Source organism: Bufo gargarizans, chromosome 11, assembly GCF_014858855.1.
Source record: "Bufo gargarizans isolate SCDJY-AF-19 chromosome 11, ASM1485885v1, whole genome shotgun sequence".
Lineage (NCBI taxonomy): Eukaryota > Metazoa > Chordata > Amphibia > Anura > Bufonidae > Bufo > Bufo gargarizans.
Genome location: NC_058090.1, coordinates 42847751 through 42970691, shown reverse-complemented (window position 1 = coordinate 42970691; position 122941 = coordinate 42847751). Strand labels below are relative to the sequence as shown.

General features: G+C 45.0%; 2 protein-coding genes across 4 annotated transcripts; one reads left to right on the top strand and one right to left on the bottom strand.

Moving 5' to 3' along the window:
* Positions 1–6152: 6152 nt before the first annotated feature.
* Positions 6153–49676, bottom strand: ZFYVE1 (zinc finger FYVE-type containing 1). The gene is made up of 11 exons (XM_044271755.1): positions 47585–49676; positions 32061–32565; positions 25778–25992; positions 23513–23619; positions 22420–22528; positions 18376–18473; positions 18160–18277; positions 16986–17156; positions 11819–11999; positions 10078–10188; positions 6153–8947 (listed from the first exon to the last, which is right to left on the bottom strand). Exons 1-11 carry the CDS (start codon positions 48059–48061, stop codon positions 8715–8717), a joined length of 2325 nt encoding a protein of 774 aa, XP_044127690.1. The 5' UTR covers positions 48062–49676; the 3' UTR covers positions 6153–8714.
* Positions 49677–59099: 9423 nt separating this feature from the next.
* Positions 59100–87100, top strand: LOC122921748 (RNA-binding protein 25-like). Of its 3 annotated transcripts, XR_006387062.1 has the most exons (7): positions 59100–59311; positions 71708–71791; positions 73073–73248; positions 80465–80537; positions 80662–81170; positions 84972–85041; positions 86278–86502. XR_006387062.1 is itself a non-coding variant. In XM_044271961.1 (5 exons), the coding sequence occupies exons 2-5, from the start codon at positions 71714–71716 to the stop codon at positions 86392–86394; spliced, it is 444 nt and encodes a 147-aa protein (XP_044127896.1). In that variant the 5' UTR covers positions 59100–59307; positions 71708–71713; the 3' UTR covers positions 86395–87100. The 3 variants fall into 3 exon arrangements, 2 of the variants coding, with proteins under 2 accessions (XP_044127896.1, XP_044127895.1); XM_044271961.1 differs by lacking the exons at positions 80662–81170; positions 84972–85041 and having other exon boundaries at positions 59100–59307; positions 86278–87100; XM_044271960.1 differs by lacking the exons at positions 80662–81170; positions 84972–85041 and having other exon boundaries at positions 59101–59311; positions 86278–87100.
* The last annotated feature ends 35841 nt before the right edge of the window (positions 87101–122941 follow it).

Sequence of the window (122941 nt, the reverse complement as noted above, 5' to 3'; positions counted from 1 at the left end):
TCTGCCTTGCTGCCGCCTCCCCCACAAGAAGACAAGGTGGACCAGGGCAGCCTCGCTCCCTTGCATCCCGACAGCGGAAGGGTCACCCATCCAAGTCTCTCTTCCAGCGTCCTGCCACGACGGTGCCAGTAGCTAAAGGGGTGACCCTGCTGGAAAAAAGGAAGGGTGAAGATGAAGATGAGGTTAGTACACGGGACTAGGTAAGTATGTTTAACCCTCCCCTCTCTCTCTCGTCATTATTATCAAGCAGGGCCACCCTATACTAAGGGGTTTTAAGACCCGCTCTACAAATCCCCTTCCTGGTTCTTCATGATGGCCATTGGTTATATAAAAGTCAATGTCTTACAGGACCCACCGTCAGTTCATCCTGTTATTGGTATGCGCATTCCCCCTTACAAGGCACACGGGGTTAATGCCATTGTTGTACAGAGGGAGGCTGAGCGCACCGCTGTGGACTGAGGCGCTCAGTCAGACATGCAAAGGGGGAGCGGAGGAGGCTCATGCTCCACACACCTACCGTTACCCACACCTACCGCCATTATCTAGACAGCCTTAACCCTTCCTGGACAGCCACCTCTTTAGGTCAGCACCTGATTACTGGGGTTCTACCTCTAGTACAGTGTGCCATAATGTGGAGGAATTTAATCCCTTCATGCCTCTTGTCATTGAGGCCGGCTTCCTAGTTTTCAAAAAAATAAAAATAAATGTGCATTCATATGGGTCCCCCTCCTCACCGCAGCCTGGGCCCGTGTCCTATCTCGGATTGGACATAGTTCCCAATCTGCCCTCCGGGGTCGTTTGGTTGATAATTCTTCACCTTCGCAAATCCCGTGGACGACAGCTGAAGTATTCCCAATCCACCCTCCGGGTCGTTTGGTTGATGATTCTCCACCTGCGCAATCCAGTGAAGGACCTCTGCAGGATTTCCAATCTGTCCTCCAGGGCCATTTGGTTGATAATTCTCCAGCTGCGCCATACAGTGGAGAACCTCTGGAATCCCAATCCACCCTCCTGGGTCGTTTGGTTGATAATTCTTCACCTGCGCAATTCCATAAAGGACCTCTGGCATTCCCAATCCACCTTCCCGGATTGTTTGGTTGATAATTCACCTGCGCAATCCAGTGGGGGTCCGCTGGAACCTCCCATCCACTCTCCGGGGCTGTTTGGTTGATAATGCACCGCCAATCCGGTGGAGAGACCTCCGAAAGTTCCCCTTCCACCCCCTGGGTAGTTTGGTTGATAAGTCTCCACCTGCGCAGTCCACAGAGGAATCACTGATTGCGTCTACGGTGGCCAGCAGTACTTGTCGTATGCATTACCCCCTTCCTTAGGCAGAGTAACTGCACTACTTCGGGATACAGTACCTGCCTTATACATTGTCCCCTGCCATAGGTGGACTAAGTACAATAACATGGGGTTCGGTACCTGCCATATGCATTAGCCCTAGCCCCTTCCATTGGTGGTGCGATGACATTATCACTGGTTACATTGTGTGCTGTATGCATTACACCCTTAGGTGCAATAATTGCACTCCCATGGAGTACAAGACTCGCCATATGTACTAGTTCTCGCCGTGGGCATTCGCCCCCCCTTCATCGGTGGAATATTCTCCCTACCACTGGCTAGTACTTGCCGTATGCTTCCACCTTCCTTAAGTAGGTAATTGCACTACCATTTAATACTGTTCAGACTGTCACGCTATCCTTCCATAGGCGGAGTGTTGCAAATCACAGTGCTTTCTGTTGCATTACCCCCTTCCACAAGTGATCCACTAACGGAGGAATAACTAAACCTCTTCAGATGCTGCAATTCTGCAGCGCCACGGCTCTAGGTGCCTTCGCTTATTTCACAAGGGGGCGTGGCAACAGTCGGTACTCGCAGGTGCCTGGTACTCTTACTCCAGTGCTATATGGGTGCCACCAGTGGACATGGTGGCTAATCCTCATTGTATCCTTTTTCCTTTGGTGCTGGTTTTGCGCATTATAACATCCTCTGTCTTCTCAGGGGGTTTCCTAGCATCACTTATGTGTCCTAGAGACCCCCATCTCCATGGGCCTCCGTTGTTCCAGTCGGTCACGATATTGTCCGCATCAATACGTAGTGCGTACTGCATTGCACATATATGGTGAGTACGTTCCAGCGAGTAGTGTTTCACTGACTCCGTATTCTCTATCCACCACTCCCCCCTTCTCTGGGAAAGTGATTATGCTGGCACTCTGGTTTAGCTGCTGCAGCTTGTTCTCCTCCACAGGTGCAGCTTTTCACTAATGCTCGAGTTCGTGGTCGCTGCAGTGGGACATCCCCCGTAGGTAGTTTTTGCACAGCCACTTAATCCATGGCTACTTCTGTATAGTGTTGGTTTCAGATAGGTAATGGGCTTAAACCTAGCCTATTCTTCTCCTGTCTTTTCCTCTGGCTCATGGTTCATAGCCACCCCGCATGCCTTAGTAGTTCCTACGTTACTACCTTCCCTCATCTGCATTTGCACGGGGTATTCGTTTGGTGGCCTTCCATTCCAGGCACGCTCCGGTCCTGACTGGTGGGCTGTGGCGCCCTCCACATTCCTCCTTTTACAGGGACTCTTCCATTGGTCCGAGTGTGCTAACGGTATCTACACGAAAGCTTCCCACCTTTCTCTGCAGAGCCAGAGTTCCGAAAGCATGCGACGTGGACGGCCTGATTTCTCCTAGGCGGGAGTTCTCCCTCCCTACGTGTTTCTTCCCCTCCTTTTCAGGGTTCTACGGAAGATCAAGATGGAGGACATTCCGACAAATCCTTGTCGCTCCGAATTGACCCAGTCGCGCATGGTACGCCGACCTCGTTCTCCTTCTAGGAGACATCCCTTGGTCACTGCCACTCAGAGACTACCTTCTTTCACAGGGTCCGGTCTTACATCAGCATTCAGACGACAACGTGGCTATTGAAACCGCCATTCTGACGTGGAGAGGGTTTTCGGCGGATGTTATTCGCACTATGATTTAGGCCAGGAAGCCTGCATCGCCCAGGATCTATTATGGGACCTGGAGGTCATTCCTGGGCTTCTGTGAAAGCTGGGACATTCCCTCACTCTGTTTTTTTTCCTCTCCCCATGGTCCTATCCTTTCTACAATCAGGGTTGGACCTTGGTTTAGCCCTTAGTTCCTTGATGGGTCAGGTGTTGGCGCTTCTGTCCTGGGGCAGCTTTCCAGCATCCTCTGGTGCCCATGGAAACCTTCCTCCAGGGAGTGACACATACGGTTCCTCCATACCGTCCTTAGGCTCCATTCACACGTCCGCAAAATGGGTCCGCATCCTTTCCGCAATTTTGCGGAAAGGGTGCGGACCCATTCATTCTCTATGGGGATGGAATGTGCTGTCCGCATCCACATTTGCGGATCCGCACTTCCGCATCCGTGCTTCCGTAATAAAATAGAACATGTCCTATTCTTGTCCGCAATTGCGGACAAGAACAGGCATATTCTATTATGTCGGCAATGTGCGGTCCGCAAAATGCGGAAAGCACATTGCCGCTTTCCGTGTTTTGCGAATCCGTGTATCCGCAAAACACATTGCGGACGTGTGAATACAGCCTTACCGCCTTGGGATCTGAATATAGTTCTCTCAGCGTTAGTCTTCTCCCCTTGAGCCCTTGCGGGAGTTCTCACTCCGGTTCCTGTCCTAGAAGGTAGTTTTTTCTTGTGGCTATCACATCCATTAGACGGGTGTCTAAGTTGGGGGTGCTCTCTTGCAAAAATCCCCTTCCTGGTTCTTCACAAGGATAAGGCGGTTCTCCGACCCATTCCTTCTCCCGAAAGTGGTCTCTGACTTCCATATCAATGGAGAAATTGTCCTTCCTTCACACCCTATGGAAGGGAGTTACATTATTGGACAGTCCCTTCCGGCATACGGAACCCCTTTTTGTCTTCCGGAGGGTCCTCGCTAGGGATTGGCGGCCTCCGATGTGGCGATTGCACGTTGGATTCGGTCTGCAAGTGCGAAAGCATACCGCGCCCGAAACAGGGTTCCGCCCTTAGGTGTCACGGCTCACTCTCCCAGCGGTGGGCGCTTCTTGGGCTCGGAGGAATCGTGCTTCAGCTGCACAGTTGTGTAAGGCGGCTACCAGTCCTCCTTACACATGTTCACAAACGATTACCAGGTGCATACTTATGCATCGGGGGTCACTGCTTTGGGCCGTGTGGTCTTGCAGGTGACAGTTCTTAGATGCCTGCAAGGAGGCTTGCTTCGGTGGGGCTGTGGCTTTTTCCCTCCTTGTGGACTGCTTTTGGACGTCCCACGGTTCCTGTGTCCCCCCCAATGAATATGGGCAAGAAAAGGAGATTTTCCTATAACTTACCAGTAAAATCTCTTTCTCACTCTTCATTGGGGGACACAGCACCCACCCAGTATTGTTGTCCGGCCACAATTGTGGCTGTTGGCTGGTTAGAACCCTTTGACATGGTTGGTGTTCCACGTGTTTTTCTTTGGTTGGCTTGCTTTTCCTACTGCTTGTACACAAACTGAAGCTCTCTCCAGGCTGGAGGGGGTATAGCTGCCAGGGGAGGAGCTAACAGATTTTTACTAGTGTCAACGCCTCCTAGAGGACATAGCTATTCCCACGGTTCCTGTGTCCCCCAATGAAGAGCAAGAAAGAGATTTTACTGGTAAGTTATACAAAAATCTCCTTTTTCAGAGAAAAATGCCTCTTTCTCCTTCTTGCCTCTCATCTCTGTGGGCAGCATGTAATCGGATCCTTCAGTGAGCCGACAGTCTGTCTCGTCTCTCAAGACGGGTTTAGCAGAGAATGTTAGTTTAGGAGGAGAAGAGAGACATTTTTATCTGAGATATATTACAAATCTGTACTCACATGCTTATTAATTTATGCAGTTTTTTGAAACTTTAGTTGCCATTTAAAAAAGCACTCCTAAAAACATTTTTAGTCTCTGACCTGTTAGAAAGGTACATGATGTAAACTATACTGAAGGTAATCTGCTTACCAGTGACTGTATTTGTGAGTTATAACCTCCCTTCTGATCCTCAGCTATGTCAGGTGACCAACACTCTGACTCTCCAAATAACACAGCATCTTGTGTGTGGACAGGAAACCAGTTTCTCTGTGTATTCCTCTGAGTGCCTCCGTGATGGTCTCTTAGGAATGAGTAGAGATGTAATTGACTTCCTGTCTTGTGTCAGAGGGAGAGGTCACATGACACAGCTGAGGAGCAGAAGGGAGGTTATAACTCACAAATACAGTGAGACTGCTTCTTTAAAAGAAGGAAGGGAGATTAACTAGAAAACAAGCCTGAAATTGGATCTGCTTAGATTTCATCTTAACAGCTACCAATTGTGGACTTCTTTTAAAGGGAGTCTGTCACCAGGAAATTCACTGGTAGACCAGGCACAGTGCATTGTAGGCCTAGCTCACCTGAATATAATGATAATTTTCACTTTACAATCCATTGTTTCATTCTGGAGATTTTTTCTTAACTTTTAATCTATATGCAAATAAGTATTTATGTGCATCAAGGGCTGGCCCAAGCCAATGTGTGCACCTTTGCTTATCCTGTTTTCTCTGCCGGACCCTTCTCCATTTTGATTTATAGCGCTATGGTTCCCACATACGGTATTCATCTTGCCTAGCGCTGTCAATCAAACAGGAGGGGGGCTTGCAGAGGCGCTAGGGTGCACTTAGTTGCTCATTTGCATATGGATTAAAAAAGTAATTTATCTCCAGAATAAAGGAACGGGATGACTAAGTGACAGGTATCATTACATTCAGCTGAGCTAACTCTACAAGGCATCGTGCCTGGTTCAACATTGAATTTTCAGGTGACAGACTCTATTTAATATTGGGTGATTTTAGAGTAAAACCTACTCAGTCACAACAATAGAAGTGACAGAACAAAAGACAATTTAAGAAGTATTAAGACAACACAATTACCGCATTTATGAAGTACCGCTGAGAAAGAGGGGGAAAAGAAACACAAATGCATTTATCTTTTACACACTCCCAAAAAGGCACTTACAGATAAAATAAGTTACCAGTCCTGTATATTTTATCATAGGACAGACAATAAATTAAAACCAAGCAACATTTCAATCACTCATAACAAAGGAATAGTAGATTTGCAAGTTTTACTCTCCTGGAGAAGGCAAGAGTACGAATAATAAAATTTGGGTATATAGTATATTTTAGTTTTTAGAGGATTACATTCATAAAATGTTCTTGTGACATAAGCAAAGGGATGATATTGTTCATAAACACATTTTTATATAAAATCCCTTAGACAAAATCTGTGGTTAAACCTCTACTGTTGCCAATGTAAAATATCCATGGAGGAGTCTCGGGCAATAAAGAAATACACCACACCCCGCTGGTTATGGGAAGCTAGTGTATACAGCCACATACCTTGGCCTCGTTCCGGCACTCCTCCGGTCATATTTTGCATTGACAGCAGTGGATAATTTGGGGCTCTGATTTTTCTTACACAGAAAAGACGTAAATCATAGTAATGTACAGAGGACCTGTCTACTCTTACAAAATGGAAAGGTGATGACGGGCTCAGATATTAAAATTATGGATAGTGCTAGCTTTACTTGGACCATTTGGAAATACTCATCATCTTCATCAGTCTTTATATTCATTGTCAGCTACAATAATATGCAGTATTTTTGAACTATCAGGAAAAAAAAGTTTGCTGAAAAGTGAGCATGATCTAGTCAGAAGATCAGCTGCAGCAGACCCTCCCTATTCATTAATAATCGTGTGAAGCATCCACGAAGGTCTCTGCCCAATTCTGTATAGCTGAGGGATCAGCAACCTCTGGCCCTCCATCTGCTCTACAAAAGTACAATTCCCAGAATGCTCCATTCACTTCTATATAAAAAAGAAGACGACAGGAGGCGGCGCCTCGTGTGTGTTGCTGTATCACAGAAATTTAGCAGTTTATTCTCGGTTGCACTTACCGTATTGTGTTGTGATGAGTCACAACAACGTTTTTTTTTTGCCTTCGCTGGTATTTGCCCATCCAGCGTGCGGGGATGCCGGTACTGCTGCCAAGGTCCCTTCCTGAGTCACGTTCGTGGTTGTCAGGATAAGAAGATGTGTAGATAAAAGGTAACTGGTTTGGACCTTTTTAAATGGTGCTGTAGGCAAGAAGCTTTATACCAAGTGAATACTGGTAAAAAAAAATAAAAAATCATACATTGTATAATTGTCCTGATGAAGAGGGCGGTACGCCCTTGAAACGTGTTGACATTAGTAATAAACTATTTTTTTTTAACCAATATTCACTTGGTATAAAGCTTCTTGCCTACAGCCCCATTTAAAAAGGTCCAAACCAGTTAACCTTTATCTACCCATTCACTTCTATAGGAGTTACAAGAGCATCTGAGCCAGTGTGTATGCTGGGAATTGTAGTTTTACAGCAGCTGGAGGGCCGAAGGAGGCTGACCTCTGGCATAGCTGATAAACCACAGTCGCACAATCTATTGTATGCAGGGTAACACCAAGGGCACATCACATTAAAGGGGTTGCCCAGATTTCTGCATCCTTCCAGAAAGAGCAACACATCTGTCCACAGGTTGTGTATGGCATTGCAGCTCAGCTCTGCTGAAGTGATTATGGCTGAACTGCAATACTGCACACAACCTGCGGCCAAGTTTTTGAAAGAAGGAGGCCATTTTTTTTTTAACCTTGTACAACCTCTTTAGCATGATGTGCCCATGATTTTCAGTTTTTCCTCACTACCCTTCACTTATCATTAGTATTGGAGCAGGGATACAGGGGATTGTGCAGCTATGCCGTTCACTCTATGGTTAGACACATATCTTCATGGATGCTCTGCCTGATCGATAAGAAAATAGGAAAAGGTTGGTGGTGCTGCTGGGCCCCCTGACTATGTCAGAAAAAAAGACAACATCAATGGAGACAACTGGACACCTACTTTTACCCCCTTCACTACTTTAGGCAACCGGGGTACCTGGCATTAACCTCTCCCTATGGTGGCAAAGGAAGAAAGCAATAACCCCTCCACTACCCTAGATCACCAGGGTAGATGGAAGCTTTATAGTCCAAAAATACAGTAAATATCTAACATCAATTTAAAATGGGGATGAATAAGATTCTCAAACGAGCAGCATTCTATACGTTACTTGCATTCATTGTCTATATTCTAGAAAGGCTGACCGTATAGAATCATTTAAAATCTCAGTTTGACAATTGGGTTGACACCAGTTATACAGCAACTCAGAATTGACGCCTATCTATATTACAGGTGATTTTTATAGTGAAAAAAAATTAACAAATTTTAAGATTTCCACATATAAATTAACATGAAGTCTTCGTCATCTTACGGTATGAGCAGAAACATGTTGGACAACCTTGGGACAATGTCCTATATTGAAATAAAAATATGTTCCAAAAAAGCAACGGCGGAAGAGAACCAAAAATTTAATATAGTCCTAGTGTGGTGGAGCTGCAAGGTGCATACAAAGTGGATTTATATTCCAATGTTACAAAGTGCAGATTATATGATTTTCAGTCTCCTAGACAAAGCATGTTTGGTGTCATCAAGGTTTAATATAATAATAATTGTAAAAATAAGGAGGAGGAGGATGAGACCACAGCTGATAGGTCAGAGCATGCATTGGTAAAGACGCCTATAGATGAAGATAGGTTCCGTTATTATCTAGCCCTGAGTAGGTAATGCATTGTGAAATCTGGTAATGGAGTATGGTTATAGGTCACCAGGCTTCTTATTGCAGTTAACACACACACGGACAGGATGATCCCAGCCACGGGAGGGCACTGGTCTTTTATCACTTGAACAGTCACCACAGCAGCCCTGTCCACAAGCCCGACAATGGTGTTTGGAGAGTTTGATGTTAAATTCTTTCTTGCATTGGAAGCAATGTGTGATCTCGTGGTCTGGAATCCAGTAGGTAGGTCTTGCTGCATCTTTCATTAGTCCTTGAATTCAGCATTGAAATAAAATAATAATTTATAATTATCATAAAAAGGACACTGCTACTAACAACATTTACCTACAGCATTAATAGATTTTCATTTTTTTGGCAAGTGAAGCTTATTAAATACAGCTTTTATATCAGTGTCATCATTGGCAGGCGCCCCTTCAAAAACAGCGTCAGACTCCCACCAGATTGAGAAGGATGACCTACCGTAAGGAGTGGTCTTCAATATTAAAATTCTAGAAAACATTCTTAAATAAGTGTTCCCCTATCCACAGGCTAATCAGATTGGTGGGGGTAGAACCACTGGATCCCCCATAGATCAGGAGAACAGGGGCTGAAATGGACATAGTGGCTGGTTGGAAAAGCATGCTTCTGCTCTATTCATTTCTATGGGAGTGCCAGAAATAGCCGAGCGCTGTATTCTCCAGCACTCCCACGAGAGGGGATGTGTTTTGCCAACCAGCCGCCCCTTCCATTTCAGTGGGGCTCCACTGGATATAGGGTCCCTGCAGTAGGATCTCACCAATCTGATAGGCATATACACAGGATATAACAAAAACATCCAAAAGGTGCGGGTCCGGCCTCTGGAATCCGCTGCTTTCTGAAGAACAGGACCCTTTCGCACGCTGCAGTGAATGGGGAGCAGACTGCACATGCACTGGTCTCTGCATTTACTGCTAAGGTACTTTCAAAAACAGCCGAGCACTGTTACTTGCTTATTTTCAGATGTCCCAAAGAGCGAATCCCAGATATGGGAGCTGCACCTACCAGACATTTGTCATAAATGCCATCATGCCGTAAATGTCCAGACAGAAATACCCTTTTAAGATAGCTGTCGGCCAACAGTTATTCCTACTGGCATGCATGTTCTATCAGTGAAGAAGAGAAAGATAAGTGACTGTCGGACCCCACTGGCAGTAGCTTATTTACTGCAGAAAAAAATAAAAATCATAAGACATATTAAGATTTACCATGTCCAATTTTCTTTCCACCCGACATCTGTTATCAGTTGAGAGTCTGGCGGTCTCAATATACACTAAAGTCAGCAGATTCCGACAGCTAATATGTACAGGCACTTCTAGTAGTGTCCTTATACTCCCACCATTTATTTATAGGATAACCTCTTACCTAATGGAATGTCAATAGCTGTTGCCACTGCTCCCAATGTGTTCTGTACGGCTTCACCAACCTTTCTTGCAATTACAGTACCTCCTTCATCATCTTCACTGCCATCGGCAACTAAAATGCAAATACGAAGCAGTCAGCAGCAGTTCACTTGCAAATGTTAACTTATAATCACAGCAGTTCTGAATAATAACAATGTCTAAAAGGCTATGTACACCTTTGGAGGCAATTTTAGTTTGATTGTATTTTAGAAATTTTCGGCTAAAAATCATATTTTCAAATGGCCTTTATTAAAAAGATTGAGCCTTTCTGTCACAAAGAATTAACAGTTTTTCTAACTGTGTGACTGGTATTTTCACTTTGTGCCGGTCATCTAATAAACCTCATCTCTAAACTACTAAGAGGCCACATTCTTATCAGTAAGATAGGAACTGAGCTATAATGAGTTTTTATAATTTTAGAGAGCAGAGATAAGGAGCCTGTCTGCTCCCCTACTGACGGAAAATAGAGAAAATCCAGAGTTTACTACTAGACTAGAGCATTTCAGCTATGTACAGGACTACTACACGGCAGTATTAATGGCAAACATGTGAAAACTGCACAACCGTGAAATACTGTACTTTAGAAACCAGCACCTTAGCACATTTTGTACAAAGAGCCATTTTCAGTTTACCATTAAAAGTTTTTTTTAGAGGAAGCATTAATAGCTCCAGAAAATCTCAAAAGTCTCTCACACACAAAATACACCTACTGGCCGACCATAGCAAAGAGATCAATAGTCCTAAGAGACACACTGGTAACATGGAAAGAAATCCAAAAAATTCACAAACTACCGTACCTCTTAGGCTTGTTTCACACTATCAATTTCAAACCTATATAAAAACTTACAAAATTCCTATTCAAATACACATATCCCAAAACTTTTTAAGACATGGGCCCTTCAGCTTTCAGATCAAAGCATACAAAAATATTAGAAGGATGGTCAAAAATCAAAAAATGTACATACAGCAAAAAATGGAAAGAGATATTCTTCAAAATAATACATCAAGCAAATCTAGGATTTAACATCCCAAAAAATAAGAATCCAAAAAGAATAACAAACTGTCATAAATGTAACTCCTCAAACACAGACCTATGGCATGGATTATGGACGTGTAACAACATTTAAAACGTCCCTCATAACATCCAACAATATAAAGCAGCACACTGGAAAATAACTATACCACTCGACCCGATATCATATATATTTCATTACAAAGAACAAGACGGGAAAAATCAAACATCACAAATAATAATCCATGCCGTACTATTAGAAGCTAAAAGATGGATCATGAACTGGATACACCAGACAACCCCCACAACTACAGAAGTGATATCCCAAATGAAGTACATGATGTTTTTGGAGAGGATAGATACATTAAATAACAGAAAAAAAAACACATTTCTTTGAAAAATGGAAAACTTTTATTAAAACACACTTGCAAACTCACGAAATAGAAAATCTGATGACTCCATTCCAACACACTAAATATTTAAAACTTTTATAAAATATGTGCGTATATAATACATCTGTGTCTTAATATTAAGTTATATATTTATATATTTTTTTGACTTATTACTTGTTATACCTTTTATATATATGTACTGTAACTAATAATTACAACAAAAAGATTATTAAAAAAAGAAGGGATTTAGGCCTTTTGATTAGTAATGCACATACATGGACAGATAATGGCAGTCTTACCAATGTATGTTCCTCTCAGGTCATAGCAGCAGTCGCATACACGAACTGGGGACAGTCCCCAACCTCGTTCAGGCACTGGACGGCTTTTAGATGAGCAGATGTCACAGAAGCCCTCCCCGCAGGCCCGGCAGTGATGTTTGGTGTCATTATCTTTGAAAGGGATTCTGCATTTTGTACATTCCTGTAAATGTAATACAAATGGAAACTATACCTTATCTGGGTTTTCAAAAAAAGTTTGCATAATAGCTGTGCTTCTTTGTACAATCATAACTGTAAAGGAACTTTTTTGGGCTTCTCTAATGTCTTTTTCAGCCTAATTATTCCTCTCTTCAGCGGCACAGCTAGATACATTTCTCTCAGAAGCTGGGGGTTGTCTCTCTTCTGTGGAATCTGCCAGCACTAGTGCTGTGCCATCCTTTTCCTTACTTCCCACTATGTTTGTGGAAAGCTCACAGAACAGAAAGGCAGGGGCTCCTGTGATCTTCAGAAACAGTTCTTTTATCAGACCCAGGATCTCAGCTAGCTCTGACACTCCCCCACTTCATCTCTGTCGTCTTGTATGTCTTTGTTACTAGGGACAGATCTTACCTTAACAGGCAGAGGACTGCAACTTAGGTGGAAGTGAGACCCCTAGTGGCCATGATTTTACAACGTTTTTTGAGGTGGATGAAGGCAGATTTTTTAAACAAAGTGATTTTGAAATTTGCTATTTTATTAAATGAAATTGTGTGAAAGTAGAGTGACTCTTTAAAACACCTTCCCATACGCTGTGTCCTTGAGCTGACATCAATAATTTCTTAACCAATAGAACTTTATATTCGTTGTCATTGACACAACTCTCGTGATACAACACTATTTATTCCAGCATATTGCTTGCCAGACAACAGCCTGTTCATATATTAACCTTAAACACCAGCATCCCGTTACATGCCAGGCCACGCTTCAATGAGATACATGCACTGCTACAGATCTGCGGCAACAGAATGAATATTTCAAAAGGTAAAATAAAAGGCGGATAGAATTGCCCTAATAAAAATGGTTCCCCTTCCCCAGATTTTGTATATTTTGGCGGCTTGTCTAGTATGGATAGAGGACCGTTTCTTTAACCTTTTTGAACGATTGCTGAATGATTTAATCTGGGGAAGAAAAAGGGTAAAACTCAAACAAAAATATCTCTGGTTAGCGGAAGAGGATGGAGAACTATCTGTCCCCTTTTTCCAGGGATACTACTTAGCAGGGGGTAACAATATAAAAGAAAATCTGGAACAGGGCTTTAGCGGCCCAAAATATAGTATATTTAGCATACTGGAGACGGGATTCATCAAAAATAAAGGGGAAAAATGCCCAATATGTCAAATTGTGGATTTGTCTTGGGGCAAGATAAGAAAAAATATTAGGAATCTTGAACACATCATATTTTTCACCTTGGTGGTGTAATAACATTGTAGAATTTTAATTAATCACAGATTATAAATACTGGGAAACAGTTAGTAAAGAACGGGACAATAAGAGCACTAAAAGAATTATGCCCCGGTAAAAATATAGACCCAATGAGTCAATACCGGTATTATCAATTAAAACACGCATTTGAAGCCACACAAAATAGGGAATACTTTATTACTACAAAACACAATTTCATAGATGAGATTTCGGCGCTCCAGCTCTGTGACGTCAGCCAGCAAGGAGGAGATTCGGAGGACGCGGGCGGTGCTGGGCTACTTTCCGCTTGACTCATCTCCGCATACAGGACTCATATCAGGTCATTTGCATATCAATCAAAACGTTTTTTTTAACACAATAAAAGCGCAGAGAGCTATGGGACCTGGGTATTGCAGATGTGCTAGTGGCCATCTAGCAGCCCATGTCCCCAGCTCTATGGCCAAAATCCTGGTGACAGGTTCCCTTTAACTGTGGAGTCTTCAATACCTCTTCCATATAAACCGGAAGTGGCCATCCTAGGTTGTTTCCCATCATTAATTAGGGTAAGAGAGGAAAAAAGGGTCTGGATAAAAGGCCTTATGGCGGCAAAAGTGATCATTGCAAGACAGTGGGGATCAAAAAGAGCACCGAATATTAGGGAATGGAAGAATCTATTGGCAAGAATTGAGAGATATGAGGAATATGTGGTACGTCCGTAACGTGTGTCATCTTTGTCCCGGGGCGGGAGAGAGATTGGAGCGACCATTGGCAAAGTTTACCGAGATGACCATCATGGGGGGAGTGGAAGACGGGTGACAAGTTTGGATAGATAATAGGTGATCCGAGTCAACTCTAGTATGGAATTAAACAGGGAGTATTTGAACTCTCCTAAAACAGTGGAGACTCCTTACTAGATTTATATGTTTCTGTCTTTTCAATGTTATATAACTTTTTATACCTGTTATGTTGGTAGATTGTGTATTGTTGTACTCGGAATCAGTACTGCAAAATTTTATTATAAAATATCAATAAACAACAAAAATAAAAAAGGTAAAATAAAAAAAAGGAATGTAAACAGACTAATATAAATCGTTTGGAATGAACAGGAAGAAAACATCCCTAAAGTTCACATACACTACATTTAACAAAGGCGGACACGCCCTTTCCAAAACTGAACACATTAGCAGTGATCAGTAACCTTCGGCACTCCAGCTGTTATGAAACTACAATTCCCAGTATGCTCCATTCATTTCTGTGAGAGAGCAAAGGAAGTATGCATGCTGGGAGTTGTAGTTACATAACAGGTGGAGTGCCGGAGGTTGCCTACCCCTGCATGAGGGCAAAATATTTAAGCCATTTGCAAGGTTTTTTAATTACATATATTTGTGACAAACACCAGATTTCTGATGCTTCTGCACCGCTTCTTCCAAGAGATAAATGTGTTGTGAAAAAAATGAATGTTTTTAAAGTCACGTTCAGCATGACTTATTTTCTGACATTTTCCACTTCTACTGAATGGCAGACGCTGCACAGGGAGAGATACTGACATGTCAACCCATTTTAGGAAAATGTAATAAAAATAACTATACGGTTATCCAGTTTCTAACAGTGGATACTATCCAACAAAAAAAAACTACTCAACTCAATCCTGCATCGCTCCATCAAGAATACTCCGGCATTCCTCCCGGTCTCTGTTTACTACTGCCATCAGCACTTAGTGATGGGAACCTGAGTCACTTGTAAACCAGGTCTTTGATTGACGGGCCAGACATGATGATGTCATCACACCTGGTCCTGTCAATCAAAGTGGAGAGGGCAGGGCTTCTAGGTGTAACGACAATGCGCCCGTTGCTCCTAGAGGCTCATTTGCATATATTAAAACATCATTTTTCTCAGCAATGCGGGCACATATGAACATGCCTAAAATAGGCGTAGAAAGTGATGGATGAGACGGGCCTAGTGGCTTGTTCCCTTCCCACACCCACTTTTTAGACCTGACATGAGCGGTGAAAAGTCACAGATTGCGGCGCAAATAACCTTTGTGCTGCAATTTGCGCTAGAAATACGCCTAATAGTCTGCAGTGCTAGTTCAGCCAGTTGGCCCAGGAACTGCAGCACAGCCATATTCACTTAGGTGGGGCTGTGCTAAGGTTGCCTGGACAGTGGGTGACTAGGGTGCAACTATGCAACCAAAACTAGCTCCTTTTAATTTCAGGGGCCCTAGCACTGTGCAGGTTTTCCAACTCTGCTTCATTCATAGATCCACAACACTACATCTAACCAGATGCTGGTCGGAGAAAATGTCAAAGGTACCATGACCCTATTGTTTTAGAGATCTTTAGTGAATTCCATCCCTTACTGTTGTGGGAAAACTCTTGTAGGCGAATGGATAATATCATTATTGTTTAGGGACAATCTGAAATGAATCCACAAATGGAGACTAAGGAAAGCTTCATATCTCTTTTGGCTCAGATTCTATATAAATGCACCATTACAGGGGTTGGATCATGAAACATATTGTACATTTTTCAAACCAGCACCTGGATCTAAATACTTGCAATTGCATGTAATTAAAAATGTAGTATAGCCAGTGAGCTACTCAATAAAATGTATTTGTATAGCGCCACCTGCTGTTTATTTTCCTTATTTCTGGTCCACCTTACTGAGCTGGTTGTACACACTCAGTTTAAGGCCTCTTGCACACGAATGTATGTTCATTCCGTGTCCATTCCATTTTTTTTTTTTGCGGACCATATACAGAACCATTCATTTCAATGGGTCCACAAAAAAAAAAAAACTGAAGGTACCCCGTGTGCATTCCATTTCCGTATTTCCATTCCGCAAAAAATAGAACATATCCTATTATTGTACGCATTACGGACAAGGATAGTACTGTTCTTTTAGGGGCCAGCTGTTCCGTTCTGCAAAATACGGAATACACACGGATGTCATCTGTATTTCTAGAGGATCCGTTTTTTGCAAGAGGCCTAAATCTTCAACTGCCACCAGCCATATGTTCTGTTAGAAGCTGTAGCAGTTACAGGGAGAGAGCTGCAGCAGAAAGGACACGCCTCCTGAGCTGCCAGGCTGAACATAATCTAGCAGAGTAATTGGAGCAATGAATGTGGAGACCTCTGGACCCATTTGAGGTACAGGGCTGGTTCTAGCTTTGTTAGAAAGATTATCAAGTACTAAACAGGGGGGGGGGTTGGCCATAGACCCTAAAGGGAAATTTCCCAGTGGGCCGATGCCCATAGGGCCACCAAAGTCCTCCTCTCTGCTGCTGCCCGGGTACATAATGAGCTCTGAACAGTAATTAACGCTGTGAGAATCAGGTACTCATGTACCCAGCCAGCGACTGCACATGCCCTCCTGAATTCAACTGCTGTGGCCCCACCTCCTAGGCCCCCTGATCCATAGACAACTGGAGGAGGAGGACAGAAGATGGTAGCTACTGACGTCCACCACAGAGGGCCAGCTTTTGGGGCAGTATACTGTGCTACACCGTGTTATTTGGTTCTGCTGGGATGGTATCTTGCAGTATGGCATTGTTGACTCAGCCTTCTATTAATTTGGACCTGTCTACAAAATGGAGCCACTTTTAGTTTTTTTTTCCAGGGCCACTTTAGGTTCCCAGTCCGCCCCTTGTACTATATGACGTCTGATTTTAATTTTTTACATCAATCATGGCATAACCCCTTTAAGAGCAAACATAAGAACCTAAAAAGCTGAACTATCGTAATCGTACCAGAATTTGGGAGTTTGGTTTCCAATAAGCCGGGGCAATCTGATCAGTCAACCATGACGTCACAGCTTTTGTGGGTCCAATACTTAATTCAGTTACAGACTGGGCCATAAAGTTCATCCCATCCAGAAGACGCTGAGCTGCATTGTTGTTATCCTTTAAGAATCCATCAGACTAAAGAACAGAAAGAAAATATTGAGTTTTTATTTCAATGGGACATCAACTTTGAACAATTCTTTTTGATATGCGGTGCCCCTTTCCTACCGCTAGGTGGGAGGTATCCTCTTAATCTAGTGTTTGACTTCAGCCTCTCACTTGCAGCTCCTGCTTTTGGGGACTTTTATTATCTAAAGATATCAATATCTAATGCAACTCTGACATCAAATACTTAAAGGGACATTTCTATCAGAATAATGGTCCTATGCAGTGGCCAGATGTGACTGGGATTAGGTAAATGGCTGAGCTGTCTGTGCTACACTGTTTAATGGAATTACAAAAACAATGTAGCATAGCCCGCTAGGCTATGTCTGTAACCTTGGCCGCTGTGTTAGGCTGGTATCCAAATCTCAGGCATAAATGGCTGAGATCGGAATCCAAGTTTAAAGGTTATGTACACCTTTGGGGACATTTTGTAAGGATGCATTATACTCATTTTGGTCTAAAAATATATATTTTTAAATTGGTCTTTATTAAAAATGTTCAGCTGTTTCTGAGTTACAGGGGTTAAAAAAAACGGTCTATTTGCAAGCTGTCACATTCTTTTTTCTTTCAATCCCGTCATTCCACGGTTTATGTGTAGCTCTTATCTCTGATCTCACAAACACTTATTGAAGCGATATTCTGAACAGTTTGATAATAATTTAGCTATAATGAGCCGTCAGATGATGGGATTCAAAGAAACCAAAAAGTGAGACCTTGCAAACAGACACATTTTTAACCTCTGTATCTCAGAAAAGGCTGAACATTTGTTATTTAGACCAATAGAAAAAAAATGTTTTACTCCAAAATGAGTAAATCATAAAAAATGCCCCAAATATAAAACTGTTATCTGTGAAATTTCTACATAAATATCTGCAGAAGCTCTTCCTCTGGTTGGGGGGTATATATGCAAATATTAGCAGATCTGCCCTAGATGTAACTTAAAGGGATACCTCATAAAAAATAAGAAATCACTTACATCTGGCCAGACATGTTGTATCTCTGTGCGCACAACAGTATCAACTGGATCCTGATTTCCAAACCAGTACTGACGACTGCGATAGATCACCCCACAGTTTGGGCATTCAATCACATACCTACATGCAGAAGTGAAGAAACAGGTACAGGTATGAAAAGACAACTCCATCGCAGCATTGCAGAGGATGGACTAAAGTGAGGTACATTGATGACTTACCCAGACCAGGCATACTTGGCAAGACCCAGCCAAGGGGAGTCTGTAGATGCAGAGGTTTTTGGTACCACATTCATTTCTCTCCCGCATTCATAGCAAGCCTAAAAGGGAGGAACACAAAAATTGACAAAAATCTAAATATAAAAGGTTTCTGTTCACATCTGCAGCGAGGTTTCCATCACTTTTGTTGGCAGCAATAGCACAGCACTGATAGAACCATTAACGACCAGACTGTAAGTGAACAGTCACATCTGACACCATACCCGTGCACACCCAGCCACTCTCCATAGAAATGAATGGAGCTATCCCACAAATTATATAGTTGATAGTTAAATCCAGCTCATAAACATTCGCTTATATGCTTATTTAAAAAATGCTTCTATCCACAAATATTCCAGAAATATTAGTATAGCGCCACCTGCTGCTTCTATTTAAGAACTTGTCTTCAACCTCAGTAACCATGCCGAGGTGTACACACACACATACAGTCTTGCCTCTCACTCCTTGCTCCTTGCTCCTTTGGATATGCGGAGATCCTTGGAGTGGTAAGCCAGCAGCTTCTGAAGTTGCAGCATCTCTCTTTATGTCTGCAATGCGCATCCTTAGATCAGGCCTACTTTTTATTTTAAAGGGGTTATCCAACCCCTATAATGCCCCCCCCCCCCCCATGCCCGGGCACCACATGTTATACTTACCCCGCTCCCCGGCACCCACGTCGCTCCTGATGCCTGCACGGCCGCCGCCGCTGCATCTCCCCGTCGCCGGGGAGGAGCTTCCATAGCATCGCGGGTGAGGATAGGGGGGCTTAATCCCGTCGCAGGCTGCTATTGGCTGATTACCTACCAACCTCTCCTCCCGCCCTTGGCATCGGATGTTTTGATCCACGTGACGGGGAGATGCAGTAGTGGCCGCGCGGGCATCAGGAGCGACGCGGGTGCCAAAGAGCAGGGTAAGTATAACCTGTATGGGGTGCCGGGGAATTTTGGGGGACATTATAGGGGTTGGATAACTCTTTTAAGCACGTAGAGACGCAGATCACCAGGCGCCATCAGAAAGGGACTACACTAACATCCAGTAAGACTTTGCCCGCGGTACAGCATATCTGACGGTGTGATGAAAAAAGTTCCCCTCTTTCTGAGCTGTCTAATGCTTTTGTGAATAAGAGGTCTTGCATCAAGGGAGAGTGCTGAGTTTTCCATGCATAACCAGAGTGAGTGATCATCTCTGTTACATAAAGTTATGACTTATAGGTAGTAATTGGGATAAGCAAGGTATTAACCCTTTCTACCCTGGGACAGTTTTCACCTTCCTGCCCAGACCATTTTTTGCAAATCCGACATGTCACTTTATGTGGTAAGAACTTTGGAACACTTATTTATCCAAGCCATTCTGACATTGTTTTCTCGTGACACATTGTACCTCATGATAGTCATAAATTTGAGTCAATATATTTCACCTTTATTTATGAAAAAATCCCAAATTTACCAAAAAAGGGATACCTCATAAAATATTTATTACTATCTCACTGTTTACCGCAGGCCCAGTGACGTCACAACTAGTATCAACTTGAACGGAGCTTAGCCGCGCTCCCAGGCCAGTTGATACTAGTCGTGACGTCACTGGGCCTGCGGTAAACAGTGAGAAGGCCGCAGCACTACTGCCAGCGCCGCTGCCTTCTCAAACAGTTGATCGGCAGGGGTCTCGGGTGTCGGACCCCCGCCGATCAGATGCTGATGATCTATCCAGAGCAGGGATGTCAAACTCGTGGCCCTCCAGCTGCTGCAAAACTACAACTCCCATCATGCCTGGGCATACTACAGCTATCAGGGAATGATGGGAGTTGTAGTTTTGCAACATCTGGAGGGCCATGAGTTTGACATCCATGATCCAGAGGATAGATCATCAGTTTAAACAAACTGCAGAACCCCTATAAGGACCAGTTCAGGTCTGAAGTCACTTTGTGGGGCTTACATAGTGGAAACCCCCCATAAATGACCCCATTGTAGAAACTACACCCCTCAAGCTACTCAAAACTGATTTTACTAACTTTGTTAACCCTTTAGGTGTTCCACAAGATTTAAAGGAAAATGGAGATGAAATTTCAAAATGTCACTTTTCTGGCAGATTTTCCATTGTAATCCATTTTTTTTTTTTAAACAAATCTAGGGTTAACAGCCAAATAAAACTCAATATTTATTACCCCGATTCTGCGGTTTACAGAAATAGCCCACATGTGGTCGTAAAACGGATGTAAGGGCACACAGCAGGGCGCAGAAGGAAATGAACTCCATATGGTTTTTGCAAGGCAAATTTTGCTGGACTGGTTTTTAGATGCCATGTCCCATTTTAAGCCCCCCTGATGCACCCTTATAGTAGAAACTCCCAAAAAGTGACCCCATTTTGGAAACTAGGGAATAAGGTGCCAGTTTTATTGGTACTACTTTGAGGTACGTATTATTTTTAATTGCTCTATATAATGTTTTTTGTGAGGCAAGGTAACCCAAAAATGGCTGTTTTGGCACAGTTTATTTTTTACAACATTCATCAACAGGGTAGATCATGTACTATTATTATAGAGCAGGTTGTTACGGACGCAATTATATAAAATATGTCTACTTTGTTTGTTTCAGTTTTATATTATAAAGCATTTTTGAAAAAAAAAGATGTTTTTGTGTCTCCATTTTCTGAACGCCTTATTTTTTTAATTTTTCTGCAGTTTGTCTTGTGCAGGGGTTTGTTTTTTTGCATGAAGAGTTTATGTTTTTTTGGTACTATTTTTAGGTACATATGATTTTTTGATCATTCATTATTACACTTTATGTGGCAAGGTGACCAAAAAATTGATAATTTTGGCACAGTTGTTATTTATTTTTCCAGCGTTCACCTGAGGGGTTAGGTCATGTGATATTTTTATAGAGCAGATCTTTACAGACGTGGCAATACCTAATATATATACTTTTTCTTATTTATTTAAGTTTTACACAATAATAGCATTTTTGAAACAAAAAAAATAATGTTTTAGTGTCTCCATAGTCTGAGAGCCATAGCTTTTTTATTTTTTGACCGATTGTCTTAGGTAGGGTCTCCTTTTTTACGAGATGAAGTGACGGTTTCATAGTACATGTTGGGTTGGGTCTTCTTTTTTTACGGGATGAAGTGACGGTTTGATAGTACATGTTGGGGGGCTTACGCCTTTTTGATCGCTTGGTGTTGCAATTTCTGTGATGTAAAGTGACAAAAATGGCTTTTTTTGACACAGTTTTTATATAATTTTGATGGTGTTTATCGAACGGGGTGGATCATGTGATATATTTATAGAGCAGGTCGTTAACGGACGCGGCGATACCCAATATGTGTGTTTTTTCTTTTTTTTCCCAATTTTTATTATAAAATCAGGGGAAAAGGGCAGTTTTTTCTTTTTTTACTTGAAACATTTTTCTTTTTTATTAAAAACTTTTTTTTAAACTTTTCCCTCTGCAATGCATTACAATACTCCTCGGCTCCCGTAGAAGGCAGGTCCCGATGCCGTGCAAGGCATTGGGCAGCTTCTGCACGGCATTGGGCTGCCTTCTCACCCATCGGGTCCCCGCCACAGCAGCGCGGGGACCCGATGTGCTCACTCACCCGCAGCAAACCCCTTCTATGTCACGGTCAGCGCTGACCGCGGCATAAAGGGGTTAATGCGCTGGAATCAGTGTTTTCACAGATGCCAGCGCATACAGCAGAGGTCCGGTCCCCGGGAACAGCCGGTCCCCTGCAGCTGATCGGGCGGGCACAGCTCCTGCACCCGCCCGATCGACGGGCCGTAATAGTACGGCGCTGGGCCGCAAGAAACGTCCCGCCGCGCCGTACTATTACGGCGCTGGTCGGGAAGGGGTTAATAACACCATCACTGTTTAACTCAATTGTGAGAAAATCCTTTACATTGAGCAGCATTTGTTCATATTTAATAGGCAGAAATTTCAGGTGGACCATTCCTGGTGGAGATTAAAAGAAGCCTAGATGGCATTTTAACTGCACTGATTTATTGGGCTCTATACGACTTACCTTACAAGTAAACACTCTGTTGTCATACTGGTGGGAATATCTGCAGCGTCTTGAAGCTTCATGAGGAACTCCTTCCTTGCAGTGATTCATGCTGTTCTTACATCCTGCTCTAGAAAACAAAAGATCAGAGTAAGAAGAAAACAGTAACGAGAAACAAGTACAGAATTAGAAAGCAGAAATTAACTCTATATAGTCTTTTACTACATTTAGTGAATGACCAACTATAATGAAAGAAAATCTATCACCACAAAATGCATTGCAATCCGCAGGCAGCATGTTATAGAGCAGGAGGAGCTCTGTGTTCCAGAATCTTTTCCCACAGAACTATATATCAATCTGTTCAGCTCCTCTTGCTCTATAACATGGGGCCTGCAGATTGCACTGCCTTTCATCACGACAGACTCTCTTTAAAGAGGACCGATCCTGACATTGTGCACTAAGTATACAGACATGGAGAGCGGCGCCCGGGGATCTCACTGCACTTACTATTATCCCCGGGCGCCGCTCCGTTCTCCTGCTATGCCCTCCGGTATCTCCGCTCACTAAGTTATGATAGGCGGAGTCTGCCCTTGTTCTTCTGTAGCGCTGGCCAATCGCATCGCAGAGCTCACAGCCTGGGAGAAAATAACCTCCTAGGCTGTGAGCTCTGCGCTGCGATTGGCCAGCGCTAGAGCAGAACAAGGGCAGACTCCGCCTACCATAACTCAGTGACTGAAATCTCCGCCTACTATAACTAAGTGAGCGGAGATACCGGAGGGCATAGCAGGAGAACGGAGCGGCGCCCAGGGATAATAGTAAGTGCAGTGAGATCCCCGGGCGCCGCTCTCAATGTCTGTATACTTAGTTCACAGTGTGATAATCGGTGAAAGGTCCTCTTTAAACATTATTTTCTTTTTTTTTTTTTATCCAAAATTCTGTCTTTTAACTTCATAATCTTCTTGATGTCCCATCTAATTATCCCGTTATCTCTATGTCCTATTAGTTTATAGGCCCAGAAACAGTTATAATTTTAACAAATATGGTCAAGAAAGATAAAATGTAGAGCACAGGCATGTTGGCCAAAACCAGATTCCATTAATGAGCGGACACTTACCCACAGCTAAGACACAGCACAGAGCAGGTGAAATACTCGTCAGGGAAGAAACAGCTATGTGTCATTTGGTCATCGGGAATTTCACCACTAAAGCGATCACTCAATGCCTGGAAAGCAACAATCAGCTGATCAGTTATGTCAAATTTTCGTAGACATTAGTTTCAGACACTTAATGATTGCCCCATTCATAGAACATCCCTGAACAAGCATTTATTTCTGGTAGAATAAAGTTCTGAAAAGGAAAACTCCATCTTCACAGTTAAAATGGAAATGAAAAAAAGTTGAGAAACTGACAAAACTGATGACCTATGCCATCTAAAATTGCTGGCCAGTGCGGCCCCTCCCCAGTATTAAAAGCATTGGTGGCCAGTGCGGCCCCCCCCCCCTCCCTTCCTCCCCAGTATTAAAAGCATTGTACAACATAATACAACCGGATCCGTTCATGATGGATGCATGCGGTTGTATTATTGTAACAGAAGCGTTTTGCAGATCCATGACGGATCCGCAAAAAATGCTAATGTGAAAGTAGCCTAACTTGCATATTAGAAAAACGTATCATAACTTGGAAACAGAGTTTCAGATCAACAAAAGAAAAACAGATTTTTAATCAGGGGAACCACAGCTACTGTACGTGTCTATGCAAACAGCTGGACAGCAAGGTTAATATGTAACATTTTGCTACTGGCATCTCTAAAAGGATACAAGGACAAATATTTGGAGTCTGACTGATGAGTGCTCACCCTGACTCGCCCCACTCTTTGGAAGGTGACTGACAAGTGCATACAGAGCAGTCTGTCAAGTCACCATCCACAGGTATGTAAGGCGGGGGAGTGCTCTGCTTGTGAATACAGCTGGACTCAAACTATGAGATCGAAGTATTGCTTCTTATCATCTGGCAGGCCACCCGCCAAAATAAAATTGATTTCTGTCTTCATTTGTGCATAAAAACAGGTGCAAATCAAGATAAATGCTGCCTCTATACCGCCATGACCAGCTTCACCCTCCCCTACTGTGTCCTTCTCCCATACCATGTAGATTGTAAGCCCTCACGGGCAGGGCCCTCTCCTTCTGTACCTGTTTGTAACTCGTCTTGTTTATGATTAGTGCAATTGTCTGTATTATGTATGTGCACCACATATCATATGTACAGCGCTATGGAATGAATGGCGCTTTAATAATAATAAATAAATGTGTTGGTCCAGATGGCCCCACCAACCCCCCCTTCACACCATCTTTTTAGAAGGCGCAGGAACCCAACTTGTGACAAATTCTGATTTTAAAAGTTGCAAACACTGTGACCTTTTTTTACACCACAAAAAGTGACTAAGGCAGACAATAAATCTCTAGACTAGATGGACCATGTCGTTACTTTCTATCTTTTACCATGCACGTTTCTTTATTTCTAATCATATTCTTGGTCTTTCTCCACGTGCAGGCCGATTCGCTGACTGCCCTATCTTACCGAATGCCAGCTGATATGACTTATTAGAAATGTATTTTTCTGGAATCATTCACATGGACCCAGTACAGCTGTCACAATACAAGATCATGAACTTGGTTACCATGGCAACTAACAACACCTATTTAATATTATGGAAATATAGATTTAAAGGGATAGGTAACTTTTATGGTGCAAAATAATAAATATCTGCAAACAAAAACAAAATCCATAGGTGAAAAAACAAACACATTTTAACCTATGGATAGGTCATCAGTATTTGATCGGTGGGGGTCCGACACTGATCAGCTGTTTAGAGGAGGCATCAGCGTCGTACATTGTATAGCGGCTGTGCTTGGCATCTCGCTCAGCCTCATTCACTTCAATGGGGCTGAGCTGGACCAAGGCCACGTGACCGATGAACGTGTCGTCACTGGCCTAGGAAATGCTGGAGAAGGCGGCTGTGCTCACAGGTGCGCCTGCGCATGCTCAAACAGCTGATCGGCAGGGGTCTCAGGCGTCAGACCTCCACTGATCAGATACTGATGACCCTTTAAAGCAAAAGACTTTTAATGTTACTCATGCTACTGTGGGCATTAACCAATTGCTATGATGGTCCTGATTCGACGACCATCCTGATCATGCGACCTTCACTTATCCTTGGGTTTTTTCTGAACAATTTTATGGATAAACTAAATATTTGTGACACCACAGTAACTAGAGAGCCCAGAAAAAACAAGGATAAGTGATGGACCTTCCTTGTATCTCTATCACATCTACCATCTTTGGATGTCCATTCTTCCCCATCAGCTATGCTGTGCTTTTACCTTTAAAGCCTTGTAGATGACGCCAGGATGACGGGAAGATCGCGTGGTGTTGGTCTCCAGCTGCTGCTCGATGGAACGCCTAAGGCCTGAGAAGTCAGTGGGTGGGTTATAGGTGCGAGTCCCTTTATAATGTATAGAGCTGAAGGCTTCTGGGAAACGACCAAGCCTGCGGAAGCGGTCCTGAATGACCTTCTCTGGTATCTCAGAGGCTTTCTCTAGAAGAAGCATATTAAACAGTAGTAAGTAAATAGGTATTGGAACTGCTAAGACCGGACAACCATGAAGTAACGCATGAATGCAGGGTCGGATTATAAACAGGGTAAGTCCGCTTTCACACAATCAGTGTTTGGTCAGTGATTTTTAAAACCAGAAGTGGAGGTTACTCAGAGTTTAGGTATTAGGGTCCATTCAGACGTCCATAGTGTATTGCGGATCCGCAATACACCGGGCCGGCCCCCTTATAGAAATGCCTATTCTTGTCCGCTATTGCGGAAAAGAATAGGACATGTTCTATTTTTTTCGGGAGCCGCGGCCCGGAAGTACGGCCTGGCTGTCTGCATCCTTTCCGTCCCCACTGAGAATGAATGGGTCCGCACCCGTTCCACAGAATTGCGGAACGGATGCAGACCCATTCTACGGATGTGTGAATGGACCTTAATGGAAAGATTTGCACCTGTTGTGTGTTTTAGACCCGCACCTGGTTTTGGCTCACAGTTACTGAAGGAAATCACTGATCAAACACTGACTGTAGGAAAGCATGCTTAAGGCCTCTTTCACACTACCATATGGCTATTTCAGTGTTTTGCGGTCTGTTTTTCATGGATCCGTTGTTTGTTTCCGTTGTGTTTCCGATTTTCCGTATGCCATATACAGTATACAGTAATTACATAGAACAAATTGGGCTGGGCATAACATTTTCAATAGATGGTTCCGCAAAAAACGGAACGTATACGGAAGATATACGGATGCATTTCCATATGCATTCAGGTTTTTTTGTGGACCCATTGACTTTAATGGTGCCACGGAACGTGATTTGCGGCCAAATATAGGACATGTTCTATCTTTGCATGGAACGGAGATACGGAAACGGAATGCATACGGAGTACATTCCGTTTTTTTTGCACACCCATTGAAATGAATGGTTCCGTATACGGTCCGTATACGGAATGCAAAAAACGGCCCGCAAAACGAAAAAAAAAAAAAAAGTAGTGTGAAAGATGCATAAGGCTGTATTACACAGCCCAATGTGGCAGACGATTGTCAGAAGGGAAGTGTTTCTTCCCGGTGTAACGTTATACTTCCCTACATTGTGAGCATTCGCTACCCTCGTCACTTCCGGTCGTCCAGCTGAGAACATCCATCCGATCACCGCGCCTGCGCACTGGCCCATAATTTTTCCCTGCCCTAACCACTCCCGGCGCATGCGAACTCTGCTGTGAAATTTCCCTAATCCGTCGTTGTGCGCCTGCGTGGTGCGGCACACCTCCTCACGTCATGTCCAGTGCGACCAGAAGTGACGAGGGTAGGGAAATCTCACGAAGTAGGGAAGTATAACGTTACACCGGCAATCGCCTGCTTGCTAGTGGAGGAGACCACTGCTATTACATGCAGCGATCTCCCCCGCAGCATCGGAAAGAGTGATCGCCATGCCATCGCTTGTCCCCGTGCTGTATAGTGGTTTGCCGGCAGCAGATCATAATTAGACAGCACGATCGGCCGCCTGCAAATGATAATTTTTTAACATGTCTTGTATCACCCGATGCTCGTTTATCTGGCAATCGGCGGCAGTATTACACTGCCAGATGTTCGCTAACGCGCATTCATACAAATACTGGTTAGCGATCATCTGCCGAAAAAACAGCAAGTGTAATACAGGCTTGAGTTTGTACACCGTAACCAGCCTGTAGCTACCAGACAACTCTTCTGCCGTATCCTCAGGAGGTGTTTAGGACAATGGCTCCAGTGTGCAAAGCATTCAGGCTCACAGCGGGGAGGGGGTCCTCAAGCGGGAGTCACCCTACTATAATATCCATATGGACAGACGCCATATTCATAAAACAACCACTGTAATAAACATCACTTGCAAAGCTAATTTTTTATTAATTGGGTGCAAATAAAGAGCTATTTACATCACTGAAAATGAAGGTATATCATTAGGATACACTATTACTTTATCGGTGGGGGACACGACTGCTGGGACCCCAACTGATGAGGTGATTGAAGAAAACACAGATAACAGGGAATGCTTGCTCAGATAACCAATAACCCTAGGGCCTCATCCACACAAACGTATTTTGTTTCCGCATCCGTATGTCCATTCCGTAGCCCGGCAAAAAATATAACATGTCCTATTCTTGTCCGTTTTAGGCATTGTTACAATGGATCCGCCCAAAAAAAAACCAAAAAAAAAACAATGGCATACGGATGTCATCCTTTTTTGGGGGGGGGGGGGGGGGGCGGATCCGCAGTTTGCGGACCGCAAAACACATAGGGTCGTGTGCATGTAGCCTAAGGCTACGGAACGGACATACCCGCAGTGTGCTGTCCGCATTTTTTGCGGACCCATTGAAATGAATGGGTCTGCATCCTATCCACAAAAAAAACAAAAAACGGAACGGACACTGAAACAAAATACGTTCGTGTGCATGAGGCCTAAACCAGTTTTTTTTTTTTTCAACATTTCTAAGTCGACCACTAGTTAGGCCTCCTTCACGCGACCGTATGGCTTTTTCAGTATTTTGCGGTCCACAAAAAACAAGGATTTCATCCGTGTGCATTCCGTTTTTTGCGGAACTGAACATCTGGCCCCTAATAGAACAGTACTATCCTTGTCCGTTATATGGACAATAATAGGACATGTTCTATCTTTGAGCAGAACAGAAATACGGAAGCGAAGGGCATACGGAATACCTTCATTTTTTTCGCAGATCCATTGAAATGAATGGTTCCGTATACGGATTGCAAAAAACTCTACGTAAACGGAGGCCTTAGCAAAGGAATTACAACCATGTACCCCTAGGGCAACAACCACCATATTCATATTCAACACTATGAACTAATTATTAATTTACGCCATTGCCTTGATTCCTATTTAGAGTAAGGAATAGTGTCCTTACATTACATGGCCATGTCTATGACTTATTTGGGGCATGCAGGGGGTTCAGCTCATAACTCCAAATTCTGACTTATGACAAATATGTTTGCAACATAAAGCAGAGGAACACTGCAACAGCGGAAGAGGCAGGAATGAAAGTAGAGAAGTCTGGGGGCCCCCAAATGTAGACCTTAGACCTATGGCACACAGCCCCTAAGATACGACTCCAAGAGACTTTAAATTTTTTTCATTGGTTCTTTAATATCGGAAACTAAAAGTCTCATTGCAATAATAAAGACAAGTAATCATTTCAGGATTCTATTGGTCAAAGAATAACAAATGACAAAGACAGATTGGAATGTAGGGACAATGTGACAGCACCGCCACGTACAGGAAAGTCAGGTCCGTTTTGAGATAATTGAGAATCTGTAAAATATTTCACTGAGGCACCTGTGTGTTACATGTGCCGTCAGTAGTCACATAACTTGTTTTAAAAGGTGTGAATATACCGCATATAGATGGAAGTACTAGGATACACTTCCTGATCATAGAATTCAGGTGTTTCATTCAGTCCCCACTGCCACAAGTGTATCAAATCAATCGGCTAGCACATGCAGTCTGCCTTCACAAAAATGTGTCATCTTCTCACACTGTCTAGTAAAAAATAAATAAATACACAAACGACGCAAATAAGGCAATACCATCTGATGCATGAGGGGAAGGGGGTACAAGTTAGGACCACTCAGCTCATACCGTTGTGCCTAGCTGACCAGGAATGCAAACAGAGGCAAGTTGCCAACTGGTCATCCCACCAGATGGGAAATTCTGAATCCAAAGTCATTGTGTGGCAAGGTATTTAAAGGGAGTCTGTCACCACATTTGAGCCTATTAGACAGATCCAATAGCGTTATATGTGCCACCCAGAAGTTTAAAACGGTACCTTTGTTGCATATACCGGAGTCTTCTTTCAGCCAAAAATGAACTTTGAAGATTCTGTAAATGCGCCCTCTCAAGTGCCCAGGGCGGCGTCTCAATCTTCCGAGCCCAAGACCAGACCTCCCCAACGGCTCATAACCCCGCCCTCCGTGTGCCTCTGCCCGCCCGTTTACTCTCCTCCTCTCTCCTTTTCCACTGCGCCCGCTACGAATTTGACCGCGCAGCCGCAGTGGAAAAGGAGAGAGGAGGAGAGTGGGCGGGCAGAGGCACACGGAGGGCGGGGTTATGAGCCGTTGGGGAGGTCCGGTCTTGGGCTCGGAAGATTGAGACGCCGCCCTGGGCACTTGAGAGGGCGTATTTACAGAATCTTCAAAGTTCATTTTTGGCTGAAAGAAGACTCCGGTATATGCAACAAAGGTACCGTTTTTAACTTCTGGGTGGCACATATAATGCTATTGGATCTGTCTAATATGCTCAAATGTGGTGACAGACTCCCTTTAAGTGGTTCTTTCCCCTTTAATATCTTGTAATATAGTTGGTTAGTGGTACCAGACTGTGTACATGCTTACTGTACACTGAAGACCTTTAGAAGGGGCCGTTGTTCCGTGATCCGTTTCCATTTTTGTTTCCGTGTGGTTTCCTTTATCTTTGGAGGACCACCAGACATGAAGGAAAGTTAAAAAAAAAGTCTAAGTCAAGTTTGCCATGCAAATGATAGGAAAAAAACGTACGCGGATAACAATCTTGTGTGCTTCCATGTTTTTTCACGGACTCATTGACTTGAATGGGTCCATGAACCGTTTTCCGTGAAAAAAATAGGACAGGTTATATTTTTTTGACGGACTGAAACCACGGATCACGGACGCGGATGACAAACGGTGAATTAGCCGAGTTTTCAACTGACCCATTGAAAGTCAATGGGTCCGCAGAATATCACGAAAAATGGAACAACGGACACGGAATGAAACAACGGTCGTGTGCATGAGGCCTAAGATGTGTCTTGCCACCACTACCTCTCTTTGCATCACACGGGCGTCAGCCAGGTGCCATTTTGGGAACTAGTCGATGGGGAGATAGCTCATTTTTACATGGCTTTGGTGACTATTACTTACTTTACTCTGTATTGATTCGTTTTATAATTCTTTTATCGCAGTTTAGCAAACTTTTTATGCACCTAAGTCGTTTTTAGCTTATTTATTCCCGGATCTCAGATTTCATGGTAATACAGCCAATAAAAAGGAAGAGAGGACTTTTAAACTGCGCTGCTAACCCTGAAGGCATTTCAGGGAAGTGATGTCATATCAAGCCGTTTATTAAAAGTGTATAAAAAACAACACGTTTCGGGACCGGACCAGTCTCTTCCTCAAGGTCATATATACTAAAATGTCAAGTGTAGCCACACAAACATTGATCAGACAAGGGGAATGTCTGAATGAGAGAATCCCTCACTCCTGGTGCCCTGGAGATGAGAGGGGAGAAAGCGCCCAGTGAGCCTATGGTCTCTCGCAGGGAACAAGACCACAGGTAGATCGCATGTAGGTGAGCTCAGCACTCAGAAAAATACTATGAGGGGAAGATCTCAAATGATACTTTGGATATAGTGTGGGGATATTTGGTGGGGTGTGAGAATCATGCTATACATGTGCAAGAATAGATTTGGGATAATATGGATTCCTGGAAAATTGATTAAACTTAGTGTATTGGGTAAAGTGGTCAGCTAGGACCACTTCTGTTTCTTCTAGGCTCTCTGATAAAAGAAGAGTGTGTGGTGTACGGATTCATAGAAGGCCCATAGAAGTTCTATAAATGCTTATACCGCATACTCGGGCTTTCTCTGAATCTGCACACCGTATACTGGTCTTTCCTCGGAAAGCTGAACAGACACAAAGGAGCAAAGCAGCCAGATGAATGCTTCTTTGTGCCCCTTAATTAGTTTACAGATATGAGGGAGTCTCAGCACCTGGACCTCCACGGATCAAAACCTTTGACATTTCACTATGACATTTTAGCAGTTTCTAAAAATGAAAGGTATGCATTAAAATAAACAAAGATATGATTCTAAACCCTAACTAAGCAGGACTTCTATTTTCAGGTCATTTTGTTTGTGAAAAAGGAAGGCTTTATGGTCATTTCCAATTTTTTATATTCGTACTACCTGCTCCTTCAGGATTGCCAAATAACTGGCAATGGTTCACGTAATCAATTCAGATATATCAATTAACCTAATATCTTACCAAGCATGGAATTGCTTACCTGATCCCAATAGTTTGGTGTGTACAGTTTCATGAAATATGATGACTCCAGGTCCCAAAGTGGAAAGTGGCACATCTAAACCACAGCGAGCAGTGGTGGCTTTCAGCTCCTTAGTAAAATGTTTCAAGTAGGCTTCAGAGGCATCACCAAGAAACTTGAATAAATCATTGTGCAAACGATCTGCGTGAGTCCTATAGATGACTAGATCTGAAATGGCTAAGACTTTAAGAAGCAACCGAGTTCTTTGACTCAGGTTGACAGTGGCCCCGAGCAGTCCTTCTGTGTCAATGACTACCACTTTGTGGACGGGATCAAACGCTGCCCATACGCCAACAGTGCAGGACTCTTGAGCAGGAGAGGTTTTGAACACTTCACGTCCATAGAAGAACGTGTGGTTGAGGGTGTGAGATTTACCATCACCGGTGTTTCCAAAAACTGAGACAACTTTTAGTAAATCCTCAGGATTGCAATCTAGTTTTCTCAAGAAATCCTCTTCATCTTCTACCTAAAGTTTCAAAAATATGAAGCAGAAAAATTATATTCAGATTTCTTCTTTTATTTTTTAAACAGCCTATGAAAAATGATAATGGAAATCGTATCAGTTGCTAGAGGATGTCCCTTCACTATTTATTTATTTTTTAAATAATTTTCCACCAACAGATTTTTTAAATGCTGGTCTATTAATCTTTAAAAGGTTGTCCCCGATAGGAAGTGAAAGAGGAGCAAGTACATCACTTTAGATACTTTATTAACCAAAGAGGAGAGCTGGCAATCACCCCAGAATCGTAAAGTGTTTCTCTGGGAATTAAGAAAATAATATTACTAAAAATACATAAATATTACTTTATAATTAATGAAAGGCATTTGGGCATATATTTATAATAATGGTTCATTTTGTCTAGGGAGCAATCATCAGGGGAAATAAAATGGCCGCCGTCTTTATTAGTACACACAAAACCTGTCCTAATCACACAGCAGGACAAGTTACTTTACAACACTGATCTAAAGAGCTGACTCTTCCTCTTCTCCGTAGTTCATGAGGAGACATGAAGTACAGAGAGGAAGGACAGGACAGACTGTGGTAATGGAGACTGCATACAAATGCTGCTGCTCATTATTCCCACCTCCTCTCTGTACTTCATGTCTCCTCATGAACTCCATTTCTATAGAGATTCAGCTGAAGATCTTATCAGCTGTATTCAGGATCATAATCCCTGACAAGCAAAGCAGAGAGGAGGATGAGGCAGCTCTTTAGCTCAGTGTTGTGAAGTAACTTGTCCTCAGGTGTGATTAGGACAGGTTTTGTGTGTACTAATAGGACGACGGCCATTTTATTTCTCCTAAAAATTGCTCCCTAGACAAAACGAGCCATTATAACCAATGAAATGTATTTGGGAATATATTTATAATAAGGTAATATTTAAGTATTTTCATTTTCTTAATTCCTGGAGAACCTGTCACGGCTGAGGATGGGGAAAACCCTCAGCTGTGCGGTATCAGCAGATGGATGGTCAGAGCATGGCCAGGACAGGAATCACGGAGCAGGTCACCTCCTAACAATCCCTAATTCTGACCCTGTCTCCTAGCCTGTATGAGCCAACCCTGATGGTAGGAGGGCTCATACTCCGGAACCTGATATTCCTGCTAGCCCTCAGGGTGGCCCTGGACTAGGAGCTGGGTAAGACTACCTGTTCCTCCTAGATAGGGACGAACAGGAGTCTCACTGGCCAAGCTATAAAGACAGGGGAAACAGAAACAGACATATGGCAATGGCAGTTAAGTGAGACTAGTACCACACCTACCTGCCACAGACACACAACCTGGAACCCATGTACAAGTGCTGCTGTCCACAACAATACAAAAGACATAGCACACATCACACGGGAAACCAGGAAACCATATGCTGCACTAAATAAAGACCAAAGAAACATCTACTGAACACCATACATAAAGCTTATGACCACAAGGGTGGCCCCCACTGGCAGATGGTATAACAGGAGGATGTCTCCAGCAACCAAGGCTGAAGAACCCCTCAGCTAACTCAAAACAGCAGAGGCTTTATAGCCCAAAGTAGCCACACCCACACTCAGACACACCAGGTGATCACACACACAGAAGGGAGTTAACCCTTCCAACACAAGGCAAAGGAAGATGGCCACTTAAAGGGGAAGTACACACATAAACACACACTTCACCTGTTGCCGCGGGCAACCATGTCCTGGGGATCATCCATAGGGCTGAGACACTGCCACCACATGCACACAACACCACACGTTGCCACGGGCAACCAAGTGAAGGAAAGTATCACAAAACACACCATAGGCCGTGACAGAACCGCTTTAAGAGATCTAAGTAATGCAACAGACCCTTATTTGTAATATTTAAGGACTCTATACTGGTAGGGTCTATCTCACAGTATTGGTGCTTAGCAAATGTGATGTCAATATTCAAAAAGCGGTGAAAAAGTGAACCCAAAAACTATAGTCCTGTAAATTTAACCTCTATAGTGGGTAAACTGTTTGAAGGTTTTCTAAGAGATGCTATTCTGGAGTATCTCAATGAAAATAAGTTCATAACGCTATATCAGTAGGGCTTCATGAGGGACCGGTCATGTTAGGGTCCATTCACACGTCCGTAAGTGTTCTGCGGATCCGCAAAACGCGGACACTGGCAATGTGCATTCCGCAATTTGCGGACCGCACATCGCCAGCACTATAATAGGAAATGCCTAATCTTGTCCGCAATTGCGAATAAGAATAGGACATGTTCTATTTTTTTGCGGAACCGGAAGTGCGGATCCGGACAGCACATTCCGGCCTTATTGAAAATGAATGGGCCTGCAAAATTGCGGAACGGATGCAACCCATTTTGCGGACGTGTGAATGGACCCTTAAACTAATTTAATCAGTTTCTATGAGAAGATAAGTTCTAGACTTGACTGCAGTGAGTCAATGGATGTCGTATATCTGGACTTCTCCAAAGCATTTGATACAGTGCCACAAAAAAAGTTAGTACATAAAATGAGAATGCTTAGACCGGGGGAAAATGTCTCTAAGGCTACTTTCACACTCGAGTTTTGGGTGGATCCGTCATGTATCTGCAATGACGGATCCATTACAATAATACAACCGCATGCATCCATCATGAACGTATCCGTTTGTATTAACTAACATAGCCAAGACGGTTCCGTCATGAACTTCATTGACAGTCAATGGAGGACGGATCCGTTTTCTATTGTGCCAGATTGAGTCAGAGAAAACGGATCTGTCCCCATTGACTTACATTGTGTGTCAGGACGGATCCATTTGGATCAGTTTCGTCAAGCGGACAGCATAATGCTGCAGGCAACGTTTTGGTGTCCGCCTCCAGAGCGGAATGGAGACTGATCGGAGGCAAACTGATGCGTTCTGAGCAGATCCTTTACCATTCAGAATGTATTAGAGCAAAACTGATCCGTTCTGGACCGCTTGCCCTCAACGGATCTCACAAACGGAAAGCCAAAACGCCAGTGTTGAAAGTAGCCTAACTGGCTAAGTGATAGAAAACAGAGGGTGGTTATTAACCCCCTGAGGACAGGGCGATTTTCCATTTTTGTGTTTTCATTATTTTAATCCCTCCCTTCCAGGAGCCATTACTTTTTATTTTTCCATTCACATAGCCATATGTGGAGGCTTGTTTTCTTTTTGAGGGACAAGTTGCACTTTCTAATGGCATCAGTTTACATTGCATAGGATGTAGAAGGAAGCTGGTAAAAAATCCAAAGTGTAAAAAAAAAAAAAAAGAAGAATATTTGTTTTTACCGCGTTTCCTATGCTCTTGTAAAACTGACCTGTTATCTTCATTCATTTCCATAGTTTTTCTTGTTTTAATACTTTGTTGTTTTTTTCCTTACGGCGGTCACTGTACAGGACAATATGTTTATATTTTAACAGTTTAAGAGTTCTGGGACATGGCGGCAAATTATTTTTATTTTGTTATTGTTTATTTTCATTTTTTTACGGGGAAAGGTGTGATTTGAATATATTTAAACTTTTTTTTTTCTTTTACACATTTTTAAGTCTCCTTAAGGGACTTGAACATGTGATCATTAGATCGCTTATCCCACAGACTGCATGAATTATCACTGCAGCCTATGGGACATTCAATACGTTCCTATGGAGCCCTGCCACAGGAACTATTGCTGTGGTAGAGACCAAAACTACCACAAGGAACAAACGCCCCCCCCCCCCCAAATTGGCTCACAATTATGACTGACCACGGCATCTGAGGAGGTTAAAAGTCTGTCATTAGCCCTGGGTGTCCACTGTTTAACCCCTTAAGGACACAGCCCTATTTCACCTTAAGGACCAGGCAATTTTTTGCAAATCTGACCAGTGTCACTTTAAGTGCTGATAACTTTAAAACGCTTTGACTTAGCCAGGCCATTCTGAGATAGTTTTTTTGTCACATATTGTACTTTATGACACTGGTAAAATGAAGTCAAAAAAATTAATTTTTATTTATAAAATAATACCAAACTTACCAGAAATTTGGAAAAAATTGCAAATTTCTAAGTTTCAATTTCTCTACTTCTATAATACATAGTAATACCTCCAAAAATAGTTATTACTTTACATTCCCCATATATCTACTTCATGTTTGGATCATTTTGGGAATGATATTTTATTTTTTGGGGATGTTACAAGGCTTAGAAGTTTAGAAGCAAATCTTGAAATTTTTCAGAAATTTTCAAAAACACAATTTTTAGGGACCAGTTCAGGTCTGAAGTCACTTTGCGAGGCTTACATAATAGAAACCACCCCAAAATGACCCCATTCTATAAACTACACTCCTCAAGGTATTCAAAACTGATTTTACAAACTTTGTTAACCCTTTAGGTGTTCCACAAGAATTAATGGAAAATAGATATACAATTTCAAAATTTCACTTTTTGGGCAGATTTTCCATTTTAATAATTTTTTTCCAGTTACAAAGCAAGGGTTAACAGCCAAACAAAACACATTATTTATGGCCCTGATTCTGTAGTTTACAGAAACACCACATATGTGGTCGTAAACAGCTGTACGGGCAAACGGCAGGGCGCAGAAGGAAAGGAATGCCATACGGTTTTTGGAAGGCAGATTTTGCTGGACTGTTTTTTTTTTTTTACACCATGTCCCACACTTTTTGTGAGGCAAGATAACAAGAAATAGCTGTTTTGGCACCGTTTTTATTTTTTATTATATACAACATTCATCTGACAGGTTAGATCATGTGATATTTTTAAAGACCAGGTTGTCACGGATGCGGCGATACCTAATATGTATACTTTTTTTTTTATGTAAGTTTTACACAATGATTTCATTTTTTAAGCAAAAAAAATCTTGTTTTAGAGTTTCCATAGTCTGAGAGCCATAATTTTTGCAGTTTTGGGGCGATTACCTTGGGTAGGGTATGATTTTTGCGGGATGAGATGACGGTTTTATTGGCACTATTTTGGGGTGCGTGTGACTTTTTGATCGCTTGCTATTACACTTTTTGTGATGTAAGGTGACAAAAATGGTTTATTTAGCACAGTTTTTATTTTACATTTTTTACGGTGTTTCTCTGAGGGGTTAGGTCATGTGATTTTTTTTATAGAGCCGGTCGATACGGATGCGGCGATACCTAATATGTATACTATTTTTTATTTATGTAAGTTTTACACAATAATATAGTTTTTGAAACAAAATAAAATCATGTTTTAGTGTCTCCATATTCGGAGAGCCATTGTTTTTTCAGTTTTTGGGCTATTATCTTAGGTAGGGTCTCATTTTTTGAAGGATGAGATGACGGTTTGATTGGCACTATTTTGGGGTGCGTGTGACTTTTTGATCGCTTGCTATTACACTTTTTGTGATGCAAGGTGACAAAAAATTGTTTATTTAGCACAGTTTTTTATTTTTTATGGTGTTCATCTGAGAGGTTAGGTCATGTGATATTTTTATAGACAGAGCCGGTCGATACGAACGCGGCGATACCAAATATGTATAGTTTTTTTTTATTTATGTAAGTTTTACACAATAACAGCTTTTTTCAAACAAAGAAAATGATGTTTTAGTGTCTCCATATTCTGAGCCATAGTTTTTTTATTTTTTGGGCGATTGTCTCAGGTAGGGGCTCATTTTTTGCGGGATGAGGTGACGGTTAGATTGGTACTATTTTAGTGGGCAAACGCCCCTATTTTTTAATAATTTTTTTAACTTTATTTGGGGAAAATGACGTTTTTGTTTATTTTTACTTGAAACTTCATTTTTGGGGGGGAAAACTTAATTTTTCTTTTCACTTTATTTTTTGTCCCACTTTGGGACTTGAACTTTTGGGGGTATATTCCTTTACAATGCATTCCAATACTTCTGTATTGGAATGCATCGGCTGTATGAGTAATACTGTGATCTCACAGGCTCTCCACCGGAAGGCAGCGCAGATGCCTCAGGAAGGCATCGCGCTGCCTTCCATGCCATTGGGTCCCCCCACAGCCCCATGGGGACCCGATGGCACCGCCGCTGCACTGAATTGACCTGCGGTTTCCGGCGATCAACGACACGGGGGGGTCACGGGACCCCCCGCGCATTTAGCTGAGGTGCCTGCTCAATGATTTGAGCAGGCACCTTGTTCCGATCACCGCCCGCCGGGCGGCGGTGATCGGAACAACGCATGACGTACCGGTACGTCATGCGTCCTTAAGGACTTGGGAAACATGCCGTACCGGTACGTCATGTGTCCGTAAGGGGTTAAAACAACAGAAACTGGGTGTCTATGGCATCCCCTGCACCCTGGAGCGGACACCATTTTTAGGAAATGGGTTTCCACTGTACATGTATGGTAAAGGTCCTCAAGGGGTTAACAGTACATATTCAGACTGGGTCAAAGTCACTAGAGGGTACCTCAGGGGTCAGTACTGGGCCTTTTTTTTTTTTTTTTTCAATATTTATTAATTATCTTGTAGAGGGGCTGCACAGTAAAATATCACGTTTTGTAGACGATACTAAACTGTGCAAAGTAATGAAAACAAAAAAAGTATCCCATTCATGTGACCGATAAGGATTCCAGCACCTGCCCTGAGGATAGATTTAAAAAAGTTGTCATTCTGGGACAACTAGAAAATCAGAAACAGTGCAAACACTGGAACGGGGAATTCCGCCGAGCTTTCTCTGGCACACACAGCTCGGGAATTCCTCACCACTGAGATAATTTCACATTTAAATGAGTAAAAAAAAAAAAATTTGTTGTAACCCTTGGAACGTTCAGATTAATGCGCGCATTACACCAGTGCGTGTAACCAATGACTATCCGGTCTCTGCTGAGATGAAAGACAGCAGTTAGCGGATATTCATTACAATCGGCGATAATACTGTGGCTACACTGTAATATTTTAAACAGTACACTCACTATTAAATGAGGTTATAGTAATGAAAAATAAAGGTTAAAGGGAACCTGTCATCAACTTTATGCTGATGTCACTGAGGGCAGTATAAAATAGTGACAGAAATGCTGATGTCCGCGCTGTGTCACTCATGAGCTAATAGTAAGTGGTTGCTGAGAACCAGCATCCTAATCATTGCAGCCCAGGCCTTGAAAAGAGTCACATCTACCTGAGAAGAGTCCTGGTTATTCCTAATCTCCTGCTCTCTCCCCATCTGCTGATGATTGGCAGTTCTCTCCTAGAGAGAAAACTAGGTAGAAGACTGTCAGTCATCAGCAGGAGAGCAGGAGATCATGAGTAACCAGGACTCTTCTCAGGAGGCCGGGACTCTTTACCAGTCTGCAATGATTGTGATGTTGGTTCTCGGCAACCACTTACTTTTAACTTATAAATGACAGACCTCTGAAATCAGCTCACCTGTCTGTACTTTATACTGCCGTTAGTATGGGCAGCACAAAGCTGATGACAGGTTCCCTGAGAAACAGGGTGACATTTTGTCTAATAGGACTTTGTGTATGTGAAATATTTGATAAAAAGCGCCCATCGCCTACTAAGTGGGTTATTTGGGATTGCCTGCATTTCTTATTTCCCACAGACCACTAGAACTGGTGATTTTATGCCAAAAATACAGGTGCAAAAACCACCAACGTACAGAAAAACACACACACACACACACACACACACACACAAAAAAAACTTTAGGTTAAAGCCCAATAATGAAAGAGAGGATTTTTGTTCTCCATGGCATTTTTACACCACCTACAAAAGTGTCATGATCAATAGCCCAGCTATCTGCGGAAATAACATTGGATCCTGGAAAGTGTCCCTCCTGCTGCCTAAGGCCCCATGCACACGACCATATATTTGGTCCACATTTTTTCGGCATCGACTGCGGACCATTTTCTTTCAATGGGGCTGCAAATAATGTGTGATGTTCGCATCCTTATGTCCATTCCACCATCCCGCAAAAAAGATAAATACAGTAATGGCTAACCTTGGCACTCCAGCTGTGGTAAAACTACAACTCCCAAGATGCTCCCCTTGCTTGGCTGCTCTCAGAACTCTGTAGAAATAAATGGAACATGCTGGGAGTCGTAGTTTCACCACAGCTGGAGTGTCAAGGTTAGCCATCACGGAGATAGAACGTGTCCTATTCTTGTTCATTTTGCAGGCAAGACTAGGCATTTTTAATATAGAATGGGAGAAAATGTGGATATTCATGTTTTGCAGATCCCAGCAGAAATTGTCACTCTGCAGATTTAAAATCCGCACAGCGGGTCGGTTTACAATCAGGCTGGGGATTCTTTTGCAGTGTGTGGATGAGAGTTCTGTAAAATGCTGCAAATTGGCCACAAGCACAATCAGAGCATATCCATCTCATGCCAATGCACCCTGAAAGGGGTTGTTCAAGTGTTTATCCGTTTTCTCGGTTCATCCACCCCATGGCACTCATGCCTATCAGCTGTATTAAAAGGTCATGCCGCCTCTTCCTAGGCCAGTGATGTCACGTTCATCGGTCACATGGCCTAGGCCAGGGGTGCACAACCTGCGGCCCCCAGAGCCATGGTTTGCGGCCCCCGCCCTGCTGGGCAGAAACACAGCTGATCCTGCAATCAGCTGTGTTATTGCACAGAGCGCTGCACAGCAGATGGATCACAGGTTTTGCTCCTGCACTGTAGCAGGATCAGAAAGGGTCCCCAGCTATTAGTGAGAGCGGGGAAGCCGAGGAGAAGACAGAAGAGCTTTATTAGCGCTTCTGCCTTCTCCTCAATGAGCGCTCTGCAGTGTGGACCCGGCTATCACATGATCTCTAGGTGTCTCGGGGGCAGAGGAGCGCTGCCCTGGTACAAAGCCTCCGCAGCAGGCTGGTTTGCCTTTAACTGGGGCTCCTTTGGATGATCCAGTTACAGTGGAAATAGTACAAAAAAAAGTCACTTATTGTCTCCCAAAAGGTCTTTCAGTGACCTCTTGGGGACAAATTATGTGGTAAAAATATATTTAAAAAAAATGTTAAAAAATTTGAAAACTAAATAAATAAATAAATAAGATAAAATAAAATAAAAAGTTAAAAGTGCTTAATAAAAGAGAGTGTTCACTGTCCCACCACAGTCTTTTTATGAAAAAGTGCAAAATTTTAAAAAGTGACAGTGTCCCCCAAGGTCTTTTTATGACCTCTTGGGGGACATATTATGTATCAGAAATATATTAAGTTAAAAAAAAGTTCATACATAAAAGAAAAGAAACCCACACCAATCAAAACCGTCACCATTACCGCCCCATTCACGTGAAACTTTTAATATTATATAGCAAAATACACAAATAGAGATCTAATTATAATAATTTATTTTGGTGTCAGTTTGCATATTTAAAGAATAAGGAGCTATAGTTTGAAAAAATATATACTTTTTAAAAACGTTTTGTACAGTTTCCCCCAAATAAAAATTGTTGCAAAAATTATCTTGATAGTCCAACAAATAAGATAGTTACAACAGTTTGAACCACCATGCGCGCTAAATCACAAAAAAGTGTCTGGTCATTAAGGCCTTTTCGGGCCTGGTCATTCCAGCATTAACCAATAGGCGCCTTCCCCACTAGCAAGGTAATGTGCTTACTGGTTACTGCAGGGCACCTATAACTGGATTGGCAGGAGATGGTGATAACCAGTGAGCTCCGTCCTCTGCAGTAAAGGAAACCGCTGATTTATAAATAGGAAATGTCGCCACTTTTCTGGTAAAAATGAGGCCTAGAGCATGGCCTCTGAAATAGAAAATTCATACTTACCTGCTCCACTCCGCTCTGGTCCTCTGCACTGCCCCCGCTGCCTCCATCTTCCGGTTCCTGCTCGGTTTACACCTGTCAGTGCATGGCCATGGTCACTTGCACGGCTCTAGTCAATGACTGGTTTCAGCAGTGACACGCTGCTTGTGGCCACATCACCGCCTAAGCCAGTCATTGGCTGGAGTGGTGTATGACCATGTCCATGCACTGCCAGGTGTAAACAGCGGAGGCAGTTCGAAGAACCAGAGAGAGGGGGAGCAGGTAAGTATAACTCTTCGGTTTCAGGGGTTATGCTGCAGCACGATATTTGGGACAATTACTGGGAACAAGTGTTCATAGGAGCGCTCATATCTTATATCTGGCCGGTATAATCGTGCAGCTGATCAGTCGATAAACAAGGAATCGCTCATTTGTCGGCTGATTTGCATATTTTATGAAAGATGTACAATTATCTGCTGCACATCTCCCTGTATAATCTAAATGAAGGCAGAATGACTGTGGCAGCGATCACTCCTCCCCAGTCACTTTGCTTGTGTAATAGGCAGATGAGCGCCGATCAACGATTTTTTTATTTGCGGCCCCTTGAAATAGAGCGATGTGACAATGCGGCCCCCAGACCAAAAAAGGTTGTGCACCCCTGGCCTAGGCGCAGCTGAGTCCCCTTAAAGGGAACCTGTCACCGGGATTTTGTGTATAGAGCTGAGGACATGGGTTGCTAGATGGCCGCTAGCACATCCACAATACCCAGTCCCCATAGCTCTGTGTGCTTTTAATGTGGCAAAAAAACGATTTGATACATATGCAAATTAACCTGAGATGAGTCAGGGACAGGACTCATCTCAGGGTAATTTGCATATGTATCAAATCGGGTTTTTTACACAATAAAAGCACACAGATCTATGGGGACTGGTTATTGCGGATGTGCTAGCGGTTATCTAGCAACCCATGTCCTCAGCTCTATACACAAAATCCCGATGACGGGTTCCCTTTAAGTGGATGAGGTTGAGCTGCAATACCAAGCACAGCCACTATCCAATGGGCGGCACTGTGCATGGTAAGCTGCGAGGAGGCCACAGGTCACTGACCAAACACTATGTGAAAACGGCCTTAGACTGGGCTTTCGGCCAACAGTTATTCAGATTTCAGATGATTATTCCCTACTTATGACTGTTCATGCGGCCATTCATTTACACTGTTGTCAGCAGCACATCCCTTGTTTACACATGCAGATACATTTATATATTAGAAGGAAATACGGTGGCTCTCCTGTATGGACAATATGCAATGTGCACGTGTCTGAACTGACTCGCCTAAGGGTACTTTCACACTTGCGTTGCTTGATTCCGACAGGCAGTTCCGTTGCCTGAACTGACTGCCTGATCAGGCAAACTGTATGCAAACGGATGTCATTTTTTCTGACTGATCAGGCATTTTTCAGACTGATCAGGATCCTGATCAGTCAGAAAAATGCCTGATCAGTCAGAAAAATGCATTGCAATACCGGATCTGTTTTTCCGGTGTCATCAGGCAAAACGGATCCGTTTATTTATTTTTTTCATTTTTAAAGGTCTGCGCATGCGCAGACCGGAAGGACGGATCCGGCATTCCGGTATTTTGAATGCCGGATCCGGCACTAATACATTCCTATGGAAAAAAAATGCCGGATCCGGCATTCAGGCAAGTCTTCAGTTTTTTTCGCCGGAGATAAAACCGTAGCATGCTACGGTTTTCTCTTTTGCCTGATCAGTCAAAACGACTGAACTGAAGACGTCCTGATGCAAACTGAACGGATTACTCTCCATTCAGAATGCATGGGGATATGCCTGATCAGTTCTTTTCCGGTATAGAGCCCCTGTGACGGAACTCTATGCCGGAAAAGAAAAACGCAAGTGTGAAAGTACCCTAAGTCAGAAGAGGCAGGCGTATAGGAAACTAGGAAGACAGGCACTCTATATCAGGTCACCAGCAGATATCAACAAAGGACAGGGATAGTATAGGTATGTTGAAAAAAAAAAAATATATTTATTTTTATAGTAGTAATGATAAAAAAAAAACGTATTTCAATATAGGTCACTCCTATCGTACAGGGAGAGGGGAATGGTAGTGAAAAATTGGATAAAAAGGTAAGAATTAAATGGGGATAGGAAAAAAGATAAAAAAAGAGGGGGTTGTGAAAAAGTGGTGATGTTAAAATGATATTTAAAATGATATTTAAAACACCCTGTATTGGGCTATATGTCCAAAATAAAAAATAAAAAAATAATAATAAAATATTGTATAAGTATAGTCAATGCTCTGGGATGAGTTCAATGGAAAAAAGTGCAGCAGCAGCCTTCCAGACACAATGTGCGTTTCGAAGGATTGCAGCCTTCATCAGTGCTCCACTGATGAAGAAGGCTGCAATCCTTCGAAACGCGTATGCTTTCTCAAGCCCTGGGAAGCGCTTCCAAACTGCTTTGCACCATCAGGCTGCCTCCACCCACCGACGATACCGGGAATTAAAAGTGCGTGAAAAAAGCGCGTGTAAAAATTGCCGCACGTGGCAAGAAAGTCAGACAAAGCCAACAGCCCTCTGATGGGAGGAAAAAGAGCGCAACATTCGTATCGACGGTCCACTCCGCAAACAGCAGCTTCTCGCGATCATCGCATCCTCCTGCAATCGCGCTGCCAGCCGCACCAAGTACCCACAGCACACAGAGGATCCTACGCAGAAAAGAACCTGCGATCTTCGAGGAAAGGTAACAGCGACCAGTGAGCCAATTTTCGGTGGGACGCCACCAGGCACTGGTTCGCTGAAAATTATTTTCGCATAAATGAAAATTACTTTCGCATAAATGAAGGCTATTTTCGCATAAATGAAAATCACTTTCGCATAGCTGCATATACTTAGACATTGGGTCTGGAAGGCTGCTGCTGCACTTTTTTCCATTGAACTCATCCCAGAGCATTGACTATACTTATACAATATTTTATTATTATTATTATATATTATTTTTTTTTTGGACATATAGCCCAATACAGGGTGTTTTAAATATCATTTTAAATATCATTTTAACATCACCACTTTTTCACAACCCTTTTTATCCAATTTTTCACTACCATTCCCCTCTCCCTGTACGATGGGAGTGACCTATATTGAAATACTTTTTTTTTATCATTACTACTATAAAAATAAATATAGTTTTTTTCAACATACCTATACTATCCCTGTCCTTTGTTGTTATCTGCTGGTGACCTGATATAGAGTGCCTGTCTTCCTAGTTTCCTATACATTTATCTATTCTTCCAACATCAGGACAACACCATACACACTCAATGGTTATCTGGTCCCACCAAAATCAGTGACCGATGGTCATCTAATCTGTATATCAGCAGAAAAATATCCCGCGGCGCAAAAAACATCCAATAGTAGAGTTCAAATTCCAGAGATTTATTTGGCAGGTGGTGCAACGCGTTTCAGGGACAATGGTCCCCTTCATCAGGTACAGATTGCAATGGTTTTTGCGCCGCAGGATATTTTTCTGCTAATCTACTTGCCTTTCCAGGCATCCCCTAATAGAAGTACCTGCATCCTTGGCTGCATACCTTCCACCGCAAGGGGCATCCAACCACACAAGGCGAGCCTCCACTTTGGAGAAATTTCTTTACTATAACCGTACGTTATTACTCTATGGTGCGCCTTTTTGTGTTTCCCATCTAAACACCGCCTGCACAATCTACTAATCTAATCTGCCTTCAGAATTAGCCTGGAATTTACACAAGTGGCATGAACAAGCAAATAACTCCCACGACATCTGTGATTTTTTTTATCTCCTCCTCCCCATGGAAATTGTTGGAAATACTTAAAAGGGTTGTCTCACTTCAGCATGTGGCATTTATCATGTAGGTAAAGTTAATACAAGGCACTTACTTACTAATGTATTGTGATTGTCCATATTGCCTCCTTTCCTGGCTGGATTCATTTTTTCCCATCACATTATAAACTGCTCGTTTCCAAGGGTTACGACCACCCTGCAATCCAGCAGCGGTGGTCATGCTTGCACACTATAGGAAAAAGCACCGGCCTCTCTGGTAGCCGGGACCGTAGCGCACATAGGCACATGTATGCACAGCATCTCCTGTCCTGACCACCTTGTATCTGCACTGCAACGGTGGTCGTAACCCCTAGAAACGAGCAGTGTATAATGAGATGGAAAAATGAATCAACCCAGCAAAAGAGGCAATATGGACAATCACAGTACATTAGTAAGTGCCTGGTATTCACTTTGTCTGTGAGACAACCCCTTTAATTGTTTTATGTGATGCCAGAGTCTGGATCTGGCGTCCACAGATGTTCCCTGGCTGATTCTGTCACATCAGGAGTGGACACCTTCGTCATGTGTACCGAGTGTGAAATCATAAACAACAAGGACATCCGTATGTATACTCCCTCTGCTGGAACCTGTAATATCCAGCAAAGGAAGTACATGTTAATGCATGTGACATCACCCCGTGCAGGTGCGGATAGTATAAACGTATGGAAGTAAACGGCATAGAAAAAGCTGGGACTTCAGGGGAAATACACAGCGCAGTGGCTCGCAATGTTTCCTTGCAGCAGAGGACCTGGGTTTGATTAAGACCAGAGACAAGATCTGTATGGACATCTTACCTTCTACCTGTGCTGTGTACATCACCTCAATATACACCGGCTTCCTCACCAACCTCCAAAATATTACTAGCTTAGGCCAAATTCACATCTCCATTCGGAGATCATGCAGGCTGTTCCGGCACAGAGCAGTCTGCTGGATCTCACAGGATCCGGCATTGCTGGATCTCACAGGATCCGGGATGGCTGGATCTTCTACTTCTCCGCTGGGTCCCCACTGGCTGCAATGAAGTCTGGCAGTGATCGGGCTGATTTCCAGCATAAGGCTACATGCACACGACCGTTCCATTTTTTGCGGTCCGCAAACCACCGATCCGCAAATAAAACGGAAGCCGCCCGTGTGCCTTCCGCAATTTGCGAAACGGAAGGCCCATTGTAGAAATGGCTATTCTTGTCCGCAAAACGGACAAGTATAGGACATATTCTATATTTTTTGCAGGGCCGTGTGCATGAGGACTCAATGTCAGGTTTTGGCTGGACCGAAAAACATTGCATACAACGGTTTTTGTCCAGCCAACAGCCGGCATTTGCACCAATCTCCTAAACGAAGACGTGAACGCAGCCAAACTGCCTCTACTAGTTTTCGTCAAGATGGAAAAAATTGAGACAAGTAATTAGAAGGTGTGTACTGCGCTATGAAATATTACTGCAAAATACCTGAATTTGCTCCGTTTCATCCACAAGTAGGAAACTGACAACTTTCTCGGTCATCTTCTTTTTCTGGGTCTCGTCGTCCATCTTTGGACCTTCCTGAGGCTCGTGGCTCTTTACTGTTTGGTAAGAAGTGACTTGATGCTTTCGTTTGTTCCCCCCAGAGTGAGTCCGCTTCTGACAGTCTGTACAGAGATCAATTTTACAAGAGAGACACCTCACCGCCGCCCGAGGTCTAGCTCCCGCAGGGCCACAGTTGTTCGCCCCTTTACATGAGGAGCAGTAAGGGACATAGCCAGGCGGTATCAACGCCCGCTCGTGGTTCTGGAGCCTCTCTTGCTTGTGCAGAACCTCTTCGCAACGCTGACATTGTAATGTTTTGCACTCGTCGCACTCGAACAAGGCTTCTTCGCTTCCGGAACATGCAAAATTCTCCTGGCACATCAAACCAGTCATCGCCGTTTTATCACCTTGGCTGCTCATCTTCTATCTAAGAGCTAAAACCAAAAGTTCCTTCGAAATGTTAAAGGCTATGGTTAAATTTACCGAAGAGCTAAATATTGGTTCAAAGGAAAGCTAACCTAATAAAAATATAGTTACTAGTTCTAGAAATTAGGTTTATTGCACAGTATTTCCATTAAAATTAAACCACGTGACTCAAAACTAAGCCAGGGCTCTGAAACCAGTAGGGATGTAGGGTCTACTGAGAGACTTCATTATCGAGGAGTCTAGAAATCTGAAATGCCCACCTGTAATCTAGAACGGCACATACAATGTACAGCCAGGGATGTCAGGCTTGCTATACATCAAACTTACATCTGGTAAGACAAATGCATTGCCACCTGAGATGGGGCTCCCTGTCAGCTGAAGTGTCACCAGTGGACTATTCTAGAGTTGACCAGGAAGAATAACAGTCATCTAGTCCTTCCCTCCAGACCCGTCTTACTCAATGTATACAGTGATGTGTGTGGATGGAGACAATGACCAAACTAAGTAAACATAAAAAATGGTAAATTAATGCGTCTAAGAGCTGGAGTCTCTTCTAGAAGATCATCTACCGATTCAGCAGCACTTAGACACGTGGATGAAATGGCATCGATGTTCTTCAGAGGAGAACGTCTCCTTAGTTGTCCTTGATACTAAAGCAAATTATATTCTCAGAAGATTGTCACAAGGAAGACATCTTGTGATGACGCTAAACTAAAACTGGAAGAATCTTCTGCATGGAGGATCAGGGTCATCACACTTCATAAGAGGGATCTTCTGTAGAAATAGGGATCGTTCCTGAGTCACGTTCTTCGTAAGAAAGATCTCCTGTCAATAGGGACTGCCCGGGGTTATGTTCTTCGTTAGAGGGATTTTATGGCGTCACAGTGTCTCAACAGGGATCGCCTAGAGTTACAATGTTTGTAAGAGGGATCTCTTGGTTTAGAAGGGATCGCTCCAAGTTACGCTATATAAGGGTTGGATCTTCTGCTGTCACGATGCCTCAACAAGGGTTACAATATTCGTAAGAAGGATCTTCAAGTGTTACAATGTAACAACCGGGATTATTCCAAGTTTACACTCTTGGTGAGAGGGATCTTCGTCTTGTGATCCCTATTCCAAACTGTGATCTACTGAGGATCAACGTTGCAATGTAGACATCTCCTGGGATCAACTTAAAGGGTCCAAAGGTCCAGACGGGGATCTTCTGGGGATCCAGAGACTCAGTAGGCTGCTCCTCCTAGATGGACAGTGTCCTGGAGGAACCTACACCCTCCACAGTAAATATTGTCCGGACTGCTGGATCATGGGATCTGACGCAGGAGGCCAGGAGAGCTGTAGGAGGCCGCTCAGATGACAGGAGGCTGGAGGCACCTGGGATGGTCCTGCTCAGGAAGACACTACAGGCATCTATTGTTTACAGTACGAGCCGGCATCCGGCAGTGACTCAGGGATCGCACGGCAGCTCCTCCCGGACACCGGACAGCTCCACAGACCGGACCTATGGTGCGAGCCGTCACCGGCGGAGACTGTTATGACAGCGGCGCTCTCCCGGGTCAGCCCCCCAGTGACTTCTGACTCGGTAGTGCCTAGAATGGAGTTGCTCCTGGTAGGTGTGATGATGTAAGAGTCACGTGACGGGTGGTGGTCACATGACTCTTCCCTGCAATTTCCTACATGACGGGGCTGTGTAGTCACTTGTGTTGTGAACAACATGTTGTGGGAGGCATGGTGGGGGAGGTGCTGGGGTGTTCCCTCCCTGCAATGTCCTCTGCACCGCATAATAACAGCCTAAGCATGCTGGGAGCTGTGGTTCTCCTAGATACTCACATTGTCATGTCTTCTAATATTTCATAATAATAGCCTGGACATGCTGGGAGCTGTGGTTCTCCTATATACATTGTCATGTCTTCTAATATCCCATAATAGCCTGGACATGCTGGGAGCTGTGGTTCTCCTAGATACATTGACATGTCTTCTAATATCCCATAATAATAGCCTGGGCATGCTGGAAGCTGTGGTTCTCCTGTATGTTTACATTATAATGTCTTCAAATATCCCATAATGTTGTAATGTCTTCTAATATCCCATAAAAATAACCTGGACATGCTGGGAGTTGTGATTCCCCTATATTCTCATGTTGTAATGTCTTCTAATATCCCATAATAATAGCATCCTGAACACGCTGGGAGTTGTGGTTCCCCTATATTCTTACATTATAATGTCTTCTAATATCCCATAATAATAGCCTGGACATGCTGGGAGTTGTGGTTCCACTATATTCTTACACTATAATGTCTTCTAATATCCCATAATAATAGCCTGGACATGCTGGGAGCTGTGGTTCCCCTATATTCTTACACTATAATGTCTTCTAATATCCTATAATAATAGCCTGGACATTCTGGGAGTTTTGGTTCTCCTATATACTCACATTGTAATGTCTACTGATATCCCATAATCATAGCCTGGACATGCAGGGACTTGTAGTTCTCATATACAGGGCCCTCCTCTTAGGTTGCATTCACATTTATTAAAGGGGTTTCCAAGGCTTTTAATATTGATTATCTATAGGACCTCAGGATAGTTCATCAATATCATATCTGCGAGGGTCCGACACCTGGCACCCCCGCCGATCAGCTGTATGAAGAGAAGGCACGCACTGCACCGTCTCCTGCTCGCAAGCAGGACAAGGTTTTTTATAATAACACACTGCTGTCTAGCAGTGTGTTCGGTGACGTCACCGGCTCTGATGGGTGGGCTTTAGTGCTGCCCTAGCCATTTTACAGGCTGTGGGAAGCGCTAAAGCCCGCCCATCAGTGTCGGTGACGTCACCGGGCTCACTGCTAGGCAGAAACCTCTGCCTAGCTTACCCTGCGGGGAGCCCGATACGTCACCGGATCTTCATAAAATGCCTTTGCCCTGCTCATATTCGGGGGGCTGCTGGTTGAAATTGCAGGTATGTCCAGGTTCAGCTCTGAACCCTGACAACCCCTTTAAGGGCTGGATTCATTGTGGTCTATTTTGGCTTTTTTTTTTTTACCCCCTGCCTTTCAACACCCATCACCAGATTATTTCCCAGTTCCCCACTGACTTTGCAGTATGAGGGTGTTTTTTGCAGGACGGGTTATATTTTTTAATACTATTTTGGTACATATCATTTATTGACAAACTTTTATTTTTTTGTGGTGGGGGGGGGGGGTGTATGTGGAAAGCAACAATTCTGCAAGTTTTGAGCTGGGTTTTCTTATGTTCACCGTGCCACGTTGTAAATGACATGTTACCTTCATTCTGTGGGTCAGTACAATTTCAGTGTTACCAACATTAGTTTTGTTTTTATACATAATATACATACAGTCAGGTCCATAAATATTAGGACATGAACACAATTCTAACATTTTTGGCTCTATACACCACCACAATGGATTTGAAATGAAACAGACAATATGTGCTTTACCTGCAGACTGTCAGCTTTAATTTGAGGGTATTTACATCCAAATCAGGTGAACGGTGTAGGAATTACTACAGTTTGCATATGTGCCTCCCACTTGATAAGGGACCAAAAGTAATGGGACAGAATAATGATCATAAATCAAACTTTCACTTTTTAATACTTGGTTGCAAATCCTTTGCAGTCAATTACAGCCTGAAGTCTGGAACACATAGACATCACCAGACGCTGGGTTTCATCCCTGGTGATGCTCTGCCAGGCCTCTACTGCAACTGTCTTCAGTTCCTGCTTGTTCTTGGGGCATTTTCCCTTCAGTTTTGTCTTCAGCAAGTTAAATACATGCTCAATCGGATTCAGGTCAGGTGATTGACTTGGCCATTGCAGAACATTCCACTTCTTTCCCACTCTTTGGTTGCTTTTGCAGTATGCTTTGGGTCATTGTCCATCTGCACTGTGAACATTAGCATTTGGCTGAATATGAGCAGATAATATTGCCTGAAACACTTCAGAATTCATCCTGCTGCTTTTGTCAGCAGTCACATCATCAATAAATACAAGAGAACCAGTTCCATTGGCAGCCATACATGCCCACGCCATGACAATACCACCACCATGCTTCACTGATGAGGTGGTATGCTTAGGATCATGAGCAGTTCCTTTCCTTCTCCATACTCTTCTCTTCCCATCACTCTGGTACAAGTTGATCTTGGTCTTATCTGTCCATGGGACACTGGGTGAGAACAGTGAGTGTGAGGCGAGGATTGCGGAGAGAGAAAGCTGACCACTTTGAGCGCGAGTTTTCTTATCTCTTTTATTCTTATTTTTTTACCCCCTACCCCCATATATTGTTTTTGGGTTTGTGCCCAAATGGCTGCTACGGGGGCTGGAGGAATACTCCAGCCCCAGAGACATACCTATCATCCCCAGAGGCCCCTGTATGGCCAGAAGCCAACAACATCTGGCTTCACCACACACCATCTGACAGCAGGATTGGAAGGTATAATGCCGGTTATAACATCACCGTCTGAAACACCTAGACAGGAAACTGGCCGATTCCATCGACTGCAGGGTGGACCACCACTACCGCCGGAAACACCACCTGCCGCTACCATCATTGCAGCAGAGGTAGAGAAGGAACATCACATATCAAAGCCCACCAGAACACCAGGTGAGGTGCTGACCCATCCTGCCCAGGTTACCATCTGTCTGGAAGTTTCTGAGACTATTATCAGCGCCAGTAACATCTAGAGTCCGCAGTGTGCCTTACCCCCTATCACCGCGCATTAAGGTCACTGCAAGACAGCGCTATGACTCCGCACAAAGCACACCTATTAGTTATGAGGTTAAAAAGATCATAAAAGCGATACCAACCAGAATCTTTGTGGATGCGCAGCGCTCCGATGTGAGGGATGAGGGAGACATCCTGTCAGGTACACCTTTTCCCGTTATCTCATCTTCCATCCGAGAGACTATCACAGGAAAATCTCCTTCTGCTGCACAATAATGTAGTGGTGAAGCCCCCTGCAGCGTGCAAGTACCATCTTAGTGCGCACCTGCTATTCGGATTGATTTTCTCTGTTTTGACTTCGGCTTGACTAATGGACTATGTTTTTTGACTGCTGCCTGCCCTGACTCCGGACTGTTTTTGTACTACGATTGTTTGCTTCCTGCCCCAACCCTGGCCTTTTTATTGACTGTGATTGTTTGCTGCCTGCCCCGACCCTGGCCGTTTTTTTAACTTTGATATTTTGCTGCCTGCCCCGACCCCGTCTGTTTTTTTTACTTTGATATTTTGCTGCCTGCCCCGACCCCAGACGGTTTTTTTACTTTGATATTTTGCTGCCTGCCCTGACCCCGGCCTGTTTTTTTTATTACGATTGTTTGCCGCCTGCCCTGACCTTTGCTTTCTTTTGACTACTCTTCTGCCTGCCGATTTGGTACCTTCTTGTAAATGACTGCACAACAGACAGTCCCTCTATCCTGGTCTCACTTCTGGGCAGATCCTGTTATGTCTCCCACAAATAATCAGTAGGAATCTTGCACGCTTTCACTCTTATGGAGAGAACTATTGTGGGCTCCATTCTCCCACAAAGAAAATACCTTGAAATTGACACATATTTTGTGTCAGTCATCAAGTCTGACATCTTTTTTATGGTCTGCCCATACTAGTATATTCATTTGCTTCTTGACTATATGGGTATTGGCACTGTCATTTTTGTTTTGGGCAACAGGCACGCAGACACAATGAGGTGGCCTAGACTGATAACTCCAAAGAACAGATTACCGGTGGGCTGGTCAGTCAGGGGGCCAAATGACATCTTAGCCACTTGACCACAGGTCCTGCACCTAGTAGTTTAGGGGGAATTGGGAGAAAATACATGATCTGAAGAGAGGAGTCTGGATAGTTCTAGGGTTAGGGGAAATGGAGAAGTGTTGCTGCCAGTGAAAGAGGTGGAAATATTGAAATGACAATGCTGCTGCCAATTGGGGAGAGAGGGGAAGGGGGTCAGTGCTGCTGTCTGAGGGGGAGGAGAAAAAAGAAGGACAATGCTGCTGTTAGTAGGGGAGTGATGGGAAGAGGGGGCAACGCTGCTTTCAGAGGAGGAGGGGTAGGTAAAAAGAAAGACATGGGAAGGGGCAATGTTGCAGTCATTGTTGCAGTTTGGTTCAGACCTAAATGGATTCTACCCCAACCAGTATTTTTAGGAAAAGATGTTATCTCTCTTTTTTTTTTTTTTTTTTTTTTTTTTACTATATAGTAATATGCAGCAGACTGCACTTTCCTATACAAAGGGGCCAGGAGAAAAATAATTTACTGTGCAGTATATATATTTGGTTACAACCACAATTCCAAAAAAGTCCGGACGCTGTGTAAACTGTAAATAAAAAATGAAGGGGAAGATTTGCAAATGTCATAGACCCATTTTATTCACACTAGATCAGTAGAACACATATCAAATGTTGAAAATTAGACATTTTACAATTTATGGAAAAAAATAACACATTTAGAATTTGATGGCAGCAACACTTCTCAAAAAAGTTGAGACGGGCCATTTCTATTATTGTGTAGCATCCCCTCCACTTTTAACAACATTCTGTTAACGTCTTGGAAGATAGGAAACCAATTGCTGGAGGTTTCGGAGGGGAATGGTGTCCCATTCTTGTCTGATGTAGGATTCTAGCTGCTCCACAGTCCTAGGTCTTCTTTGCCAGATTTTAATTTTCATTATAGGCCAAATTTTTCTATTGGTGAAAGGTCTGGACTGCAGACAGGCCAGTTCAGCACCAGGACCCTTCTTCGTGTCTTGCTAAAATATGCAAGGTCTTCCCTGAAAGAGACGGCTGGATGCGAGCATCTGCTCTAAACCCTCTATGTACCGTTCAACATTTATAGTGCCTTTCCAGATGTGCAAGATGCAGGCTTTTGAACTGCACTGATAACAAGCTGGATGGTTCCTCTCAAGCCTGCAGGACACCGCGTCTGTGGTTTAAAAAAAAATAAAATGTTGATTCCTCTAGCCACAGAGCAGTTTTCCATTTTGAATGTGCTTTGGCCAAGAGAAGACAGCAGCATTTTAAGCATGTTTTTCTTTGTAACTCTGCCTGTGAGACAGAGTTGTCTTTTTACTGTTGCAGGTGACATTGATCTGCAGGCTATGATGAACGTATCCTCTTGTGCAGTTCTACACTTTTTTCTGTATCATGGATAGACCCAGGATATACAGTACATTTAGAAAGTCTAAAGACCCCTTCACTTTTTTCACACTTTGTTATGTTGTGGCCTTGTGTAAAAAAAAAAAAAAAAAAAAAAAAAAAAAGTTTACCCCATCAATCTGCACTCCCAAGAGCACAGTGGCCTCCGTAATTCTTAGATGGAGAAAGTTTGGAATAACCAGGACTCTTCCTAGAGCTGGTGCAGATGGCAGAGACTTCCAGAAGGTCTTCCAGAATGGCCAGAAAGAAGCCTTTTCTCATGGCAGAGTGGCCAGAAAGAAGCCTTTTCTCATGGCAGAGTGGCCAGAAAGAAGCCTTTTCTCTTTAAAAACAAAACAAAAACTAAACACATGAAAGCCTGTCTGAAGCACCTAAAGGACTTTTAGACTGTGAGAAACAAAGTTTTCTGGTCTGATGAAACCAAAATTTCCTGAACGTCACCTAGCAACCGTGCGTGAAAATCGCACCGCATCCGCACTTGCTTGCGATTTTCACGCAACTCCATTCATTTCTATGGGGTCTGTGTTACGTGAAAAACGCACAAAGAGGAGCATGCTGCGATTTTCACGCAATGCACAAGTATTAGTATGGTGTTCCTAATAATTCTTTAGGTGAGTGTATATCGCAATATATTCTATATTTCGGGGGGGTTAAACTTTTTTTCTTAGTTTTTTTTACTTTTTATTTGATAACTTTTAGCCCCCTTGGGCTAGAACCCTTGTCTATTCACCCTAATAGATCTCTATTATGGTGACTAGGACTTCACACTCTCCCTGCTGCCCTGTGCATAGTGCACACAGCAGCAGGGAGATGACTATGGCAGCCAGGGCTTCAGTAGCGTCCTGGCTGCCATGGTAACCGATCGGAGCGATTACACTGCTGGGGCTCCGATCCGAAGCTGCCACCCTGGGGCTACTGCCACCAATTATTTAATCGTGTGGAGGGGGGGCCGCAATTAATATAATACTTAGAAGAGAGGGGCTGTGGCCACTGCGCCACCAATGAATATAGTTAATATGCCTGAATACAAACATAGCCTGCATATGCCGGCCATTAACCCCTTAGGACCTGCCACAGTCCCTCCTCCTCCTACTCTGTTCTCATTGGTGGTCAGTGGCAGCCGCATATAATGGGGAGGGAGGGACTCCCTCCTTCTCCACTGTGCCGGCTCAGGAGAACATGGTGCGTGCCGAGAGCGGCGCATGCCATTTTCTACTGTGATATAAATTAAATCTCTATCGTTGGCCAAATTTATATTGTTTATATTGCATATCATCTATATCGCCCACTCCTACTGCGACTAGTGTTTGTGATGTTTTCCTTGAGTTCATCCAGGTGATGTAGATTATTAGCGGACACTTCTGAAGCCCGCACAGCGGCCGCTGCTTCTCCCAGTGCGCGGATAAAAACATCCGGCATTGGGGGGAGGGGGGGGCGTTCTGTGTGAGGGGCCTGGGCATATTGGGGGGAATTTCAGGGGTCCGATAACACCTTTAAATTTTACCACAGATAAAAATGGCACGTGGACAAGTCTGGGGAACGTGGTGGCCATAACCCATTGCGCACAGTTTGCTTCTCAAAAAAACGGTTCATGAACCCGTGCCAGTGAGTTCTATGAGGTGCGGAATGTTGCCCCATCTTGTTGGAAAAAGCAGAACATTTTTTCTTCTGCAGCATCATCCAGTCTCAGACATCCTAATCCGACGTGCCCAAAGACACGTAGACGTGAACGGGGACCACTTTTAGCATCTTTTCTGACTTGTGGGTAATAAAAAAAAAATACAATCCACTTGCTTGTTCATCTTGTCATACTATCGCTGGAGGCGGGCTACCCTGTATATACAGTAGGTATAGACTACACCTCACACCAGTACACTGCTATATATCAATACCCACCGCATCCATTTTACCATATAATACATGCCGTGTGTACAGATATATAGTATATAGCTTAGTATTAGTATTAAAGGGGTTATCCGAGTTCTATAATGCCCCCCCATATGCTCGCTTTTTTGTTTTGCAGCCCATATGTGGAACTATTCATTTCAATGGGGCCACACAAAAAATAAAAATAAACGGAAACAACTCCTTGTGCATTCCATGTCCGTATGACTGTTTCGCAAAAAAAAAAATAGAACATTAGAGCATTACAGACACTGACAGGACTGTTCTTTTAGGGACCAGCTGTTCCGTTCTGCATAATAAAGAGTGCACACGGCCGGTATCCGTGTTTTGCAACATCCGCAAAACAACCAACGGTAGTGTGCATGAGGCTTTAGTATTATGGTTAGAGTTAGTATTGGAGTTATTATTAGGGTACATGGATAGAAAAGGGGAGGACCCCCTATCACCCCCTCCATCTACTGACTCCAGAGGGAGGAACCCCTATCACCCCCTCCATTTACTGACTCCAGAGGGAGGACCCCCTATCACCAACTCCATTTACTGACTCCAGAGGGAGGACCCCCTACCACCCCTCCATTTACTGACTCCAGAGGGAGGACCCCCTATCACCCCCTCCATTTACTGACTCCAGGGAGAGGACCCCCTATCACCCCCTCCATTTACTGACTCCAGGAGGAGGACCCCCTATCACCCCCTCCATTTACTGACTCCAGGGAGAGGACCCCTATCACCCCCTCCATTTACTGACTCCAGGAGGAGGACCCCTATCACCCCCTCCACTTACTGACTCCAGGGGGTGGACCTCCTATCACCCCTCCACTTACTGACTCCAGGGGGTGGACCTCCCGCTCCCCTATCACCACCTCTATTTACTGACTCCAGGGGGTGGACCCCCTATCACCCCCAACATTTACTGACTCCAGGGGGTGGACCTCCTATCACCCCTCCATTTACTGACTTCAGAGCAAGGACCTCCTATCACCCCCTCCACTTACTGACTCCAGGGGGTGGACCTCCCGCTCCCCTATCACCACCTCTATTTACTGACTCCAGGGGGAGGACCCCCTATCACCACCTCCATTTACTGACTCCAGGGGGTGGACCTCCCCTATCACTCCCTCCATTTACTGACTCCAGGGGGAGGACCTCCTATCACCCCCTCCATTTACTGACTCCAGGAGGAGGACCCCTTATCACCCCCTCCATTTACTGACTCCTCCAGGAGGAGGACCTCCTATCACCCCTCCATTTACTGACTCCAGGGGGAGGACCTCCTATCACTCCCTCCATTTACTGACTCCAGGGGGAGGACCTCCTATCACCCCCTCCATTTACTGACTCCTCCAGGAGGAGGACCTCCTATCACCCCTCCATTTACTGACTCCAGGGGGAGGACCTCCTATCACCCCCTCCATTTACTGACTCCTCCAGGAGGAGGACCTCCTATCACCCCCTCCATTTACTGACTCCAGGGGGAGGACCTCCTATCACCCCCTCCATTTACTGACTCCAGGGGGAGGACCTCCTATCACCCCCTCCATTTACTGACTCCAGGGGGTGGACCTCCTATCACTCCCTCCACTTACTGACTCCAGGGGGTGGACCTCCCCTATCACTCCCTCCATTTACTGACTCCAGGGAGAGGACCTCCTATCACTCCCTCCACTTACTGACTCCAGGGGGTGGACCTCCCCTATCACTCCCTCCATTTACTGACTCCAGGGGGAGGACCTCCTATCACCCCCTCCATTTACTGACTCCTCCAGGAGGAGGACCTCCTATCACCCCTCCATTTACTGACTCCAGGGGGAGGACCTCCTATCACCCCTCCATTTACTGACTCCTCCAGGAGGAGGACCTCCTATCGCTCCCTCCATTCTAGCCCCAGCCCTGAGCCCTCAGCCAGCCTTTCCCACCACCACGTGACGTCACCAGCCGCTCCTCCTGATTGACTGAGCACGCTGGCCCCGCCCCTATCGCCGTGGTGCATGCTGGGCCCAGCGAGCTGCTCTGCGGCGTGAGTGCGGCCTAGTAGTGGAGTGTTCCGTTCTCTCGTGTACGTTCACGGACGGAGCTCGGGCGCCAAAGCCGCACCGGACAAGACGAGCTTTCGTTAACCTTCCAGGAAGAGAAGGAGCGGCACATCCAGCCAGACGTCCTCTACCCAGCGGGGGTGGGTGAGTACGGCGGCCCTCACACGGGCGCACAGGCTGCAGTGCGGTGGTTGGGAGCAGTCTGAGGGGGGTTGTCTTCATCTCCTCGTCAGGCGGTAGACTGGTTACACCGGCGCCCTCCACGTTACACCATAGGCTCGGGTCTGTGGTCGGTGTCTCGACCCCCGTGCAGGGGGGTCATGGCGGGAATCCCCCCTTCCCCTCCGGTCTGGACGTACTTTCATCGGCCGGAAGTAGAGGTCATGGTGTGCACAGGGCTCCTGTGTAACAAGCTATGGGGGCAGTTACCCATAGCAACCAACCTGAGGCTCCTGTGAATGGTTGCTAAAGGCAACTGCCACAGCTCTCTTGCATGGGGTTATATAAATCTGCCCCATGATGTGTGAAGGGTTAAATGGGTATTGTGGTTACTAGTCATCCCCTATTCACTGGATAGGGCAGTGAAACACCAACATGTGCTGTCTGTGACCTCCACAGATCTCTCCGGGATCCACTGACTTTAAAGGGGGTTTCTTGTAGTTTTTTTGGCTGATGACTTAGGCTACTTTCACACTTGCGGCAGAGTGATCCGGCAGGCGGTTCCGTCGTCGGAACTGCCTGCAGGATCCAGCAATCTTCACGCAAACGGACAGCATTTGTAGACTGATCCGGATCTGTCTCACAAATGCATTGCAAGAACTGATCTGTCTGTCCGTTTGTCATACGGACAAACGGATCCCTTTCTATTTTCTTTTCACATTTTTAAAGGTCTGCGCATGCGCAGACTGGAAGGACGGATCTGGCATTGCGGTATTTTTAATGCCGGATCCAGCACTAATACATTTCAATGTAAATTAATGCCGCATTCCGGCAACTGATCTGGAATTTTGGGTGGAGATAATACCTCGGCGTGCTGCGGTATTTCCTCCGTCCAAAACGCAGTTCAGTAACTGAACTGATGCATCCTGAACGGATTTCTCTCCATTTAGAATGCATTAGGATAAAACTGATTAGTTCTTTTCCGGTATTGAGCCTCTAGGACGGAACTCGGTGCCGGAAAAGATTAATGCTAGTGTGAAAGTGCCCTTACCCTCTGGATAGGTCACCAATATCTGATCAGTGGATACCTTATAGTCCAATAAATGCGGTAGTCTCCTGACTTCCTGCCTTGTCATGATAGCTGCATCCCTGTGGCCTCATGGTTTGCTTACGGCTGTAGCTTGCACCTGGACTGCGGCACAATATTTTATTTGAAGGTGTTGTCCCGTCTGCATGATATGATGTAAAATATGTGTCTCACCTCTGGGACCTGCTCCTATCTAGAGATTGGGACCCGTCTTACAATACCTGTGGCACAATACATAAGAGCCCGCAGGAATTGTTAGGACGATGCTAGTCTTGCAAAAGAGAGCAAGACCCTGTATGACCGTTTTAGATCAAGGGGTTACCCCAAAAAGGTTTTGCATCAAGCCTATGCTAAGGCAAGCAACACTAACCGGATTGAACTGTTAAAAGCTATGCCCAAGGTCCCTGAGGAATATAAGGTCAGATGTATAGGCACCTTTTGATGCCAATAACAATCAGGTTTTTCGCATCCCGAAAAAACACTGGCATATCCTGTGGGCAGACAACGATATTAGGACAGTAATCGCATAAAAACCCAGTGTCACCTACCGCAGAGGTAGGAATATTAAAGACACTTTGGTCCATAGTTTTTATGGACCTGCACCGCCTATGCTATACAATGCACGTGCCCTAAGATCTATGTTGGCAAAACATCTCATATAAGTAGCATTAACACCGAGACGGACACGTCAATTTCCAGACATTTCAGGGCCCATCATGGCGGAGACCATAAGGGGCTTTTAGAGGACCTTTCACTATTTTAAAAACTAACTATATCAGTGGGCAGAGCGGCGCCCAGGGGTCCCCCTGCACTTACTAGTATGTCTGGGCGCCGCTCCGTTCGCCCGGTATAGGCTCCGGTGTCTGCAGCTCCTTCTTTTGTACTGGGCAGAGTTTTTGTATTAGGGTTGTCCCTTGCTGCAGCGCTGGCCAATCGTAGCGCACAGCTCATAGTCTGGGACTCCCAGGCTATGTTTCTTTCCTGATCTGTTCCGTTTTTTGCGGAACAGATTTGGACCAGTTTTGTACCCATTTATTTTCAATGGGTCCTGAAAAAAAATCTGACATTGTGCTGTCCGATTTTTTTTTTTTAATTTTTTTTTTTTTTTCAGGACCCATTGAAAATGAATGGGTACAGAACTGGTCCAGATTTGTTCCGCAAAAAACGGAACAGATCAGGAAAGAAACAACGGACATGTGAATGGACCCTACTCTGAGGGTACGTGTAATTCTATAGTGATGCACTGTATCTTTAAGAACAATGATATATACTGGCTTGCGACTTTCTGATATTATCTGACCTAATATGCCTGTGTAGGGCTGTAGATGAAATACGGGGGCAGCCTTTCCTGTGCTGCACATTAGTCTGAATCCCCCTTAAAGCACTTTTAGTGTCTATTTAACAATTGACATCAACTTCAATATCTTATTCTGCAGCACTTATTTGTATAGCTCTCCAGCCACTCGCCCCTGTTGTGAGCGCCGCTCCCTCTAAGTCCAGGCGCAGCTTTCCTCAGCGCAGCCTCTCTGCTGCTGACTCTGGGGGTCCATTTGCGTGTCCGTAATTTGGGTCCGCAATTGTTCGGCAATTTGCGGACCCATTCAATTTCAATAGGGCTGGAACGGATGCGAATCCACATTTTCTTGGATCCGCATCCACTTTTTCGGGATCCGCAGTTTCGTTCCTGAGGGAAATGGAACATGTCCTATTCTTGTCCGCAATTGTGGACCAGAGGAGGCATTTTCTACTTTAGTGTCTGTGATGTGCGGATCGCGCATTGCGGGTGTCAGTGTTTTGCAGATCCGCAAAACACTTGTGGATGTGTGAGTGGACCCTAAGTGTGAATGTAGCTCCTATCGGCGCAGGCTCCCGGCATCGGTTTTAGTCCGTGCGCACCTGAATGTAGCGCAGCGCATGCGCACTGGAATCACTCTGGGTCGTTTGGCCTAAGTGTCTGCGCAACTCCGTTTGCGCAGTGCGGACTTGATGACGTTTGTAGGAGGCGACAGGCATCAAGGTTTGAACCACCCTTGTGGGTGTGTGCTAACTAAGGCAATAGGTCAAATCAGTTAGTTGCTGCCAATCTTACTGGACAAAGGTCCTGTCAATCATTAAACAGTGCATTTAACCCTCCAAACTTGTGGCGACACCCATTGCTGCCCATTCCTGCCATACTGACAACAACATTCAGTTGTCAACAGCCCTGCAGTAAGTAATACGGCATTGCCCTGCATTACAAGTAATAGGGTGGGAGGTAGTGCACCCCTCCACGCCCCGTTTAACATCTCAATTCTCTAGTGGAGTGCTGACTGTTTTTTTAATATAGTATTTTTTTGGTTTGTAAAATAGTTGTTAAAGGTAAATAAAATGAGCACTCACTTAGTAATTCAGATTTTAATATATATAATAATAAAAGTGAAGTATTAAAATTCACCTGGGTCAAGATAGGTCATATTGCCTTCCTAGGTATTTGTTAATAAACCTTACCCAGGTTAGGTCCTAATCATTATTATCCAAGAACAGATAGGTGCGTTAGTATGCACTCCATTTACTTCTTTGGGACTTTAGAAAATAGCAGAGCACAGTTTGGATATTTTGGGAACTCCAATAGTAATTAATGGAGAGCCGTGCAAGTGAAAAAAGTGCAGATTTTTCCCTGTGTTCCATTAACAGACTGCAGTGCTCCAGACTAAAAAAAATAAACAGGAGCCATTGACTCCTAAACTGAGAAATTTAGGAGCCAAATTGAAAATATATATAATTATAATTTTTAAAAAAAACTTGGAGAAGATGAGACGCAGGTCACAGTAATGAGCCAGCACTACATATTAGGATTTTCACGATATCAAAATTTTGATTTGGTTTCGATACCATAAAAAAGTATTGCGATACTCGATACCATGCAAAAACCCCATTCCGCATTTTATGGAACGTCCAGCCCATAATAGAACAGTCCTATCCTATTTTTGGGGGGGGGGGGGCAAGGTGATATGGTTATAATTTATTAATTTTTTCTTGCCCTTATTCATTGGGGGACACAGGAACCGTGGGTATAGCTATGTCCTCTAGGAGGCGTTGACACTAGTAAAAGCTGTTAGCTTCTCCCCGGGAAGCTCCTGAAGACTTTATTTTAGTGTAATTTTTCTCTTCTTTTTGGTGCGAAACAGTGGTCGCCTCGCCTCCTCGTTCTCTTGGGGGAGCACGCCAGCGTTTGTTCGCCACGCTGCCGCCTCCCCCACAAGAAGACAAGGTGGACCAGGGCAGCCCTCCCCGGCCGCCGCTCAACCTCTCTTGCAAGGGGTTAATCTCAGCAGCAGCAAGCGTTCTACTCTGGGCCCCAGAAAATACAGTTTATTATCGCAGCTGCTGCATGTGCCTTCCTGAGAACTTCGCCGGTGGTTTAGCGCTGGGGCACAGACATGGGCCACACCTGATCGCATGTGGGCGGAGCCAAGCGCACAGGAGCGCTTATAAGCCAATTCTCAGCTAGGGCTGGCGGTGCTCCTGCTCACATAATGTTCGGGCGGCCGCCTGCTATATGGCGCTGCTTTAGCAAGCAGGGGTACCAGGGGTCACGACGGGGGGCGATTCCAGCAATGCGGGGTTTAATGGACGCACACATGCGGCTCTGGAGGGATGCAGGATCTGAGGGGGCGGGGCCTATTCTTTCCGCCTCAGCGCTCGGCCAGTTCTCTCCGGACTTTCTCTGTCGGCATCTCCTGGTCCTGGTAAGAGCTGTTAATCCTCTCCTCAGGTCACTGTATCCCTCCAGCCTCAGATATCTCTGGTTTTCATAATGTCTGATCCCCCTGGGGTTCTTCTGTGGCCAATAGCTGTCCACTATGCCTGCTCTATATGTCAGGTTAAATGCTCTTGCGGGCAACAGGATTCTGTCTGCACGTCAGATGCTCAGGCAGGGCCCCCGTCAGCCCATACCGCTGCTCCCCCTCTGGCATCTGAGTTAACCGACTGGACCAAAACGCTCTCTCAGGCGGTGGAAAACCTTGCTCAAATCTCCCAATCCACCCTATCTATAGTGGATCGCTTGGTTGAGAATCCGCCGGCTGCACCTCCCTCAGATGCACCCCCCCCAGGTAAATTCTGCCTGGTGATTCCATCAGCGTACGGCATTCACAAAAGCGTTCCAGAGTGGACCATGTTTGGATTTGGAGCAGCCTTCTAAGTTGCCCTCCCAGCCTCATTGCTGCCATCCGCGACACCTTCTGGGTGCAGGACTATTCCCCCCAGCAAGGAGGGGGGTGTCCGTCTTCCGTTGAAACTGGCCTCAAAGGTGTTTCCTCGCCATAATGATTTTTCGGCAGGGTTTCCCAGGCTTGGGATCACCCAGACATTTGTTTTTCCGCCCCCCCCCCCCCCCCCCCCCAAAAACTAAACATCCTATATCCTTTTCCAGCGGACTGTTTCCATGTGGACATCCCCTCCTAAGGTGGACTCACCTGTAGCACGGCTAGCCAAAAATACAGCTTTTCCGATAGCTGATGGATCCTCTCTTCAGTCCGCTGAAGATCGTCGGATGGAATCCTTGACGAAGTCCCTCTTTGCAGCCACGGGGTCAGCCCTTAGGCCCGTGTTCGCCTCCGCGTGGGTTGCAAAGGCAATCTCCGAGTGGGGCAGCCAGCTGGGCCAGGACTTAGTATCCGAGGTCCCTGCTCAGGACCTCCCATCATTGTTCATGCAGGGAAGTTCCTCTGCGAATAGTCCCTGGATGCTGGTGCCCTCATTGCGCGCTCTTCGGCGCTTGCAGTCACCTTACGCCGCAAGCTTTGGCTGAAGGTGTGGGCAGCGGACGCGACTTCCAAGCGTTCTTTAGTCGGTCTCCCATTTGCTGGCACCCGTCTCTTTGGTTCCCGGCTGGATGAAATTATTTGGCAAGAGCACCCATCTCCCACAGCCTTGGGCCAAGCGGGCCTCTCACGTTAGGTCAGGTTTCTCGCGTGGCAGACCTTTTCGTAGATTCGCTAGTTCCCACCCCGCAGCGAGTTCCTCTGCTGGGGGCGGCTGCTTTCCTTCCCAGGATCGAAGCAAAAAAACGTCCTGGTGTCCCAGACATCAGGCCGCTTGACCCCCTGCGGCTAAGCAGGCCTCAGCCTGAAGGTGTGCCCCCGCCCGCTCCTCTTCCAGGACATCTGGCGGTCCGGCGCTTGGGCGCTCGGGATACCTGATCGAGTTCCTGTCTCTTCCCCCAGACAGGTTTTTTCAATCCAGTCTTCCACGGGACCCCGAGCAGGCAGCTACCTTATCCCAGGCAATTCAGTCCCTCCTGGACCGGGCAGTCATCTCTCCCGTTTCCCCAGCAGAAAGGTTCCAGGGGGTTCTATTCAAACCTTTTTGTGGTCCCCAAAAAGGAGGGCTCGGTGCGCCCAATCCTGAACCTCAAGCTGCTGAACAAGTTCCTCCGCCTCCAGCGGTTTCAGATGGAATCCCTTCGTTCCGTAATTGCTTCTCTGGAGCAGGGGGAATTCTTTTTGGCCATAGATATCAGGGATCGACCGATTATTGTTTTTTTTTTTTTTTTAGGGCCGATACCGATAATTTGTGAACTTTCAGGCAGATAGCCGATAATTTATACCGATATTCTGGAAATTTTCTTTTTTGAAAAAATAAATAAAATTCCTACACAAATCTGCTGAAAATTAATGTTTATTGTTAATGTGTATTTTTTTTGTAAATCTTTTTTAATTTATACTTAATATTTTGTTTTGTTTTTATTTGTTTTTTAACTTTTTTTTATTTTTTTCTAACATTTAGCCCCCTTAGGGACTAGAACCCTTGTCCTATTCACCCTGATAGATCTCTATCAGGGTGAATAGGAGCTCTCACTGTCCCTGCTGCTCTGTGCTTTGTGCACACAGCAGCATGAAGCTTATCATGGCCGCCAGGGCTTCAATAGTGTCCTGGCTGCCATGGTAACCGATCGGAGCCCCAGCATTACACTGCTGGGGCTCCGATCGGAGGAGCAGGGGAGAGGGGATCCGCTACACCACCAATAATTAATACAGGGGGCTGTAGCTGCGACTTGGGGGGGGGGGGGGGATGCACTGCGCCCCCAATGATTAATATACTGGGGGGCCTTGGGGGGGGGGGGGGGGGCGCACTGCGCCACCAATGAAGTTAAATCTCTCATTTATTCATATACAGGAGGCGGGAGCTGGCTGCAGAATGACATAGCCGGCTCCCGACCTCTGAGCGGTAGCTGCGATCTGCGGCACCTGAGGGGTTAACTGAGGATCGCAGCTACAGCTCATAGAGGTCGGGAGCCGGCTATGTCATTCTGCAGCTCCCGCCTCCTGTTCAATTTGAATGAATGAGAGATTTCTCTTCATTGGTGGCGCAGTGGCCACAGCCCCTCCCCTTCTCTTGTCCCCTGTCCTCCCATTGGCTGCAGCAGCAGCACAGGGGGAGGGAGACAAGAACACGGAGATCGCTGTCAGCAGCGCGATCTGTGTTCCCAGTACGTTATCGGTATATCGGCAAAATAAAGGCCGATACCGATAACAGTCAAAATCCTCAATATTGGCTGATAATATCGGTAAAACCGATAATCGGTCGATCCCTAATAGATATCCAGGACTCATACCTCCACGTCCCCATCGCGCAGAGTCGCCAGCGCTTCCTGAGGCTTGCGATAGGAGACTGTCATTACCAGTTTGTCGCCCTCCCGTTCGGGCTGGCAACTGCACCTCGGCTCTTCACAAAGATTCTGGCCCCTCTTCTCGCCCTGCTCCGTTTCTAGAGGCATCTTCCTTATGCCTTATCTGGACAACATCCTCATCAAGGCCTCTTGCTTTGCTCAGGCATCGAACAGCGTTCATATTACCAGGGCTGTGGAGTCGGTAGATAAATGCTCCGACTCCGACTCCTCAGTATTTTGTACTTCCGACTCCGACTCCTCTGTATTTAATATGCAAATGTATTTTATACATTCCTTGAAGGAAAGAAAGAAGTTCTTCTAAGCTCTTCTAGCACAGAGAGGTAGTTGGGCAGAAGCTGCTACCTTCTCCTTTGTGTGCTGATCTTCTGCTGAAGATAGGGCAGTGGGAGGATCCAGGAAGGGACATTTATTTTAAAACATGATTTCCCTAGAATAATCCCATAGTAATGTTTAAAGTTTAAGATAACATTCTGAGTTTACACGTTTTATAGCCTTAGGCCCCATGCACACGGCCGTGTGCGGGCCGTGGAACCGCGGCCTGGATCCCTCCTTCGAGCAGGAGCGCACGGCGTCACTGGTTGCTATGACGCCGTGCGCTCCCTGCTGCCGGCACAGTACAGTAATACACTGGTATAGATCATACCAGTGTATTACTGTACTGTGCCGGCAGCAGGGAGCGCACGGCGTCATAGCAACCAGTGACGCCGTGCGCTCCTGCTCTCAGGAGGGATCCAGGCCGCGGTTCCACGGCCCGCACACGGCCGTGAAACACGGCCGTGTGCATGGGGCCTTAGCTGAATGACAGCAGTTTTTCCAATGGTTTACAGCTTCAGTCTTGAACTATTGACCCTCCATTCCCTTCACTTATACAAGTGTCTCTAGTCCTGCAAAACACATATTTACTTAATCCCTTATCAGTGAGAGGCTAGGTAAACCATGGGCATTGTGTTCCCTGTAACATCAGAACACAACACAATGGAAAGTATATGTATTGCCACTCCAAATTGTGCATTGCGTGCCATATAGTGAAGCATATGAAAAGCATGCTTCTTCACATCACTGAACGCGTTTGTTTTGCGGTTACATGAGGCATGCATTGGCCTTTATTCTTACAGTAGAGAAGTCATTAATTATAACTGTTTATGAATTCGGACATTTAAACTTGCTTTTTTTTTTTTTTTATTCCAATTTAAATTTAGTAGGAGTCGGAGTCGGTTCATTTTTTGCCGACTCCGACTCCAGGTACCCAAAATTGACTCCGACTCCTCGACTCCGACTCCACAGCCCTGCATATTACGCTGGAAGCCCTGGCTCCCTTTGGGTGGTTGGTCAACCTACAGAAGTCATCTGACACCCTCCAGACAATTGGTCTTCCTGGGTATGCTTCTGGACGCGGCACGGATTTGCCTTCCCCCGGACAAGCCACTGGCCTTGCACCATTCCATGAGGATCCTTCTCGACTGCAGACTTCCGTCCATTCGACTCTGTATGAGGACGTTAGGGAAGATGGTCGTCTGTTTCGAGGCGATTCCCTTTGCCCAGTTCCATTCTCGCACGTTCCAGAGAGCGATTCTGTCCTCCTGGGACAAGTCTTCCGAGAGCCTGGACCAACTCATCCCTCTCTCCCCTCAGGTGCGGTCATCCCTTTGTTGGTAGCTGTCCCAGTCCTTCCATCTGATCTCCTGAACGGTTGTTACCACCGACGCCAGTCTACTGGGTTGGGGAGGGGTGTTCCCTCCCAGGACAGTCCAAGGCACATGGTCTCGGTCGGAGTCCAAGCTCCCGATCAATGTCCTGGAACTCAGTGCGATTCTTCTGTCCCTCCGGCACTGGACCCACCTCTTGAAAGGTCGTCCAGTCAGTCCAGTCGGACGCCACGACTGTGGCGTACATCAACCACCAGGGGGGAACACGCAGGAATCTGCCAAGATCTTACGATGGGTGGAGGCCCATCTACCGGCAATTTCAGCGATCTATATCCTGGGTGTGGAGTACTGGACTGGACTTCCTCAGCAGGACCACGATAGATCCGGGCGAGTGGTCCCTCCACTCAGAAGTATTTAAGGCGATCTGTCTCCGTTGGGGTCGCCCCGTCATAGACTTGATGGCCTCAAGGCTCATTCAAAGCTTTCCACCTTTCTTTCCCGCGCAAGGGATCCGGAAGCTTGCGGCGTGAACGCTCTGATCTCCTCTTGGCAGGGGTTCTCCCTCCTTTGTGTTTTCCCCCTCCTGCCCAGGGTTCTACGGAAAATCAGGATGGAGGGCATTATAACTATCCTCATCTCCCCAGATACGCCGATCTCGTTTTCCTAGGAGACGTCCCTTGGTCACTGTCACTCAGAGACGACCTTCTTTCACAGGGTCCGGTGTTACATCTGTATTTAGGGTCTTTGACGGCGTGGCTATTGAAACCGCCATTCTGACTTGGAGAGGGCCTGGAGGTCCTTCCTGGGCTTCTGTGAAAGCCGGGACATACCCTCACTCGTTTTTTTTCTCTCCCCACGGTCCTATCATTTCTACAATCAGGGTTGGACCTTGGTTTAGCCCTTAGTTCCTTGATGGGTCAGGTTTTGGCATTTCTATCCTGTGGCAGCTTTCCAGCATCCTCTGGTTTCCCTGGTGCCCATGGAAACCTTCCTTCAGGGAATGGCACATACGGTTACTCCGTACCATCCTTTTCTGCCTTGGGATCTGAATATAGTTATCTCAGCGTTCAAGTCTTCTCCCTTTGAGCCCTTGCGGGAGATCTCACTCCGGCTCCTGTCCTAGAAGGTAGTCTTTTCTTGTGGCTATCATATCCATCAGACGGGCATCCGAGTTGGTGGCGCTCTCTTGCAGAAAACCCTTCCTGGTTCTTCACAAGGATAAGGCGGTTTTCTGGCCCATTCCTTCTCCCGAAGGTGGTCTCTGACTTCCATATCTATAAAGAAATTGTCCTTCACTGTCCCTCCCCTGCGCACCCTACGGAAGGGAGTTTACATTATTGGACGTTGTCAGAGCTCTGATCATTCTTTGGCAGCCTCCGCTCCCTTCCGCCGTACAGACTCCCTTTTTGTCATTCCGGAGGGTCCTCGCAAGGGATTGGTGGCCTCCAAGGTGGCAATTGCACGTTGGATTCGGGCTGCAATTGTGGAGGCATCCCGCACCCAGGACAGGGTTCCGCCCTTAGGTGTCATGGCTCACTCCACCAGAGCGGTAGGCACATCTTGGGCTCGGAGGAATCGCGCTTCGGCTGCACAGTTGTGTAAGGCGGCTACTTGGTCCTCCTTACATACATTCACAAAATTTTACCAGGTGCATACTTGTGCATCGGCGGACGCTGCCTTAGGCCGCATGGTCTTGCAGGCGGCAGTTTACTAGATGCCTGCTGGGATGCTTGTTTCCATGGGTCTGTGGTTTTTCCCTCCCTGTGGACTGCTTTTTGACGTCCCACGGTTCCTGTGTCCCCGAATGAATACGGGCGAGAAAAGGTGATTTTTGTATAACTTAGCAGTAAAATCTTTCTCGCTCTTCATTGGGGGGGACAGCACCCACCCAGTATTGTTCAACCACAGCTGTGGCTGTTTCTGGTTTGAACCCTGTTGGGTTTTCGGCATGATTGATCCATGTTTTTTCTTGGTTGGCTTGCTTCTCCTACTGCTTGTCCACAAACTGAAGCTCTCTCTCCAGGCTGGAGGGGGTATAGCTGCCAGGGGAGGAGCTAACAGCCTCCGACGACTCCTAGAGGACATAGCTGTACCCACGGTTCCTGTGTCCCCAATGAAGAGCGAGAAAGAGATTTTACTAGTAAGTTATACAAAAATCTTTTTTTTTTTCCCGGACCCATTGAAATGAATGGTTCTGTATACGGTCCACAAAAGAAAACTGAACGGACACGGTACGACAATACGTTTGTGTGCAAGAGGCCTTAGACTAATGCTGGCCGAACCCACTTAATGTGTATGCTACTTCTTTTGGTTCGCAAGGAAGAGAAGCTGTCGCCAGAGGAATCTGGCAGTGACTTATTCAATATGATATCAGGCTGATTATAAAGAACCAAGTATTCATAGACACAATTGTTCCCAATAATTGGGCTGTATCATCAGCTGCTTGGCATCTTTTATTAAGATGAAAGATGCACGGTTATTGGTGGCACATTTCCCTGTGTAATCAGGGATGTGCTGGCGATAATTGAGCGAGGGAGGAACGTCTGCAGTAGCAATCGTTCTCTCCTCATTCACATTGCAGGGGGTTGGAGGAGAGCTGACAGCTCTTTACACAGGCTGATGCACAGTCAATTATCGGGAACGATCCAACGTTTATGATTATTGCCTGATTGAGATCATAGCTGTTTTTTACCGCAATTGTTTATTCCTATTCAGATTCATTGTTTGCCAGCACATACTGTTTACACAGTTCAAATTGCTGAGTAGAAACAATTATATTATATGTAACATAACACGTGTTATCACCTGATGAACAATTTCCTTGTTCATCAGGTGATCGCTGGCGCTTGTACATGGGGCAGTTAGGATAATTACACCAATCCTCAGCTTGTGGAAAATGGCATTTTACAGTAATTGCTATCACCCCTTTGAAACAGATCTTCAATACTCAAGTTGTGTTTATCAATTTATTGCAGGAAGACATGACTGCACTAGAAATGGAAGAAGATATGCAAGACCTGATATCCCGCGAGATCAGTAAATTCAGAGAAACACACAAGGTAATGTTTGATTTTCTTTCTTCCTTTCTGATAGTGTCCTTGCAGATTCAAGAAACGCATAGCTTTAACACAAGCATCATGCCTAATATGTGAGAGAAGGTAAATGTAGATATTGAAATTCAGCATTTTGTATCTTTCCTAAATAGTGCTTGGCATTAACCATTGTAACTCGCTGTTATTGTCACATCAACAAAGACAACTGACTAGGCTTTTATCATCGAATGAAAGCTAAGAGATTTGAAATATTTATAGCCATCTCACCACCATATACAACCTTTAACAACATCACACGTAATATTTTCAAGAGCTAAATGAGTAAACATGCTTTTAGTGAATCAAAATAGATCAGTGGTTTCCACATGTGCCAATTAAGTTAAGATGCATGGAAGATTAGTAAATTCCCTATAAAGCTAATCTATTCATTGACCCCCACAATAAAAATAATTGCTATGGAACGAACGGATACCCCTGTAGCTTTCATGTCGCAAGCGATTTCCAACCGTCCTGCAGTTTCTATGTTTAGCATCCTTCTGTGAAGCGCTAAACCAACATTTGTAAGTTACTGATGTTCCTAGTCTTGTTGTAGGTAAATGTTCCCATTGCATTTAATCAACCTGCCCACCAATTTTTGCCAGTAGAATTTGACCTCCGATAGTGTACTTGAAGCTTTTTAATGTCCCCAAGTACACATTTCATTTTCTTTCTCTTGTTTATTGTGCTCTCAAAAGCAGCATTTCATGTTTGCACTTTTGAATGTTTTAGTTTTTATTGAATAATCTCTTAGAAAAACGTGTCATTTCTAAATGGTTGACGTCTGGACCACCTCGTCACCAGCTATTTCGACTTTTAACTCCAGCAGTCTCTTGAGTCAAGATCTTTATTTATTTTTTTACTAAAAATATTACTGTACCTTTATATGACATTGCCAGGAAAAAAAAATGGGATGCTGTGCTAGATTTTGGTACTAGGACTAAGTGCAACAGAGTTTCATATATCCATGCCATATATCTTGGCCACTGTGTATCCCATGTCATGTGTTTTTTTTTTTTTTTTTTTTTTTTTTTTTTTTTTTCCTACTGGTTATGAAGTGCTGCTTTACTTGGAACCCCTGATCCTTTAGAAAACATGGTTGGCGATTGCTGGTCCTTTTTATAGCAATATACTTCTTGCACGAAATCTAGTCTTGTGCCTTTTTTCTTTTTGCTACACATTTTGATTCTTTTTAATTTTGAAGAAAAAAAATGTAATTTTGCATTAATATGTTTCTCTTTTTTTTCATAGAAACTGGAAGAGGAGAAAGGCAAAAAGGAACAGGAGAGACAGGAGATTGAGAAAAAAAGGAGGGAAAGGCACAGGGAACGTGAGCGAGAAAGAGAGCAGCGAGACAGATACCGGGATCGTGATAGAGCGAGAGACCGTGGGAGATATCATCATAGTAGGGATCGGAGTCGATCAAGGTACTTTTTAATACATGAGGCTATATAGATATTATCACCCCTTTTTCCTTTTATTTGGACCAAGAATTTCCATCATGTTTGGTATATCTTTGTAATAGATATTAGATACATTTTCTATAATTTTGTTTTCTTATGCACATTTACTAGATAATTATTGGTCTCAAATGTTGCCAAAAATACATATCTAGATGAACAGATAGCCATGCTTATTCTGCAGAAAAGACCTTATTCACATTGATGGAATGGATTTTTCAGTCCCAAAAATAAATAAAAATTAGAGGGGTGGCAACTATCTGTGAATATATACATCTTTAGACCTTAAGTGGTTATTATTATTATTATTATTATTATTGCGCTATTCCATAGCGCTGTACAGTCGTGGACAAAAGTTTTGAGTGACACAAATATTAGTTTTCACAAAGTTTGCTGCTAAACTGCTTTTAGATCTTTGTTTCAGTTGTTTCTGTGATGATGTGAAATATAATTACACGCACTTCATACGTTTCAAAGGCTTTTATCAACAATTACATTACATTTATGCAAAGAGTCAGTATTTGCAGTGTTGGCCCTTATTTTTCAGGACCTCTGCAATTCGACTGGGCATGCTCTCAATCGGCTTCTGGGCCAATTCCTGACTGATAGCAACCCATTCTTTCATAATCACTTCTTGGAGTTTGTCAGAATTAGTGGGTTTTTGTTTGTCCACCCGTCTCTGGAGGATTTACCACAAGTTCTCAATGGGATTAAGATCTGGGGAGTTTCCAGGCCATTGACCCAAAATGTCAACGTTTTGGTCCCCGAGCCACTTGGTTATCACTTTTGCCTCATGGCACGGTGCTCCATCGTGCTGGAAAATGCATTGTTCTTCACCAAACTGTTGTTGGATTGTTGGAAGAAGTTGCTGTTGGAGGGTGTTTTGGTACCATTCTTTATTCATGGCTGTGTTTTGGGGCAAAATTGTGAGTGAGCCCACTGCCTTGGATGAGAAGCAACCTCACACATGAGTGGTCTCGGGATGCTTTACTGTTGGCATGACACAGGTTTGATGGTAGCGCTCACCTTTTCTTCTCCGAACAAGCCTTTTTCCTGATGCCCCAAACAATCGGAAAAAGGCTTCATCGGAGAATATGACTTTGCCCCAGTCCTCAGCAGTCTATTCACCATATTTTCTGCAGAAGATCAATCTGTCCCTGATGTTTTTTTTTGAGAGAAGTGGCTTCTTTGCTGCCCTTCTTGACACCAGGCCATCTTCCAAAAGTCTTCGCCTCACTGTGCGTGCAGATGCGCTCACACCTGCCTGCTGCCATTCCTGAGCAAGCTCTGCACTGGTGGCACTCCGATCCGGCAGCTGAATCCTCTTTAGGAGACTATCCTGGCGCTTGCTGGACTTTCTTGGACGCCCTGAAGCCTTGTTAACAAGAATTGAACCTCTTTCCTTGAAGTTCTTGATGATCCTATAAATTGTTGATTGAGGTGCAATCTTAGTAGCCACAATATCCTTGCCTTTGAAGCCATTTTTATGCAACGCAATGATGGCTGCACGCGTTTCTTTGCAGGTCACCATGGTTAACAATGATTTCAACCATCACCCTCCTTTTAACAGGTCAAGTCTGCCATTTTAACCCAATCAGCCTGACATAATGATCTCCAGCCTTGTGCTCGTCAACATTCTCACCTGAGTTAACAAGACGATTACTGAAATGATCTACGCAGGTCCTTTAATGACATGCAGTGGAGAGGTTTTTTTTGGGATTAAGTTAATTTTCATGGCAAAGATGGACTGTGCAATTCATCTGATCACTCTTCATAACATTCTGGAGTATATGCAAATTGCTATTATAAAAACTTAAGCAGCAACTTTTCCAATTTCCAATATTTATGTAATTCTCAAAACATTTGGCCACGACTGTACATATAAGGGCTGCACATACATAATACAGACAATTGCACTAAGAATAAACAAGACGAGTTAAACTGGTACAGAAGGAGAGAGGGCCCTGCCCGTGAGGGCTTACAAACTACATAATATGGGAGAAGGACACAGTAGGGGAGGGTGAAGCTGCTCATGGCGATATAGAGGCAGCAGGGTCACTGGTTGTGGGCCTGTTTGAAGAGGTGGGTTTTCAGGGTTTCTTTTGAAGGATTCCACTGTAGGTGAGATTCTGATATGTTTGGGTAGCAAGTTTCAGAGTGTGGGGGATGCACGGGAGAAATCTTGGAGGCGATTGTGGGAAGAGGTGTGTTGAGGGGGCTCCTCCTATTTAGGAATAGTAATTATCGATATTTGCATAATATTGGTGATTAATATTCCCCCTTTACAAGGTGATAAGAGGGAGAGGAGGTGGTCTTGTGAGGAAGTAAGCTCAGAAAAAGTAGCTCAGAGATGTAGGGAGGGGACAGGTTGTGGACGGCCTTGTATGTATTTGTTAGTATTTTGAACATAATTCACTGGGCAATGGGGAGCCAGTGAAGGGATTGGCAGAGGGGAGAGGAAGAGGAGTAACAGGCTGAGAGGTGGATTAGTCAGACAGCAGAGTTGAGGATAGATTGGAGGGGTGCTAGATGGAAGGCCACAGAGGAGAATGTTGCAGTAGTCTAGGCAGGAGATGATGAGGGCATGTACAAGCATTTTCGCGGATTCAAAGTTAAGGAAAGCGCGGATGCGGGAGATGTTTTTGAGTTGGAGGCGGCAGGTTGTGGAATGGGCTTGGATGTGCAGTCGGAAGGAGAGGGCAGAATCCAAGGTCACTCCAAGGCAGCGGACTTGGTTGACTGGGGAGAGTGTGCAGCCATTGATTGTGATAGATATGTCTGTTGGGGGGGTTGAGCAAGATGGGGAGAAGATGATGAATTCTGTTTTATCTATGTTAAGTTTTAGAAGGTGAGAGAAGGATATAGAAGATGGACATTGTGGGATTCTGGATAATGTGGTGATGTCTGGGTTAGAGAGGTAGATTTGTGTGTCGTCAGCATAAGAGTGATATTGAAAGCCATGGGACTCTGAGATGAGAGGCGGCTGAGTGGCAGGTGTCAATAGGGATGTTGAAGTCACGCATGATGATAGTGGGGATGTTGGCAGAAAGTGTAGTAGCCAGGTGTTAAAGTGGTCAAGAAAGATGGTGGCTGGGCCTGTCGGGCAGTAAATGACGGCTACTTGATGGTTGGAGGGAGAGTTGATGCGAACAGAGTATACTTCAAATGAGGTGAGCGTAATGGAGGGTGGCAGTGGAGTTGGGCTGTAGGAGCAGGTGTCTGATAGAAGACCAACTCCTCCACCATGTTTGCTGCTGGGGCGGGTGAGGGGGTGAGTGAAATTAAATCCTTATGAGAGTGCAGCAGGGCAGGAGGTGTCAGCCATGTTTCTGTGAGACCCAGAAAGGAAAATTTTTGAGAGATGAAAGATCATGAATGTAAGACAGTTTGTTACAGACAGAGCGTGCATTCCATGATGCTCCTGCAAGAGGAACCAAAGGAGCAGGGGTCAGAGAAATGGTTATTAGGTTTAATGGGTTGCAGAGATTTGTACTTGGACATGAAGGTGATAGTGGGGATTTGCTAATTATCTCATAATTAATGTAAAAAATTAAAGTCGGACATCACAAGACAATCTCTTTCTAAGGGTACTTTCACACAAGTGTTTTTCTTTTCCGGCATAGAGTTCCGTCACAGGGGCTCTATACCGGAAAAGAACTGATCAGGCATATCCCCATGAATTCTGAATGGAGAGTTATCCGTTCAGGATGCATCAGGATATCTTCAGTTAAGTGATTTTTGACTGATCAGCCAAAAGAGAAAACCGTAGCCTGAATGCCGGATCCAGCTTTTTTGCCTATAGGAATGTATTTGTGCCGCACATGCGCTGACCGGTAAAAATTGGAAAAAAGATACGAGACTGATTCGTCTGTCCGCATGACAAGCGGAGAGACTGATCCGTTCTTGCAATGCATTTGTGAGACGCATCCGGATGCGTCTCACAAATGCTTTCAGTCACATCCAGATCGGTGGATCCAGCAGGCAGTTCCGACGACGGAACTGCTTGCCGGATCACACTGCCGCAAGTGTGAAAGTAGCCTAACAAAGCTAGAACCAGCCCTGTACCTCACATGGGTCCAGAGATCTCCCCATTCATTGCTCCAATTGCTCTGCTAGATTTGATACAGTTTTGATGCCTTCAGTGTAAATCCTTTTCTCGTTGGATGCATTGGGGGACATTGCCCAGCTGACACTAGAAGGGAAAAGTGTTGGCTCCACCCAGATGAGCTTATACCCTTTTCACAGACACTAAACCAACCGGTTGATACTAAAGCAGTAGGAGCACCAAAATCCAGAGCGAAAAGTGAAGCTAACATGTCCTAAACCAGAAAGAGGACCAATATCGAAGAGTCCCGGAAAACCGAATAAAGGAAGAAAAAAAAACAATAAGGTTGGAATCTGTGTTCCCCAATGCATCTAACGAGAAAAGGATTTTACGCTAAGTACAAGAACTGATCAGGCATATCCCCATGCATTCTGAATGGAGAGTAATCCGTTCAGGATGTCAGTTCAGTCGTTTTGACTGATCAGGTAAAATGTAACAGAACTGACGCCCGGATCACATTGCTGCAAATGTGAAAGTAGCCTTAATAACACACAATTACAAAAGTATTCAGATCCAGGTGCTGGTTTGAAAAAAAAAAAAATGGAATTTTGTACTTACTGTAAAATCCTTTTCTCGTTGGATGCATTGGGGACATTGCCCAGCTGCCACTAGGAGGCTGACTCTAGAAATAAAGTGTTGGCTCCACCCAGATGGGTTATACCCTTTGCACAGAAACTAAACTAACCAGTTGGTACTAAAGCAGTAGGAGCACCAAAAACCAGAGCGAAAAGTAAAGCTAACATGTCCTTAACCAGAAAGGGGACCAATATCGAAGAGTCTCGGATAACCTAACGAAGAAAAAAACAAGGGTGGGATCTGTGTCCCCCAATGCATCCAACGAGAAAAGGATTTTACTGTAAGTTCAAAAATCCATTTTTCTCGTGAATAGCATTGGGGGACACAGCACCATGGGACATCCCAAAGCAGTCCCTGAGGGTAAGACTAAACAGCCATGTGAAAAACCTAATGCACCGCTGCTTGCAGAACCTTGCGACCCAAACTGGCATCAGCAGAGGCCAAGGAATGGATGTGGTAAAACCTGGAGAAGGTGTGAACTGAGGCCCAGGTGGCGGCCTTGCAGACCTGGGAGGTAGAGGCCAGATGCCGGACCTCTCAGGATGCCCCGACCACCCTAATAGAGTGAGCAGTCAACCTGAAAGTGGATCACGACCCTTCGCCACATAGGCTTCCTTGACAGTCGACCGAATCCAAGGAAATGGTGGCTTTGGAGGCTTGTAAATCTTTACGTGAGCCCTCAGGCACTACAAAGAGTCAAAACAACGGAAGGACTCTGTTAACTGGAGATACAGCCGGAGCGCCTGAACCACATCCAGACGGTGAAGAGACCGCTCTCTGGGATGAGAAGGGGTTGGGACAGAATAAAAAGTACAATCTCCTCAATGTGGAAGGAGGAAACCACCTTGGGAAGAAAGGAGGGAACTGGGCGCAGGAAAACCTTGTCCTGGTGAAAAACCAAAAAGGGAGACTGGCAAGAGAGCCCCGCCAGGTCAGAGACTGCAAATGGAGGTAATCACGACTAGAAAGGCAACCTTAAAAGAGACAAAAGAAAAGGAGATCTCCTTCAAGGGCTCGAAGGGAGAGGACTGAAGGGCATCTAAGACCAGATTCAAATCATATGGTTCCACTGGAGAACAGAAGGGAGGGACGCAATGAGCCACCCCCTGAAGGAAGGTTTTCACTTGGGAACGAGAAGCCAAGGGCCTTTGGAAAAGAACAGGCCAGGCCGAGACCTGACCTTTGAGGGAGGCCGGCCTGAAGAAAGACAAGAATCCTAGGGATGGAAAAAAGGAGAGGGTGAACCTCTCCAGATTCGCATCAAGCAAAATAAGCCTTCCAGGTACGGTGATAAATCCTGTCCCACTGGGGTTTACGTGCATGAAGCATGGTTTGCATGACTGACTAGGAGAGGCCGTGGAACCTCAGGACTGCGGCTTCAACAGTCACGTTGTTAAATGAAGCAGAGGTAAACTTGGGTGGAACAGTGGACCTTGTGAAAGGAGGTCGGGACGCAGAGGTAGCCACCATGGTGGGTCGGCGAGCAGGAAGACAAGATCTGTGTACCTTGCGCTGCAGGGAGGAGATGGTTCGGGGGTTCAGCCACCAACGCATGTCCCGGCGGACCTGAGAGTAAAGGCAAATTGAGCGATCGAGGCCTGACGGAGGCTTGTTCCACCGGGCAAGAATTGAAAGCTGAAGGAACCAGGTGTGGAATTGGGCATAAGGAATTGACTTGAAGGCACTAACCATTCGGTCCAGAATGTGCATACACGCCCTGATGGACAGAGGAGACGGGTCGCGAAGACTTGCCACTACCTTGTCCTGGGGAAGGAACACTCATCCGAGGCGAGTGTCGAAGACCATGCCCAGGAAGTCCATCCTCTCGCTGGGAACAAGGGAGGACTTGGAGTGGTTCACCAGCCACCCGAACTGGAAAAGCATGGACAGGGTGATGTGGAGGCTGGACAGGTTAATAGAACGGCGGAATGGTACAGATTCCTGAGCAGAGTAGGAGGGGTCTTAATGCACGTGGAGGGTGTCCCTAACTGCCCTGATGAGATCCTGCATGGCTGCAGACAGGGCTGTGCTCTGCTCCATTTCAGAATCTGATGCAGTAAAGGGGGACTGGATGACCGGCGAGGTACAATAGTATGCGACCGCAGGGGGTTCTACTAAAGTGGAGTCCACAATGAAGCCCCTTCCTGCAGCAGCCAGAGGCCTGCGGAAGAAAAATAAATGGGGAACTTAAAAAAGCAGCAAGACCTGCAATAAAATCAAACCTGTTATGTTTGCCTCCTACTGGTTAGTTTAGTGTCTGTGCAGAGGGTATAGCATATCTGGGTTTAGCCAACACTTTTTTCCTTTCTAGTGGCAGCTGGTTATATACCCATGGAGCTGTGTCCCCCAATGCCATTCACAAGAAATGTACAACTTTTTTTGTGGCAAAACTTAAGTATGAGAGTACAGTAGCCTTTGAAATGTAACTTTTTTTTCTTTTTTTTTTTTTTTTCTTCCAAAAGCTTCACAGTTTATATTTAACTTTTTTTTTTTTTTTTTTAGGGAGAAAATTAGAGACAGGTATAGAGAGCGGGAACGAGAGAGAGAACGAGAAAAAGAAGCTTCATACCAAGAGGTAAATGTTCAAATATTCCACCATTAGTAGGGAGGCATAATTTATTTTAATATGGTCTTCCAGACTTTTTTTTTTCAAATTACATTTAAAGCGGACCTTTTGATATGTGTTTTTTTTATTCTAGGTAAATACCTTTTACTTGCGCAGTAACCCCTGCTGATGCTGCCACCCTGCCTGTTTTTAAAAAATATGGCATGTAAAGGTATTTCTCTTTAATGCATTGGGGGACACAGCATCATGGGTATATGCACAGTTGCCACTAGGAGGCTGACACTAGAAGTAAAGTGTTGGCTCCTCCTATCTGGGCTATATCCACTGCAGATGCAGTAGCAAACCAGTTTTTTTCTAGTGTCTATAGGAGGCAGACACAACCTGCTTTTTTTCCTGCAGGTCTTGCTGCTATTTTGTTATTTTATTTTTTCTTCTTTATGCAGGATTTTCTCACTGGGAGGGACCTCCTGCTTAGCTCCTATCACGGCTAAGCGTGTTTTTTTTTTTTTTTTCCTGTGGAGGGGCGTTATCTTCTGCTGCTGAGAAGAGGCTCCATCTTGCAGTTCAGGGCCTGATCGCCATTTGGAGTGTTCCTGTTCTCCCTTCGCTGCTTCTGCGCATTGTGGGGCACCTGGGGGCCTGGTAGGATAGCCTCTCTGGCTAGACACTTATTTTCTGTAGTTGGTCTCTTTTTGCCATTATGTCCTCTGCTAGTACGGACCCTAAAGCCCGGGTGCCTATTGAGGTGGCTAAGTTCAATAAGGCTTGCTCTAAGTTCAATAAGGCTTTTCCTTCCCCGCAACCTAACTCGCTCTGCGCGCACTGCGCTGCTCCCATGCTCCCTCCCGACGCCCTGCCCCCCCCCTCCCCCCCCTGATTGGGCCGCCTCACTGTCCCAGGCCATAGGCGACCTTGCCAGCTTGTCCTGGTCCATGGTGCAGTCGCTGGACCGCTTGCCTGCTCAAATTGCGGCAGTCTCTGCCCCTCGCAGGGACCATGTTGCTGAAGGGGCTCGCCCCCGCTCTGACACCAGGTCTTGTAAAAGACCTTGAGTGATCTCAGCCGTGTCCTGCTCTTCCTCTGCGTCCACTGGTCACTCCCTGGACATCTGTTTGCTGCCGGATTCTGCTCCAGGTGAGATTTCCATTCTTGCCCCTCAGCTCCTCCAGGCTTCCCGGTACCTATGTTATGTCTCCCTGGAATCGGCTCGCCGGTCTAGCAGGGTGACTGCTAGCTCTGTGGCTATCCGCCGTACGGTCTGGCTCCGTTCATGGGCGGCAGATGAGGCTTCCAAAAAGGCACTGATAGCTCTCCCTTTTCAGGGTGAAAAGCTGTTTGGAAAATGCCTGGTGGAGCTTATTTCAGAGGCCACGGGAGGAAAAAGCTACCTCCTCCCCCAGAACCGCCCTCGTCGCCCTCCCTTGGCAGCTTCAAGTTCCAAAAATTTTCACTCCTTTCGAGACTCTTCCTCCCGCTCGGACAAGAAGTCTGGGGGCCTTCCTTCAAGGCCAGGCTGCCTGACATTCTCGCCCCAAGCCTTCAAAGCCACAGTTTGCAAAAACCTCTTCTGCATGACTGCGCTTTACCACATGTGGGGGGCCGCTTGCTCGACTTTCAGGAGTTGTGGCGTGGACTAAGCATGGGTCCTGGAGATCGTCTCCTCCGGTTATAGGATAGTTTTCCATTCTTTCTTCGGGTCGGTTTATTATGTGGCATCTCCCATAAAGGTGGCAGATTTCTTTCTGGGCCATTCTATCCCTCGGAGTGATTGTTCCAATCCCCGATTCGAAACTCTTCCAGGGATTTTATTAGTTTTTTTTTACGGTCCCCGAAAAGGACGGCTCCCTCCGCCCTATCCTGGATCTGAAGGCGCTCAACCACCTTGTTCGGACCTGGCACTTCCGCATGGAGTCGCTCAGGTCGGTGATTGCCTGGGGGGGGGGGGGTGTTAGTGATTCCCTACCTGGACGACCTGTTGGTGAAGACTCTGTCCCTGGAGGACAACCCTGGCCAGCCTCCTTATCACCCTGTCTGTCCTGTCTCAGTTCGGGTGGTTGGTCAACTATCCCAAGTCCTCCCTGGTTCCCCGCCAGAGAATGTATTTCCTGGGCATGACCTTAGACACTCGCCTCTGTCGAGTGTTCCTTCCCCAGGACAAAGTGGTGGCTCTCCGAGATGCAGTGGTTTGCCTTCGCAAGCCGTCCCCTCTACCTCTTTGGACATGCATTCGGGTTTTGGGCTGGATGGTTCCCTTTGCGCAATTCCACTCCAGGCCTCTTCAGCTGGCGATCCTGTTCAGCTGGGCCTCGACAGTCTGGTTCGTCTTCCCCATCTCGTCCGCAAGGAGTTGTGCTGGTGGCTTCTACCTCGCACCCGATTGCTGGGCAAGTTCTTTCTTCCCCCTCGTTGACTGGTGACCTCCACAGACACCAGCCTGACTGGGTCAGCAGTGGAATCCTCCCTGCACATCAATATTCTGGAGCTCTCTCATTGGACACACCTTCTCTCCGGTCTGAATCCAGATGGACAACTCCACTGTGGCGGCATACCTGAATCATTAGGGGGGCACCAGAAGTGTGAGGGTCATGGAAGAGGCCTCATGCATACTTCGGTGGGCGGAGTCCTTTGTTCCTGTCCTCTCCGCAGTCGACAATTGGGCAGCAGACTCAGTCGCCAAAGCCCTGACCCGAGCGAATGGTCCCTTAACCCAGAGGTGTTTCTTTGTCAACGTTGGGGCACGCCGGACATAGACCTTTTCGCCTCTAGTCTCAACCACATGGTACCGCGTTACTTCGAGGTCTTAGGACCCTCAGGCGCTGGCCTCGGATGCTTTGGTCCTTCCTTGGTCCCAGTTCAGTCTCTTGTACCTCTTTCCTCCCATTCTGCTCCTTCCCAGGGTTCTCAAGCACCTAAAGTCGGCCTGGGTTCCGGCAATTCTGGTGGCCCCGGACTGGCCTCGCCAAGCATGGTACGTAGATCTTCTGTTCCTATTAGCAGACGCGCCATGGCATCTCCCTCTACGTCCCGACCTCCTTTCTCAAGGTCCGCTACTCCACCTGAGTTTACATCAGCTGCGTTTAACGGCGTGGCTGTTGAGGCCGCGGTACTGAGGTTCCACGGTCTCTCAGAGTCTGTTATCCAGACTATGCTCCACGCACGCCAGCCCCAGTCTTCCATAATTTATCATCGTACCTGGAAGACTTTTTTTTTTTTTTTTTTTTTTCCTGGTGTGAGGCTGCTCAGTTTCACCCTCTCTACCTTTCTATTCCCAGAGTCTTGTCTTTCCTCCAGGCGGGCTTTGACAAGGGCCTTCGGCTGGCCTCTCTCAAGGGTCAGATTTCGGCCCTATCTTTTCTTTTCCAGAAACCCCTGGCTTCTCCCTGCCAAGTGAGAACCCTTCTGCAGGGGGTCGCTCACCGCGTTCCCCCTTTTTGTCCTCCTGTGGAACCGTGGGACTTGGACATTGTTCTGGACACTCTTCAGGCCTCCCTTTGAGCCTTTACAGGATATTTCTCTTTCCTCTGTCTCGTTTAGTCACCTTTCTTGTGGCGATTACTTCTATTCGCAGAGTTTCTGAACTTGCTGCGCTCTTGCAGATCCCCTTTCTTGGTGTTTCATCAGGATAAGGTGGTTCTGCGTCTGGTCCCTTCCTTTCTCCCTAAGGTTATGTCCTCATTCCACATTAATGAGGAGATTGTCCTTCTGTCCTAACCCCTCTCATCCTAGGGAGCGTTCTCTTCACCGTTTGGATGTTGTTAGGGCTCTTCGCCTCCTCTTCGGTTAACTGAGTCCTTCCGCCGGTTGGACTCCCTCTTAGTGGTCCCTGAGGGTCCTCGCAAGGGCCTGCAAGCTTCCAAGGCCACCATATCCTGTTGGATTAGGTCGGCTGTTAAGGAGGCCTATGTTGCGAAGGGTCGTGTTCCTCCCTTTCGGTTGACCGCTCATTCCACTAGGGCGGTCGGGGCTTCTTGGGCGGTTAGAAATCAGGCCTCAGCTTCCCAGGTCTGCAAGGCCGTCCCCTGGGCCTCTGTCCATACGTTTCCAAATTTTATCACATCCACTCCTTGGCTTCTGCTGATGTCAGTTTGGGTCGCAGGGTTCTGCAAGCAGCCGTGAGTTAGGTGTGTTGCATGGCTGTTTTTCTGCTGTTTTCTGCCTTCCCTTGTGGACTGCTTTAGGACGTCCCATGGTGCTGTGTCCCCCAATGCATTCAAGAGAACTGCATTTTTGTACTCGCCGTAAAATCCTTTTCTCGTAGGATGCATTGGGGGACACAGATCACACCCTCTGTGGCTAGTTTTCTGTTGGTCCTCTCTGGTTTAGGACTTTTTGGCTTATAGTTTTGTCTTGTGCTCCTACTGTTTTTCTAACCTACTGGTTTGCTCCTGCATCTGCAGTGGGTATAGCCCAGATAGGAGCCAACACTTTTTTTTTTACTTCTAGTGGCAGCTGGGCATATACCTACCCATGGTCCTGTGTCCCCCAATGCATCCTACGAGAAAAGCATTTTGCGGTGAGTACAAAAATCCTGTTTTACAGATAGCTGTTGACCAACAGTTATTCCTACTGGCTTCCCATCAACATGTCATGCATGCATGTTCTATCAGTGAAGGAGAGAAAGACAAGTGACTGTCAGACCCCATTGGCAGTAGCTTATTTACTGCAGAAAAAAAAATCATAAGGCATATTGAAATTTACCATGTCCAATTTTCTTTCCACCCAACATCTGTTATCAGTTGAGAGTCTGGCGGGCTCAATATTTACACTAAAGTCAGCAGATTCCGACAGCTAATATGTATAGGCACTTCTAGTAGTGTCCTTATACTCCCACCATTTATTTATAGGATAACCTCTTACCTAATGGAATGTCAATAGCTGTTGCCACTGCTCCCAATGTGTTCTGTACAGCTTCACCGACCTTTCTTGCAATTACAGTACCTCCATCATCTTCACTGCCATCGGCAACTAAAACGCAAATACGAAGCAGTCGGCGGCAGTTCACTTGCAAATGTTAACTTATAATCACAGCAGTTCTGAATAATAACAGTGTCTAAAAGGTTATGTACACATTTGGAGGCAATTTTTTTGTCATTTTCTAACTTTTGGCTAAAAATCATATTTTCAATTGGACTTTATTAAAAAATATTGAGCCTTTCTGTCGCAAAGAATTAACAGTTTTTCTGTGTGAATGATATTTTCACTTTGTGCCGGTCATCTAATAAACCTAATCTCTAAACTACTAAGAGGTCATAAACACTTATTTAAGCCACATTCTTATCAGTAAGATAAGAACTGAGCTATAATGAGTTTTTATAATGTCAGAGAGCAGAGATAAGGAGCCCGTCAGCTCCCCTACTGACGGAAAATAGAGAAAATCCAGAGTTTGCTACTAGAGCATTTCAGCTATGTACAGAGAAAAAAAGGCTCAATAGTTATAAGACCAATTGAAATGTTTTTTTTTAGTTTTTTTTTTACATTTTCAACTTTTATTTAAACACACTTGCAAACACCCCAGGGAAACTAAATATTTAACACACTTATAAAATATGTGTATATATGATACACATGTGTCTTAATATTAATGTTAAGTTATACTTTTTTTTTATCACTTATTACACCTTTTATTTATATGTACTGTAACTGAAAATTACAACAAAAAGATAAAAAAAAAAGGGATTTAGGCCTTTTGATTAGGAATGCACATACAGGGACAGATAATGTCAGTCTTACCAATGTATGTTCCTCTCAGGTCATAGCAGCAGTCGCATACACGAACTGGGGACAGTCCCCCCAACCTCATTCAGGCACTGGACGACTTTTAGATGAGCAGATGTCGCAGAAGCCCTTCCCGCAGGCCTGGCAGTGATTGGTGTCATTATCTTTGAAAGGGATTCTGCATTTTGTACATTCCTGTAAATGTAATAAAAAATGTAATAAAAATGTAAACTATACCTTAACTGGGTTTTCAGAAAAAGTTTGCATAATAGCTGTGCTTCTTTGTACAATCATAACTGTAAAGGAACTTTTTTGGGCTTTTCTAATGTCTTTTTCAGCCTAATTATTCCTCTCTTCAGCGGCACAGCTAGATACATTTCTCTCAGAAGCTGGGGGTTGTCTCTCTTCTGTGGAATCTGCCAGCACTGCAGTGCTGTGCCATCCTTTTCCTTACTTCCCACTATGTTTGTGGAAAGCTCACAGAACAGAAATGCAGGGGCTCTTGTGATCTTCAGAAGCATTGTAGAAGCAGTTGTTTTATCAGACCTAGGATCTCGGCCAGCTCTGACACCCCTCCACTTGGATGAAGGCAGATGTTTTAAACAAACTGATTTAGAAATTTGCTATTTTATTAAATGAAATTGTGTGAAAGCAGAGTGACTCTTTAAAACGCCTTCCCATAAAATCTACTCATTGGCATTGACACAACTCTCGTGATACAACACTATTTATTCCAGCATATTGCTTGCCAGACAACAGCCTGTTCCTATATTAACCTTAAACACCAGCATCCCGTTACATGCCAGGCCACGCTTCAATGAGATCTATGCACTGATACAGATCAGCGGCAACAGAATGAATATTTCAAAAGGTAAAATAAGAGACCTATATACAGACTAATATAAATCATTATTTGGAATGAACAGGAAGAAAATATCACTAAAGTTCACATACACTACATTTAAAGGGACACTGACAGGCCCAATAACCATAATTAGCTGTACATATCCATGCACAGGTCTTCTAATGTGCATTAAAAACATATAAGTATAACCCCTGTCCACATTATGAATACAGTAAACTCATGTTTTATAACCTGAAGTAATCGCTTTTCTTTCTGCCCAAGGGGCGGGGTTTCAGCTCCACTTGCGCCCAGCCAGCATCAGCCCAACTGCCGTTTTGAAGCGCCGCCCAGCTCATCAATATGCACTTTGCTGGGCGGCTTCTGCTGTCCCCGACCTTCCGAGATCCGGTGCATGCCCAATAGAAAGCTATGGGCATCGGACTCGCTTTCAGCTTCTGCGCATGCGCCCGGCACCCATAGCTTTCTATTGGGCATGCGCTGGATCTCGGAAGGTCAGGGGCAGCAGAAGCAGCCCAGCGAAGTGAATATTGATGAGCTGGGCGGCGCTTTAAAACGGCGGTTGGGCTTATGCTGGCTGTGCGCAAGTGGAGCTGAAACCCCGCCCCTTGGGCAGAAATAAAAGCGATTAGTTCAGGTTATAAAACATGAGTTTACTGTATTCATAATGTGGACAGGTCTTCTAATGTGCAGCTAATTATGGTTATTGGGCCTGTCAGTGTCCCTTTAACAAAGGCGGACACGCCCTTTCCAAAACTGAACACATTAGAGCAGGGATCAGCAACCTTGGGCACTCCAGCTGTTATGAAACTAAAATTCCCATTATGCTCCATTCATTTCTGTGAGAGAACAAAGGAAGTATGCATGCTGGGAGTTGTAGTTACATAACAGGTGGAGTGCCGGAGGTTGCCTACCCCTACATGAGGGCAAATTTTACAAAATATTTAAGCCATTTGCCAGATTTTTTAATTACATATATTTGTGACAAACACCAGATTTCTGATGCTTCTGCTCCACTTCTTCCAAGAGATAAATGTGTTGTAAAAAATAAAATAAAAAAAAGTTTTTAAAGTTGCGCTCAGCATGACTCACTTACTGACATTTTCCACTTCTACTGAATGGCAGATGATGCACAGGGAAAGATACTGACATGTCAACCCATTTTAGGAAAATGTAATAAAAATAACTACTATACGGTTATCCAGTTTCTAACAGTGGATGCTATTCAACAACAGAAAATTAAAAACTACTCAACTCAATCCTGCATCGCTCCATCAAGAATACTACGGCATTCCTCCCGGTCTCTGTTTACTACTGCCATCAGCACTTAGTGATGGGAACCTGAGTCACTTGTAAACCAGGTCTTTGATTGATGGGCCAGACATGATGATGTCATCACACCTGGTCCTGTCAATCAAAGTGGAGAGGGCAGGGCTTCTAGGTGTAACGACAATGCGCCCGTTGCTCCCATAGGCTCATTTGCATATATTAAAACATCACTTTTCTCAGCAATGCGGTCACATATGAACATGGGACCAACACAGGTGCCTTCAGCTGCCAAGCACACATGAAACAAGTCAGCCAGCCAAAATCAGATGCCCTTTCCTTATTTTGGAAGTATAAGACTCCCTTTAATAAAAGAAAAATGCAAAGTGGCCTTACAGACAATCTTATAAAAAGGGTTCCCCCCTTTTCCCAGTTTAAAGGGGTTGTGCAAGAATGGGTGGGAGGGGACCTGTAAAGGGAAGATTACTCCTTCTCCAGGTATGCTATACTCTGCTGGGCTTCTTCTTTGCAAGCCAATCACGGGCGGTGAGCGGATCACCTTACATCATGTGTTCATTTAGCATGACGTAATGAGATCCGGTCTACGCTGCGGTAACAGGTAAGTCATCTTCTCTTTGCAGGTCCGGCAGAATTCTTGCACAACCCCTTTAAAGGTTATCCCTAGTATTAGTAATGATGACTTTATGATCAGTGGTGGTCTGACCTATGGGACCACTGCCAATCTGGAAAATAAAGGCTGACCATTATTAGGACTGGCGTTTTAGACGGAGTCTTAATAACCCCTATAGCTGGCGGTGGATCTGCCGAAGTTATGAAGTGCTGTCTTACATTTAGACCATGTTCTATGCCTAAAATAGGTGTAGAAAGTGATGGATGAGACGGACCTAGTGGCTTGTTCCCTTCCCACACCCACTTTTTAGACCTGACATGAGCGGGGAAAAGTCACAGATTGCGGCACAAATAACCTTTGTGCTGCAATTTGCGCTAGAAATACGCCTAATAGTCTGCAGTGCTAGTTCAGCCAGTTGGCCCAGGAACTGCAGCACAGCCATATTCCCTTAGGTGGGGCTGTGCTAAGGTTGCCTGGACAGTGGGTGACTAGGGTGCAACTATGCAACCAAAACTAGCTCCTTTTAATTTCAGGGGCCCTAGCACTGTGCAGGTTTTCCAACTCTGCTTCATTCATAGATCCACAACACTACATCTAACCAGATGCTGGTCGGAGAAAATGTCAAAGGTACCATGACCCTATTGTTTTAGAGATCTTTAGTGAATTCTATCCATTACTGTTGTGGGAAAACTCTTGTAGGCGAATGGATGATAATATTATTGTTTAGGGACAATCTGAAATGAATCCACAAATGGAGACTAAGGAAAGCTTCATATCTCTTTTGGCTCGGATTCTATATAAATGCTCCATTTAACGGACTGGATCGTGAACCATATTGTACATTTTTCAAACCAGCACCTGGATCTGAATACTTGCAATTGCATGTAATTAAAAATGTAGTATAGCCAGTGAGCTACTCAATAAAATGTATCTGTATAGCGCCACCTGCTGTTTATTTTCCTTATTTCTTGTCCACCTTACTGAGCTGGTTGTACACACTCAGTTTAAGGCCTCTTGCACACGAATGTATTTTCATTCCGTGTCCGTTGCGTTATTTATTTTTTATTTTTTTTCCGGACCATATACAGAACAACTCACTTCAATGGGTCCGCAAAAAAACGGAAGGTACTCCATGTGCATTCTATTTCCGTTCCGCAAAAAAATAGAACATGTCCTGTTATTGTCCGCATTATGGACAATGATAGGACTGTTCTATTAAGGGCCAGCTGTTCCGTTCTGCAAAATACGGAATGCACACGGATGTCATCCGTATTTTTTGCGGACCTCAAAATACATACGGTCGTGTGCAAGAGGCCTAAATCTTCAACTGCCACCAGCCATATGTTCTGTGGCAGTTACCGGGAAAGAGCTGCAGCAGAAAGGACACGCCTCCTGAGCTGCCAGGCTGAACATAATCTAGCAGAGTCATTGGGGCAGTGAATGTGGAGATCTCTGGACTTATGTGAGGTACAGGGCTGGTTCGAGCTTTGTTAGAAAGAGATTGTCAAGTACTATACAGGGGCGAAATTTCCCAGTGGGCCAATGCCCCATAGGGCCACCCAAGTCCTCCTCTCTGCTGCTGCCCGGGTACATAATGAGCTCTGAACAGTAATTAACGCTGTGAGAATCAGGTACTCATGTACCCAGCCAGCGACTGCACATGCCCTCCTGAATTCAACTGCTGTGGCCTCACCTCCTAGGCCCCCTGCTCCATAGACAACTGGAGGAGGACAGAAGATGGTAGCTACTGATGGCCACCAAAGAGGGCCAGCTTTTGGGGCAGTATAGTGTGCTACACCGTGTTATTTGGTTCTGTTGTGATGGTATCTTGCTCGATGGTATTGTTACTTTAGCCTACTTGTGTTGCCCTGCCTTCTATTAATTTGGACCTGTCTACAAAATGGAGCCACTTTTAGTTTTTTCCAGGGGCCACTTTAGGTTCCCAGTCCGCCCCTTGTACTATATGACGTCTGATTTTTTTCATTTTTTACTTCAATCATGGCATAACCCCTTTAAGAGCAAACGTAAGAACCTAAAAAGCTGAACTATCATAATCATACCAGAATTTGGGAGTTTGGTTTCCAGTAAGCCAGGGCAATCTGATCAGTCAACCATCACAGCTTTTGTGGGTCCAATACTTAAAGGGGTATTATCATCTTAATGATCACTGTTAATGATTTAACAGTGATCATTTTTCTAAATATATTTCATTAACAAATCCCCACCCCTTAGAAAAAATAAACCTATACTTACCTGACTGTTGTCTTCCGTCTCCCCTGGTTACGGCCACCGCTCTTCTCAGGAACCGCGGTGGCCGCGCGTGCGCAGACTTATTTTCTTCTCCCGGCCGGCCGCGCGCTGTACTGAACGCCTACGCTGAGTCCGCACATGTGCCCTGGTGACTTCTTCCTGGCAAGTATACTAAACTGGCCAGGAAGAAGTCACCAGGGCGCATGCGCGGACTCGGCGTGCGCGTTCAGTACAGCGTGCGGCCCGGCCGGGAGAAGACATCAATTAAGATGGAGCCCGCCGAGTGCCGAAACCAGGAAGTGGACGGCGCGCCGGGAGCAGGTAAGTATAGAACTGCGTGTTGAGAAAACCCCTTTAATTCGGTTAGACTGGGCCATAAAGTTCATCCCATCCAGAAGACGCTGAGCTGCATTGTTGTTATCCTTTAAGAATTTTTTTTTTTTTTCAATGGGACATCAACTTTGAACAATTCCTTTTGATTTGCGGTGCCCCTTTCCTACAGCTAGTTGGGAGGTATCCTCTTAATCTAGTGTTTGACTTCAGCCTCTCACTTGCAGCTCCTGCTTTTTGGGACTTTTGTTATCTAAAGATGTCAATATCTAATGCAACTCTGACACCAAATACTTAATTGGTCTTTATTAAAAATGTTCAGCATTTCTGAGATACGGGGGTTATAAAACTGTCTTTGCAAGCTGTCACATTCTTTTTTTCTTTCAATCCCATCATTCCACGGTTTGTTTAGCTCTTATCTCTGATCTCGCAAACAATTATTGAATCGATATTCTGAACAGTTTGATAACAATTTAGCTATAATGAGCCGTCAGATGATGGGATTCAAAGAAAGCAAAAAGTGTGACCTTGCAAACACAATTTTTTTTTGCCTCTGTTACTCAGAAACGGCTGAACATTTTTAATTTAGACCAATTGAAAAAATTATTTTTACTCCAAAATTAGTAAATCATAAAAAAATTCCCCAAATATAAAACTGTTATCTGTGAGGTAAATATCTGCAGAAGCGCTTCCTCTGGTTGGGGGGTATATATGCAAATATTAGCAGATCTGCCCTAGATGTAACTTAAAGGCATACCTCATAAAAAAATAAAAAAATCCCTTACATCTGGCCAGACATGTTGTATCTGTGCTGACATGCATTTTCATAAGTATACAGTCTTATCTGAAGATATTAGTCTAAATATCAATGCTCATTGCCTTTTAAATGTAAAAACAGACTGAACTAGAGTCTAAAATCTTTCTGTAGGATTGAAATAGGCAGAGATGAGTTCAATTTGGGTAAAATGTTTGTAGCGGACATAGTGTATTGTCTCTTAAACATTGTGAGCAGATGTGGTGTATCTGTTAATACTATAATGGGTCCTACAGACATGTGTCTGTGAGAGATAACCATTTAAATAGCAATGTATTATTTTACTTCATTACAAGGTCATTAAGGAAGTCATACTTTATGGGAAACATTTGGTGTGTGATGTCCAATTCATGTATTCATGATTGTATTCTATATATCTCTGTGTGGTATATTTAGATTTGCAACATATCTTAACCAAGGATTTATATAATGTGTCATTTGTGTAACTGTGTGTGTGTGTGTGTGTGTGTGTGTGTATATATATATATATATATATATATATTATATATATATATATATATATATACATACATACATACATACACTCACCTAAATAATTATTAGGAACACCTGTTCTATTTCTCATTAATGCGATTATCTAGTCAACCAATCACATGGCAGTTGCTTCAATGCATGTAGGGTTGTGGTCCTGGTCAAGACAATCTCCTGAACTCCAAACTGAATGTCAGAATGGGAAAGAAAGGTGATTTAAAGGGAGTCTGTCAGCAGATTTACCCCTTTTTAACAGTTGCCATACCGCTGTAGCCGCAAAACAGACGATTAACACAGTACCTTTATATGCTTTGGTGGACTTTTAAATATGCCAAAAACGAACTTTGATGAGGGCTCGCAAGTGCCCAGGACGGAGTCCACCGGGTTGGAGCCCAGGCAGCTCTGCCTCTTCGGCTCTTATCCCCGCCCAGCCTCCTCCTCTGCTCGCCTATCTGTTGTCTCTCCCCCTCAGCGAGATCCCGCGCCGACGCGATGACTTCCTTGGTCGGGGCATGCGCATAAGCTACTGCGATGCCGTGTCAGCAATGGGCATGGCAGTGCGCATGCCCCGGCCAAGGAAGTTATCGCATAGGCGCGGGATCTCGCTGAGGGGGAGAGACAACAGATAGGCGAGCAGAGGAGGAGGCTGGGCGGGGATAAGAGCCGAAGAGGCAGAGCTGCCTGGGCTCCAACCCGGTGGACTCCGTCCTGGGCACTTGCGAGCCCTCATCAAAGTTCGTTTTTGGCATATTTAAAAGTCCACCAAAGCATATAAAGGTACTGTGTTAATCATCATCTGTTTTGCGGCTACAGCGGTATGGCAACTGTTAAAAAGGGGTAAATCTGCTGACAGACTCCCTTTAAGCCATTTTGAGCGTGGCATGATTGTTGGTGCCAGACGGGCCGGTCTGAGTATTTCACAATCTGCTCAGTTACTAGGATTTTCATTCACAACCATTTCTAGGGTTTACAAAGAATGGTGTGAAAAGGGAAAAACATCCAGTATGCGGCAGTCCTGTGGGTGAAAATGCCTTGTTGATGCTAGAGGTCAGAGGAGAATGGGCCGACTGATTCAAGCTAATATAAGGGCAACGTTGACTGAAATAACCACTCGTTACAACCGAGGTATGCAGAAAAGCATTTGTGAAGCCACAACACGCACAACCTTGAGGCGGATGGGCTACAACAGCAGAAGACCCCACTGGGTACCACTCATCTCCACTACAAATAGGAAAAAGAGGCTACAATTTGCACAAGCTCACCAAAATTGGACTGTTGAAGACTGGAAAAATGTTGCCTGGTCTGATGAATCTCGATTTCTGTTGAGACATTCAAATGGTAGAGTCCAAATTTGGTGTAAACAGAATGAGAACATGTATCCATCATGCCTTGTTACCACTGTGCAGGCTGGTGGTGGTGGTGTAATGGTGTGGGGGATGTTTTCTGGGCACACTTTAGGCCCCTTAGTGCCAATTGGCCATCGTTTAAATGCCACGGGCTACCTGAGCATTGTTTCTGACCATGTCCATCCCTTCACGACCACCATGTACCCATCCTCTGATGGCTACTTCCAGCAGGATAATGCACCATGTCACAAAGCTCGAATCATTTCAAATTGGTTTCTTGAACATGACAATGAGCTTACTGTACTAAAATGGCCCCCACAGTCACCAGATCTCAACCCAATAGAGCATCTTTGGTATGTGGTGGAACGGGAGCTTCGTGCCCTGGATGTGCATCCCTCAAATCTCCATCAACTGCAAGATGCTATCCTATCAATATGGGCCAACATTTCTAAAGAATGCCATCAGCACCTTGTTGAATCAATGACACGTAGAATTAAGGCAGTTCTGAAGGCAAAAGGGGGTCTAACACTGTATTAGTATGGTGTTCCTGATAATCCTTTAGGCGAGTGTGTGTATATATATATATATATATATATATATAGTACCATGTATGTGTCATTTAGAATATATAGTTTATGCCGTGTGTATCTCACTGACTGAATATAGCCTTAGAAGGTCTAGAAAATATTGAAATTGTCTTCCTACTAAGTGGATTTCATGAGGAGAGCTGATTGTCATCCATGTGGACAAGTTAAATATATAAACCCGGATGCCAAGTAAGAAGGCCCACTGTCCCGTTGTCCATTATCATGAATTTAAAAAGACAGTAAAAGATAGTGACTCCAACATGTCTAGATTAAAATTGTCAGGAAAATACCTTTATTACAGATTTTATATTGGCGAGGTTAAGAAGATCATGTGAACGTATTAGGTATTTTGAATTAATGTTTAAAGTTGTGATATTTATCTGCAGTGCAACAGATGGACAGCATCCCATTTAGTATATAAAGGGTTAAGATGACATCATAGTAGTATTAACATACGTTACACCCTCCTCAGTTGATTGGGAGATCATAATCCAGGAGGAAGTAACGTAAAATATCAGGGAGGATAAGTACTGCTAGGGTAGGAACATGGGAGAGATCTGATTCAAATAATCTCAAGGAACAGGGTCCTCACAAGAAAGAAAAGATCCATAAAAGAAGCTAATCATAAGAAAGATATATCAGAAGAAACTTGAATTATATTTTGACTATTAGAGAACTCCTGAGAACTGGTCCCATCCAAGACTCTGCCCATCCTTGACTTGGAAACGTATGTTATATTTATTACTTGTGATATTAATAAGATACTTCTATCAGTATTTAGATAAAAATCCCCATATTGTGGGAATATATAGTGTCAAGCGCCTCCATAATGTTTAGTATTCTATTAGCAAAGATGCATATTGCTAATGGAAAATCTGGCATTATTTGAAAAGAGGACTAAACCTTTGGAAAGTTATATTCCGTAGTCTGATTGCCAAATTGAATAAATTATCTTATTAATATCATATATATTTTTGATTGTCATAGGTTGAGACAGAGTCAAGGGACAACAATTATTGTTCCTGTATTAATCTGTGTTTTGTCATGTTATAACTTGTCTGGAAAAACAGAAGATCCTGAGTTTCTCTTGATATATTAATTATTGGTCTGTTTGCTAAAAATATAACATTTGCATTTTATCATATGTAACTTTAAGTCGTTCTGTATTGGTGAAGTGATGTTTGGTTACAGCATCTAGTAGTGGTGAGTGGTATTACAGTTTAAAATCTGTATGTCTGAAAATTATCAGTATTTTATTGGATTTATATGCATTTTGTAAATAAACTTTATATTTTTGCATAATTGATTGCCCTTTTTTTTATTACTTGCATAAATTAAATTTAGAGTCTCAAGATAAAAGAAAAGGCGTTTTTATGTCCGCCTAGTGGATTTCCTGACTGATTTCCATATTTTATTGACATTTTATCTCTTATAGAAGATATTTATATTTTATATAAAAGATATAGTTTTGACAGTGCACACAACAGTATCAACTGGATCCTCATTTCCAAACCAGTACTGACGACTGCGATAGATCACCCCACAGTTTGGGCATTCAATCACATACCTGCTTGCAGAAGTGAAGAAACAGGTACAGGTATGAAAAGACAACTCCATCGCAGCATTGCAGAGGATGGACTAAAGTGAGGTACATTGATGACTTACCCAGACCAGGCATACTTGGCAAGACCCAGCCAAGGGGAGTCTGTAGATGCAGAGGTTTTTGGTACCACATTCATTTCTCTCCCGCATTCATAGTAAGCCTAAAAGGGAGGAACACAAAAATTGACAAAAATCAAAATATAAAAGGTAGGTTTCTGTTCACATCTGCAGCGAGGTTTCCATCACTTTTGTTGGCAGCAATAGCACAGCACTGATAGAACCATTAACGACCAGACTGTAAGTGAACAGTCACATCTGATTCCATACCCGTGCACACCCAGCCACTTTCCATAGAAATGAAAGGAGCTGCCCCACAAATTTATATAGTTGATGGTTAAATCCAGCCCATAAACATTCGCTTATATGCTTATTTAAAAAATCCTTCTATCCCCAAATTTAACAGAAATATTAGAATGGCGCCACCTGCTGCTTCTATTTAAGAACTTGTCTTTAAGGGCTCTTTCACATCTGCGTTATTGTCTTCCGGCATAGAGTTCCGTCGTCGGGGCTCTATGCCGGAAGAATACTGATCAGGATTATCCTAATGCATTCTGAATGGACATTCTGTCCTTCAGGATGCATCAGGATGTCTTCAGTTCCGGAACGGAACGTTTTTTGGCCGCAGCAAATAGCGCAGCATGCTGCGCTTTTTGCTCCGGCCAAAAATCCGGAACACTTGCCGCAAGGCCGGATCCGGAATGAATGCCCATTGAAAGGCATTGATCCGGATCCGGCCTTAAGCTAAACGTCGTTTCGGCGCATTGCCGGATGCGACGTTTAGCTTTTTCTCAATGGTTACCATGGCTGCCGGGACGCTAAAGTCCTGGCAGCCATGGTAAAGTGTAGTGGGGAGCGGGGAGCAGCATACTTACCATCCGTGCGGCTCCCGGGGCGCTCCAGAGTGACGTCAGGGCGCCCCAAGCGCATGGATCACATGATCCATGCGCATGGGGCGCTCTGACGTCATTCTGGAGCGCCCCGGGAGCCGCACGGACGGTAAGTATGCTGCTCCCCGCTCCCCGCTCCTACTATGGCAACCAGGACTTTAATAGCGTCCTGGCTGCCATAGTAACACTGAAAGCATTTTGAAGACGGATCCGTCTTCAAATGCTTTCAGTACACTTGCGTTTTTCCGGATCCGGCGTGTAATTCCGGCAAGTGGAGTACACGCCGGATCCGGACAACGCAAGTGTGAAAGAGGCCTAACCTCAGTAACCATGCCGAGGTGTACACACACATACAGTCTTGCCTCTCACTCCTTTGCTCCTTTGGATATGCGGAGATCCTTGGAGTGGTAAGTCAGCAGCTTCTGAAGTTGCAGCATCTCTCTATGTCTGCAATGCGCATCCTTAGATCAGAGTAGACCTACTTTTTATTTTAAAGGGGTTCGCTAGGGAGGCTCATTCCCGTCGCATGATGCTTTTGGCTGATTACCCCCCCCCCCCCCTTCCTTGGCATCGGATGTTTTGATTCACTTGACGGGGAGATTGGGTGGTGGCTGTGTGGGCATCAGGAGCGACGCAGGTGCCAAAGAGCAGGGCAAGTATAACCTGTATGGGGTGCCTGGGAATTTGGGGGGGGGGGCATTATAGGGGTTGGATAACTCCTTTAAGCACGCAGAGACACAGATCACCAGGCGCCATCACAAGGGGACTATACTATAATCCAGTGAGACTTTGCCTGCGGTGCGGCATATCTGACGGTGTGATGAAAAAAGTTCCCCTCTTTCTGAGTTGTCTAATGCTTTTGTGAATAAGAGGTCTTGCATCAAGGGAGAATGCTGAGTTTTCCATGCATAACCAGAGTGAGTGATCATCTCTGTTACATAAAGTTATGACTTATAGGTAGTAATTGGGATTAGCAAGGTATTAAGCCCTTCTACCCCGGGCCAGTTTTCAGCTTCCTGCCCAGGCAATTTTTTGCAAATCCGACATGTTACGTTATGTGGTAATAACTTTGGAACACTTTTATTTATCCAAGCCATTCTGAGATTGTTTTCTCGTAACACGTTATACTTCATGATAGTCATAAATTTGAGTCAATATAGTTCACCTTTATTTATGAAAAAATCCCAAAATTTTGAAAAATTCGCAATTGCTTTTAAAACAGAAATGCCATTTTATTTCTTTAGGACGTTAGAAGGTTTAGAATTTTAGAAGCAATTCTTAAAATTTTAAAGAAAATTTCCAAAACTCACTTTTTAAGGACAAGTTCAGGTCCGAAGTCACTTTGTGGGGCTTACATTGTGGAAACCACCCATAAATGACCCCATTGTAGAAACTTACACCCCTCAAGCTAGTGAAAACTGATTTTACAAACTTTTTTAACCCTTTAGGTGTTCCACAAAAATTAAAGGAAAATGGAGATGAAATTAAAAAAAAAACTTTTGGCAGATTTTCCATTTTAATACTTTTTTTAACACATCGAGGGTTAACAGCCAAACAAAACACCATATTTATTACCCTGATTCTGTGGTTTACAGAAACACCCCACATGTGGTCGTAAACTGATGTAAGTTCACACGGCAGGGCGCAGAAGGAAAGGAACGCCATATGGTTTTTGGAAGGCAGATTTTGCAGGACTGGTTTTTAGACGCCATGTCCCATTTTAAGCCCCTCTGATGCACCCTTACAGTAGAAACTCCCAAAAAGTGACCCCATTTTAAAAACTAGGACTAAGGTGCCAGTTTTATTGGTACTATTTTGGAGTACATATTATTTTTAATTGCTCTATATTATGTTTTTGTGAGGCAAGGTAACCAAAAAATGGCTGTTTTTGGCACCGTTTTTTATTTTTTACAACATTCATCTGACAGGGTAGATTATGTGCTATTTTTATATAGCAGATTGTTACGGACGCAATGATATCAAATATGTCTACTTTGTTTCAGTTTTACATAATAAAGCATTTTTGAAAGAAAAATTTTGTTTTTGTGTCTCCATTTTCTGAATGCCCTATTATCATTTTATTTTTTTCTGCCGATCATCTTGTGCAGGGGCTCTTTTTTTGCAGGAAGAGTTGATTTTTTTTATTGGTACCATTTTTAGGCACTGTGACACAGTGAGGGGTTGTGTCCCACCCAGCATGTGAGGTCAAATACTGGACCGGAGTTTAAGTGCCAGTCCGGGTTTTGGCAGCACCTGGCTGTCCTTAAATGGGCAGCTGGGCTCAGCAGAGATGTCCCTGTTTTTGGGATCTGAGGCTTGGTGCCATGCTGAAGGGCTGAGAGCTGCATGCTGGGGAAACAGGCCCCTTAAAGCCTGCTGTGGACTATTGGAGGCAGAACTGCCAGCAAGGTGACTTGTGTTATATGAACTTTCCATTGTGTGTGAATTAACACAAGATTGCAAAGTTACGTGCTGTTTTGTGCAATTGCCTCAAGTGTGAATAATGATGATTGCTTACCGGTAATTTGATTTTCCAAAACCCATGACAGCACCACAAGAGAGAGGATCCGCCCCCACAGACAGGAAACCTACAGAATAAAAGGGCAGACACTCCCCTCCCAATTCAGTATGATATCCAAGCACTGGAGGAAGTCCGCTAACATATTGTTAGATAACCGTTTAAATGCACTTTTTTTTTTTTTACACCGTGTGAATATAGAACCAACACACAGAAAGAAAACCCCAAGAGGGAGGGAATATAAGGGTGCTGTCATGTGTTCTGGAAATTCAAATTACCGGTAAGTAATCATCATTTTTCCCTTCACTTATGACAGCACCATGAGAGAATTCCCAAAGGAAACAATCAGGGTGGGAGAGTAGAAAGGAGGACCTTTTCCCCAAAGGAGGAGCCAGAAGGAGAGGTATTCAAATCCAAACGGTAGTGTTTAAGGAAAGTGCAGGGAGACGACCAAGTGGCGGCTCTGCAGATATCCATAGGTACCAAGGATCTCTCTGCCCAGGAGGTGGCCACCACTCTGGTAGAGAGAGCCTTTAGCCCCGCAGGAGGGGAAACACCAGAGGGCAGATAAGACAGAGAGATAGCAGAGACGATCCATCTAGCAATAGAGTTCTTGGACGCTGCGCCTCCCTTATTCACTCCTTGAAAGAGAACAAAGAGTGAAGAAGTTCAGCGCCAATCCTTTGTGTAAGATAAATAGTTAATTAATGCCCTTCTGACATCCAAGCAGTGAAGAGATATTTCTTCTTCTGACCTAGGATCTTTAAAAAGAGTCGGAAGAATAATCTCCTGAGATCTATGGAATTTGGAAACAAAGCCGGATCAGGACGTATCACCACTTTGTCCTCTAAGATTGTGGTATATGGATGGCTGATGGAGATGGCCTGGATCTCGTTCACTCTGCGGGTAGATGTTAAAGCCATTAGCAAATTTAACTTCAGGTTGAGGTTCTTGATAGAAATAGATTCAATTTGTTCAAATGGGGGATGAGTCAGAGCTATTAGGACTAAGTCTAAATCCCAGGGTGGAGGTCTAGGTGTCGCTATTGGGGTAGAACGTTCTACTGCCCTAAAGAATCTTGCAACCCACGGGCATCCCGCAATGTCCTGATTAAATAGAGCTGAAAGAGCCGAGACATGAACTCTTAAAGTATTAGCTGCCAGCCCTAGGCTCAGACCCTTCTGAAAAAATTCCAATACTAAATGGATGGGCGCTGAAGATGGAATCGCCTTCATCTGGATCTGTCCAAAAACCTTTGCCACACCCTAGCATATATGGTAACCGTTACCTTCTTTCTGCTTTTAAGAAGGGTAGAGATCAAAGGGTTGGAGAACCCCTTTCTAACAGGAACCTCTCAAGTTCTAGGCAGTTAAGTGGAGATTTCTCAAGCCCGGATGAACTACTGGGCCCTGGTTCAACAGGCCCCAGATCTCTGGAAGGACCCATGGCTCCGATATTGACATGATCCGGAGAACCAAGATCTCCTTGGCTTTGTCTTCTCTGATCTTTTGTAACACAAGGGATCAAAGGAAGAGGAGGAAATGCATAGGCCAGTTGAAAGTTCCACCTCTGTACTAGAGCGTCGGTCCCATAGGGGGATCCTGCTGGATCTAGGGAGAATTTTTTTTTTAACCTTCTTCTTGTTCTGGTGGGTAGCAAACAAATCTATATCTGGCTGACCCCGGAGGGCTGTTATCTCTCTGAAGATAGCGGAATCTAAAGCCCACTCCCCCTGAGAGAGACGGTGACGACTGAGAAAGTCTGCCTGTTTGTTGTCCACCCTCTTTATATGCACCGCCGATATCGATGCACATTCTCTTTCGGCCAGTAAGATAATTTTTCTGTCTTCCTGCATTAAAGTGTGGGGGGTTCAGCCAGCACAACCCTGTATGCAGGTGCACATTGCTATGGCGAAATACAGATACAAATGCAAAAACACAAATGTAATCGCAGTCTGCAACCAGCACTCCGCCCCGCCTCCACGCTGGACGCCGAACGAGGCACCGGTGCACACCCTGGCCAAAGCGCAACAGGCCACTCACCACGTCAAGGTCGCCTCCATGAGTGGTCCCTAACACTAGTTCCTACCCGTTATGGGCCATGACAGACACACAAAGTCCAGGGAGCGCAGGTACAGCATGCACGCCAAGCACACTCTGCTTTTAACCCCGTCCGGTGCCATTACAGGTTTCATCGGATCCAGGGATGCAAGTACCAACATGCATGCTGAGCCCACTATATACTTCTCCTGGAGCCAAATGGCTACTAGTACTGGTAGGTGCTATATAAGCAGACTCAGTTTTATACTGACTTTAAAACCAGTCTCCAGGGCAGACTAACTGGTCAGGTGTGCATGACTGCATGGAGATCGCCACGCCTCCAATATATACTACAAAGAAAAAAATGTGAGGTGTTCAGCCAGCACAACCCTGTATGCAGGTGTACATTGCGATGGCAAAATACAGATGCAAACGCAAAAACACAAATGCAATCGCACTCTGCAACCAGCACTCCGCCCCGCCTCCACGCTGGACGCCGGACGAGGCACCGGTGCACACTGTGGCCAAAGCGCAACAAGCCACTCACCACGTCAAGGTCGCCTCCATGAGTGGTCCCTAACACTAGTTTTTACCCGTTATGGGCCATGACATCCACACAAAGTCCAGGGAGCGCAGGTACAGCATGCACGCCAAGCACACTCTGCTTTTAACCCCGTCCGGTGCCATTATAGCTTTCATCGGATCCAGGGATGCAAGTACAAACATGCATGCTGAGCCCACTATATACTTCTCCTGGAGCCAAATGGCTACTGGTAGGTGCTATATAAGCAGACTTAGTATACTTGCATCCCTGGATCCGATGAAAGCTGTAATGGCACCGGACGGGGTTAAAAGCAGAGTGTGCTTGGCGTGCATGCTGTACCTGCGCTCCCTGGACTTTGTGTGGCTGTCATGGCCCATAACGGGCAGGAACTAGTGTTAGGGACCACTCATGGAGGCGACCTTGACGTGCGACTGCATTTGTGTTTTTGCGTTTGTATCTGTATTTCGCCATAGCAATGTGCACCTGCATACAGGGTTGTGCGGGCTGAACCCCCCACATTTTTTCTTTGTAGTATATATTGGAGGCGTGGCGATCTCCAAGCAGTCATGCACACCTGACCAGTTAGTCTGCCCTGGAGGCTGGTTTTAAAGTCAGTATAAAACTGAGTCTGTGTCACGACTGTGACTGATCCAGACAGGTCTGGGAGGAGAAGGTCGCAGCGACTTGCTACTCGCGATAGCTTGTGAGTTTGCTCTGTGGTTCAGGGTATGTCATCAGGGTTTTGCCTTGTGAACCTTTTTGTCCTGACTGGGAGTTTGTAGGCATCCTTCTCAGGTGAGTCCTATCTGCCACTCCCAGCTACTATATTAGTTTCAGTTTCACTTGCAGTCATTGCCAGATATAGTCCTTACTTCCAGTGCTAGTCTGACCTTTGAAGGAGATTGTTTGATGGTATTGCTGTGGAGCTCTCGTCCGGTGTGGACCGTCGTTACTGGGATCACCTTCTCTGCTCGTGACTGGATAAGTCTATCTATGTTTGATTGTTTGTTTGTTTGTTGCTGTCTTCCCCTGTTGTTCTCCTAGACGTGAGTGATGGTGACTAGTGCTCCCATCTGCCTTTCCCCAGTCTAGTCTTGTTAGGGTGACTGAGGGTTTAGGCATCCTGCTCGCCGCATGGGTTCACACCCCGTCTAGGGTATCAGGACAGACAGGTGCCAGCTTAGGGTTAGCCAGGGGTGACCGTTCTATTTCCCATCCGTAGATAAGGGTCCCGCTTCCCCTCCGTCTGGTGCGACACGACTGCTGCTGGGATAGCGGTCGTGACAGTCTGCTTATATAGCACCTACCAGTAGCCATGTGGCTCCAGGAGAAGTATATAGTGGGCTCAGCATGCATGTTGGTACTTGCATCCCTGGATCCGATGAAAGCTGTAATGGCACCGGACGGGGTTAAAAGCAGAGTGTGCTTGGCGTGCATGCTGTACCTGCGCTCCCTGGACTTTGTGTGGCTGTCATGGCCCATAACAGGTAGGAACTAGTGTTAGTGACCACTCATGGAGGCGACCTTGACGTGGTGAGTGGCTTATTACGCTTTGGCCAAAATGTACACCAATGCCTCATTCAACATCCAGCATAGAGGCAGGGCAGAGTGCTGGTTGCAGAGTGCGACTGCATTTGTGTTTTTGCGTTTGTATCTGTATTTCGCCATAGCAATGTGCACCTGCATACAGGGTTGTGTGGGCTGAACCCCCCACATTTTTTTCTTTGTAGTATATATTGGAGGCGTGGCGATCTCCAAGCAGTCATGCACACCTGACCAGTTAGTCTGCCCTGGAGGCTGGTTTTAAAGTCAGTATAAAACTGAGTCTGCTTATATAGCACCTACCAGTAGCCATTTGGCTCCAGGAGAAGTATATAGTGGGCTCAGCATGCATGTTGGTACTTGCATCCCGGGATCCGATGAAAGCTGTAATGGCACCAGACGGGGTTAAAAGCAGAGTCTGCTTGGCGTGCATGCTGTACCTACACTCCCTGGACTTTGTGTGGCTGTCATTGCCCATAACAGGTAGGAACTAGTGTTAGGGACCACTCATGGAGGCGACCTTGACGTGGTGAGTGGCTTATATCTGTCACGGCTGAGGATGGGGGAAACCCTCAGCCGTGTGATGCCAGATGTTGTAGTGGCTACTCGGCCATGAGAACAGGATAGGGAGCAGGTCACCTCCTACAGCGTCCCTACCCTGACCCTAACTCCTAACCTGCATGGGCCAACCTTTAAGGTAGGAGGACCCATGCGCAGGAACCTCGGAGCCCTGTCTTACCCTCCGCAGATCCCTGAGCTAGGAGCTGGGTAAGACGACCTACTCCTCCTTGGCACGGAGGAGCAGGAGTCTCAATGGCCAAGCTGTTGGGAAAAGGGGGACATAAACAGCCTCACGGGAATGGCAGGCGAACACCAAGTTCCACCAACCTGCCACAGCCATGCTGACTGGATCCCTGAGCAGACAGGAATCCAGAACCGTGAGCTGCACCAAAACATAGGAAGGTCCCAACAGAACAACATACAACAACACACACATAAAGACATCAACAACACGACAATACTTTTATGACCACAGGGGTGGCTCTCACTGGCAGGTCATATGCACAGGAGGCTGCTCCAGCCATGGATGACTGAAGCAACCTACTGAGCCATGCCAAACACTCAGGCTATATAAGCCAAGAAGCCACACCCCACAGTCGGACACACCCAGTGACATCACACACACACTGGGAAGGGAGTTAACCCTTCCAGCACCACAGGAAAGGGAAACACACCTTAAAGGGAAAGTGTCCAAACTAATCACACTGTGGCTGTTACCGCAGGCAACGACATGGGTGGCAGCCGTCCATGGAGACAGCCCGAAGGCCGGGACACTGCCACCACATGTACAACATACCAAACGTTGCCACGGGCAGCCACAGTGAAAGGAAGATGTCCGTGCGCACCAAAACCAAGTGCACACCAGACATACAAACACAGTGCATCCACACACGCACACAACTCCAAGGGAACCGCACACATAGCTGTTGTCCGCGGCAACCGCACTTGAGGCAAACAACAACATGCCTCAAGCTGCGGTTGAAACAACTACCCAAACCGCGGGCAACTGTATGCGGCTCCCAAGGAGTCACGACCAAACCGTGGCCGTGACAATTACGCTTTGGCCACAATGTACACCAATGCCTCATTCAACATCCAGCATAGAGGCAGGGCAGAGTGCTGGTTGCAGAGTGCAATTGCATTTGTGTTTTTGCGTTTGTATCTGTATTTCGCCGTAGCAATGTGCACCTGCATACAGGGTTGTGCGGGCTGAACCCCCCACATTTTTTCCTCCGTACAGTATTACTCCGAAGTTTTGAATGAAGCAACCTGAATGATCCAAGGCTGCAATAGCTGTCTTCCTATGAAGTCCGTACCTGTGCATTGGAGACTATTGGGGGAACTATAAAAAAGTGTACCAAAAAAAATATATATATACATCATACCTATCACTGCATGCAAAAACACCCATACTATTAAAATATAAAAATATTTATCGCATTTGGCGAATGGCATAATGGGGAAAAAAAACATCAAAATCACTTTTTGTCATCTCACCTTCCTAAAAGAATAGGTCAGTTTTCTCATAGGGAACTCTGTAAAAACAAAACCCATAAAACTATATAAATGTGCTATGGCTGTAATCGTACTGACCCGGAGAATGAAGGGAACAGGTCAGTTTTATCTCATAGAGAACGTTGTAAATAGAGATGAGCGAATTTCATGTTATGAAATTCGTTCATGCTTCGTTTGGTGGTAAAAGCAGAATTGTGTTATGGATTCCATTACCACGGACCATAACGCCATTCTATGACGGAATGCATAACGGAATGCCTTCAGAGACATTCCGTTATTCATTCCGTCATAGTAGATGTCTATGGGCTGCAAAACAGATCCGTCCAGTTTCCGTTATGCAGAAAAGGACTCCCCTGCACAACGGAAACGGGATGGATCCGTTTTGTAGCCCATAGACATTTACTATGACGTAATGCCTCTAAAGGCATTCCGTTATGCATTCAGTCATAGAATTGCGTTATGGTCCGTGGTAACAGAATCCATAACGCAATTCTGCTTTTACCACCAAGCGAAGCGTGAACGAATTTAAAAATATGAAATTCGCTCATCTCTAGTTGTAAAAACAAAACCCATAAAACTATATAAATGTGGTATCACCATAATCATACTGAGCTGGAGAATGAAGAGAACAGGTCAGTTTTATCTCATAGAGAACGCTGTAAAAACAAAACCCATAAAACTATATAAGGGCTCATGCACACGACCATGATATAACCCTCTTAATCATGTTTGATTGCAGCATTGAATGTGTTCTCCTGGCGGCATCTGCAATACCCAGAACGGTGCCATCTTGTGCGGAAGAAAAAAAAGAGACCAGGCGGCATCATATATGTGAAAGTATAAAAAATTCTAATAATCAATAAAAAAACATCCACAAACAGACATAATGAGAAGAGACGCTAATCTGCAGAGAAAGTATAAAATACTAATTATCAGTATAAAGCATCCACAGAGCGGACAGAGATAATGGGAAGAGATAGTTATTAAGAACTAGATAGATTTAGAGAGTAAAAATAGTTGGGGTCATTTATCAAACTGGTGTAAAGTAGAACTCCCATAGCAGCCAATTAGATTCATCCTTTCATTTTCCAAAGGAGTTGTCAAAGATGAAAGGTGTAATCTGATTGGTTGCTATGGGCGACTAAGCCAGTTCTACTTTACACCAGATAAATGAGCCCAAGTGTTATGGAGGAAGGGGAGTCTCAGTCATTTACACTGTCACCCCTGCAGTTTCTGCACAGTGTGCCAGGCAGGGTCATAGCAGCCATTTACACAGGCTGTGCGTGTCACTGACTGCTCTGCATCACAGTCACAGATTCCCACACAATCTATCTGCGCAAAAGAAATCTGACACTTTAACCTCCTCCCGTCACACTAACGCCGAAAGGCGTCATCTCTGCGGCGCTCCCAGGTCACACTAACGCCAATAGGCGTCATCTCGCGAGACGCGAGATTTCCTGTGAACGCGCGCACACAGGCCCGCGCGCTCACAGGAACGGAAGGTAAGCGAGTGGATCTCCAGCATGCCAGCGGCGATCGTTCGCTGGCAGGCTGGAGATCCGAATTTTTTAACCCCTAACAGGTATATTAGACGCTGTTTTCATAACAGCGTCTAATATACCTCCTACCTGGTCCTCTGGTGGTCCCTTTTGTTAGGATCGACCACCAGAGGACACAGGTAGGTCAGTAAAGTCGCACCAAACACTACACTACACTACACACACCCCCCCGTCACTTATTAACCCCTTATAAACCCCTGATCACCCATGATCACCCCATATAAACTCCCTGATCACCCCCCTGTCATTGATCACCCCCCTGTCAGGCTCCGTTCAGACGTCCGTATGATTTTTACGGATACATGGATCGGATCCGCAAAAAGCATACGGACGTCTGAATGGAGCCTTACAGGGGGGTGATCAATGACAGGCGGGTGATCACCTATATACACTCCCTGATCACCCCCTGTCATTGATCACCCCCCTGTCATTGATCACTCCCCTGTAAGGCTCCATTCAGACGTCCGCATGATTTTTACGGATCCATGGATACATGGATCGGATCCGCAAAACACATGCGGACGTCTGAATGGAGCCTTACAGGGGGTGATCAATGACAGGCGGGTGATCACCCATATACACTCCCTGATCACCCCCCTGTCATTGATAACCCCCCTGTAAGGCTCCATTCAGACGTCCGCATGCGTTTTGTGGATCCGATCCATGGATCCGTAAAAAATCATGCGGATGTCTGAATGGAGCCTTACAGGGGGGGTGATCAGTGACAGGGGGGTGATCACCCTGATTACCCTGATCACCCCCTGTCATTGATAACCCCCCTGTAAGGCTCCATTCAGACGTCAGCATGCGTTTTGTGGATCCGATCCATGGATCCGTAAAAAATCATGCGGATGTCTGAATGGAGCCTTACAGGGGGGGTGATCAGTGACAGGGGGGTGATTACCCTGATCACCCCCTGTCATTGATAACCCCCCTGTAAGGCTCCATTCAGACGTCCGCATGCGTTTTGTGGATCCGATCCATGTATCCATGGATCCGTAAAAAATCATGCGGATGTCTGAATGGAGCCTTACAGGGGGGGTGATCAGTGACGGGGGTGATTACCCTGATCACCCCCTGTCATTGATAACCCCCCTGTAAGGCTCCATTCAGACGTCAGCATGCGTTTTGTGGATCCGATCCATGGATCCGTAAAAAATCATGCGGATGTCTGAATGGAGCCTTACAGGGGGGGTGATCAGTGACAGGGGGGTGATTACCCTGATCACCCCCTGTCATTGATAACCCCCCTGTAAGGCTCCATTCAGACGTTCGCATGCGTTTTGTGGATCCGATCCATGTATCCATGGATCCGTAAAAAATCATGCGGATGTCTGAATGGAGCCTTACAGGGGGGGTGATCAGTGACAGGGGAGTGATCACCCTGATTACCCTGATCACCCCTGTCATTGATAACCCCCCTGTAAGGCTCCATTCAGACGTCCGCATGCGTTTTGTGGATCCGATCCATGTATCCATGGATCCGTAAAAAATCATGCAGATGTCTGAATGGAGCCTTACAGGGGGGGTGATCAGTGACAGGGGGGTGATCACCCTGATTACCCTGATCATCCCCTGTCATTGATAACCCCCCTGTAAGGCTCCATTCAGACGTCCGCATGCGTTTTGTGGATCCGATACATGTATCCATGGATCCGTAAAAAATCATGCGGATGTCTGAATGGAGCCTTACAGGGGGGGTGATCAGTGACAGGGGGGTGATTACCCTGATCACCCCCTGTCATTGATAACCCCCCTGTAAGGCTCCATTCAGACGTCCGCATGCGTTCTGTGGATCCGATACATGTATCCATGGATCCGTAAAAAATCATGCGGATGTCTGAATGGAGCCTTACAGGGGGGGTGATCAATGACAGGGGGGTGATCAGGGAGTATATATGGGTGATCACCCCCCTGTCATTGATCCCCCCCCTGTCATTGATCACCCCCCTGTCATTGATCACCCCCCCCCCTGGTAAGGCTCCATTCAGACATTTTTTTTTGGCACAAGTTAGCGGAAATTTTTTGTTTGTTTTTTCTTACAAAGTCTCATATTCCACTAACTTGTGTCAAAAAATAAAATCTCACATGGACGCACCATACCCCTCACGGAATCCAAATGCGTAAACATTTTTAGACATTTATATTCCAGACTTCTTCTCACGCTTTAGGGCCCCTAAAAAGCCAGGGCAGTATAAATACCCCACATGTGACCCCATTTCGGAAAGAAGACACCCCAAGGTATTCCGTGAGGGGCATATTGAGCCCATGAAAGATTGAAATTTTTGTCCTAAGTTAGCGGAAAGTGAGACTTTGTGAGAAAAAAACAAAAAAAAATCAATATCCGCTAACTTATGCAAAAAAAAAAATAATTCTAGGAACTCGCCATGCCCCTCATTGAATACCTTGGGGTGTCTTCTTTCCAAAGTGGGGTCACATGTGGGGTATTTATACTGCCCTGGCTTTTTAGGGGCCCGAAAGTGTGAGAAGAAGTCTGGGATCCAAATGTCTAAAAATGCCCTCCTAAAAGGAATTTGGGCCCCTTTGCGCATCTAGGCTGCAAAAAAGTGTCACACATGTGGTATCGCCGTACTCAGGAGAAGTTGGGGAATGTGTTTTGGGGTGTCATTTTACATATACCCATGCTGGGTGAGAAAAATATCTTGGTCAAATGCCAACTTTGTATAAAAAAATTGGAAAAGTTGTCTTTTGCCAAGATATTTCTCTCACCCAGCATGGGTATATGTAAAATGACACCCCAAAACACATTGCCCAACTTCTCCTGAGTACGGCGATACCAGATGTGTGACACTTTTTTGCAGCCAAGGTGGGCAAAGGGGCCCACATTCCAAAGAGCACCTTTCGGATTTCGCAGGCCATTTTTTACACATTTTGATTGCAAGGTACTTCTTACACATTTGGGCCCCTAAATTGCCAGGGCAGTATAACTACGCCACAAGTGACCCCATTTTGGAAAGAAGACACCCCAAGGTATTCCGTGAGGGGCACGGCGAGTTCCTAGAATTTTTTATTTTTTGTCACAAGTTAGCGGAAAATGATGATTTTTCATTTTTTTTCTTTTTTCCTTACAAAGTCTCATATTCCACTAACTTGCGACAAAAAATAAAAAATTCTAGGAACTCGCCATGCCCCTCACGGAATACCTTGGGGTGTCTTCTTTCCAAAATGGGGTCACTTGTGGCGTAGTTATACTGCCCTGGCAATTTAGGGGCCCAAATGTGTGAGAAGAACTTTGCAATCAAAATGTGTAAAAAATGGCCGGTGAAATCCGAAAGGTGCACTTTGGAATATGTGCCCCTTTGCCCACCTTGGCAGCAAAAAAGTGTGACACATCTGGTATCGCCGTACTCAGGAGAAGTTGGGGAATGTGTTTTGGGGTGCCATTTTACATATACCCATGCTGGGTGAGAAAAATATCTTGGTCAAATGCCAACTTTGTATAAAAAAATGGGAAAAGTTGTCTTTTGCTAAGATATTTCTCTCACCCAGCATGGGTATATGTAAAATGACACCCCAAAACACATTCCCCAACTTCTCCTGAGTACGGCGATACCAGATGTGTGACACTTTTTTGATGCCAAGGTGGGCAAAGGGGCACATATTCCAAAGTGCACCTTTCGGATTTCACCGGTCATTTTTTTACAGATTTTGATTGCAAAGTTCTTCTCACACATTTGGGCCCCTAAATTGCCAGGGCAGTATAACTACGCCACAAGTGACCCCATTTTGGAAAGAAGACACCCCAAGGTATTCCGTGAGGGGCATGGCGAGTTCCTAGAATTTTTTATTTTTTGTCGCAAGTTAGTGGAATATGAGACTTTGTAAGGAAAAAAGAGAAGAAAAAAAAAATCATCATTTTCCGCTAACTTGTGACAAAAAATAAAAAATTCTAGGAACTCGCCATGCCCCTCACGGAATACCTTGGGGTGTCTTCTTTCCAAAATGGGGTCACTTGTGGCGTAGTTATACTGCCCTGGCAATTTAGGGGCCCAAATGTGTGAGAAGTACCTTGCAATCAAAATGTGTAAAAAATGGCCTGCAAAATCTGAAAGGTGCCCTTTGGAATATGTGCCCCTTTGCCCACCTTGGCAGCAAAAAAGTGTGACACATCTGGTATCGCCGTACTCAGGAGAAGTTGGGGAATGTGTTTTGGGGTGTCATTTTACATATACCCATGCTGGGTGAGAGAAATATCTTGGCAAAAGACAACTTTTCCCATTTTTTTATACAAAGTTGGCATTTGACCAAGATATTTTTCTCACCCAGCATGGGTATATGTAAAATGACACCCCAAAACACATTCCCCAACTTCTCCTGAGTACGGCGATACCAGATGTGTCACACTTTTTTGCTGCCAAGGTGGGCAAAGGGGCACATATTCTAAAGTGCACCTTTTGGATTTCACCGGTCATTTTTTACACATTTTGATTGCAAAGTTCTTCTCACACATTTGGGCCCCTAAATTGCCAGGGCAGTATAACTACCCCACAAGTGACCCCATTTTGGAAAGAAGACACCCCAAGGTATTCCGTGAGGGGCATGGCAAGTTTTTAGAATTTTTTATTTTTTGTCGCAAGTTAGTGGAATATGAGACTTTGTAAGAAAAAATAAAAAAAATAAAATCATCATCATTTTCCGCTAACTTGTGACAAGAAATAAAAAGTTCTATGAACTCACTATGCCCATCAGTGAATACCTTAGGGTGTCTACTTTCCGAAATGGGGTCATTTGTGGGGTTTTTCTACTGTCTGGGCATTGTAGAACCTCAGAAAACATGACAAGTGCTCAGAAAGTCAGAGCTGCTTCAAAAAGCGGAAATTCACATTTTTGTACCATAGTTTGTAAATGCTATAACTTTTACCCAAACCATTTTTTTTTTGCCCAAACATTTTTTTTTTATCAAAGACATGTAGAACAATAAATTTGGCGAAAAATGTATATATGGATGTCGTTTTTTTTGCAAAATTTTACAGCTGAAAGTGAAAAATGTCATTTTTTTGCAAAAAAATCGTTAAATTTCGATTAATAACAAAAAAAGTAAAAATGTCAGCGGCAATGAAATACCACCAAATGAAAGCTCCATTAGTGAGAAGAAAAGGAGGTAAAATTCATTTGGGTGGTAAGTTGCATGACCGAGCAATAAACCGCTAAAGTTGTGGAGTGCCGATTTGTAAAAAAGGGCCTGGTCACTAGGGGGGTATAAACCTGTGGTCCTTAAGTGGTTAATGACTGTGCGCTCTGTATTTAGTGCAGTGCCAGACAAAATTGGCTTTTTCTATTTTTTTTGTTGTGCATTTTATACAGCAGGTAATCATCACTTGCTATTTTGGTGAGTATTTGAGAAAACTTACGTTTCAAAATTGTAATTTCAGTGGTAATTCAATTTCTTGCCTCAGGCTGTGGTGTGTGGTAGACAGAGGTATATTTGGTTAGCAAATGTTTGGCACTAGCAGGGCTTTTTTTCTCAGAGAAAAGGTAGTGGAACTCACCCCCCCCCCCCCGCCTCCCCTGGCCACGCCCCTACCCACCCCCTAGGACCGCCCCCTAAAACCGCCCCTTTAGAGAACAGGGATGCAAGTAAAATTTGGGGGGCTATAAAAGTCCAGCCCAGCAAAGAAACCTCCCAAATGGGGATGGCACTGTTAATGGGGGATCTGGGGATGGCATCCACAGATCCCCCATCCTATAACAGTGCCATCCACAGACCCCCCCACCCCATAACAGTGCCATCCACAGACCCCCCACCCCATAACAGTGCCATCCACAGACCCCCCCACCCCATAACAGTGCCATCCACAGACCCCCCCACCCCATAACAGTGCCATCCACAGACCCCCACCCCATAACAGTGCCATCCACAGACCCCCCACCCCATAACAGTGTCATCCGCAGACCCCCCCACCCCATAACAGTGCCACCTGCAGACCCCCCCACCCCATAACAGTGCCATCCGCAGACCCCACCACCCCATAACCGTGCCATCCACAGACCCCCCACCCCATAACAGTGCCATCCACAGACCCCCCCCTTAACAGTGCCATCCACAGACCCCCCCACCCCATAACAGTGCCATCCACAGACCACCCCACCCCATAACAGTGCCATCCACAGACCCCCCCCACCCCATAACAGTGCCATCCACAGACCCCCCCACCCCATAACAGTGCCATCCACAGACCCCCCCCACCCCATAACAGTGCCATCCACAGACCCCCCCATTGCCGCTCCAGTACAGACTAGTTATAAAATGTGTACAATTAATAAGAATTGTATTCATGAGGCCCCCTCTGTAGTAGAACATTCAATATAGCCACCCATCCTACTCACAGGGTTGTTATCTTAATGCAGGGCGGCCGGGCAGACGAATGGCAGCGTCACTGACTGACCTCACGTGCCTGCGCCGCCTACTTCATTCATAAAGTAGGCGGCGCAGGCACGTGACGTCAGTCAGTGACGCTGCCGCTCATCTGCCCGGCCGCCCTGCATTAAGATAACAACCCTGTGAGTAGGATGGGTGGCTATATTGAATGTTCTACTACAGAGGGGGCCTCATGAATAGAATTCTTATTAATTGTACACATTTTATAACTAGTCTGGAGCTGGGGGCCGGAGCACAGTGAACGCACCGGCCCCCAGCTCCTCCTCCCAGTCCCTCCCCGCTGATACATCGCAGCCTGCGATGCTGGAGCATCGCAGGCTGCGATGTCAAAAGGTGGCGGAACGCCGTTCCGGTGCGTTCCGCCAGAAAAAAAGCCCTGGGCACTAGTAACATGTCCGCTCCTGCCGCCACTGCAAACCCATTACAGCCAGACCATCTCCTGCACCTTGTCCGTCATCTCCCATACTATACTGCCACTTCTGCTGCCACCAACTACTAGCACCACACTGCCAGACATCACCTGCACCTTGTCCGTCTTGTTCCACACTGTCACTGCTACTACAACTGCAAGGCCAGACATCTCCTGCACCTTGTCCATCATGTTCCATACTGTACTGCCACTGCTGCTGCCACCAACTACTAGCACCACACAGCCAGACATGTCCTGAACCTTCTCCGTCATGTTCCACACCGTCACTGCTGCAACCAACTGCTACTACAACTGCAAGGCCAGACATCTCCTGCACCTTGTCCCTCATGTTCCATACTGTGCTGCCACCAGTTACTACTACCACTAGTGCCTCTACCATTCTCACTGCACAGCCAGACATTATTTGATATTCAAATCCAGCCTTGTCCATGATGTTCCATACTGTACAGCTATTTATGTTGACGCACCACTGCTGCTTCCATCACTACACAGCGAGACATCTGCTGCTTTGCCCGCATCATGTTCCAAACTGTATTGCCGCTGATGACAACTCGCCACTGCCGCTATCACCGTCACACAGCCAGTTATCTGTCGCCGTTATGTCCGCCCTGATCTCTTCTGTATTGGAAATGAAGGCAACACCCATTTAGGACCTGCGCCTCATAAAGGAAAACATTTTGAAAGGCCATTTAAAAAAAAAAACAACAACAACAACTTTTCTTTACATAGAAAAGGTCCGTCTGGTGTATGGGAAATAGACAGTTCACTGTGAGCAGGCTAAACCCCATGTCTGAAGAGGACCTTACCAGCAGGAGAACCTCTCTGCATATAACACATAGAAAAGATCCGTCTGGTGTATGGGAAATAGACAGTACACTGTGAGCAGGCTAAACTCTATGTCTGAAGAGGACCTCACCAGCAGGAAAACCTCTCTGTATATAACCCATAGAAAAGGTCCGTCTGGTGTATGGAAAATAGACAGTTCACTGTGAGCAGGCTAAACTCTATGTCTGAAGAGGACCTCACCAGCAGGAAAGCTTCTCTGCATATAACACATAGAAAAGGTCCATCTGGTGTATGGGTGTCACGGATGGTGTTGCAGAAAGCTGGAACTTATAAATAAACATCCGACTGGCTCCCTGCACTTAATACGGACGGAGTCAGGGTCACCTAGAATCAAGCCAGCAAGGAAACACAAATAATGGAAACAGACTTATCTGAGGAATCAGCAGAAGCAGCATCCAGCAGTGAACACAATCCAAGAAGAAGTATAAACCGCAAAGTGAGGCAGTATGGGAGGGAATATAAAGGGAGACAATTAGTGTAAATAGGTGACAGCTGGGAGAAGGAAAGGAGATGACAAAGTGAAACCAAAACAAAGAACTTCATGCAGGTAGAGAAGAACATCTAACAGACCTTCTCACAGAAGTGGCGGTGACAATGGAAAATAGAGAGTTCACTGTGAGCAGGCTAAACCCCATGTCTGAAGAGGACCTCACCAGCAGGAAAACTTCTCTGAATATAATACATAGAAAAGGTCCGTCTGGTGTATGGGAAATAGTTCACTGTGAGCAGGCTAAACTCCAGGCCTGAAGATGACATCACCAGCAGGAGAACCTCTCTATAACACATAGAAAAGGTACGTCTGGTGTATGGGAAATAGTTCACTGTGAGCAGGCTAAACTTCATGCTTGAAGAGGACCTCACCAGCAGGAAAACCTCTCTATAACACATAGAAAAGGTCCATCTGGTGTATGGGAAATAGACAGTGCACTGTGAACAGTCTAAACTCCATGTCTGAAGAGGACCTCACCAGCAGGAAAACCTCTCTATAACACATAGAAAAGGTCCATCTGGTGTATAGGAAATAGACAGTTCACTGTGAGCAGGCTAAACTCCATGTCTGAAGAGGACCTCACCAGGAGGAAAACCTCTCTATAACACATAGAAAAGGTCAATCTAGTGTATTGGAAATAGACAGTACACTGTAAGCAGGCTAAACTCCATGTCTGAAGAGGACCTCACCAGGAGGAAAACCTCTCTATAACACATAGAAAAGGTCCGTTTGGTGTATGGGAAATAGACAGTACACTGTGAGCAGGCTAAACTCCATGTCTGAAGAGGACCTCACCAGGAGGAAAACCTCTCTATAACACATAGAAAAGGTCCGTCTGGTGTATGGGAAATAGACAGTACACTGTGAGCAGGCTAAACTCCATGTCTGAAGAGGACCTCACCAGCAGGAAAACTGATGGGGATCATGCTGATCTTTCCTTTGACAATGATGACGGTGAAATCACAGGTTACCGCCAAAGTCCTGCAATCTGAATGTATAGGGTGGGAGCAATTCACGGATAACCCTTGTTAAATAGTTAATTTGAGCCGATACTTTATTTTTCTCGTACACTGAAAGGCAGGAATTTCTCAGTGATTAGAGGCTCATCTGCAGTATCATCTGAGCTCAAACCCTGTTCTCACAGGACTCAGGGTGAAGTGCGTCCATGATATGGATTCATGTTTTATGGTGATATTAAACAGTTATAAGGATTAAAAATAAAATACAGATAAAAACCTGATTTTCTACCACTCATCTGTTCTACTTTATTGGGCAAAATTAATTGTAATTGATCCCATACCACAAAGGGTTAAGAAGGTCCTTACGGAGTATGGAGTTTAGCCAATTCAATTTGAATCAGCTAAATCCCATCATAGTTCCGAACCTGACCATCAGGAGGCTGAGAGGTCCGTACCGGGCATGGGAAATAGACAGCTCCTATAGAGTTGGCTATTTCCCATACTTAGTAAGGACCAGGTCCGTACCGTGTATGGAGTTTAGCCAAATCAATGTGAGCTGGCTAAACACTAGCTCTGTTCCGGACCTGTCCACTAGGGGGCTAAGAGGTCCGTACCATGTATGGAGTTAAGACACATCCGGGCTGTGTAGTCACTTGTGTTGTGAACAACATGTTGTGGGAGGCATGGTGGGGGAGGTGCTGGGGTGTTCCCTCCCTGCAATGTCCTCTGCATCGCATAATAACAGCCTAAGCATGCTGGGAGCTGTGGTTCTTCTAGATACATTGTCATGACTTCTAATATCCCATAATAATAGCCTGGACATGCTGGGAGCTGTGGTTCTCCTATATTCTTACATTATAATGTCTTCTAATATCCCATAATAATAGCCTGGACATGCTGGGAGCTGTGGTTCCCCTATATTCTTACATTATAATGTCTTCTAATTTCCCATAATAATAGCCTGGACATGCTGGGAGCTGTGGTTCTCCTATATACTCACATTGTAATGTCTACTGATATCCCATAATAATAGCCTGGACATGCAGGGACTTGTAGTTCTCATATACAGGGCCCTCCTCTTAGGTTGCATTCACATTTATTGAAGCGGTTTCCAAGGCTTTTAATATTGATCATCTATAGGACCTCAGAATAGTTCATCAATATCAGATCTGCGAGGGTCCGACACCTGGCACCCCGCCGATCAGCTGTATGAAGAGAAGGCACGCACTGTACCGTCTCCTTCTGCTCGCAAGCAGGACAAGGTTTTTTATAATAACACACTGCTGTCTAGCAGTGTGTTCGGTGACGTCACCGGCTCTGATGGGTGGGCTTTAGTGCTGCCCTAGCCATTTTACAGGATGTGGGAAGCGCTAAAGCCCGCCCATCGGTGTCGGTAACGTCACCGGGCTCACTGCTAGGCGGAAACCTCTGCCTAGCTTACCCCGTGGAGAGCCCGATACGTCACCTGATCTTCATAAAATGACTTTGCCCTGCTCATATTCGGGGGTCTGCTGGGTGAAATTGCAGGTATGTCCAGGTTCAGCTCTGAACCCTGACAACCCCCTTAAGGGCTGGATTCTTTGTGGTCTATTTTGACTTTTTTTTTTTTTTTCACCCCCTGCCTTTCAACACCCAACACCAGATTATTTCCCAGTTTCCCACTGACTTTGCAGTATGAGGGTAGTTTTTGCAGGACGGGTTATATTTTTTAATACTATTTTTGGTACATATCATTTATTGACAAACTTTTATTTTTTTGTGGTGGGGGGTATGTGGAAAGCAACAATTCTGCAAGTTTTGTGCTGGGTTTTCTTCTTATGTTCACCGTGCCAAGGTGTAAATGACATGTTACCTTCATTCTGTGGGTCAGTACAATTTCAGTGTTACCAACATTAGTTTAGTATTTTTATATATATATATATATATATATATATATATATATATGTATACTGTATATATATTTACACAGTAAAAACACTTAAATGCTTATTTTTTCTGCTGCCATATTCTGAGAGACAAAACTTTTTTTTTTTGGAATAGGTTTAATTCAAGGGCAGATATTGAAGATATTGTTAGGGCTCCTGACTTCCATGACAATCCAACATCACCAGGCGGTCGTGTCACTGGGAGCAGATGAGGGTAACAGAAGGAACGCCCTTTCTAATCACTTAGATGCCATGGTCGCTAAGGGGTTAGAGAGGTTGAAAGATGCATAATACAGCTACCTATCACCAATGGACAGTACATATGGCATTGAGGGAAAGCTGTTGGGGGGCGATATCACTTCTTTCTAATCCCCCTCAGCAGAAAACATCAAACTGACAGTTTTTTTAAATTGGACCTGTCAACTCCACAGGCCATGTGCACTACAACTCCCAGCATGTTCTACTATCAAAAGGGACTTAATGATGTGTATATATTTAACCTTTTATACTTAGCATATTAAGCCCCACCCCAGAGGAACAACCCAAATCCATCTGTAAACAGCCACTTCTGGGCAAGGCTTGTGTAATTTTCTGACAGGATTGTCACTAAACATTAGGCCCAGTCACTGGAAATTATGGACTGTTAAGACTATAACATCTCCGCACATATTGGCTTCAGTGTTGCTTAAAATTATCACTATTGGCCATTTCTAAACACACAAATTTAGTTTTTTCTCTGACCTACACAGCTAGTATAGCTTTGGTTGCCATAGGCAACACCATTGTTTCACAGCATTCTGTTGCCGAGCGCGGCTATATGACATCACAGAAGCGTTGCCCTTGAGCCCTGGAACACTGGGTGAGAACAGTTAGTGTGAGGCTAGGATTGCGGAGAAAGGAAGCTGACCACTTTGAGCGCGAGTTTTCTTATCTCTTTTATCTTTTTCCTTTCTTTTTTTACCCCCTACACCCTCCCCGCATATATTGTTTTTGGTGTGTGCCTGAAGAGGCAGCCACATGGCTGCTACGGGGGCTGGAGGAATACTCCAGCCCCGGAGACATATCTATCATCCCCGGAGGCCCCCGTAGGGCCAAAAACCAACAACATCTGGCTTCACCACGCACCATCTGACAGCAGGATTCGAAGGCATCATGCCGGTTATAACATCACCGTCTGAAACACCTAGACAGGAAACTGGCCGATTCCATCGACTGCAGGGTGGACCACCACTACTGCTGGAAACACCACCTGCCGCTACCATCATTGCAGCAGAGGTAGAGAAGGAACATCACATATCAAAGCCCACCAGAACACCAGGTGAGGTGCTGACCCATCCCCACATGCCCAGGTTACCATCTGTCTGGAAGTTTCTGAGACTATTATCTGCGCCAGTAACATCTGGAGTCCGCAGTGTGCCTTACGCCCTACCACCGCGCATTAAGGTCACTGCAAGACAGCGCTATGACTCTGTACAAGGCACACCTATCAGTTATGAGGCTAAAAAGATCATGAAAGCGATACCAACCAGAATCTTTGTGGCTGCGCAGAGCTCTGATGTGAGGGATAAGGGAGACATCCTGTCAGGTACACCTTTTCCCGTTATCTCATCTTCCATCCGAGAGACTATCACAGGAAAATCTCCTTCTGCTGCACAATAATGTAGTGGTGAAGCCCCCTGCAGCGTGCAAGTACCATCTTAGTGCACACCTGCTATTCGGATTGATTTTCTCTGTTTTGACTTCGGCTTGACTAATGGACTATGTTTTTTGACTGCTGCCTGCCCTGGCTCCGGACTGTTATTGTACTACGATTGTTTGCTGCCTGCCCCGACCCCGGCTGTTTTTTTTTACTTTGATATTTTGCTGCCTGCCCCGACCCCGGCTATTTTTTTTACTTTGATATTTAGCTTCCTGCCCCGACCCCGGACGGTTTTTTTACTTTGATATTTTGCTGCCTGCCCCGACCCCGGCCTGTTTTTTTATTACGATTGTTTGCCGCCTGCCCTGACCTTTGCTTTCTTTCGACTACTCTTCTGCCTGCCGATTTAGTACCTTCTTATAAATGACTACACAACAGAAAGTCCCTCTATCCAGGTCTCACTTCTGGGCAGATCCTGTTATGTCTCCCACAAATAATCAGTAGGAATCTTGCACGCTTTCACTCTTATGGAGAGAACTATTGTGGGTTCCATTCTCCCACAAAGAAAATACCGTGAAATTGACACATATTTTGTGTCAGTCATCAAGTCTGACATCTTTTTTATGGTCTGCCCATACTATATTTATTTGCTTCCTGACTATATGGGTATTGGCACTGTCATTTTTGTTTTGGGCAACAGGCACGCAGACACAATGAGGTGGCCTAGACTGATAACCCCAAAGAACAGATTACCGGTGGGCTGGTCAGTCAGGGGGCCCAATGACATGATAAAGCTTAAGTGCAGTGCTAATGCCAGCAATGCCATATCAATGCAGTTTCCTTAGCCAGAAGAAGTGAAGGACCTGTGGTGACATCTAAGCCACTTGACCACAGGTCCTGCACCTAGTAGTTTAGGGGGAATTGGGAGAAAATACATGATATGAAGAGAGGAGTCTGGATAGTTCTAGGGTTAGGGGAAATGGGGAAGTGTTGCTCCCAGTGAAAGAGGTGGAAATATTAAAATGACAATGCTGCTGGGGATAGATGGGAAGGGAATCAGTGCTGCTGTCAGAGGGGGAGGGGAGGGAAGGGGGTCAGGGCTGCTGTCGGAAGGGAGGGGGGGGGGAAGAAAGAAGGACAATACTGCTGTTAGCAGGGGAGTGATGGGAAGGGGGGGCAACGCTGCTTTCAGAGGAGGAGGGGTAGGTAGAAAGAAAGACAGTGCTGCTGTCAGCAGGGGAGATAGGAAGGGGCAATGTTGCAGTCATTGTGGGAGGGATGGGAAGGGGGAAATGTTCTGTCAATGGGGTGGGAAGGGGTAAATGCTCTGTCAATGGTGAAGGAGGGGAAGGGGTAAATGCTCTGTCAATAGGGGAGGGGTGGGAAATGCTCTGTTAATGGGGGAGGGGAGTAGAAAGGGGAAAATGCTGCTGCCAATGGGGAGGTGTGGAAACGGGGAAAGGGTAAAATGCTGCTGCCAATAGGGAGGTGTGGAAACGGGGAAATGCTGCTGCCAATGAGGGAGGGATGAAAAGGAGTACAATGTTGCTGCCTTGTATTATTTGGGGAGGCACGTTGAGCTGCGATGTGCTGTCTGTTTGGCACTGCTGGAGACGCGTGTTGGGTTGCATTGGATGCATTTGAATCCCAGTCTAGTCTTTTTTTTTTGAATCAGATCTTTTTTTTATTGAGCGTTTACAATGCAAATACACTGTTGTACAAATCGCAAACAGAGAAGACACAGAAACATATTTCTCATATGGCTAACATCAATCAAGTTACTCAACGGTAAGCAGCACTCAAATTTTCACCCATCCCCCCACCCTTCCCTTCCCACCCCAAGTTAGCATCAAAGTTACAAAGGCATACCGCTACACATTCCTATTCAGACGTCGAAACGACAGCCACGGTTCCCATAGTTTCTCAAACTTTGCCGGGCAGCCGCGTTTCTGATACACCACTCTCTCATAACTTAGCATCGTGTCAACTGTACATAAGAATTCGCCTAAGGTGGGCGGCGCTGTCTGTATCCAATGCAAGGCGATTAACTTTCTAGCAACATATAACACTCTTCCAATTGCTAATTTAAGTATCTGACTAGTGGCCAGTTCAGAGACATACCCCAACACACACACTCTAGGGTCAGGCGGTATCCGCACCTTATAAACGTCTTGTATAGTCTGAGTTACCATCTCCCAGTACCTCCCTAACCTCTCACACTTCCACATCATATGCACCAAATCTGCAGAATCCACAGAGCACCTCGGACATTCAGCCGTCGGTCTAAAACCAATGCGGAACAAAAAAACCGGAGTCTTGTAAACCCTGTGGACAATGAACAGCTGCGAGAGTTTACGACCTTCACTCAAGGAGAGAGAGGTATCGCCTCCAGTATGTCAGACCATTGGTCATCAGTCAGCTCGCCAACATCCTTTTCCCATTTAACCCTAGCCGTCAGCGGATGGGACAGTAAAAACTTGTCGAGCAACAGCTTGTATATACAAGAGATCATACCTCTCCTCGCCCCCCTGGATAAAATCTGGTGTAGCGCAGCATCTCGCCCTGCCACCACAGTCTCGCCCCTAAATGTGGAGTTGTATGCGT

Excerpts from the sequence above, each read along its gene's own strand:
- ZFYVE1 (XM_044271755.1), bottom strand. The coding sequence starts at position 48,061 with ATGAGCAGCCAAGGTGATAAAACGGCGATGACTGGTTTGATGTGCCAG. Across the intron at positions 22,529-23,512 it reads GTGCTGTGTCTTAGCTGTGG|AGCAGGATGTAAGAACAGCA; the intron begins GTAAGTGTCCGC and ends TTTGTTTTCTAG. Across the intron at positions 18,278-18,375 it reads GCCAAGTATGCCTGGTCTGG|GTATGTGATTGAATGCCCAA; the intron begins GTAAGTCATCAA and ends TTCTGCATGTAG.
- LOC122921748 (XM_044271961.1), top strand. The coding sequence starts at position 71,714 with ATGACTGCACTAGAAATGGAAGAAGATATGCAAGACCTGATATCCCGC. Across the intron at positions 73,249-80,464 it reads AGGGATCGGAGTCGATCAAG|GGAGAAAATTAGAGACAGGT; the intron begins GTACTTTTTAAT and ends TTTTTTTTTTAG. Across the intron at positions 80,538-86,277 it reads AAGAAGCTTCATACCAAGAG|GTCATAGCAGCAGTCGCATA; the intron begins GTAAATGTTCAA and ends TGTTCCTCTCAG.